At 38.2% G+C, this 125145-nt stretch overlaps 4 protein-coding genes, 2 long non-coding RNA genes and 1 pseudogene across 8 annotated transcripts; 2 read left to right on the top strand and 5 right to left on the bottom strand.

Moving 5' to 3' along the window:
* Window positions 1-28398: 28398 nt before the first annotated feature.
* On the bottom strand, window positions 28399-29364 carry LOC131220666 (uncharacterized). Its single transcript, XR_009158769.1, has 3 exons — window positions 28754-29364; window positions 28602-28662; window positions 28399-28447 (listed from the first exon to the last, which is right to left on the bottom strand). It is a non-coding gene; the product is annotated as an uncharacterized LOC131220666 (long non-coding RNA).
* A 69-nt stretch (window positions 29365-29433) lies between these two features.
* On the bottom strand, window positions 29434-31190 carry LOC131220319 (protein FAR1-RELATED SEQUENCE 5-like). The gene is made up of 2 exons (XM_058215267.1): window positions 29598-31190; window positions 29434-29454 (listed from the first exon to the last, which is right to left on the bottom strand). Exons 1-2 carry the CDS (start codon window positions 31188-31190, stop codon window positions 29434-29436), a joined length of 1614 nt encoding a protein of 537 aa, XP_058071250.1.
* Window positions 31191-33627: 2437 nt separating this feature from the next.
* LOC131221868 (uncharacterized) lies at window positions 33628-37099 on the bottom strand. Of its 2 annotated transcripts, XM_058217168.1 has the most exons (4): window positions 36686-37099; window positions 36291-36413; window positions 33996-34100; window positions 33628-33965 (listed from the first exon to the last, which is right to left on the bottom strand). In XM_058217168.1, exons 1-4 carry the CDS (start codon window positions 36914-36916, stop codon window positions 33798-33800), a joined length of 627 nt encoding a protein of 208 aa, XP_058073151.1. In that variant the 5' UTR covers window positions 36917-37099; the 3' UTR covers window positions 33628-33797. The 2 variants fall into 2 exon arrangements, with proteins under 2 accessions (XP_058073151.1, XP_058073150.1); XM_058217167.1 differs by having other exon boundaries at window positions 33628-34100; window positions 36686-37087.
* On the bottom strand, window positions 34879-36279 carry LOC131221869 (uncharacterized). The gene is made up of 2 exons (XR_009159628.1): window positions 36190-36279; window positions 34879-35727 (listed from the first exon to the last, which is right to left on the bottom strand). It is a non-coding gene; the product is annotated as an uncharacterized LOC131221869 (long non-coding RNA).
* Window positions 37100-60784: 23685 nt separating the features above from the next.
* LOC131220318 (serine carboxypeptidase 1-like) lies at window positions 60785-67178 on the bottom strand. The gene is made up of 9 exons (XM_058215266.1): window positions 67111-67178; window positions 66791-66969; window positions 63980-64084; window positions 63579-63853; window positions 62755-63006; window positions 62539-62657; window positions 61711-61803; window positions 61484-61589; window positions 60785-61065 (listed from the first exon to the last, which is right to left on the bottom strand). The coding sequence occupies exons 1-9, from the start codon at window positions 67176-67178 to the stop codon at window positions 60922-60924; spliced, it is 1341 nt and encodes a 446-aa protein (XP_058071249.1). The 3' UTR covers window positions 60785-60921.
* A 7977-nt stretch (window positions 67179-75155) lies between these two features.
* Window positions 75156-75779, top strand: LOC131220317 (uncharacterized; annotated as a pseudogene).
* Window positions 75780-87472: 11693 nt separating this feature from the next.
* On the top strand, window positions 87473-100671 carry LOC131221867 (putative PAP-specific phosphatase, mitochondrial). 2 transcript variants are annotated; one of them, XM_058217166.1, is made up of 9 exons: window positions 87475-87640; window positions 87739-87835; window positions 88286-88388; window positions 89890-90140; window positions 91811-91870; window positions 94156-94553; window positions 99043-99121; window positions 99213-99263; window positions 100336-100671. In XM_058217166.1, exons 1-9 carry the CDS (start codon window positions 87549-87551, stop codon window positions 100483-100485), a joined length of 1281 nt encoding a protein of 426 aa, XP_058073149.1. In that variant the 5' UTR covers window positions 87475-87548; the 3' UTR covers window positions 100486-100671. The 2 variants fall into 2 exon arrangements, with proteins under 2 accessions (XP_058073148.1, XP_058073149.1); XM_058217165.1 differs by having other exon boundaries at window positions 87473-87835.
* The last annotated feature ends 24474 nt before the right edge of the window (window positions 100672-125145 follow it).

Below are 125145 nucleotides of genomic sequence, written 5' to 3'. Positions count from 1 at the left end.
TAGAAAAACCTTACAATAAGCCTTTTGAAAATTTTAATAGTGAGACACTCGATCACCACGGTTTCCTGTGATATGGTACACCTGAGACTTGGATCTGCTTAATTTTTGGATTTCCATCTCAAAATAGATTGGAGAAACGGATGAACGGTGTGGATATACAGCATATCATCAACGTAGGCCCCACGGTAAGGATAACGCCTAATCCGCGCTCTATTCAAATATGGTTGGACGGGAGCGGATAAGGTGCAGCCCGGAAGTGGGTTGCGTACTGCGTAACTCAGTTACCTCACGGCCTGTTTGGCTTGGCAAGTTGGATGGGATTGAATGGTGTTAGAGTGGATTGCAAGGATTTCAAGGTAATGATAGCTGTGTTGGCGGATTGGTGCAAGATCTATGGGATTGTTATAAAGGTGACGATGGCGATGCCAGTGGATTGTCTTAGAGCCCGTTTGGCCGGTTGGATTGGAAGGGATTGAATGATATTAGGTTGGATGGCATAGATTTCTAGGTAATGATGGTGTTGTCAGTAGATTGCCTTGAGATCCATGGGATTGCTATATTCCTGGATCGCTTTATCGAGTCTGTTTGGCACGCCCAGTCAATCCTAGGATTAAACCTTCTCATCCCTTCCAATCCATCGTACTAAACATGTCCTCGGCAAATTTGAAAGGATTAGGGTGGATTGGATGGGATTTAAAGGTAATGATGGTGTTGTCAGTGGATTGTCTTAAGATCTATGGAATTGGGATCAGATCACCGACTCTATTTAGCAAGCCACGCCAATCCCGGGATTTAACTTCCAGTCCCATCCAATCCCTTCCAATCCGACCGGCCAAACAGGCCCTTAAGGGCGTGTTTGGGTAGTGGGATTAGAAGGGATTAGGTTGGATGGGGTTCATATGGTCCCGTGCTAATTCCACTCCATGTTTGGGAAGAATGGAAAAGCTTGGAATTAGATTAGATGGAATTGCATTGAGTTCTGTGCCAATTTCACTCAATTTTAACAAGTTGTGTGAGTCCAACCATGATGTGTGGGCTATATCCACACCATCCACCCATTTTTCGAGATTATTTTAGGGCATGGGCCAAAAAATCAGTTAAATCTAAAGCTCAAGTGGACCCCACCATAGAAAGCAACGGGGATTGAATACTTACCATTGAAAACTTCTTTGGGGCCACATAAGTTTTGGATCTACCTCATTTTTAGGCTCATGCCACAAAATGAGGTTACAAAACAAATGAACAGTTTAGATAGAGGTGGGCATCGAGCCGAGTCGAGTCGAGGTGGGCCAAGCTTAGCTTGGCTTGTCCATGATCTACTCGAGTTCGAGCTCGAGCTCAAGCTTGGCCTCGAGCTCAACATTGAAGCTTGGCTTGTTTGCCAAAGCTGTTGAGTCGAGTTCGAGTCGAGCTAGTGGTTCAAGTCGGGTCGAGTTTACCTCGAGTCGAGCTCGAGCTTGTTGGGTGAGAGAGTAATGGATTCTGTTCTTAATCCTCCTCCATTGATGAAAAATTCAAAAATCTTAAAAGAATCAAAGTAAAACCCCATGAAAAAACCAAATAAAGCTTCGAATCGGATGAGGAAACCTGTGAGAACCAATCTGTTCTTGATCTTCTTCCACCAACAAAAATCCAAGTACTAGAAAAGAAACAGAGTAGAACACAGATCAGAAATTCAAGTAGAACACAGATTATATTATTGTGGAGCTGAAATAAAAACTGGTGGTGGTTGGGGCAGGCGTGCGGTTGGCAGTGGGCAGAGAAAGAGAAGAAAGGGAAAGGGAAGGGGGTGCGTGCGGTCAGGTAAAGACTCTAGGGTTTATTTTTTATTTTTTTATTTTTAAGTTTAAACTTAAAACTTATATTAATATAATATATATATATATATATATATATATAATATTTAATATATTTATTAATCGAGCCGAGTCGAGCTCGAGTTCAAGCTTCAAGTCGAGTCGAGTTCGAGTCGAGTCGAGTTGAAATGCCCCCTGGTTGAACTTGGCTTGAACTCATCTCGAGCTTCAAATAATTAGCTTGGCTCGGATCGAATCAGTCATTCAAGCCGAGTCAATCCGAGCTGACTCGAGCTGAGTCGAGCGAGCTTTTCGAGCTAGCTTGACTCGTGAACAGCCTTAAGTTTAGATATAACACATGTATGTTATTCTCAATAATTTCAAATGATGGTGGGTATATCCATTCAATGTACCACCATATTACCAATAAAGTATGGAATTAATCTTATCCCATGGCAGCAGGGGATAATCCCTGCCATGGGTGATAATTATGTTTTTTGAATCCCATCCCACCCAATCCCTTCTAAACCCACCGACCCAAACACGCCCTAAGATTCATTGGATTGCTATATTCTGGGATCACGATCCCATGTTGGCACGCCTGACAATCCCAATATCTATCTTCCAATCCTTTCCAATCTGCCCGGCCAAACCGGCCCTTAACGTACTTAGTAAACCTTGTGGGGTCCACTGTTATTTATTTATTTTATCCATTCTGTCAATGCATTTTAACAGATAATTTTAAGTCTTGAACCCAAAATGGAAGCATATCCAAGCCTTAAGTGGACCACACCACGGGAAACAGTGTGATTGAACCACTATCATTGAAAAATTCATGGAGGCCACGGAAGTTTTGGATCAAGCTTATGTTTGTGTTTTCTCTTCATCCATTTCTTTGTGATCTTAAGAACATATTGGATGACAAATCAACATCACCGTGGGTCCTACGGAGGTTTCAACACGGTGGAAATCATTATTCCACACTGTTTCCTGTGGTATGGTTCTCTCGAGCTCTAGATATACTTAAAATTTTGGATCAACCCCTAAAATTAGCTGGAACAATGGATGGACGGTGTGGATAAACCACGTACATTTACAGCGGGCCCAACTGAGTTTACTCAGTACGATGAAAGCGTACTGAGTAACTCAGTACGCAATCCGATTTCGTGCAGCCCCGGCTTCAACCAGCAATGGCTTGGCTTCGGTGGATCGTTGACAGTGGGGCCCACTTTGATGTATTTTTATTATATCCACACTGTACATCCGTTTAATCAGCTCGTTTTAGTTCTTGACCCCAAAAATTCTACAGATCCAAATATCAGGTGGACCACACCATAGGAAACAGCAGTGACTAACCATTAAACACCACGTCTAAGAAGAGAAATACATCAATGGTTCACATTCATTTAAGTAAGAAAAGCCCCAATATCGATAGATAGGTTCTACAAATATAAGAGATTTTTGGACCGTGGCAATCCACGTGGACATGCAACTGATCAACGGTCTAGATTCCTAAAACCTGGGTCCCGTCTAACTGAAAACCGGAGATTATCCTACAATTCCTCTGCATCCGCATGCAGACATGCGCATGTGTCTCGGGCGAGTAATCATGGTAGGTGGACCAAATAACAAAAGAGTCGGACAATTCATGAGAGTGGATTCGGTGAGACTGGGAAACACTGACTTCGGCGAGACCGTGGCCGTGGGGCCCACCTTGATGTATGTATTTTATATCCACGCCTTCCATCCGTTTTTTCAGCCTATTTTAGGTTAGAGAATTGAGGTAGATCCAAAACTAAGGGACCACGCCATGAGAAAAAATAAAAGTGGTGATTGAATGCCCACCATTAAAAACTTCTTGTGAGCCACAAAAGTTTTGTATGAAGCTGATTTTTTTTTTTTCTCTTCATCCAAGTACGTTTGACCTTATCAACGATTCGGATGTAAAATAAATATTAAGATAGGCCTTAGGAAGCTTTTAATAGTAAGCGTTGAATAATCATTATTTTCTATGGTGTGATCCACCTAAGATTTGAATCTATTTTATTTTTTCTTGCATGCTTTTGAATTATATTTCAAAACATATGGACAGCATGGATATGCAGAAAATACATCAAGGTGGGCTCCATAGTCATGGTCCCACTGAAGTCGGTATTTCTCCGGCCTCACCGAATCTGCACTCGAATTCATGGAACGTGCAATCCTGACTGGTAGACTAAAGACATTGGAAGTGACAATCATGTCACGTGAAAAGCATGGAAATAAAAAGGTAATATAGGACGCACAACTCAAGCCTTTGATATGCGGGTTGACACTTCTAACAAGTGGGCTAGGTTTTCAGTAATCAAGACCATTGAAATGTTCTATTGCAGTGCAGAGAGAGTATTATCCAAGGGCGAAATGTGGATTTTTAATCTATAGCCTACACATTTGCCTTGAAAATAGACTGTTAATAAGAGAAATACGCATTGCCCACCTTACAAATAAGAGAAAAATTATATATATATATATAAGTATGATAATGCTGGACATGATTTGATATTTTTTAAAGAGAACTACGCATGGCCCATCTTACAGATAAGAGAAATTTATTTTTTTTATAAATCTAATCATGCTATATTATATTTGATTTTTATATTATTATTATAATATAATGTGTCATGGTCATTGTTTCACATATTACCATTTTTAAAGACTATTTGATTTAGACATGACTTTTCTTTACACTCCATTTTAAGTCAAATTTCACCGTTTCCCTTCATTTTGTATGCTTAGTTAACAATTTAATTTTGGGCCTTGATGTCACAAGAATGATCCAGATGTCTTTTTGATGGATTATAACTATATGTAATTTAAAACAACTTATACCAATATTACATGTGAGAACTAACCGGTAATTTTAATATATATTCTATGATCTTTCGAATGAATACTTTATTTTGATATTTCGATGGTTCGTTAGGTGGATACAAACATGATTGACGGTTAGATGAACGGCTGAAATTTAGGTAATTAGATGCTTAGGATATTAATCGTATTTACAGTTTATTATACGGTCAGTTTTATAAACGGATACGTATAAAGTGATTTTTGGATGTAGTTTATATTAGAAATGTAATTGTTAGATTTAAATGATTAGTTCATTAGTGTAAAATGTAAATGTTTATATCATACTTTTGACATTAAGTTAAACATATTTATAAGTGACGAATAAGATGAACAAATTCAAATTTTGATTTGATATGCGGACAAGCAGATGTGAAGATTTGGTAATTAGTTTATTTTGATCGGGTGATCCAAATTCAAAGTGGATAGTTATATATCTTCATCTAATGGTGATAGCTTATATCAACGGTTAGTTTTAATATATGGATAAGAATACTAGGTTATTTGATGGTTCATCCTATCAATCAGCGGTTGAAAAGTGCTCTCTATGGTTATATTCAGGTTAAACTACAGAAAAATTAATTGATCTACAAGTATACAGTTTAAAAAGTGTAATCATATATCCTTACGTATACCTAAACTCGCACATAAAATTTCGACTTGTTATGTTCTACCCCCTTAAAATAAAATTCCGTTCTCAAGATTCGTAAATTAGCATTTCAAACAAAAATATAAATAAATAAATATTATAGCCACACTAACACTGGTTTAGTTACTAGTTTGTTTTTTTTTTTTTTTTATGAATTTATAATTATGTAAAATTTTGTCAAAAATTGAAGTCTATAGAAGATTTAAAATTCGAAAGTGAAGTTTGTTTAGAAACAAATGATTTTTTTTTTTTAAATTACTTCATTTAAAAATGTTAAAAAGATAATTATCAAAATGAAAAACTATGTTAGTTGAACCGACATGACAATAGTTTTGACAAATTGATTATTGGTTTGACATTCGCTGTTTCTATCATATTTTCTTATACTTTGAGACTTCAAATTAGGTTTAAATTTTTTCTGGAGATCCTAGTTTAAATCCATTGTATCTCAATAAAAATTTTATTTATTCTATCCATTATAGATATTTTAAAAATTGCCACAATTAGACTATCCAGAACAGACGAATTCCAACCAATCAACACTATCTCCCCGAACTAGTATAGTGACTATTAGATTTAGATTTTTTTAATTATTTTTATTTAAATTTGGACTTGTCTATTTTTTATCAGGATTTTGAATCACCTTGATCAGAGTTTTACTTTTATAATTATGAATTTTATAAGTTGGGTGATTCTTACTGCTTATTGTTATCCAACAGGACTTTGTGGACTAAATATCCTGAAAATTCAGTAGAGTTTAAACTAACCCATCTTAATATAAAATATACTCAAATCAGAGTACAAGGAACATCCTACTTGGTTTATAAGATTTTTTTTTTCATATAAACAAATAAGGAATCTTAATTTTTGTTTCTATATTGATTATTTCACACAACATCCATATAGAAAATCGTAAGTGTTGTGTTTCTAATTCCAAGGGGGCCTACCAATTATGTACATGAGTAAGCCACATAACTTATAAGCCACACTATGTTTTACCAAAAAGCCTCTCTCTAATACTATTCTGTCATGCCCTGAAATTTGGATACAGAGTGTGCACCCTCAAACCCGAGTTTCAGCTCTTGACTTGTACATTAATTGTACTTAATTCATTCTTCATATAATTGTTTGGAGGCACAATTTAATGAATTCTAAGTTCACATCCAAATTGAACATCCATTCATCCATGTTTGTGTTATATTCTTATAATTTTCATCATCATATATTCAAAACCACATCATCTGAATAAGAATCATTTAAGTCCATTCATTTGAAACTCCATTCAATCAAAAAAAATAATAATAATAATAATCAAATATCGTTCACTATGATCAGATTTATAAACAATAATAAATTATATTTATGTACAAATAGATGCAAGAAAGAAATCAAACTCCTAAATAATAAACACATAAATACAGCAACTAGTCCCGCGATTCATCTGGCAATCGGTCCTTATTTTTTTACACTTGGTTCGGATTTCTTATTTCATTCATCTATGTATTTCATTCATCTATGTATGGTTGTCAATCCATAACGTTAGCTAGCTAAATTAGTGAGTGAACCCGTCATGGTTCGTACACGATATAATTAAAATAATACACACAAGTAAAGCATAAAAGTCAGAAAATAAAAATCAGAAGAAAGTTGTGCAAATAGTGACCGTAAAAAAACCTCTATCTATCAAAATATGGACCCCACATGTGAAAAGAGAGACAAAGGATAGACGAGGAGCAAGTCATACAGATTGAACCATCTATCATATTTATTCATGTTAAGTAGTGTAGAAAGTTCTGCAGATGGTAACCATAGAAAGACCTTCATCTATTAAAATGTCGACCCCCTACATGAAAAGAGAGGCAAATGATTGATGAGTAGCAAGTCATGTACGTCGAACCCCCTATCAATTTTTTTATGCTAGTGTAGAAAGTTATGCAAATGGTGACTATGGAAAAAACCTCCATCCATAGAAATGTGGACTCCACACATGAAAAGAGAAGCAAAGGATTGAGGAGGTGTACGTCATGCACGCCGAACCCCCTATCAATTTATTCATTATAACTTAGAAGTTGTGTAAATGGTGACCATGAAAAGACCTCAATCTATCAAAATGTGAACCCTACACGTGAACAGAGAGGTAAATGATTGACAAGGAGCAATTCATGCACCTCAATTCCCTTATTATTTTTTTCACGCACGTGTAGAAATTTTTGCATATGGTGACTGTAACGATCCTAATTTTTTAGTCATAAAAGACATGGATTAATCAAATTAATAATTTAATTTTGTGATTACTAATAAAACTAAGCACTTAACTTAGTTTGTAGGGGCACTCTTGATGAAAGAATAGGTCAAAAAAATCTCTATCTGAAAACAAAACATGGAAATCGAAAACAAATTCCGCATATACGTTCGATGACACCTTCGATGGCTCTTCGATGTCATCGAACTTAACCTTCAATGGCATCAAACCCATTTTGATGTCATCGAAACAACATCAAAATTGTCCAAAGATAAAACATGAAAATCAAATTTTCTCAATTGCATCGAACTTGATCTTTAATGTCATCGAACCCTCTTTGATATCATCAAAATAACACCTAATATGTCCAGCAACCAACTGGAGAAAATTCAAAAATTCTTAATGAGATTGAGCAGCTGTTCGATGACATCGAATGGTTTGTCAATGGCATTAACAAACCATGTTTCTGAATAAGTTTAAGACATCAAAAACTACAAAATCTATATTGTTAGGCTGGAATTGGAAATGAGTAAATGCAAGTGCAAGTGCTTGTATATCATCTATCACACTGGCAGAGTATCAACTACCTTTTCCCCAAAATTACATGAATCTTAACTGGTTGACTGGTGGGCATCTAATGGAGTGTAAAATAAAAAAAGGATTGGGTCAATCTACATTTGACCCAACTAACTTAAAACTACGTTTGAACTGAGTTGGATTTTGAGCTTTCTTAGGTAGAAGTGAGTACGTACATGGACCAGTTTTGACCGATACGTCAAGGGTTTAGGGTTCAAGGTTGGCCCAAGGGGGGGGGTTGGCTTTTAGGTCCTGATGTAGAGCGGATCACAAATACTTTCATGGCTAAGATGGATCAGAGAAGGCCCGATCAAAGGTGGAGGTGATCAGGACCGTCAGAACCTTAAAAAAGTCGTATCTTGCAAACCTAAAAGAGTTTTTTGACATATCATATATAATTTTGGGGTAGTAGAAGCTACTTTAACCAATCGACCCACTATGCTGGGTTGCCCACACCATATTTGCGAGATTCCATTAGATTGATGGTCAAAAGTCTATTTTATTTTCGTTTTTACTATAAATGTAAATTATTTCCACTTTTACTATAAATAATAAGTTTTAATTTGATCATAACTTTTGATGCTTTGAGATTTAGGAGTCATGCCCAGCATGAAAAAGGCTTAGAAAAATTAGGAGAATAATGTGATTAGGCCAAATTGGTCACTACTATTTTTAGCCGAAAACCATGAAGTTTAGTAGGAATACCATCTATAAATAGTAAGTTTACTATTTATAATAAGTTGCGTTTTTAGGGAGTTTGAGGCTGAAACTCCGTCCCAGGTTTGAGTTCACTATTTAAAGGATTGTAAATTCATTTTTTAAAATCATCAATCAATTTATTTCGAATTATTAGAAATTATTTTTGCTTTCATCCCCTGTAGATTTGAGGAATCTCTATGAGGATTCCAGAAAAGCTTCGTGGCTTTGGAGTAGTTATCATTAAAGAAGATAGTGATCGACCTCATCACGTCCCTCCCTTTATCAAGTCCAACTTAGGTAAAAATAATGTGGCCCATCTAAGTATGCGTTGGTGGTTAAAAAGACAGAAATAATGATATATGCTCTTCTCAACTGCAGTGATGAGGTGACTCGCTATTGGATCGCCTAGAAATAGTGTTGTGTATAGTTGTATGTATTCTCTTGCCATTATTGTGCAGCTAGCGGATGAGTTATTGGTCTGTTGGTGAGGGCTAGATCAGTGGATGTAATTGGTCTGTCTGGAAGATCTCTTGAGAGTGGTAGTCTAATGATGGTCTATTTGGAAGGTATGAAATTAGAACTGATAATGTTGGCTTGTCTAGAATGTTTGGATTTATGGCTATTGATGTTAGTCTGATGATGTTGTCTGATTGTTGGTTGGAAGAGTGAGTTGTTTGATGTGTTTTGGTAAGAGTCTTCTTTGCTGTTTGATCTGAATTGTGAGATGGAAGGTGCGGAAGGCGTGGAGTTTGGCTAGGTCTGCGAGATATGCTGCTGCTATTGGCTGCGGGTAATGCATGGGGCCAAGCGTTACACCATTTAATATATGGTCTGTGGTGGGGTAGTTTTATGATATATTGATATTGGTGCAACTCATATATTGATGTAGAGCAGGTCACAGACAGTTTCATGGCCAAGATGGACCAGAAAAGGCCTGATCAAAGGCAAAAGTGATTTGGACCGTCAAGACTTTAAAACGGACATATCTCGCAAACCAGAATGAGTTATCCGACATGCCTATATGATTTTGGGGTAGTACGAGCTACCACGCTGAATTTGGGAGATACCATCAGATCTTCGGTTGAATTCCCATTTTATTTTCATTTTTACAATTTATATTAAGTTTTAGTTTGATTATTACTCTTCATCTGTTGGGCTTTAGGAGTTGCGTCAAACATGAAAAGTGCTAGAGAATATCATGGTGAAGCCAAATAGGATAGGTACTATTGTTGGCCGAAAACCATGATGTCTAGTAGGAATTACGACCTTCTGTAAATAGTAAGTTTACTATATATAGTAAGTCACCATTTTTAGGAGTTTTAGTTGTAGTTTAATTCCGAAACTTATTCTATTATCCCCATTTAAAGGGTTGTAAACTTGTTTATTTCATTCATCAATCAATTTACGAATTTTCTAGAATTTATTTCTATTTTCCTTGCTTTATTTATCGTGAATTCGAAAAGTCTCCATGAGGAGTCTAGAGAAGCTCCGTGAATTGAGAGTCATTATCCTTAAGGAAGACGGTGATTTACCTCATCACGTTCATCCCTGCGTCACCATGCCCATTTATTGTGATCTTGTAAACGGTCCTACCATTTAGCATAAACTAAGACTTATTAGCATACTCTTTAATAAGCTCAAAGTTTATATTGCACTATAACGTCGATGGTCTTACTTGTAGGTCCCATAGTGGATAAGGCACAATCTAATAATTAAACCCTATAGGCCCCACAGTGGATAAGGCGCAATCCAATAATCAAATCCTGTAGGTCCCACAATAAATAAGGCCCAATTCAATAATCAAACCCAAGAAAAAATGTAAACCACTGCATCATGGAAAAGTAAAGTGAAAAATGGTAATTAGATATGAAAAACTCCATTTGGTATCTTCTCCACTTCCTAATCATCGGAAAGTCCTTCCATATATAGAGAATAATACATCATGCTTCTTCACGGTTCTCAGACTATGTGACTCATCCCAGTCAACATGGATGTCCATACTCATCCCGGTTGACATGGATTCGGTAGCATTTGATTGGTTTGATCCCACAACTCACCCCAGAGTCACCACCGTCCACTGACTCAGGTGAGTCGAGTTGATTCAGCCCTAACTCAACGAGTCCCAACTCAACTCAAGAACAAACGGGTTAATCCAAGTCTCAAAGTTTGTTAACCATATACCCATTGCTGTTACAATTGAAATGGAAAAGGGGAATATCAAAGACAGTTGTTTAGTAGGGGCAGTGATTTTGTTCTAAGTAGTGGTTTTGTTCTAAGTAGTGGGTTCGTATGATTTAGGCCATGGGTATGGTGGTCATCTTTTGGATGCCCATTTCCCTACATATCTCACATCGGAAGATCCAAGCCACAAATCTTAGGTGAATGTTCAATAATCCTAGCCACACCCAATTGAAGCCCATGATCTGACTTATAGGAGTGACTATAGATGCATGTCAAGCTATACTGAACTAAAATGGTAACATTTAGTCTCGATAGATCCCCCGTTCGAGCATCAATATCCATCCCTTCTGTGGGCCCATTTTTGCATGCTGGGCACTAGGACATGCAAATCATGGCACATCAGAACCCTATCACTACTTTTGCACGCATGAATGGTTGTGATTGAAGTCAAAGTCAAGCAGTCAACATTTAAATGGGCCCAACATACTTTAGTGTTATCATTGCCATGGCCCCGCCCTTTTCAAAAGAAGACACGAAATTCTCCAAAAGAATTTATATCATTGTCATGATCTAGCCCTGCCATTTCCAAACGAAAATGCACGAAATTCTCCAAAAGAATTTATAAGAGGTCCTAGTGTTTTTTGTATTTTATCATAATACTAGCTAACCATCATTTTCTCTAAGTACTTAGGTATCATATAAGACTATTTAAATGTCCAAATAAGACTATTCAAAAGTCCAAATAAAACTTATAGGGCAACATTTAGTCTCGATGTGCAGTGAGTTTATGTGATTTAGGCCATGGGTATGGGGGACATCCTTTGGATGCCCATTTTCCTACATATCCCACATTAGAAGATCCAAGCTACAAATATTAAGCAAATGTTTAATAATCCTTGTCACCTAATTGAAGCCCATGATCTGGCTTGTGGGAATGACTATAGATACATGTCAAGTTATATTGGACTAATAGGGCAACATTTAGTCTCGATGGATTTCTTATTCGAGCATCAGTATCCATCTCTAATATGGGCCCATTTTTGCATGTTGGGCACCACGACATGCAAATCATGGCGCATCAGGACCCTATCACTATTCTTACACGTATGAATGATTGTGATTGAAGTCAAAGTCAAGCAGTAAACATTTGAATGGGCCCAATAATACTTTAGTGCTATCATTGTCATGGTCCCGCCCTTTCCAAACGAAGACGCACGAAATGCTCCAAAAGAATTTATAAAACATCCCAGTGTTTTTTGTATTTTACCATAATACTAGTTAACAATAATTTTCTCTAAGCACTTAGGCATCATATAAGACTATTCAAACGTCCAAATAAGACTATTCAAATGTCCAAATAAGATTTATAGGGCAACATTTAGTCTCGATGTGCAGTGGGTTCGTATGATTTAGGCCATGGGTATGGTGGATATCCTTTGGATGCCCATTTTCCTACATATCCCACATTGGAAGATCCAAACTACAAATCTTAAGTGAATGTTCAATAATCCTAGCCACCCAATTGAAGCCCATGATCTGGCTTGTGGGAATAACTATAGATGCATGTCAAGCTCTACTGGACTAATATGGCAACATTTAGTCTCGATGGATCCCTTATTCTAGCATCAATATCCATCCTTGTTATAGGCGCATTTTTTATTGCTGGGCACCACGACATACAAATCATGGCACATGAGAACCCTATCACTACTCTTGCATGCATGAATGGCTATGATTGAGGTCAAAGTCAAGCAGTAAACATTTGAATGGGCCCAATAATACTTTAGTGTTATCATTGTCATGGCCCCGCTCTTTCCAAACGAAGATGTACGAAATTCTCTAAAAGAATTTATATCATTATAATAGTCTGACACCGCCATTTCCAAACGAAGACGCACTGAATTCTCAAAAAGAATTTATAAGACGTCCCAGTGTTTTTTGTATTTTACCATAATACTAATTAACTATTATTTTCTCTAAACACTTGCGCATCATATAAGAGTATTCAAACGTCTAAATAAGACTATTTAAACATCCAAATAAGACTTATAGGGCAACATTTAGTCTTGATGTGCAGTGGGTTCGTATGATTTAGGCCATGGGTATGGTGGACATCCTTTGCATGCCTATTTCCTTACATATCCCACATTGAAAGATTCAAGCCACAAATCTTAGGTGAATGTTCAATAATCCTAGCCACCCAATTGAAGCTCATGATCTAGCCTGTGGGAATGGCCATAGATGCATGTCAAGCTATACTGGACTAATAGATCAACATTTAGTCTCGATAGATACCTTGCTCTAGCATCAATACGCATCCCCGTTGTGGGCCCATTTTTGCATGCTGGGCACCACGACATGCAAATCATGGCACATCAGGACCCTATCACTACTCTTGCATGCATGAATGGTTGTGATTGAAGTCAAAGTCAAGCAATCAACATTTAAATGGGCCCAATAATACTTTAGTGCTATCATTATCATGCCCCTGCCCTTTCCAAACAAAGATGCACAAAATTCTTCAAAAGAATTTATAAGAGGTCTCAATATTTTTTGTATTTTACCATAATACTAGTTAACCATCATTTTCTCTAAGCATTTACGCATCATATAAGACTATTCAAATGTCCAAATAAGACTTATAGGGCAACATTTAGTCTCGATGTGTAGTGGATTCGTATGATTTAGGCCATGGGTATGGTGGACATCCTTTGGATGCCCATTTCCCTACATATCCCACATCGGAAGATCTAAGCCACCAATCTAAATGTTCAATAATCATAGCCGCCCAATTAAAGCCCATGATCTGGCTTATGGGAATGGCTATAGATGCATGTCAAGCTATACTGGACTAATAGGGCAACATTTAGTATCGATGGATCACTTTTTGTTTTAGCATCAATATTCATCCCTATTGTGGGCCCATTTTTGCATACTGGGCACCAGGACAGGCAAATCATGGCACATTAGTACCCTATCACTACTCTTGCACGCATGAATGACTGTGATTGAAGTCGAAGTTAAGCAGTCAACATTTGATGGGCCCAATAATACTTTAGTGCTATCATTATCATGCCCTCACCCTTTCCAAATGAAGACGCACAAAATTCTCAATAAAAATTTGTAAAAGGTCCCTATGTTTTTTGTATTTTACCATAATACTAGTTAACCATCATTTTCTCTAAGTACTTACGCATCATATAAGACTATTCAAACGTCCAAATAAGACTTATAGGGCAACATTTAGTCTCAATGTGCAGTGGGTTCGTATGATTTAGGCCATGGGTATGGTGGACATCCTTTGGATGCCCATTTCCCTACATATCCCACATCGGAAGATCCAAGCCACAAATCTTAGGTGAATGTTCAATAATCCTAGCCACCCAATTGAAGCCCATGATCTGGCTTGTGGGAATGGCTATAGATGCATGTCAAGCTATACTGGACTAATAGGGCAACATTTAGTCTCGATGGATCCCTTGTTTTATCATCAATATCCATCCCTGTTGTGGGCCCATTTTTGCATGCTGGGCACCAGGACAGGCAAATCATGGCACATCAGGACCCTATCACTACTCTTGCACACATGAATAACTGTGATTGAAGTCAAAGTCAAGCAGTCAACATTTGAATGAGCCCAATAATACTTTGGTGTTGTCATTTCATGGCCCCGCCCTTTCCAAACGAAGACGTACGAAATTCTCCAAAAGAATTTATAACATTGTCATGGTTCGGCCTCGCCCTTTCCAAATGAAGACCCACAAAATTCTCCAAAAGAATTTATACGAGGTCTCAGTGTTTTTTTTTTGTATTTTACCATAATACTTGTTAACCATCATTTTCTCTAAGCACTTAAGCATCATATAAGACTATTCAAAAATCAAAATAAGACTTATAGGGCAACATTTAGTCTCAATGTGCAGTGGGTTCGTATGATTTAGGCCAAGGGTATGGTGGACATCCTTTGGATGCTCATTTCCTTACATATCCCACATCGGAAGATTCAAGCTATAAATATTAGGCGAATGTTCAATAACATATGGTGCACTTGAAAAATCTCCAACTATCTGATTTTAGAAAACAAGTATCCACTAATCAGAAGTTGAGATGGTTAAAACAATCTGATTTTTAGAATTTTGGGTTATAGTTCCAATAGTTTGAACATTATATTAGAGTCCCTAGCTAGTTTGACAGGTTTAATTGCATTAATTGAGAATTGTAGCATCTTGGTGGGCCATATTAATCCCAACCTTTGCAACATATTGGTGGGGCTTACCAATTATATTGGTTGAACCATTCTAACTTATAAACTTTCTATGTGACTTTGATATATTTTTTTAATGATCTACTAAATGTAATTCAGATAAAGAGTTGGATAATCAATTAAGCATATTTTTTGGTTGATGAAACACTTGAACATGAAAACTCTAATTGGAATGGTTTATTTCGAATGATGAGTAAACGTGTGAGGCATGCCTTGATGTATGAATTTTCGACGCCATGCATACATTTTTCTATATCATTTTAGGGCAAAAGGTTAAAATTAAAGTATATCTAACTTTCAAGTAAACCACACCACATAAAATAGTGGGAATTGAATGCCTACAATTGAAAACTTCTTGGGCCACAAAAGTTTTAGATTAAGTTTTGTGAATGCAACGTGTTTTCCATTCATTTGTCTTTTTGTCCTTACGAACAGGTTGGATGATAAATAAACATCAATGTGGGCCTTAGCCCTAACCTAAACTCTAAACCTTAACCATAAACATTAAATCTAACCCTAAACCCTAAACCTTAACCCTAAAGTTAAACCATAATCTTAAACTTAAATCCTAAACCTTAAACTCTAAACCCTAAACCCTAAGCCCCTAATCCTAAACTTATTGCTTATTGTTTAATGCTTAATGCTTATTGCTTGCTTACTACTTGATATGTTTGTATAATTAACTAATTGTAGTAAATTATTTTTTTTGCTTATCTCGTTATTGTACATTGTATACTTAGCTAAATATGTTCATTGCTTTCTTTGCTTAGATTTATTGTGACTTGTGAATTGTGATTGAGATTTGTGAGTTAGATAATTAGTTACCCATTCGATGATTTCTATATGGCCATACATAGATATAGGGTGTTTTTGGTGGCATAGAAATTACTCAAATTGTCTCATTTTGGACAGTTCAAGGTTAGATGTATAATATGCTTTCATATAATCTATTTAAATGTTCATACCTAATCCGCGGTCCATCTCCTCATTTCTCTCTGGATATGTTTCTTCCATTTCATTTTCAATGTTAAATATCTTCACGTTGCTTAAATATTTGGCATCGGAATGTAACAAAAGATCAACTTATCTAGAGAGGCATGAGGAGATACCACCGAATTTTCGAGGTGGACGTTTAAATGAGAATATAAAAGTATTACAATGTATCTAATCTTGGATGGGTAATTAATTTAGGATTTAATTGTGAATGTGAGTTAGATAATTAATTACCCATTTGTGAATTTCTATGTGGATATATATATATATATAGTGTATTTTTGGTGGCATAGAAATCGTTCAAATTGTCCCATTTTAGACAGTTCAAGGTTAGATGAATAATATGCTTTCATATAATTTATTTAAATGTTTATACTTAATTCGCAGTCCATCTCCTCATTTCTCTCTAGATACGTTTCTTCCGTTTCGTTTCCAATGCCAAATATCTTCATATTACTTAGATATTTGACATCAGAATGTAACAGAAGATCAACATATCTAGAGAGGCATGAGGAGATACTGCCGGATTTTCGGTGTGAACGTTTAAATGAGAATATGAAAGTATTGCAATCTATCCAATCTTGGATGAGTAACTAATTTAGGATTTAGTATAACTTTATTAGTATTAGATTGTTAATGCAAATATGATTTAGTATATTTCAACTATCAGATGGAAAGTGAGAGTCTTTCCAATACCCCGGGCGGTCGGTCAATTACATTGTCTATGATCCTTGAAGATAAATGATTAGGTCTTGAACCTGAAGAGGTGCCTATTAATACTGGTATCACATAGTCACATATAACGGAAAAATTCAAAAATAGATCGGTAATGTGAGATGATTTTGAAAAAGTAACCCTGAAGAATGACACGTGAGGATACAATGCAAGTACTGCAAGACTCGGTATGCTAAGCAATCGGATGGTTCGACCACAACTCTGAAGAAACATATTTTGAAGTGTTATAGAAAAGTGAGAACTACAGCAGGGCAAAAAATACTTTCATTTACGCAATCTGCAGTGGGTTCATCGAAGGGTACATTATCCATCTACAAGTATAAGTGAATGAGTTGACGGCCAAGTTAATTATTACTGATGAAAGACCATTTCAGATGGTAGAAAGTCCTGCTTTTGTCGAACTAGCCAGATACCTTAACCCCAGATACAAGGTCTCCCGTGCAATAATAAAGAGAGTGCATGAAAACGTATGAAAGTGAGAAACTCAACTTGAAAGGAGAGTTGAAAACATTTTCTGAATTAACTTGATATCAGATTCGTGGATAACATCCAATCAATGAAATGGGTATATGTTACTAACTTCTCACTACGTTGATGCTGAATGAAGGCTTTGCAAGAGAATAATAAACTTTTGTTATCTTACACTTCTTCATAATGGCTTGATGATTTCATACTGCATATACAGATATCTTGTGGAGTGGAGAATTGAGAAGAAGATCTCCTCAATAACTCTAGATAATACCTCTGTAAATGATAGCGTGATAACGAATTTGCGCAACCAGTTTAAGGCCACCGGTGACCTGTATTTTAGTGGAAAGATATTTCATGTTAAGTGTTGTGCCCACATCCTAAACTTGATTGTACAAGATGACATTAAAATAATTAATTTTATGATCGAGAACATAAAAGAGAGTGTAAAGTACATACGGGGGTCACCTTCACGATTACATACATGAAATGATATCGTGAGGCGGTTGAATTTGTCAACTCAGAGAACGATGAAGCTGGATGTCACGACACGTTGAAATTCAACTTTTAAAATATTAGATTTGGCGATATATTTGAGACCTGCATTCTCTCACTATGCGGAGCATAATAGTGCGTATGTTTGGTTGTCTTATGAAGATGATTGGTCAAGAGCTGAATCAGTTCACAAATTCCTTTTAGTTTTTTACAACGGTACGAAGAAATTTTCGGACAGCAAGTATTCAATGACAAATATATTTCTGCCTGAACTTTGGAAGGTAAAATATGCCTTGCACAAAAGTAGTAATGGACTAGACTTTTTATACTTAATGACTATAGGTACGCAGGTAAAGTTTGATAAGTATTAGTCAAAGTGTAGTCTGGAAATGGCTGTTGCGGTCGTTCTTGATCCCCGATATAAGATGATCATGGTTAAATTCATATGTAGTAAGTTGTATAGTACAATGGGTGTTGCTGAGGTTGAAAAGATTTCTGATGCATTCAGTGAATTGTACAATTTCTATGTGTACGTCGTAAAGAAAAATCTCCTCATGTGGGTTCTAGTTTTATTGTTGATGAATCGCAAGAAGAAACTGTAAATGATTTCATGTCTTACGTGGCACAGTGGAAAGGGACTCAAATGCAGACGCCTAGATTAGAACTTGAAGACTATCTCAAGGAGCCACTTTTAGTTGTAAAATCCAAAGGCGATGAATTTGATGTTTTGAATTGGTGGAGGATGAGATCTGGTAATTTACAATACCCTGTGTTCTCGTTAATGACACGAGACATATTATTAATTCCAATTTCAACCGTGGCTTCAAAATCTACTTTTAGTACGGAGAGTAGGGTCGTAAGCAAGTATAAAAGCTCACTTACACCTGAATCGGTTGAAGCGATCATTTGTATACATAATTAATTGATGTGAGTCTCTTGAGAGGAGAATTGGTGGTGGACACGAGTCTCATGGGCCATCCCTCCTTGAGACAGACCACACATCTTTCTTGTGTTATACATCACTTAGAGTTAGCAATGGGCAATCTCTTCAACATTGGTATTCTCGTTTAGGACATTTTTGTTCGTGCACAGTAGAAACTTTCAGTGTGAAATAACACCCCAACAAGAAGGTAGGCTATTCCATTAATTTATTATGATATCCATACTCAATGCACAGAAGGGTACTTTTGCAACTCCCATAGAGTGGTCTGTTCACAGACCATGGATTGAAAAAACATGAGCAAATCTTTGCATTCAGTGGAAAAAAAGCATCCATCATGGCCCACTACATGAGCGGTGTGGATTACATGCCCTGATAGGGAATCCTAGCTACCTGATTTCCAACGGAGAATGTTGTCATTTTCGTCCCTTCAAGGGCTGTTGACCGGACAGAAGGATCTCCCAGCCCAACTGGTTTTTACAAAATCACCCAGTCGCTAAAAGGACCACCAGATGAACGGTTCAGACCGTATGTCTCCACAACCACGTGAGCCATCATGGACTAGCCAAGCAATGCACACTCAAGCGATTATCCGATCATGGGTATTGTAATCTTAGCCCAAAGTAACTTGAAATGTGCGCTGGAAAGGACCCCAACTGCCTTTGTCCCCTGCCATCGGGGAGTTCCTGTAGGTAGAAGCTATGTGGGGCTACTGTGATGTCCGTGAAAAAATCCACTCTGTCCATCAGGTCCTCAAGCTCACAATAGGCAAGAATATAAAAAATGAAGCAGATCTAAAGTTCAGGTGGTTCACACCACACGAAGTAGTAAAGAATGAACGCCCACCATTGGACATTTCACGCGCGCATGTGTAAATGTATCCCGGTAGGAAAAACCTTATTAACGGTTTGGATGGCCATGGTGGGCTCTGGAAGGGTATCAATGGTGGGAAACAGATTGCGTAGTGAGTAACTCACTACGCTTAACGTACCGAGTAAACTCAGTGAGGTCCACCATAATTTATGTATTTTATCCGCTCCGTCCATTAATTTTACCAGAAAATTTTATGGCTTCAGCCCAAAAATAAAGCATAAAAATGTTCAAATGGACCACACCATAAGAAACAGTTGAATTGAACGTATACCATTGAAAAATTCTTGGGGGCCATTGTTTTGGATCAAGATTATATTTGTATTTTTGCTTCATCCATATCTTTATGATCTTATGAACAAGTTGGATGACAAATAAACATCACTGTGGGGCCTAGAAAGGTTTCAATAGTGGAAATCATTATCCCCACTGTTTCTTGTGGTATGATCCACTTGATATTTGGATATGCTTCCATATTGGGCTCAACCCCTTAAATTATATGAAAAAGCAGATGGACGACATGGATAGACTACGTACGCCCAACTGAGTTTACTCAGCACGGCAAGAGCGTACTGAGTCACTCAGTACGCAATCCGATTTCTCAATGGTGTATGTTTCCATTTTCACTCATTCCTATCACGTGGTTTTCCTGAGTCTTCTCTTCTACATGACTGTTTTTGTACTCCTCTCCTATTTGAGCTTGCAAAACCGATGAACAGAGTGAATTTCTCATAGATATGTGGAAGCGAAGTTACAGATGAGATCATCCCACAAAGTTCTACCACATCATGCAGTGATCAGATGATCTGGTCCATTAATCACCTTTACGAGGGTGGGCCATAAGAAAAGACTCATCAACCAAACTTCTTTTTGATGTTCGATTGAGGAATTATATGATCCTTGACTGAGGAAACCGGTATGCTTTTTTGTTAGTTTTAGCTCCATGGGTCGAACATCAAGACCGTTGGTCTAATGTGGCCCCTATTGCAGGTGGATTGTTGCTCTATTCTTCTTTAGCGTCTATTTTTAAGCCATGAATTGAAGCAGAAGAATGATAGCATGGAGCGTGGGCCCGCATAAAACTCTACCTTGAAGTATGCTAATCACAGAACTGTTGTTCTTGTGGATCATAACATTATTAGTGGGCCATATCCCAAAAATCATGAGAAATGGACTGTATTAACCATCCAATAAGTGACATCCAAAAGGAACTGTTTGGTTAGAGGATAGCGGTCCAAATTGAACTATTAAATTTCACTGAAATAGCCGTTAGAGTTGTCCAATCACTACAATTTTTGGCTCATGTCCAATCCTGAAGGTGGCCCACCAAATCAACAGTCCTGATGGCACACAGGTTTGTTGGGCTGAGATGCCTTAGTTGGTGGTCCGTCCACCAACACATAACCCAGATTGAAATATCATAGCCACAGAATGTTTAGCATTTCCTTGATTACTTTTCCAATCTTGGGGAGTTTTAGCACATGAGTCATCTACAATGAGACCCACCATATCAGCCCACCCGACGACTGAACCATGGACCATGCTTGAACCCAAACTGATCAAGCCGAATGGCTCAGGATGGAGCCCAAAACAACCGACACAGCTAATGAAATTTTGGAACAAGAAAGCAAATAAGGCTCCCAAAATTTGGAACCAATGGACCCCTCCCTCCGTCCTCATGCGGAAGCCATGATGGTGACACATAGTTTGGGCTCCTAGAATATGGCACCCTTGTGGCAATCTATTTGATTGTATTGAAAGGACCAATGAATTGGGATTTCCCTATTGGTCCAGGTCATTTCGGAATAAACACTTTATACAGCCTAGGTTCTCCATCATGGTTGCATTGCAAGTGGTACTGGAAAAACACGTGGGCAAGCCATAGAATAACTTTTGGATCACTCATTAATTTTTGGAAGTGGGTTTAATTTCTTTTACACACATAGGCACACCACACACCACACACAAGAGACCACACCACATTGGCACTCGATCACATGATCTCGGTGTTTCAGTCGCTAACTAAAAGCTGGCTAATTAATGCTAAGGGCCCAATTGAATACCTAATAAGTAACTTTTTAACTTACAAAGTTAATAAGTTATTTTTTAAAAAGTTAGTTTGATAAACATTATTATAAAAGTAACTTAGGTGATGGAAGCAACTTATCTCCGTAAGTTTTAAAATTTTGTCTTCCAACTTTTAAGTTTTCTAATTTTTAGCTGAAGTATATATTTATCCATTGAATAAGTAGAAACCGAGATAAGCTACTTGGGGTATAAGTAACTTATGATCCAAATGCCCCTAATAAATTCTCTCTTGTCTACATATAATATATTGTTCACGTATATATACAACTTCTTACAAGGAATATAATATGCATAAAAATTCCAATATATATATATATATATATATGAAAAAGGTACTATACGCTCGACCTTACCATGGCACTCCGTGAGGTCGAGCGCTGTCAACTTGCTAGCTGTCAGATGGAGAAGTTTGAAATCAACGGCTCGAGTTAAGACGGGATTTTCCCGTGAGAGACCGGTCGTTCCGGTTACATGGAATCCCAACCCCTCCACCTCTCTCTCTCTCTCTCTCTCTCTCTCAATTGGCACCACCAGTCGCGGCCGCCTCCACCTCTCTCTCCCTCATCTCCCTCAATCGGTACCGCCAGCCGCGAGTCCGCGACCGCCTCCACCTCTCTCTCCTTCATTCCCTACCACCACGATGTGCAGCCTCAGATTACAGGTAAGACCCCTACCACCACGCTGTGCAGCTTCGGATTGAGCCTTACAGGTAAGGCCTCTGTTTTTTGGTCTTTTCCCTGTTTTTTTGGTATTTCATTAGGTTTTAAAGATTTATCAAAAGATAAATTACTTCTATCTTGCAAGAAAATGGTGCATGATGTGCCAAGTAATGGTATGCAGCAGTTTTCATTTAAGTCAGCTCTGTTGGTAAAATATGTCATTTTGGAGGAACTATTTTATCCTCGAGCCAGGGATATGTTTATACAAGTGGACCCATGGTTCAGGGATGAGGGATCCAGACTGTTGACCTGATGGGTGCTACCATGGATGGATCATGTTCTAAAATATCACACTGATTAGAAATTCCAACCTTCCAATCCTTTTTCTTTCTGCTGAATGTGGAGTGGCTGCATTTTTTCTCATAACCATCAATTTGCAATCATGAAAAATTTTTGGGCATCCTTGATCTTTGGTGGGGCCCATGAGATCAATGGTCTATATACCAAACCATGACCTCCACTTGTACTGTCCAGCATATCAGGACTCTGTTCACACCCGATTGGGATCAGACCACTGGCCCAACACCATTGTACAAATCTATGGCTTTCCAAATTACTGTCCAAATTACTGTCAGTTTTGAAATCGAATTTTCATATGTGGAAATTTCTTAATGTTAGAAATGTAACACCAATTTTCTTTTCCTACTTAAAAATCAACAAATTTCATGCTTCATATCAACAATTTTCTGTCTTTCTCCCCTTTTTTCGAATATGCTCGTGTGTTCGCCTAACAAAACTCTTGATGTTGAGATGTGTGCTTATTTCACTATCAGGAAAAAAATTGAAATTTCTTTGAATTGGGAGTCATAAGTAAGAAATTATACCTCTTATTTTCAATAAAAGGAGAGAGGATCTGAGCCATAATGAACACAAAGGTTGTCAATGCTCAACATTCTTACATCAGGGTTTACTACTAATGAACTAATGGACCTTGTTATAGATGGTGAATGTCACAAAAATCTTGTAAAAAATCAGAATTTTTTTTCCAGATTGGGTGATCCTAACCCCTTGATGGTTGACTTGTAGAAAGTTGACAGAAATTTGCAACAATTCACATTTAGTGGAAAACAAGCAAAAGATTGAAAGAGAGGGATCTTTAATCTGGGATATGATTTTGGGTGTCTGCAAATTGTGAAAACTAGAATAGTCCATTCAAACATTGAAAATTCCAAATTTTGATTTTATAAGATCTTATTCTCGTCTGGATGAAATCTGATTTCTAAGAATCAAAATGGATGGTTGCGGTTAGACCTACAATCATGTTCCTTGAGTTGTGTAAATTTGATGAAGGGCTTATGCAATAAGATGCTTGATAGTGCATGTGTGTGCAATCCGATCCATCCATCAGGTGGGCCCAACCATGTAAATGCTCTTGTTTGTCTCAAATTCAACTCATAACCTAGATCCAAAGAAACTATGGGCACCTGAACCCGATCGGATCCGGGTGCATGTCTTCGAGAACCAGACTCGAACTTGGGACTTGAAGCTGGTTACCCAATCCAAATTACTAACAGTTTTGTATTTTTAATTGGTGAAGCCAGTAACCTTGTTGACTTGGACAGTGGCAGAAGATTGCTAGTGGCCTTGTATTATTGTATCTAGTGTTAACACTTGTTCCCTAACCTGAGATTCTAGCAAATATCCTAATCATGCTAAGCATACTTCTTGAAATTGGATCTACTTGTTGATGTCAGAAATGTAACAGAAGCAAGTTACATAGGAACCATGAGAAAGAAAAAGTTCTCTATGATAAAGCAGTGGATCACACTTCGTTGTGTGATAGAACAAGAAGATAGATGGTTTGGATGATAAAACACATGCTTCTGGGTGGCCGGCCTAGAAAGTGTTCACTTCACCTATAGCTACGGTTATAATCCGTAGCAATTAATAACGTAGCCATCGGTTTCTAAGATTAGTTACATTTGCAGCTAAAACTAGAATTAGTGCTACGGCTATACTATCAATAACTATGGTCAAAATCCGTAGCTATTTCCAATGTTAAAATTTTTTTCAATAGTAGTGCTTTTACCATTGCTAGTACATGACCTGATAGACCATACCCAACACCAGAGAGACAGATGACCCTAGGGATCTGTATAAATATGCGGTCAGACATGTTCATTGTGGAAACATAACAGTGACATATCTATACAATAACAAGATAACATTTATTGTAATATATTTCCTTTAAGATCCATAAAAGCAGGATCTAAAAAGATGAAAGCTGAAACAAGGCTATGACAGTGGAGATCACTGACTCCTTTTCTAATAAAATTCAGATTGATCAAAGAAAATAAAAATGGGACTCATTTCTTCTTATGCTGCTGAATTCGCTTTTCAAGGGCAAAATGCTTCTAAAAATGGGTTGAGGTTAAGTTCGCCTTCAACTAGTTGTAGATAAAGTACAAATTCCAGCAAGCAACTTGAACCACTCTGAGGGCCATTTTCTTGATCTTGTTCATAGCAGAGAATTGCTTCATATGCATATTCATTGTAGAAATCATATGCATATTCATTGTAGAAATCTGCCAATCCATGAATTTATCATCCCAATATCCGTATTGACCCACACACAACTTGGGCTTGAGCGGCTGCAGTGTCTGCTTGTTTACATCCCTCAACTCTTGCACTCTTACATCAGAATCATGCTTCAAGCAAGGGGCCGACACCCTCCAATTCAACTACAAAGATGAGCGACCGTTCTTTTTAAGACCAACATCATCATCTACAGATGTAAGTGGAGCCTGCTGAAGCTTAGAAGTGGGGTTTACCTCACCATCTCTCAACTGTTCAATCTTGGCCTCCAAGGCATCTAGACCTTCATATGTGAAATCCTTGTGATTGGGTTGTAACTGGAGCCACCATCTTGTGTCAGCCTGTAGATTTGAATTGCCAGGATTCCAGTTAATAGGCATGAGACTTGGGGCAGGCTGATCTGGCCTGCTTGCTGCATCATTACCAGATGCATCAGACTGCAGTTTAGATGATGATGGCAGGCAGCGAGTTAGCTCTGGAGCTCTCTTAGCATCTTCTTGGACAAAGCAACGGCCGACCCTTGCTTCCGCAACTGCCGACCCTTGCTTCCACAGCTGCCATCACCTTCTCATTATTCAATACATGTTCCTGAAGCAGACAATCTTTCAGACAAATGGGTGGAAACATTTAAAACAGGGCATCATTTCTAACTATTGTGAATGCAAACGAAATAGAAGAAATGATGAGATTAAGGAGGTGATTAGCACTATTCCATGCAGTAATGGGATACTTAATGATGCAAGTGCAGTGATGTTGGAGGGTACAAACAAGAGCTTTTACATGGTTGGGCCCACCTGATGGATGGATCGGATTGCACACACATGCACTATCAAGCATCTTATTGCATAAGCCCTTCATCACAAAGGACTGTAGATGTTCACTTTGTCCATGAATACTAGTGATAGGCTAAATTGAATATTCCCATTGGAGGATTGGATCAAGTCTCGTAACCATGAGGTCCATTATCCTTGGATGGAATTAACTTGATCACACACTGGTTTTAACTCATTCTTAAGTCACTTAGCAGCTGACACATGGATGGGAATGTGTACCACCTACATTAGGATTCCATGAAAGCCTCATATACACTAACATGAGATCCATTAGTTTTCCCAGGACTTTCTAGATACATCTTATAAATTAAAACCTCCATCGAGCCTTTTAAAGTTTCCTGGCACCTCAAATTGTTTTCACAAGGTTTCTCCATCATTTTTTTTAAAATTGTTAGATATTTTTAGTTCACCATTTAAGTATTTTTATCTTTATGGAAATTCAATGGTAAGCTTTTAGCTGTCCACCTATTGTTCTCACATGGGATTTTGAGCCAAGAGTAGACACTACTCATAGTGGAAATGTTGGGTGCATGTAAGAGATAGGTTAACAGACATTTGCTAATGTATGGCATATGCTGCAAATACATTTGTAGGAATGAGAACTGAAAGTGGTTCTCCAAGAGATACCCTAGGAGCCTCCTATTTATGATCCTGTCCCCAACAGGGGTGGGTCATAAGGGTCACACGTCAATATATGGGCTGATCCAAGCAAAAACTGTGGGTAAATCAATTGGAAACAATCTCGAAATTTCATCAATGGGTCATGCTGTGAGCTTGAATCTTAATTTGGCAAGAACATTCCACAGGACCATCACCAGGTTCATATGGCAAAACAAATTTCCTTTGTTCCCCCACTCTTTTAATTCTACTTTTCTAACTGAACCCAATGACAGAATAAAAAAATGCAAGAAAACAAGGAACCAGTGGAATAAATTTCCTACTGATACTGGATACACTACAAGCAAATTTTTTGTCATAATTATAAGTATGAATACTTTTTTTCAGTAACTAGAAAAACAAGGCCATCAAAAAGAAATCTGCAAAAAAACAAAAAGTAGGCTGAATCTGGCAGTGCCAACTAATTCAATTGCATTAATTACTCAGTGAAGTGGAAACAACCAAACTAATTCAATTGGGTGAGCGTTTGCAATTCCACTTGGTTTCATAAAGGAAGTTCCAAATGCATCCTTATGAAATCAGTGTGCTTAATCAAATTGATAGAAATCTGAACTAAGCCAATTACTTAGAAAAAGGTCGTTTATTGATTGGATGAGTGTTTATCAGTTGTGTATCTAAATGCAGTCTCAGTAGAATCAGTGTTCTAAACTAAATTGATAGTGAACTAAACATAGAAATTTAGTTACAATTCTATTGTTTATTGATTGTGTTTGTAATTCAAATCACTTGCATATCCAAAGTTCCAAACACAGCCTTAGAGAATCAGTGCACTGAATTGAATCAACACTGAACTAAACTCAGCAAATTTCATAGTATGAGCAAAAGGTTAAACAGAGATGTCGACAGCCAAACAATAAATACAATTACTGATCAATTCCTTAACATAAATATCACACATAAAACTTGTTTGATTACTTGTAATAAGCATAAAAGTTAGACTGCAGATCTGTTTTACATACATTGGCTTTCTAACTGAATACATGGATAAAGCTACAAACAGCTAGTGAAGTGATCATTCTAGCTGATGAACTCACAAGCGATGAGGAACATCTATGCTCAATTTGAAGAATCCTTTTTGAAGAAAAAAATTGCCCATCCTTGACAAACAAGAGACGTATTGACTCATATCAAATGAAAGATGGAGCTTACATGCTTGGAGGGGAGAATAACTGTAGTTCTTCTGATGGGAGCTGCAACCAGATCAGCTACAGCAAGGAGAATGGTCTACAATATGGTGGAGGTGAACAGACGGGGGTGAATGACAGCTATTTCTATGGTGGGTTGGATGAAACCCAGAAGATATTCAATGGCTTCAATGGGCCGTGGGGATAAGTTCCATTAGAGTATGGTTATGAATGATAGCTTTTTCTACGATGCAAGTGCAATGATGTTGGAGGGAACAAAGCCCAAGGGAGGGATATGTACAACTGACTGTAAAATCATAAATTGGATTGTTCCGGTCTATGAAAGACAAGGGAAAGCACAAAATCTTGCAATCATACCAAGTCAATTAATATTTCTCACTTATTTACTTCTATGTATGTTATTTGAAAAAAGAAAATGTTATTCAAAATTTCAACGACCTTAAAACACCGATCAACAATAGTTGAATGTTTCACTGTCCTTGAAACATGCACGCAAATATTTTATAATAAGAATATGAAAATATAAAAATAAAAAATGCACGTTATTGCCATGAAAATGAAATCAATCCACATCGTCAACATTAAGAGTAGTGGATGCTTCAATCTTCCGTAATCTATAATAGGTATCTTCTTAGTAAACAATTTCAAGTTATTCCTGCATACAAAATGACCAGAAAAATTTTCAGTTATACATCCACTGAAACTTAACTATATGCATGGAAAGGAAAAGAACCAAAAAAATGTAGTTATCAAAAGGAAAAGAACATATATTTAAGTTATTGTTTTAATAAAAGGGTTAGAATTCGTACATGTAGCCGATGGCGCAAGCTTGTAGACATTTAAGACACCATGCCTTTGGTACCGATCAATCTAATCATGTGAGATTATATAAGTACGTGAAAATCAAAAGTATATATTAAGCATTCATTAATAAATGCCTTGATAGTTATTTTTTAATTACCTTGATTTAACATCCTACCACGACCCTGTACTATATTTTTTCCTCTTGGCCTACCAACTGCTTTTCCCTTTCCTCTTTCAACGTTACTGCCATAACTGTGGAGATAATGAATGTAGTTTAAAATAATGCAATGTATGTAAGAAATCAAATAAAAATACAAGAAAAAAATATATACCTGGCTTCTTCAGATGCATTATCAAGTTGGTTATATATAGGACAATTTCGTTTATCATGCCCAATAACCCACTTGTTACACCCACGACATAACTTACTATTCTCCTCCCTGCCAGATTTATATCTTTTACTCGTTCGGCCTTTAGTACTAACAACCATCGGATCAAGTACTACGTAAGAGTTCTTAGAATGTGCATTGAACAATAGATTGCTTTCACCACCCTCAACATTCTTGTCAATACTAGTTTCTTCTTCGACTCCACATTTTTGACGAACATTTGCAACCAAATCTTCTAAAGCTGATAACACAGGTTCCATTATTTCTGGAGTCCTCGTTCCTTCATTTATTAAATAGTTCATCATACGAGACATTTTATTGCGCCCCAAGATGGTTGACTCATCAATGTTTGAAGACAGAGGAGTTGAGTCACTTTTATTTTTTTCTTTCGCATTTCGGCCACCTTTTAAGTATATAATGAAAAGGCATTTTTATGATGGATTCTTCCTTAAACACAACTAATAAATGCCTGCAAACAATCCCACGAAATTCGAAGCTCTGACAAGTACAAGAACCGAACCGTTCATCATGGTTCCAAATAATTGTATACATTTTATCATTCCTTCTATAGTCGAATATATTATATTTACTTAATGGTCCTTCCCTTACTACCAACTTATTAACAAGTAAAGCACTTGCCTTCACTTCTACTTGAAAGTCATAAAATACTTCTCTTGTATAAATTTTTGCCATCTCTATTTCAATATCAATTGAGGTTATTGCTACAGGTATACTATATAAAGTGTCACAATCCGATTTCAACTCATTATGCCGACGTTTTTGTAAAGCGCGATCATATCCTTCTGCAAATTCTAATAACGTTGACTTATGACTTACAAAATAATCAAAGAAGGCATTCATACCTTCACTCCGTTGTGTCGTTGACATCCCTGCATAAAATGTTTTCTTGACATAAGCTGGAATCCACATTTTACGTATCGTGTACAAATCTTGTAACCATTTATTTTCTTCAAGATTATAATCTACAATCATTTTCGACCATAATGCATCAAATTCGGCTTCCTCATCGCACATATATACACAATTTCTCCAATCAGTGTTGAATGATGGGTCCTCATTAATTACTTTACCTAACTTCTCTGGAAGCTTCTGAACAATGTGCCACATGCACAACCTATGCTCGGTATTCGGAAATACACTTGCAATTGCAGCAGCAATTGCTGGATCCTGATCTGTGATTATGGCCTTTGGAAGCTTCCCACCCATAGCTTGTAACCATGATTGAAATAACCATTCGAAATCTTCAATGGTTTCACCAAACAGAAGCCCGGCACCAAACAAGATCGATTGCTTATGGTGGTTGACTCCGACAAATGGACCAAAAGGCATATCAAATTCATTTGTCTTGTATGTTGTGTCAAAACATACAACGTCACCAAAAGCTTCATAGTCTATTTTTGAAATATTATCTGCCCAAAAACAAGATGTCAATCTACATTCATTGTCAATTTGGATTGCATAAGTAAAATTATCATCATTCCTCTGTTTATTTTGAAAGTAAAGAAGCAACTCTTGAGCACTTTTGCCATGTTTGTCACGCCTTTGAATTTTTAGAGCATTTCTTGCATCTTCATCAATAAAACCCATTTTCTCAGGTTCTCCAGCTTCATTTGTAAAAAAATTTAACACTTTAGCTGCGCCAATACCTGCTTTTCTCATGTTATCCATGACAACCTTATGAGAATCTGTAAAATGTCGATGTGATCGTAAACAATGAACCTTACTTGGACTCATTAAATTGTGACTATGTGCTTCCACAAATGTCTTAACTTCCCATCTATCTGATCCATTTTTGTGAACTACAATCTTTACCCTGCAATCACATCTTGTCATGGCTCTTGGTCTCTTTTTATGATCTGTTGCTTCTATATGCTTGCGATGTCGATACCCTTCCTTAGAACATATAAAACTTCGCATAATTGTTTCACCTGTTTTCATACTATTCCGCGTTGAACCTTTTCGTATACTAAATCCACACCATCTAGCATATTCATTGTAGAAATCATATGCAACATTTTCAGAAATGAACACCATACCAACTATTGGTTTCACTTCCTTAGGTGCTTCTGGAATGAAATCATATGGATGTGAGATTGTTTCTTCATTATGATTTGTCTGGTGTTCATTATGATTTGTCTGGCGTCCATTATGATTCTCTACACCTGCATTAGGTTGTGACTCCATTTCCCCAACTACAAGTTCAAAGTAAACATAAATTCGGTTAATCAAAAGCTACGAAATAAATGTGAGGGCACAAAAATTACTATTTATAAATGAAGAAGAAAAAATATATTAAAAGAAAAAAAAACAATAACAACCCTTAGCTTAATCTAGTAAATCATATTGGCATATTCTACAAAAGTATTAAATTACTCTCTTCTATATAATTTTAGGAATTGAAATCAATGAGCATGCAAAAAAAAATTATTTAATTGTAGAAACATAATGATGAAGTAACCCTTGAATCAGCCCAATTAATCACTAATCAGGAGAAAGCAATAACTATTCTGTTTTCAAAACATAAGACTAGTGGAAACATGAGAGAGAGAGAGAGAGAGAGAGAGAGAGAGAGAGAGAGATGCCACTGACATATAAAACTTCCTTAGACATGTGGCTCTTGGCCTCTTTTTATGATCTAAAAAAAAAAAAAAAGCTCAAGCAGGCAACCCAAATGCTAGGTTGTCACATGTTGGGCTAAACTTCATTCATACCTCAAGCAGCCAACCCAAATGCCAGGTTGCCACATGTGGAGCTAGCAAACCTCTATCTTAACAATTTGGTTGTATGAGCCAAATTGTCATTGGGAGCACAATACACCTGTTGTTTGGGCAGCATGGAAAACAGAACCTGCATTAAATGGGCATTTGCTCTTCTTCTTTCTTTTCATTTTTTTAATTCTTCCACCCGGAATCACAAGTCAGATGAGAACTGTTTTGTAGCACATCTCATCACCCTTGGGAACTATGGTCACCCAAATAGATTCCACATGCCTCTCATTCAAGCATTTAAAAAAAAAAAAAAAAAAAAAAAACAGAGAGAGAGAGAGAAGGTAGTGGAGTCATTTGATCCTATGGCAGAATATGACAGTTGATATGCAGATGCTCAAATTGTACATGTGACATACATTAACTCAAATTAAACTGACTAAATTATCGAACCCACTGTCCCGTAGTCAGTCCCAAATTCAGGTTGGTTGAATAACCTAACCTCTGATTCGTGGCCACTTGTTAGTTTAAACATCCAATAATTGTGTGATCATCAAATAACCAGAATAAGATTTTGAGCCTTCAATTTCGAGATTTGAGGGCAAGTGGCCTGATTTAGGAAAATTTTGGGAAATTTCAAATTTTCCAAAATTTCTACCAAATTACTTGCAATCTTACTCTCCAAACATGAATTGAAACATGGATGAGGCCTAATCTATTGATTTATGATGTTTTTGTGAAATTTCAGGAAAAATTTTTTATATATACATTCTTCAGGATTGCAAATTCTTCATGATTGCTAATTGATGGTTATGAGAAAACATGCAGCCACTCCACATTCAGAAAAAAAAAAAAAAAACCTGCATACAAATTATTCTTGTTGATGTTAATGGAACTTGGAACCCCGGCCCATGGCTGTGGAGATTCCGTTTGTCACAGAAGCTTGACCGCATTATTGCGGAATCACCAAAACATGTGTATTTTCATTGTCCAAACACTAGAAATATATCAAACACATGATCCAGAGCATCTCAATCTGGAAAAAAAAAAAAACAAAACCAAAATACAGGGGCCTTACCTGTAAGGCTCAATCCGAGGCTGCACAGCGTGGTGGTAGGGGTCTTACCTGTAATCTGAGGCTGCACGGCGTGGTGGTAGGGAATGAAGGAGAGAGAGGTGGAGGCGATCGCGGACTCGCGGCTGGCGGTACCGATTGAGGGAGAGGAGGGAGAGAGAGGTGGAGGCGGCCGCGACTGGTGGTGCCGATTGAGAGAGAGAGAGAGAGAGAGAGAGAGAGAGAGAGGTGGAGGCGAACGTTGCTGGTGGCGGAGAGAGGGCTGCACGAGGAAGTCGCTCGTGGCAGGGATTGAGGGAGAGAGACGGCTGGTAATGAGGGCGATAGAGAGAAGGTTGCAGGGGTTGGGATTCCATGTAACCGGAACGACCGGTCTCTCACGGGAAAATCCCGTCTTAACTCAAGCCGTTGATTTCAAACTTCTCCATCCGACGGCTAGCAAGTTGACAGCGCTCGACCTTACGGAGTGCTATGGTAAGGTCGAGCGTATAGTACCTTTTCCCATATATATATATATATATATATATATATATATTATACAAGGTCATTTTTAATAAATACACACACCACCAGATATATGCAAGTATGGCGCACGTGTAACATAAGACAAATGCTGTCCATTGAGGTGTGCTGTGAGATCAGAAATAAGCAGATGGGTAAGAAAACTAATTAGGTCGATGTTTTCACACCAATAAATTTGTTCAATTTATTACAGCCTACTTGATTAGTGGATGCGACCGAGTCTTGGTATAAGGTGTTAAAGTCCCTTGATATACGTTGATATACCATCCTCTAATGACTCGAGATTTTAGAAAAAGTGGTTATTTGATATGCTAGATAGTGACACCCACATGTTTGCCATGCTGGTATATATAGTGGTGTGAGCACTGGCTTCATTCACATGTACATGTATGTGTACTTGGCAGAGCTCAAATGAAATATGTGAAATGGAATACAAGAAAAAAATAAAAACAAGTATGCTTGACAAAACACTAATAACTATGGTGTGTGCTAATCTATCATGTGACAGTGCTCTCCTATCTTCGTTGCAAGATCCTCAAGATCCTTCCTCACGCCCTCCTCCCTGTCTTCAATTTCCTTGAAATTGTCAATTTGGCTTTTCTTTCCCTTATAAACGTACTTGACTCCTTTTCTCCCGCTGCCCTCACTGGCATCTTCTTTGCCCATATTGCCCTCCACACCAGTAGCATTATTACCTTTTGGGACATTCTTGCTCCCTTTGTTGCTGCTCTGGTCTGGCTTCATCAGTAGGAAAGTCGGCATCTTTACCACGTCCAGATAATTGACCAAATCCTATTTATCATCCATGATTATTTAGGGGTTGCAATGAGTCGGGTTGGTACATGGATCAAATGGCCTAACCTGCTTTTGATGTGGGTTTGACCCCAGGCTGGGCTTGGGTTAGAAATGTAACCCATTTCAGGAAGTTTCTGCAGTCTGGAGATGCGTGGAGCTCATAGAGATGAGTGTGACAATTCCACTACGCCCATCAAATTTGCAAGACCACGACATGACAAGAATCTAAAAGTCAGGCAAATCCAAAACTAAGTGGGTGACACCACATGAAACACTAGGAATGAAAATATACACCGTTGAAAGCTTATTGGAGCCGACTATGATTTTTATATGCTCTCCAAATTGTTCATAGGGTTATTACAACGATAAATTGTAGGCACAAATATCATCCTGATATAAAACGTTTGTGACCCAGCAAAGTTTCCAATGGTGGGTGTTCAATCCCCACTGTTTTGTGTGGTGTGGCCCATAGGAGTTTGGATCTAGCTGATTTTTAGATTCCTATCCTATTGTGGTCTTTAAAAACTGATGGATGGAGTGGATCTATTATAGGCATCTTTGTGAGCCCCACACAATTTCTAACTAGAGAAAAGTAATGCATGTTTGATTTGCCATAAATTAAAGGAATTGTGTCATCATTGCAAGTTTACTCCAATTAAATTAAACACAAAATAGTCAATCAAATACCTATATATTTAGGAGACAAGTAAATGAATTTATAGTCATCAAACTTTTTCACATAATTACTATAAAAGTCTTAAATCAAACAAAAATATTAATGTATAATTTTGGTGATGATTTAACGTTGAACTAATGTAAAAATGTCATTATTACAATTTTAACATGGATGAACCAAACACAAGAATCAACAATCAAATGCAACTAATGTCAGCGGACAAATAAAGTAATTTATATTCATTACACAATTCCTCTAATTTACATATAATTATGGCAAATCAAACGGGCTCTAAATCAGGTTTAAATTGAACCTAACTTGACTTGACTCGTCCCACCTGAATATGCCATCTTGCATCGGGCCAAATGACCCAATCCAACCAAACCCAATAATCATAATAACAACATGAGAAGAACAATAAAAAAAAAAAAATGCATATATATGCATGTGCATACTTCGAATGGGCTAGGCTGTGCATGCTCTTAGCCTCATATTCCATTCTGAACTAGGTTGTGGCAGGTCAGGTCTGGTCAGTCGAGCCTACCTCTCTACAATTGAATGGTTCTTGGATGGGTTGGGCTTGAGCTTGATGAATTTGAAGTAGGCCGGGTTAACCACATGGTAATGAGTGCATGTTTAGTAAATGGGTCGGGCTCAGGCTGGTCCTCATCTGGCCTGAACCAACCAATTTCAACCCCTAGAATCATAGCTAGGGGTGTACATCGAGTCGAACTGAGGTGAGCTGGCCTTTGCTTAACTCGGCTCAGCCACTGGCTGACCTCAGCTTGAACTCGGCTCGGTTTGGTCAGCAGCTCGGGCCGAGTTTAAGCTAAGATTGAGCCGAGTTCGCCATTGAGGCATTTCCACAAACACCTGGACTGCACCTTCAAAACCCATCTGTATGTGAAACAAAAGCAATGGTTTTACAGGTATTTTATCAAATACCTTCTAAGCAACATAAAAACCAAAAAAACCAAAAAAAAAAAGCTATTTGTTTCATGTACATACCTTCCTAGCCACCAGCCACACTTCGTTGAGTCATTTTATCAAACACTTGGTGAGCAACATCAATGGCAAAGTAACCAAGCCACCGAACTGGTTCGATCCGAGTCGAGCTGGGGCCAGCTTGAAAACTCATTTTCGAGCTTAAAAAAATCAGCTCGACCCGGCTCGAACTCAGCTTTTTCCCGAGTCGAGCTAGCTCCGTTCGTGTACAACCCTATAATATTCATAGCTAAGCCAACAATATTTGGGCCTCTACACCCATGACTAGAGGCTATGGGCTCAGAAATTAATTAAGCCAGACTAACCAACGACCACCCCAATGGCTGGATTCAGGTTCTTGTTAGGCCTCCATAGAAAATGTTATCATATCTAGGCTGCGGGACGGCCCGTTTATTTATCGTGGACTCTTCGTAGAGTTTCAATCCCGTCCCACGACAGGTCGGACACAGAAGCATCAACAGCCAGCCCGTTCCATCGACATCTCCAAGCATGATTAGTGGACTTACCAGGAAATGATCCACATCAACGTTGGCAAAGTTTACATCGTTGAATTCTTTCACGAGCTTCTGCAAGGGCTTCTCCGCGTTTTTACATGGCTCGCACCATGTGGTGGTGAAATTCAACACTATCTACATTTTTCAGAATCATGATTTTACTAACAATGCCGAAACATAGCAAAAATCAGTTTGCTTAGCCCCATTTGGTTGCGTTGCAAAAACCAAGTTCATCTCATTTTTATGTCCTCAAGATCATAGTTTATATTAATCACAGGTTATTAGGATTATTTATAATCCTCAACAAGATCTCTAATACATAATTAATGTTAACTAAAATGAGATGAATTCATTTTCAATTGGCAACCGAACAAGGACGATCTCGTGGCTTGAGAGAGAATGTTTACCAGTTGGTTTGGTTTCTTCTTGGACTCTTTCAAGAAGCTTTCCAATTCAGATTTCTTCTTGAAATGGGGAATTCGCCGAATTTGCACCAGCGATTCTTCGGGTTTTTCAGTAGTGGTTGATGATCCATTGGCCTCTTCTTTCACGGCTGATGATTCATTAGCAGTGGTGGCCAATAAATCTTTTTTTGTAGTGGTTGGACAGCACGAAGAACAGAAATTGATATGGTCCATTTAAGTTGCCCACTTTAACTTAGAGCTATCTCACCTTCCTGCATCCTCCTTTCCCATTCTACTTATAACAAAAATCATAGATGAATGGTAGGGTCTACGCCCCTGTGGTTTTCCTAGTTGTCGGATTCCATACACACAAGCCACTAGTTTGACAATCCAGACCGTTGTTAGCAATGAGAGGTGAAGGATACTAATCCCCTTTGATATTGTGCTTTTGTTTTAACAGTTCTTGTGTGGGCCACCGATTAGAGGGTAGAGATCTTTTTATATGGTAGATTACGGTACGGTGGCATCCTCTGCTGATGATGAGGCCCATGAGATGAATGGTTTAGAACAACGAACCTTGGGTCTCACGTGTATTCAAATGTTGAAGATGACTAATACGGTGTGGATGGTGCTTGGAAGGGTGGAGAGGCAAAGGAGATATGCCTATGAGATTAGATACTCCCAAGTTGAGGTTGGTCTTATATTCGTGGAATGTAAGTATAGGACATATGATCACATCAAGAACAACGAATCTGATCTGAGAGAATTCAATGGTCCAAGTTTAATTACCAGTTAGTGTGTGTGTATATGAGTCATGCTTCCCAGCGCACCTACGCACATGCGCACCTTTGCACACGTGTCATGGGTGTCTAATCTGAACGGTCCATGTGATGCGGAATCCCATGAAAGCCCTTGTGACAAATTTTCACCATGATCTAAAATTCCGGTGGGCCATAGTAAAGAGAAATGCAAATCAAGGGAGGAAACTGTTTTCATTTTTCATGGCCCATCAAAGTTTTAGATCAAAGTAAAACTTGATCATGGGGGGTTTTCACGAGGTGCTGCTTCACATGAACGGTTCAGATTTTGGATCCACATCACGTATGGTGGGTTCTCAAAAAAGTTGGTATGTAGTACGTACGAACTGGTTCGCAGGTGAGCGTTTCCGTGTGTGTGTATATATTAAATTTTATTTTACACATGCACACACACCCCCACACACCCACGCTGGTGGAATTTCACCACCAGGAGTTGAAACTCCTGAGAGTCTACCACCCGGGCAAGAGTAAGGAACCTAATTACCAGTAAGTATATGCAGGCGCATATGGTGGCGAGTATTTCAACTGCCTTGTACACGTGTGGCTTAGCAAGCCTAATGGTATACCCGTGTAAAATTGGGTTTTGCTAACATTTCATTAGCAAAGTCTCTTAACCTTTTGAATAACACGTACGATGTCTAATCATCGATAAGAACGATTCATTCAATAGAATGATTGGGAGAGAACCATGATATAAGAATCATGCTGATCTGAAGATCTTGATCCTTTGAGCAGTGCCAGTTTGTTACAACTATTTATTATTTATGGGCCATAGATCATATGATTAGAATGATCAAACCAAAGTGCTTTGGAATCATAAGTAATATAAAATGACATGGATGGAATATAATTTTCAAAATGATTAGACTAATTATTTTGTTTTTATGCTTAATCTTAATTTTCCATCTTTCATTGTATTAATTTGATGTTTGGGATTATCTGATTGGTGTGACTTTTGCATCATGACTTATTCCTAGTTGTATGAATGAATGAACTGTTCAAAGAATCTGGATTTTTTGATTTCCATAAATAGAAAATTCTTATTTGTTGCAATATGATTGGGCCATATCATCATACACTGCAGATAACGCAGTAGTGCTTACAATGTCAGTAATGATTGTGGACCAATTACTACGTAGGAAAACATAAATTTTATGTTTATGACAAGTAGGGGATTCAAACGCCTGTTCAAATCTAGCAAAACAGAAAATTTCCGTTTTTGCCAATCAAAGGATCCAAACTCTCATTTAAATTGATGATGACATGTGTCATTTAAAAGCTATGATAATGTTGCTGAAGGCTAACCTATAAATATGAATAGAGGGAAATGTTCAATGTCCTTGACACCCAGAAATAGGCATCCATCGATATAAAACCATACACATGGTGTAGTATAGAAGGCCCCCACCATCTATGAAACTTGAAATTGATCAGACAATGGTATCTCGCTGATGGTGAGTGGATTAAATAGAAAATTAAGGAAGATGTAGCAGCTGTAAGCAGACTGGTGTGTGTATTAAATAGAAAACCGAGGGAGATGAACCACCTGCAAATGGACGTTCTGGATAATACTTCTATCTCTGCATGAGGGTCCCACGGTTAGGGTATGTAGGATGAGCCTAAGTATGTATTAGACCCAACTAACTGCTGGAACCACAATCGTGCGCACCAATCATACATAGCAACGGTGGTTTTGGGCTGGGCCAAGGACTAAGGCTGAGCGCTGAAAGTCGGGCGGAACCCAACCGACCTGTGACCGGCCCGATATTGGGTTGGGCTCGGGTAGGATGTATCAGGTTTGGTCTCGGGCTTGGGCTTTATAAACACCAACCTGATAAAACTTGGGTCAGGCTTGGGTTGAGGTCTTGGGTTGCCCGACTCAACCCGAATCCGATCAATATATCAGTTACTTATAAATTATAATTGAGTGCGGATCGTTTGTGTTGAAGGAACGCGAAATTTTAGTGCCATTGGGTTTCATTGGTCCACGTCATTTGACTTAAGCTAACAAGATAAAGCGGATTTCTCTCTCCCAAATAGATTTTGTGCCACACAATACAACTTTTAAAGGAGTAGTTGTCCTATATTTTGGCTTGTTTGTTTAGAAAAATGAAATTCTTTACTTATAAATAACTACATATATAATTAATAAAATCATAGGTACAAAAAATAAGACCTGTGTTGATAGGCCAACACTTTCAACCCTACTAAGGCTTGGTAGGCCCCTAACTTGGCACGAGGGTTGGGCTTGTCCCGGTCTGTTTTTCCGGTCTAATCTTCATGTGGGTAACTGGTAACTGGTATATGTGATGTAGGATGGGTAGAAGACATTTGAGTGGAGGTTGGGACTGCACAAATTCAGGCCAGAGACAATCCAGGTGGGCAAAAATGTCTTAATTTCGAAGACCATAGCTATTGGTTTCCCAGCGTATCACATACTGTTGGAAAGCAATTAAAGAACTCCATACATCCCTATATGGCTTCTTAAAATTTAGGGGTTACCTAAGGATTCTAAGTTAAATTTACTAATTTTAGTTAGTTTTATGTTTTACATTTTTAGGGTTTTAAGAGTTCAGTTGTATTTTAATGTTTTATTTTAATTATCAAAGGGTTTTTATTGTTGGAGTAACAACAACTCAATCACGATTAGCACACACTTCACAAATAACACACATAAAACGATAAGGGCTGTTTTCTTGAAATTGTAGGATAGTAGAGTATATTAAATTTTTTCTATATCTCTACACTACATAGAAGACTCTTTTATAGACATGATGTAGGCACCTAACACTTGAGAGATTCTTGCTAAAAGCATTAATCAGCAACTGACATGTGGCTTGACCACATTCAACTTAGTTACAACAAACAGTGAGAAAATAGTAGAATTTCAAATGTTCTTATGACCATTGGGTTTGAATTATTCTCAACATTTATAACTTTTGGTTGGATTAAATATTTTTTACTATTTATAATAATTTTATTATTTTCAAAACGTATTCCATTTCAAGTTAAATTAAGGTAAAGGGTCTCTAAAAATTGAAACAGTACCCAAAATGATTCTGAACTGTTTCTCTTTTTCTGCAACGCCTCGTTTAGGAGCGGTTGCAAACCGCTCTAAAGCATTTAGGAACAGTTTAAAACCGTTTCTAAATGACGATTTTGGTGTAGTGTCTTGACAGAAGCTTTGTTATTTAGTTCTTAACGTCTATAAGTTTGCCGCACCAAAGATGGTCTTGCACCAAAAGTAACCTGGATTGAAAGATCCTAGCCATACCATGCTTAGCCTGTCCCAAACAGGGACCTTAGATTTCGAGCCTAGCTAAGCTTAATCCTCCTACTAAGTTTAGTAGCCCGAGCCTTAGACGTGTGACTAACCAAACGTTATTTCTATTTTGTTATCTTACCATCAGAGTGATGGACATTTTTTGGACGGTGAGAAATGAAAAGCATCCAATGCTCTTGTTTGAAACAAGTGTCCACGAACCAGAATTTAGGATTGTTCAACCAATCTAATCTTAAAACGCAGCTTAGCGGCAGCAGGGTTCAACAGTTTAGTTAGTTTAATTTGAGCTAATATATATCACATTTATCATTTTTAAGTGCCTGTGTATCAAACCTCACATGCAGACAGAGTATCCCAAATTGCCATTTATTCCCAATTTTATGCTTTTATCAAACTGCCTCCACCATTTGGCTCAAAATGTGTAGTCAATCTATGCTATCTCTTTTTCTTCCCCAAAATGCTCTCATCTTTTCCAGGCCCACCATAATGGTAATATAAAATCCACTCCAACCATTGTGTTCTCAAAATTTAGACCTAAGCACAAAAATAAAAAAATAAAAAAATCAGATCAATCTTTGTTTCAGATAAGCGTGTTGTCTTATACACATTTTCCAATTTTGTGGTCCACTTGAACCATCGATGGGTCGCATTTTTGGACTTTGGACCTAACATGGGATAAAACACACGGTGGCTATAGTAAATTTCTGATAAACATCAATGTTGGGCCCACCCAAGCAGCTGACATCTTGTTCACGCGACAAAATGGGAAGCGAATTAGCTACAGAACATGACAGCAGGAGTCTCGTTAATGAAGTGAAGTCACCACATTCTGTGGGCTTTATCATGATGTATGTGTTATATCCACACCGTCCATCAATTTGGAGAGAATATTTTAGGGCATGGTAAAAAGAACGAGGTAGATCCAAATCTCAAGTGGACCCATCATAGAAAACAATGGGGATTGAACGCCTACCATTAAAAATTGCTTTGGGCCACATAAGCTTTCGATCAAGCTGATATTTGTGTTTTACCTGATCCACCTGGGATTTTGGTCCCAATTTTTTTTGGGACCATGTCCTTAAATGAGCTGGTGAAACGGACAGACTGCATAGATATAATAAAAATACATCATGGTGGGCCCTACAGTCAGGGATCCATCAACTTGGGCAGCTCTGATGATGGGCCACCTTGATGTATGTACTGTATATCTACACCGTCGATCCGTTTTTATGGCTCATTTTACGGCATGACACAAAACACGAAGTACATCCAAATTTCATGATCTACCATGAAATTTGATGGGAAACAGTAGTGGTTAATGACCATTAAAAACTTCATTTAGGTTATAAAAGTTTTGGACCATTAAACAGTGGTCAATCACCATTATTTTCATATAGTATGGTTCAACTGAAATTTAGATCTTGCTTATTTTTGGGTCATGTACCAAATTATGCTGAAAAACAGATGGACCGCATGGATATATAATACATGCACCAAGGTAGGCCCCACTTTCAAGACCATTGATCTGTTCCGTAGCACAATGGATGGATTCTCTCCTTTATAGGACCATTTTAATCCTGCAGTTTTCTTCATACAATTAAACGGCTAAGAAGAGAAATACCTCAATGGTCCACATTCAATTGGGTGTAAAAAAAACCCCAATAATGAATTATATTTATTGAAACTCCATTCAATTAAAAAAAAAAAACAAATATCGTTTACTATGATCAGATTTATAAACAATAATGAATTATATTTATGTATAAATAGATGCAATAAAGAAATTTAACTCCTAAATAATAAACACATAAATACGACAACTGGTCCCGCAATTCATCTGGTAATCGGTCTTCATTTTTTGACACTTGGTTCGGATTTCTTATTTCATTCGTCTATGTATGGTTGTCAATCCACAACGTTAGCTGGCTAGACTAGTGAGTGAACCCATCATAGTTCGTACAAGATACAATTAAAATAATACACACAAGTAAAGCATAAAATTAAAGAATAAAAATCAGAAGAAAGTTATGCGAATGGTGACCATGGAAAAACCTCAATCTTTCAAAATATGGACCCCACACGTAAAAAAAGAGGCAAAGGATAAACAAGGAGCAAGTCATGCACGCCGAACCCCCTATCAATTTATTTATAATAACTTAGAAAGTCGTATAGATGATGATTATGGAAAGACCTCAATCTATCAAAATGTGAACCCTACACGTGAACAGAGAGGTAAATGATTGACAATGAGCGATTCATGCACCTCAATTCTTTTATCATTTTATTCACGCATGTGTAGAAAGTTTTACAAATGATGATTGTAACGACCCTAATTTTTTAGTCATAAAAGACACGGATTAACCAAATTAATAATTTAATTTTGTGATTATTAACAAAACTAAGTACTTAACTTGGTAGGGACACTTTTGGTGAAAGGATAGGTCAAAAAAATCTCTATCCGGAAACAAAACATGGAAATCAGAAACAAATTTTGCAGATTTGCAATTCTACACGTATGTTCCATGGCACCTTTGATGGGACTTCGATGTCATCGAACTTAACCTTCAATGACATCAAACTCACTTCGATGTCATCAAAATAACACTAAAATTATCCATGGACAAAACATGAAAATCAAATTTTCTCGATTGTATCGAACTTGATTTTCGATGTCATTAAACTAACACCTAATATGTCTAGTAACCAACTGGAGAAAATTCGAAAATTCTTAATGGGATCAAGCAGCTGTTTGATGACATCGAATGGTTTGTCAATGACATCAACAGACCATGTTTCTGAATAGATTTAAGACATCAAAAACTACAAAATCTACATTGTTAGGCTGGAATTGGAAACAAGTAAATGCAAGTGCAAGTGCTTGTATATCATCCATCACACTGATAGAGTATCAACTACCTGTTCCCCAAAATTACATGAATCTTAATTGGTTGATTGGTGGGCATCTAATGGAGTGTAAAATAAAAAAGGGTTGAGTCAATCTACATTTGACCCAACTAACTTAAAACTAGGTTTGAACTGGGTTGGATTTTGAGCTTTCTTAGGTAAAAGTGAGTATGTACATAGACCAGTTTTGATCGATACGTCAAGGGTTTAGGGTTTAAGGTTGGCCCAAAAGGGAGGGGGGTGATTGAATTTGTTGGCTTGTAGCTCCTGACGTAGAGTAGGTCGCGCACACTTTCATGGCCAAGATGGATCAGAGAAGGCCTGATCAGAGGTGGAGGTGATCAGGACCATCAGAACCTTAAAGCAGTCGTATCTTACAAACCTAAAAGGGTTTTTCGACATATCATATATGATTTTTGTCACGCCCCAAACTCGGAAAACGGGCTCACAAAATTTTCAATCGCCGAATCCGGTGCCGACAGCCTCCGTAGTACCCCATTCTTGCTCCCAGCGCCCATACGCTAGATTCCGATCCTGGGATCCTACAAGGAGGATTTTCAGTACGATTTTTTTTTTTGTAATGGAGCATAACCACAAGCATAACCAAGTCACAAAACAACAACACCACATATTCACTATATCAAAAACTTTAAGTACAATGCGTAAGAAAGGAAAATACAATCTAATGAAAGTAAAAGAAACTCCAGAAGCTCGGCCGCACGCTCCAAGCTCAATGCTGCTGCAACCTAACACTACTTGCACGCATCTATCATGCATAAGCTTATAGAAAGCTTAGAGGGTGGTGAAAGTGTGTATAAGGCGAGTGCCAAGTGTACAATATCAGAGTAATGTGGAAATATGCGGGTAACTCTACGAATGCAATCAGCTATTCTAAAACGATGTGATGCAAGGCATGAATGCTATCGGCCATACCAAGGCCATGCGATGCGAGGCCTATGTAGCCAAATGTCATATGCGAGATGCAAAGTAAGCGTGCTAGTACTCATCAAGTATACATATTAGTACAGTTCATCTCTGGATGTCACCGGGGTCTAGTATACTCACATTGACTGCCTCCTCCCTAGCTGCACAGCCAAGCAAGTGGAAGAGACCACACTATCCGCCTGACCAGTAGTCTGCCAATACCTACCCGGCTCGTCAATAGCGGACTCATTTGTGAGCTGATCAAACTCAGCCTAGCTTATAGCCCCCTCACTCAGGCGGATAAGGCCACACCCTCTTCCAACAGACCACGACACAGTGGGAGACACGGCCTACTGGTATTCGGCACTCGGGCTCTCGTGTATCCACTCAGTCTAGACGTGGAGCATCTCCTGGTACTAAAAAGGTTTTGAGACTTTCACCCAAGGACATCCTAAGTGCCCACAGTGCTAGAACCAACATTTCCGGTATCCGATACGGCTATCCACGATGTGTCTGTGGAGCAACGGCCCTGATGTCGTTAGGGCGTGCAGTGATCAAGTCACACATATGTGAGATGCATGAGTTACATCATACAATCATGTAGCAATCTTGCGCGTACCACGCGATCATGTGGGATACTCCGTCTCATAAGGAGTCCCGTAAATGTTTCAGCCCAACGACTTATGCCATGGTCAAACATTCTTCATATCAAGCATACATATGATGCATATGGGCATGAATCATGGAGCTACACTACGCATATTATAAAGTGATGGATTATCAACAAGTATGGGCCTATTAATGGGCCCTAAGAAGAGTTACAACGCGGACATCTAACCAACATTATACTTACAATGTGGACGTCAAACCAACATTGTTTCCAAGGCATGACCCGCCATAAAATATCATTACATAAGCTGTAGGGAATCACACATTGCAATGGACCTACATACATCTCATTGGGCCTTGACCCATAGGCCTTAGATACATCAAATGAGCCGCCTCATATGGGCCTTATATAAATCAAGTGGGCCACATCAATGGGCCTTGTGTACATTGCAATGGGCTATAAACCATGGGCCTTGAATACAACACAATGGGCCTCATAACATGGGCCTTACATATATCAAATGGGCCGCATTAATGGGCCTTATGTACATTGAAATGGGCCATAACCCATGGGCCTTAGAATACATCACAATGAGCCTTATATCCATATTAAGGTGGGCTTCAACAACGGGCCACAATTACATCAAGATAGGCCTAATAACATGACCATTTATATTAAATGGGCCACCCCAACTAGGCCCTATGCATATCAAATGGGCCATACACAAGATAAGTGGTGATAATGAATTGTACCATTTAAAATTCCTAAGGCCCACCAGAAAATATGTTTCCCATCCAACCTAATCATAAATTAACATAGGGATAGATGAAGTAGGGAACAAATATCAACTTAATGGGAAGCTACTATGGCCCTTAGAGGTTTTTGAACGGTGGGCATCATTGACTACCACTTAAAATGGAGAGTTCCACTTGAACTTAAATCCGCCTCATTCTCTGACCCATGCCATAAAATGGTCTTTCAAAATGGGTAGACGGTTTAGATGCAACATATACATCACGGTGGGGTCCACTATCCGTCCAGCGGTCAGCAAAATGGCTAGACGGCATGATAAAACACATACATTAAAGGTGGTTCAACCGTCAATAACACACATACATTACTGTGGACTCTACCGTCCACCTGGACGGTGGGCATAAAACACATGCATCACTGTGGGCTCCACATGGGGCCCACCATAATGTTTATATGCCATTCAGTCCGTTCATAAGGTCACACGTACCTGGATGGAAAAGAAAAACAAATTTCAAACTGATCCAAAACTTCTGTGGCCATAAAAAAAAGTTTCAGTGACAAATGTTTATCCACACTGTTTCTTGTGATGTGGGCCACCTGAGTGTCAGATCAGCCAGATCTTCGGAGGGGGCCTACTTCAAGGAGGGACCCACCCAATGGACGGTTGGATACTAAAAATACATCATGGTGGGGCCCACGGCAGGAGCCGTGGGTCCCTGTCGTCTGCCTGCCCACCAGCAGCAGGCGTCGCCTGCGTCTCTGACAGCAGCAGCGTCTGCTGCATGTATTATTATTATTATTTTTTTAAAACATGAAATGTCACAGTTTTTCGTGTATAGGGCCGGCATTAATGGAATCTGACCCCACCATTGGGTCTCATGGCTTAATACAAGCCAAACAAGCCCAATATTGAATATATTTTGATGAATAAAAACAGCAGTTGGTTTTTCAACAGTAACCACCATAGTTTCTCATGCTATGGCCCACCAGATACTCGGATCAGCTTCATTTTTCGGCTCAACGCCTAAAATGAACTCGAGAATGGAATGGACGGCATGGATTGAATACTTACATCAAGGTGAGGCCTACCCAAGTGGTCCACCCAAAAGCTTGTAAATCCAAGCTACTATTTGTGTTTTCTTTCCACGTCTAGCGTCCAAGGACACTGGACGGTCTTGGTATAAAACATGCATAAGGTGGCCTTGCTCCGATGGGCCACCAAATGGATACATGGTATGGATAAAACATACATTAAGGTGGGGTTCATCCAAGTGGGCCACACACATCATCATCACTCAACAAGAATAAAAGAAAGAGAGGGGAAAAAGAGAGAAGGAGAGGCAGATCGAGAGACACACGTGCATGGAGGGCTCCGCCACTACGAGCCCTCCCTTCCACACATCCAATCATATATCAAGTGGGTCCCATTACATGTGAGCCCACCAAATCAAAGATCAACGGTGGAGATCCCTTCTCCACCAAGGTGGACGGTCTAGATGACCTCTATCCTTACAAATAAAATAGACATCATGATGGGGTCCATGGAGAATGGCTCCACCATGGAATGATCATGAGGATCAAAGTGGGCCATCGGCCACACCTAGGGTCGAAAATGAGATCCATACCATCAATCGGTAGGCCTCATTTGGCTCTTCATGTAAAACATAAAAATCTATCCTAATAAGCACCCACCGTTGATCTTCTCGGTCCGTTGGAACGCCGGTCTCCTTGTGCTTCACTTTAACAGTGGAAGATGGGAAATGAATGGCTAAGATGAGGGATTTTGGGATGGAAAAGTGGGCCACACAACTCACTTTCTCTCTTGAAATTCCTTGGACGTGTGCACCTCTTTTGCTTGGGATTTGTTACTTGGGAAAATGAGGGAGAGAGAGAGTTGTAAGGAGAGAAGTGATGGGAGATGGGTGATGGATGTGAGTGATGGGTGAGGTGATGGATTGGTTGACTTTGGTGGTTGCTTAACTTGTGGAGAAAGAAAGTATGGGTGCTCTTGTACTTGACATGAGGTGATGGATGGGATTGATTGATGTAATTGATTTGACATGTTGTAGAGATTCTCTTGGAATTGCAAACGCGCGATGTTTTCTTCGAAATAAACGCCGGCTCACATCTCCCTGTCAGGGTACCGGATCGGTGCATAAGTCGGGGCGTTGGAACTGCGACGACGGTGCGGTCGTAATGGTACAAGTCTCGAATAAAGCCGACTCAATTCTATAGGATACGACTTAGGGTTATGCGCAAACGTTGATTATCGGTCGCAGGTTGCCGAAATTCGACAGGAAGGATCGCGGGATTCGATAGAACAGTACGGACTAGGATACATGTCTTACAATTTTAGGGTAGTAGAAGCTACTTTAGCTAACCAACCTACTATGCTGGGTTGTCCACACCAGATTTACAAGATTTCGTCAGATAGACGGTCAAAAGTCTATTCATTTTTACTATAAATGTAAGTTATTTTCACTTTTACTATAAATGGTAAGTTTTAATTTGATCATAACTTTTGATGCTTTGAGATTTAGGAGTCATGCCCGGCATGAAAAAGACTTTGAAAAATTATGAGAATAATGTGATTAGGCCAAATTGGACACTACTATTTTTAGCCGAAAACCATGAAGTTTAGTAGGAATACTGTTTATAAATAGTAAGTTTACTATTTACAATAAGTCGCGTTTTTATGGAGTTTGAGTCTGAAACTCCGTCCGAGGTTTGAGTTCACTATTTAAAGGATTGTAAATTCATTTTTTTAAAATCATCAATCAATTTATTTCGAATTATTAGAAATATTTTTGTTTTCATCCCTTGTGGATTCAAGGAATCTCTATGAGGATTCCAGAGAAGCTCCGTGGATTCGGAGTAGTTATCACTAAGGAAGATGGTGATCGACCTCATCACGTCCTTCCCTATGTCAGGTCGGGCTTAAGTAAAAATAATGTGGCCCATCTAAGTATGCGTTGGTGGTTAAAAAGACAGAAATAATGATATATGCTCTTCTTAACCGCAGTGATGAGGTGACTCGCTGTTGGATCGCCTAGAAATAGTGTTGTGTATAGCTGTATGTATTCTCTCGCCATTGTTGTGCAACTGGTGGATGAGTTATTGGTCTGTTGGTGAGGGCTAGATTAGTGGATGGAATTGGTCTGTCTGGAAGATCTGTTGAGGACAGTAGTCTGATGATAGTCTGTTTGGAAGGTCTGAAATTAGAACTGATGATGTTGGCCTGTCTAGAATGTCTAGATTTATGGCTGTTGATGTTAGTCTGATGATGTTGTATGATTGTTGGTTGGAAGAGTGAGTTGTCTGGTGTGTTTTAGTAAGAGTCTTCTTTGTTGTTTGATCTGAATTGTGGGATGGAAGGTGTGGAGTTTGTCTGGGTCTGTGAGATGTGCTGCTGCTATTAGCCGCGGGCAATGTATGAGGCCAAGTGTTACACCATTTAAGATATGGTCAGTATGGGGTAGTTTTGTGATATATTGATATTGGTGCAACCCATCTATTGATGTAGAGCAGGTCGCGCATAGTTTCATGGCCAAGATGGACCAGAAAAGGCCTGATCAGAGCAGAAGTGATTTGGACCGTCAGGACTTTAAAATGGACTTATCTACCAAACCAGAATGAGTTATCCAACATGCCTATATGATTTTGGGGTAGTACGAGGTACCATGCCGAATTTGTAATATACCATTAGATCTTTATTCAAATTCCCATTTTATTTTTGTTTTTACAATTTATATCAAGTTTTAGTTTGATTATTACTCTTCATCTGTTGGGCTTTAGGAGTTGCATCAAACATGAAAAGTGCAGGAGAATATCATGGTGAAGCCAAATAGGACAGTTACTATTGTTGGCCAAAAGTCGTGATGTCTAGTAGGAATTACGACCTTTTATAAATAGTAAGTTTACTATATATAGTAAGTCACCATTTCTAGGAGTTTTAGTTGTAGTTTAATTCTGAAACTTATTCCATTATCCCTATTTAAAGGGTTGTAAACTCGTTTATTTCATTCATCAATCAATTTACGAATTTTCTAGAATTTATTTATATTTTCCTTGCTTTATTTATCGTGAATTCGAGAAGTCTTCATGAGGAGTCCAGAGAAGCTCCGTGAATTTAGAGTAGTTATCCTTGAGGAAGACGGTGATCGACCTCCTCACGTTCATCCCTACATCACTATGCCCATTTATTATGATCTTGTAGACGGTCCTACCATTTGGCATAAACCAAGACTTATTAGCATACTCTTTAATAAGCTCAAAGTTTATATTGCACCATAACGTCGATGGTCTTACTTGTAGGCCCCACAGTGGATAAGGCACAATCCAATAATCAAACCATGTAGGCCCCACAATGGATAAGGCGCAATCCAATAATCAAATCCTGTAGGCCCCATAGTGTATAAGGCACAATCCAATAATCAAACCTTATAGGCCCCACAGTAGATAAGGCACAATCCAATAATCAAATCCAGGAAAAAATGCAAACCACTGCATCGTGGAAAAGTAAAGTGAAAAATGGTCATTAGATTGAAAAACCCTATTTGGTATCTTCTTTACTTCCTAATCACTGGGAAGTCCTTCCATGCATAAAGAATAATACATCATACCTCATCATGGTTTTCAGACTATGTGACTCATCCCAGTCAACATGGATATCCATTCATCGTAGTTGACATGGATTCAGTAGCATTTGATTGGTTTGATCCCACAACTCACCCTAGAGTCACCACCGTCCACCAACTCAGGTAAGTCGAGTCGATTCAGCCCCGACTCAGCGAGTCTTATCTCAACTTAAGAACAAACGGGTTAATCCAAGTCTCTAAGTTTGTTAACCATATACCCACTGCTGTTACAATTGAAATGGAAAGGAAAATATTAAAGATAGTTGTTTAGTAGGGGCAGTGATTTTGTTCTAAGTAGTGGTTCGTATGATTTAGGCCATGGGTATGGTGGACATCCTTTGGATGACCATTTCCCTACATATTCCATATCGGAAGATCCAAGCCATAAATCTTATGTGAATGTTCAATAATCTTAGCCACCCAATTGAAGCCCATGATCTGGCTTGTGGGAATGGCTATAGATGCATGTCAAGCTATACTGGACTAATAGGGCAACATTTAGTCTCGATGGATCCCTTGTTCTAGCATCAATATCAATCCCTGCTGTGAGCCCATTTTTACATGCTAGACACTAGGACATGCAAATCATGGCACATCAGGACCATATCACTACTCTTGCATGCATGAATGGCTGTGATTGAAGTCAAAGTCAAGCAGTCAACATTTGAATGAGCCCAATAATACTTTAGTGATATCATTGTCATGGACCCGCCCTTTCCAAAAGAAGATGCGTGAAATTCTTCAAAAGAATTTATATCATTGTCATGGTCCGGCCTTACCCTTTCTAAACGAAGTCGCACGAAATTCTCCCAAAGAATTTATACGAGGTCCCAGTGTTTTTTGTATTTTACCATAATAATAATTAATCATTATTTTCTCTATGCACTTAGGCATCATATAAGACTATTTAAATGTCGAAATAAGACTATGCAAACGTCCAAATAAGACTTATAGGGCAACATTTAGTCTTGATGTGCAGTGGGTTTGTATGATTTAGGCTATGAGTATTGTGGACATCCTTTAGATGCCCATTTCCTTGCATATCCCACATCGGAAGATCTAAGCACAAATCTTAGGTGAATGTTCAATAATCCTAGCTACCCAATTAAATCCCATGATCTGGCTTGTGGGAATGACTATATATGCATGTCAAGCTATACTGGACTAATAAGGCAACATTTAGTCACGATGGATCCCTTGTTCTGACATCAGTATCCATCCCTACTGTGGGCCCATTTTTGCATGCTGGGCACCAGGACATACAAATCATGGCACATCAGGACCCTATCACTACTCTTGCACGCATGAATGGCTGTGATTAAAGTCAATGTCAAGCAGTCAACATTTGAATGGGCCCAATAATACTTTAGTGCTATCATTGTCATGGCCCCGCCCTTTCCAAATGAAGACGCACGAAATTCTCCAAAAGAATTTATATCATTATCATGGTCCGGCCCCACCCTTTTCAAACGAAGATGCACGAAATTCTCCAAAAGAATTTATAAGACATCCCAGTATTTTTTGTATTTTTTCATAATACTAGTTAACCATTATTTTCTCTAAGTACTTACGCATCATATAAGACTATTCAAATGTCCAAATAAGACTTATAGAGCAACATTTAGTCTCGATGTGTAGTAGGTTTGTATGATTTATGCCATGGGTATGGTGGACATCCTTTGGATGCCCATTTCCCTACATATCCCACATCGGAAGATCCAAGCCATAAATCTTAGGTAAATGTTTAATAATCCTAGCCACCCAATTGAAGCCCATGATCTGGCTTGTGGGAATGGCTATAGATGCATGTCAAGCTATACTGGACCAATAAGGCAACATTTAGTCTCGATGGATTCCTTGTTCTAGCATCAATATCCATCCCTGTTGTAGGCCCATTTTTGCATGCTGGGCACCAGGACATGTAAATCATAGCACATCAGGACCCTATCACTATTCTTACATGCATAAATGGCTGCGATTGAAGTCGAAGTCAAAGTCAAACAGTCAACATTTAAATGGGCCCAATAATACTTTAGTGCTATTATTGTCATGGCCCTGCCCTTTCCAAATGCAGACGCACGAAATTCTCTAAAAGATTTTATATCATTGTCATGGTTCGGCCCCACCCTTTCGAAACGAAGTTGCACGAAATTCTCCAAAAGAATTTATACGAGGTCCCGGTGTTTTTTGTATTTTACCATAATACTAGCTAACCATAATTTTCTTTAAACACTTAGGCATCATATAAGACTATTCAAATGTCCAAATAAGACTTATAAGACAACATTTAGTCTTAATGTGCAGTGAGTTCGTATGATTTAGGCCATGGGTATGGTGCACTTGAAAAATCTCCAACTGTCTGATTTCAGAAAACAAGTATCCACTAATCAGAAGTTGAGATGGTTAAAAAAAATCTAATTTTTAGAATTTTGGCTTATAGTTCCAATAGTTTGAACTTTATATTAGAGTCCCTAGATAGTTCGACAGGTCTAATTGGATTAATTGGGAATTGTAGCATCTTGGTGGGCCATATTAATCCTAACCTTTGCAACATATTAGTGGGGCTTACCAATCATATTAGTTGAACCATTCTAGCCTATAAATTTTCTGTATGACTTTGATATATATTTTTTCTATCATCTACTAAATGTAATTCAGATAAAGAGTTAGATAATTAAGTAAGCATATTTTTCGGTTGATAAAACACTTGAACATGAAAACTCTAATTGGAATGGTTTATTTCGAATGATAAGTAAATGTGTGAGTCCCACCTTGATGTATGAATTTTCGACGCCATGCATACATTTTTCTATATCATTTTAGGGCAAGAGGACAAAATTAAAGTATATCCAACTCTCAAGTAAACCACACCACATAAAATAGTGGGAATTGAATGCCTACAATTGAAAACTTCTTGGGCCACAAAAGTTTTACATTAAGTTTTGTGAATGTAACGTGTTTTCCATTCATCTATGTCTTTTTGTCCTTACGAACAGGTTGGATGATAAATAAACATCAATGTGGGCCTTAACCTTAACCTTAACCCTAAACATTAAACCTAACCTTAAACCCTAAAGTTAAACCATAATCTTAAACTTAAATCCTAAACCCTAAAGTCTAAACCCTAAACCCTTAACCCCTAATCCTAACCTTATTGCTTAATGCTTATTACTTGATTACTACTTAATATGTTTGTATAATTAACTAATTGTACTACATTGCTTTTTTGCTTATCTCATTTTGTGTATTGTATACTTAGCTTAATATGTACATTGCTTTCTTTGCTTAGATTATTATTGTGACTTGTGATTGTGATTTGTGAGTTAGATAATTAGCTACCCATTTGAGGATTTCTATGTGGCCATATATAGATATGATGTGTTTTTAGTGGCATAGAAATCGTTCAAATTGTCCAATTTTGGACAGTTCAAGGTTAGATGGATAGTTTGATTTCATATAATCTATTTAAATATTCATGCCTAATCCGCCGTCCATCTCCTCATTTCTTTCTGGTTATGTTTCTTTCGTTTCATTTCCAATGCCAACTATCTTCACATTCGGTAGTCTACAACGTCCGTATCTCTGCTACCTTTTACTAGCCGTTATTCAAACATGGGAAATACTCATTATGACCAGTTTCCATTAAAAAATTGAATTTCCAAAATTGAATTTTCAAACAGGAAAATGTGTTATGATAGGATCTGACAATTCGCTAAAAAGTACAGTTGAAAATAATAAATGCTCTGGAAAGATGCATTTACCACGTCTATACAAAATCAAGGTAAATGGGTAATAATTATTTACCTTTAAATTTTCGACTTCATTTTCAAGGTGATGTTAATAGCTTCCTTCATTTATAGCACTCTCACGTCACCCGAAGAAAAAAGCCATTACATTTTTGGGATCCACCATGATATAAGTGTCTTATCCACACTGTTCATCCTTTAGCCAACTCATTTTAGGGTATGAGCCATATAAAGACGCAAATCTAAAGCTCAAGTGGACCAACTGTAGGAAACAATAGGAATTAAGCTCCTACCATTGAAAGCTTTTTGAGGGCCCTATAAGTTTTAGATCAAGTTGATATTTTTGTTTTCCCTTTATCTATGGCTCTATGACCTTATGAACAGTTTGGTGACAAATAAACATCAATGTGAGCCTTAAGAAGAAAATAGCTTTCAATGGTTGACGTCTTTACAATCATTATTTCTTAAGGTGTGGTCTACTCGACCTTAGAATTTGCCTCATTTTTGGACTCATATCCTAAAATTTGTTGTTGAAATGTTTGGATGGTGTGGATAAGTCGCATACATCACAATGGGACCCACAAGTTTAAATCGGCAATAACATGATTTTTGTGGACTGATTTTCGAGATGTAATGCCTCGTTAATTTCAAACCAGTGAAGTTAGTCATAATTACTTATTTACACATATTTACTAGAAAAATTAAAAATCAAAGAGCCCTAACTGCAATGACAAATTTTCTATCATTCTATGTTTCATAATAGAAAAACACAATAAAAATCATATCGTATAATATAAAAATATAATGGTTATAATTTTATTTAGTTATTTTATTTATAAGTGTATTTAACTCTTAATTTATGAGTCATAACTTTCACTTAAACAAATACCTTAAAATAATTAATAATGGCTGTCAATTACCTAATTATATTACATGAGAATTGGAAAACCAAATGGAAAACATATCCATGTGCCATTTACTCCGTCCATTAGTTTATTGAGCTCATGTTAAGATGTGAGCCAAAAAATTAAACAAACCTAAAATTCAAGTGGGCCACACCATAAGTAGCGGTGGGAATTGAACACCCACCATTGAAACCTTCTTGGGCTAGGGAAGTTTTGGATAAGGTCTATAGTTTTGTTTTCACTTGATCCTGCTAGGAATCACCTTTATAAACTAGTTAGATGGCATGTAAACATCACAGTTGGCTGGCCCCATCAAGGTTATTGGAGACTATCTTGTTCATTTTGTGGTGTGCCCCACTTGAGTTCTAGATCTGCCTCATTTTCTTAAATTAGATCCTAACATGAACTGACAAAATTGATGGACGGAGTGGATGTCACAGGGACATTGTGGTGGGTCGATTGACTTGATTTTTAAGCCTGAGGCCCCCCATGGAATGGTGCATTTGACTAATGGGGTACATGTTTGACACACATCACGGTGGGGCTTACACAGTTCGACCTCATGGGAAGTTCCCATGAGCTTGACTGCATAGAACCATTTCCCATATAAGGAACATAAGATAAGATTTTAAAAAAATAAAAATAAAAGAAAGAGTATAAGATCCATTGCCCCAACTTATAACAGTGATCCATACCATTTAGTGTAAGATCCATTAAACTAAATTCTAAGATCCAGACTGTCTATTTAACCATCCATCGAACCACAATGTTACATCCAACACCCACCTGCTTTAAGCTTATCTTATACACATTTAATTCACTTAACAGATAGAGTCTTTTTTAACCATACAATTGATCCATAACATTAAATTCTCATTTCTACTTGACCATTTCAACTGGACCATCCTTTAAACTTCACATAACACACATATACAAAACACACCGTACATCTGCCACATGTGCTAAAAATAAAATTAAGGTGAGATGTAAAGTAGTATACGCCATTGAAATTTACACACGTATACTATCTCAAACTCAACCAAACAAATCACCTGAACCAATTCCACCTTATCTCAATTGCTTCCTTTTTTAATTCAAATTTCACTAAAGCTTCAACAGAAGGTGTGGGGGTTTCCATCATGATCGTATGCCTCAAAACCAAACCGTCCATTAGATAGATTGTTATTCTCTCATCATGCATCCATTTAGTGTCCAAACCCTAATGCTTTAAGAGAAAAGAGAGAGAAAGAGAAGATTTAGGAGCTCATATCTGGTACATAAGATTTCTTTTTGTTTAATTTCTTTGTGCATTTAATATAATTTTGTCCAATTTGTGTAATGAACGGTGTGGATCGGCACTCGTTCATCATATTGATCTATAGATAGATATGATGTAAAGACGATGAAAAGCTAACATTTCATGTAAAGTTTTTTATTGTAGAGATTTATTTCTATGCATCTGTTTGTGCCAGATCAAATCTGTATGGATCATATGATCCCTAAGGCTAAAATATACAATAGCCCTAACTTCTAGATCAATATAATCATCGGATAGGCCGCAATAGTTAGATCTAATTGTAAATATTTGATTATAAGATGGATGATCGGACATATCAGATCTAATCCCTACCATTCATATACATCTTGGATCAAATATATCTTGACATCCAGATCTGTGGATGGATTTAATCATTTGGTGGTCCACAATAATTGTAAGAATAGTTATTATTAACATGATCTTAGAAAAAATGTCGATCTTAGATGGTATAGATCTAGATAATTCATTAGTTTTTCTCTAAATAGATTAAGTGGAAGCTTATGGACGGTTTGAATTTGATCCAAAGACAAAAATAAACCTTTAATCTAAGAATAAAAGAGAAACTCACATAATATTAAATTAATATTCAATCAGGAACTTATTAAGAATGTATAAATTATTTAGGGTTTGTTGAATTGTAGTTAGCCACCTAAGGTGATTAATCAATGGTGTACCCCATTGTGTGATGAAATTGGATCAAACAATAATGTCGTGTATATGATTATTAGGATTTCTGAATTCCAATCAATTTGATTATCTTGTGGATTCTTCACTGCTAGACTCAGGTGAGCAATCCCATCATATCTCATATTCATTGGAATTAAAATAAATTACTTGTGATGATTTGATGAATTGATATACTGATTGGAGTGTTTTGTTATGATGTTGTTATTTAACTATTATAAATGTATGTTACAAAAAATTACTTGCTAATCTGTGCCAAATTGCATAAATTATGATAATTGTATGTTAAATTCACATATGAATATTCTGATAAAGACAAAAGTATATATGACAGTTATGAAAAAGATGCATTTATATATCATCTATCATACAAACACATTACATTGTCGATCCTGGGAGGCCCTCCCTGTAAGAAACATCAATCTTGATAGATCGTTATTAGATGCGGGTTATGCCCAAGCCGTCCAGAAGATGGAATCCTACCCAATGGGTACATCATTTGCATCCATATCATTGTGCATACTCCTGTTTTTATTATATCTTAATTTCAATAAGTATGAACTACGTTGAATTGGATATCAACCATTTTTACAGATCCTTTTAAGGTTTTATATAAAAAATGAGAGGGATATAAATCTCAGGTTGACCACACCACATGAAAACAATATTAATTGGATATTAACCATTAAAATCCTCCCAAGGCCCACTATACGGTTTATTTGACATCCAATCTGTTGATTAGGTCATATAGACCTAGATGAAGGGAAAACACAAATATCATCATGATCCAAAACTTTTATGGCCCCCTAAAAGTTTTTAATGGTCAATGTTCATTAAACATTGTTTCCTTTAATGTGGTCCACTTGAGATTGGGATATATCTCATTTTTTTTTGGTAATACCATAAAATGATCTATAAAAATAGATGGATGGCATGGATGAAATAGATAGGTCATGGTGAAGCCCACAAAGCACCAATTAGTGGCCGGTTGTCAGTAACTAATCCATGTCCTATCTAATCCGAAAGCAGATTGGCTGGTGTACCACACACTAGCTGTATAGCTGCTGTAGGTACGTGTCATGCAAGGACGAGTACTGACGCTCGAGTTGTACAAACGGTTCAAAGGAGATCAAAGTTACATGGGCCCCACAGTGATGTATTTATTATATTTACACTGTTCATCTATTTTTAGAGATCATTTTAGAGTATTATCCAAAAAATGAATCATATCCAAAGATCATCTGGACCACACCACAAATAGCAGCAGAGATAATGATTTTCACCTTTAAGCAATTCATACGATCCACCATAATGTTTATTTTCAATCCAATCTGTTCATAAGGTCACAAAGACCTAAATAAAGAGGAAAAACAAATTTCATATTGATCCAAGACTTCTGACCCCAAAAAGGTTTCAATGGTAGATGTTTAATCCCCCACTACTTTTTGCAATGTGGTCCACCTGATAGTTAGATCTGCCTTATTTTTTGTCTTAGTCCTTAATACAAGCTCACCAAATGGATGGACGGTTTGGATATAACACATACCTCGTGATCAGACCCATAGAACTTGCTGACGTTAATACAACAGCTATATAGTTGGTGTGAGGTACACCAACCAATCCGCTTCCATCTAATCCACATCCATATCTGGGACGGACGTGGATTGCGTCCTACCCCCGCCCGTCTCTAGCCCCGAATGGGCAGTTCTATGGGCCGGCCCACCGTGATGTATCTGTTTATCCAAGCCGTCCATTCATTTTGAAAGATCATTTTAAGGGATGAGCCAAAAAACGAGGCATATCAAAGGCTCATGTGGACCACACAATAGAAAGTAGTGAAATTGAAAGCCTACGATTAAAAACCTTTTGGGGCATAAATATTTTGGATGTAACTCATTTTTTGGCCCGTGACGTTAAATAAAATTCTAAATCCAATGGATATATTGGATTCGACACATAAATCACGACAGGACCCACGATCCTTATAACATGACAACATCGACCCTTATTACGTTACAACCATGAACTGCACACGTTACGTAACAACCTCGACCTATATAACATGATAACTACGATCCATATAATATGACAACCACGACCCATATCAATCACGACTCATATAATATGACAACCACGACCTATATAACATGACAACCATGACCTATATCAATCATGACCCACATAACATGACAGTCACGACCCATATAACATAATAACTACGACCCGTGACAACCACGACTCATATAACATGACAACCACAACCCATGTTGTATGGATGGGTCGTATTTGCCACGTTATATGGGTCATGGTTGTCATATTGTATGGATCGTGGTTTTCAACATGTTCACTTCTTTTTCTACCAAACCATCGGTATCATAGCTTAAGGCTCACAGTGGGGTCATCCGATCCATCCACCTTGTTGGCCAGTTTGTCGTGGGCCTAAAAAGTTGTGACTTAGGCAGTGTCCACTTCTAACAAACATCACAATGAGCTTGAAAATTTTCAACAGTCACCATTATTTTCTATTTTGTGGCCCATAGGAGCGTTGGATCAGACTGATATTTGGGCCTTACCCCTAAAATGACATGGCAAAAAGGATGGGCGGCATGGATTATACACATACATCAATGTGGCCCCATATGGGTCGTGGTTTGCATGGGTCGTAGTTGCTATGTTATATGGGTCGTGGTTGTTATGTTGTATGGATGGTCGTTTTCAACGTGTTCACTTCCTTTATTACCTAGCCATTAAAATCCTTCTAAGGCCCACTGTATTGTTTACTTGACATCCAATCTGTTGATTAGGTCATACAGACACAGATGAAGGGAAAAAACAAAGATCAGCTTGATCCAAAACTTTTATGGCCCCCAGAAAGTTTTTAATGGTCTTCGCTCATTCAACACCATTTCCTGTAATGTGGTTGACTTGATATTGGGATATACCACATTTTTGGTCTCATCCCATAAAATGATCTGGAAAAATATATGGACGGCATGGATGAAACACATACATCATGGTAGGGCCCACAAGCACCGAGCACCAGCCATTGGCTGGTGGCAAGGGAGGAGTAGCCAATCCATCACTTTTTCAGGGTTGCAAAAAGAAGGTAACTTCTTATTCACTTCAGGATCGTACAACTTCTGAACCAAGGATAGGGGCACTTTTATCCGAAACAATATCCAAAAGTTGTCAGAAGGCCACTCTTGGGATATCTGGAAGGTAGTACCTCCCAAGGTAATTTGCCCAAACTTGGAGGTTAGTATGGCCAAATCCCCCGGAAAGGGAGACTGATGCTTATTGGTCTTCCTTCTTTTTATGTTCCATATATCATCTTGGGTTGGATGGGTTGGGTTCTTTTATACATTGTCTAATATGAGAGGTGGCTCCCTGTCTTTCTTGTGTGGGCTCTACCCAAAGATGTGATTACAATCTGCTTCAATAAAATTTTATTTTGAAAGGAGAAAAAAAAAAAAAAAAAAAGCATACTCAAGAAGAATGTCATGGGATAAGAATGAGAATCTTTTATTTTTTTTAATGAAAGGTGTGAGAGCACACCACCTGAAAATTTATTTACTTAAAATGAGAATCTTTCATGACAGGAAGCACGAGAACATTATTAAGAGAAGAAAATCAGGTGATACATGAGCATTCAAACACTTATGCAGAAGGAGGAAGAACCCCTTGAAGGAAGGATGAGATCATGGTCAGTGATCTTTGAGGCTGGTAGCTTGGAACCAAGTGCCCAGCTCCTCTTACTGTCACCAATGTCAATCCTTCGTACCCCTCCACATATCCTCCCACCTGCCATTCATTCATCGATCAATCATCAACATTCCTCATTCCTATGTGGGCATATAAAAATAATAATAATAATAATAATAATAATAATAATAGAAGAACAAGATAAAAAAAAAAGAAGAAAGGAAGCCTAAGAGTGAAACTGGGCCTAGGGCAGGTGGAACTGGATCATCCATATACTGGGTCATCTCCATAAATGGCCCTTGGTCGAAAATCATACTGAACTGATGACTCTAACCAGCATTTGGCCATCCATATGAAGGAGGCAGTCTGCATGGACGGAGTATGTGCAATTAATGGACAAGATCCATAGTGTAGGCGATTGGAATTTACCACCCCACCTGCCAAGTGTTAGGTATTGGGAGTGTTCACAGGATCCTCAGGATCCCAAATATGTGTGTGCCAAGGCCCAACGAATTACCTCATTGTTGGAGTACCAAGGGCGCCAAGGAGTGTCCACATTTACTCCAAGCTTGTTTATGAAGTATCTGGTCGCTGTAACAGGACACACAGCGTCCATGTCCCCACTGCCGAATTCAAAAAAGAAGAGAAGAAGAAAAAAAAGAAGAAAAGAGAGGCCTTTTAAGTTACAATCATGAGATGAAATGTCAGAGGTGAGAGCGTATATGTGTTGGGTGAGAAACTTGCCTGTACATCCAGACGCTTATGCCACTGGCAATAAGTTGTTGCATGGTAGGTAAAATGGTCAATGGGCTATCATTCCAAACCAAGAGGCCGCCGCTTCATCATATAAACACATGGTTAGAACGAAATGAAAAAAAGGGGAAGTAGTCAGTAACACGGGAGAAATGTTAAATCCTCCTTTTTTTCCTCCTCTCTTCAAACTTTTGTTTCTTCTTTCATTGTATTTCTTTCTTTGGGGGAAAAAAAAAAAAAAAAAAAACCTCTTGAGTTTATGTGCCCAAAAATTCGTTAAAGATAATAATGCATGCATAGAAACAAATAGATGGACGGTGTGGATATATCATATATATTACAGTGGGGTCCACGTATTTAAATCAACACTTTTGATTCGATTTTCGAAGCGGAATTACTCTCATATTTTCAAACATGGTGAAAAAGTAATAATTACTTGTTTACTCTGTTTTACATGTATCATGGAAAATCAAATAGGCCATTAGGATAGGACTCCGCCCAGAATTTTTTGTTGGCAGAAGCCCGGATCGCTGCCCCAGGTTGTAAATCCTTTTGGGATGAAAGAATCTATATTTCAATTAAAAAGTAATTATTTATTTATTTATTATTATTTTTTTTTAAAAAAAAAACGCTTGTTCTTGGTAAGCATGACCTAGATGGCTCGCCTATGACTAAACTTTGGTTACAGCCAAACAGCCCAAAATAAAAGGTAGTGAGCAGGGCAAAATCTTATTGACCGCAGAGATGATTGTACCAGCCTGACTTGTCTAACTGGAGACACATTTCACTCAAAGCAAGCAAAACGATGATAATAAGTACCTGCAACTACTCCATTTATAGGCCAACCCAGTAACGTTTGCATGAATAGCCTTCTGCACCTCGGCCACATTCATATAAGAGTTGACATAGATTCCCGAGCAGGGATCAAAGTTCGTAATCTGGTTTGATAAGATCCAGCATGCATGATCGATCAGACCGCAACACCCCATGTGAACATTAAAAATCACCCAAAAGTATTCCGAGCAGGGATCTTACCGAACCAGTTGAGACAGTTGTTTGGTTGTTGTTATAGTTGCAGAGGGGAGCATATATGTTGTAGGTATCGATATTTCCAATTTGGTCGTCGGCATCATTTAGGGCATTCAAGCATTCTTTGGTGAAGTTGGCCGAGAAGTCACATGTCGCATGGATCTGTGCATTGGTTTCATCTGAGTTCATGGCATGAGTCCAAATATAATCATAAGTCCCTATTTCATTGGTAATGTAGTCGACCCATCCATTGCCAACCTACAAGACATCCATCCAACATCAATACAATTATGAAGAAAATTTTTCTTCATCTTTTATTTTTGCTTGTTGTGAGAAAAACATCTGAGATTTGGGGTGCGTTTGGTTGCACAAAATATAATGACATTTCTTGATACTTTGCACCATATTAGACTGATTAATTATGAAATATTATAACATGATATTTGGTGCAACCAAATGCACTATTAGACACCCTGATCCATAGCTCAAGTGGTAGACTGAGTGAAAGATACCTCGTTTCAACACTGAGGTCTTGGTATCGATCCCTAGTGGGCTGGCTAACTGTGAGTGTGAACTGACAGTGGGGTGTACTAACAAGCTAACAAAATTAAAAAAAAATAAAATAAATAAATAAAATGCACTAGTAGTATTGAAAATGATAACAATGTATTCTATAAAAGAAATGCCATCAGTGATCACTTCCTCACCGAGTAATTTTCCACATAATTTTCCACATTTGACCTACACAAGCAACCCAACTGACTCTGGGCCACAAGAGATTCATGGTGGAGCCTATACGATGAATGGGCAAGCAGAAATAGAAGACTTACAGCGATGCCTTTGAGGTTGATGATAGTCTGGTTGGTGTTTTTGTTGTTGACGAGGATGGTGTAGGCCAACTGAGGCACATAATGGCCTGCATAGCTTTCTCCAGTGATGAAGAAATCGCGTGTTTTGTACTGAGGAAATCTCTCTAGCCAGTTTACAAGAAATGTATAGGCATCATCAGCTGTTCTCTTGTCTCCGCTTACATCGTAATCTGAGGTTGTATTTGAATATGAGAAACCTACGCCGGCCGGCGATTCCAAGAAGATCACGTTTGCCACTGCCATTGTTGAAGCAAGAATGATCAAATATTGAGGTGGCAATTAAAAGCTCTTCGTCAATGATTCGAGTAATTAATTAATTACTGTTTATTTTTTGAAGTTTTATGAAGTCTAGATTCACTCACCATTATTCCATGCATAGTCATTTTTAAAGAGAGTCTTTCCGTCCGAGTTAACTCTGAAGGGGCCTTGTTCCATCATAGCTCCAATTAAGGAGGAGCATCCAGGACCTGCATATCCCAAATTCATCATGGTCACCCAAGGATAGTAAGAGATAACATATATATATATATATATATATATATATATATATATATATATATATATATATATATATATATATATATATGAGAATGATCATCAAATGTTGTTACGTCAACCATCGATGATGATGTTCATGGCCTTGATGTCATTGATGGTGAAAAACTCTATGGTTAGATTGCGAGTGGTGCCATTAAGGTTCAACCTAAAACTCCATGGTTATATCAGTGTCTCTTTTAAAAAATGCAGTAAAAAAAATAGTGACTGTAAGTTATGTAAATCTTGGTTTTCTCATAAAAAGTTGATTTTTCCCTCAGGGAAGGGGCATATAGAGAATTTAATCTCAGTGGGGTCCATTGACACTGTTGATGAGATATTGACCGTCCATCCCTGATCATTTACGACGTGAGAAACAAAATAAATTAAAATTGAAGCTCAAGTGGATCACACCACAGAAGCAGTGGGAACTGAGTGCGAGGCCATTGAATTTTTGGATCAAGCTGATATTTTTGTTTTCTCTTCATCTAGGTATGGCCCAAAAGAAGTTTTTAATGGTGGCCATTTGATAAGCATTGTTCCCTATCGCGTTGTCCACCTGATATCTAGATAAGCCTTAGTTTTGGGCTCATTCTTTAACATGAGCTGAAAAAATGGACGGACAGAGTGTATTATTTCTCACAAACATCTTCGTAGGGTCATTCAAATGTCACGTCAGGCCTGTGTTGCGACATTTTTTTTTTAACATGCACACACACACCCCCACACACTCGCGCAGTAGTGGAATTTCACCACCTATGGATGCTGGAACACTTGAACAGGTGTTGAAACTCCCGAGAGTCTCCCCCGGAGCTGGAACCCTTGCAGCCTTTTTATGAACCACTTTGATTGCATGTAAACACCGGTTGACGGCCGTTTTCATTGTTTCCAGTAATGCATACCGCTTGAGTTTGGTATGGTAAATGCCTTTTTTTGTCCCTCACACCTTAACATGAGTTTCCAAAATGGATGGATGGACAGGGTAAATTTCTTGTAAACATCACGGTGGGCCTCACCTGCAGTAGAGCTCAGCATTGTTGCGAAGTAATTCAGACTTTGGTGTGCGTGCAACGATTAGGCAGAGGGGGTGGTGTCCAAGGGGGTCGGAAGCAAGGAGGGGCTCACCATTGTATTTGTGATAAATCTACTATCAATATGGTTTGCAAGCAAATGGGTCCTTACTCTAGCCCTAGTGGTAGACTCTCAGGAGTTTCAACACCCGATCAAGGGTTCAAGTACCCATTGCTTTGTGCTGTGATATATATATATATATATATATATATATATATATATATATATATATAGGGAAAAGGTACTATGCGCTTGAGCTCATGATAACGTCCCATGAGGCGAGCTGTGTGGGCCCCACCGTGATGCGTGTCGAAAATCTACCCCATCAGTCAGATGCACCATTCCATCATGGGCCTCAAAAATCAAGTCAATCCGTGACTTGTGTGGGCCACACCACATACAGAAGTTGAGAGGGACCGTGCACCATTAAAACATTCATAATCATTTTTTGGGCCCACCGAGATGTGGTTTGCAAATCCAGCCCATCCATTATGTGTGTCCCACTTGGATGAGGGTTCCGACCAAGTTTCAGCACCATTCAAAACTCAGGTGGGCCCCACCAAGTGCTTTTATATGTTTTGGCATGTCTTCACATGATTTTAGATGGTATGGCCCACCTGAGTTCCTTATACGGCTGATTTTTGGGATATCCCATAATTTAAAGGGGACCCATCAAATGCACGGTGTTGATGGTCGACATGCATCACGGTGGGGCCCACACAGCTCAACCTCATGTGACGTTAATATGAGCTCGAGCGCATAGTACCTTTTCCCACACACACACACACACATATATATATTAAAAAAAAATGGTTTGCAAGCACATTTTATGGCTCCATTGAGTGAAAAAAAAGAAAAAGAAAAAAAGCACATTTTATGCCAAGAGCTCAAAATTGAGGTAAATCCAGATTTCAGCTGGACAGACCACAGGAAAAGACTGTTAACTGAACGCCCACCATTACAAACTTTCTAAGGCCATTTATTTGCCATCTGACCTGTTGATTAGCTCACTGAGACCTGGATGAAGAGAAAACACAAATATCAGCTTGATCCAAAATTTCTATGGCCCCGGAAAGCTTTCAAAGGTTGGCATTCAATTCCCAGTTTTCAATGGTGTAGTCCACTTGATCTTTCTATTTGCTTTATTTTTGTTCTCATGCCGTAAAACCAGTTGGTAAAATGGATGGACGGTGTAGATAAAATATACATTATGGTGACGCCTACAAAGCATCATCCGTCGGTCAGAGGGAGGGCAAAGGCTTAGAATGCAGTGGGTGTTGTTACATAGTGACAATTCTAGCCATTAATTTAAAATAACAACAAAAACCCTGCCTTGTAACTATCGAAAAGAGAGAATCGTCGATATGAATAGTCCAAAAGTAGGTAACTGGATGACAATTACCCTTTCTGTATTGGTTATGACTGTGATATTCATGCCAATGACAAAGTCGATAGTGAAGACATTAAAGATCACAGAGATGACAAGGATAGCATTACATACAAAACATTCGTAAGCATGTTGATATAAAATGATTATGATGGAAGTGGCAGTGACGGTTTTCCATTACCTCCGTTGAGCCATAAGACTAGAGGTTTGGTTGAAGGATCTCCTGGACTCTCGGTGAAATAATAGAAGAGCGCCCTTCCATTCTTAGGATCCACCGTTACATATCCCGCGTACTGATTGAAATTCGCTCCATTTTTTCCATTGGGTTGTCCAGGCAACGCCTCAATCTTGTCCTCCTCCATCAATCCATCCTGTGGACTGATGTAAATGGGCGAATAGTCGTTGCTCGCATTTATTGGGGCCCATGATTCGACATGTGGTGGCTGGGATGACTTGAGTGATTTGATCAACCTATTTAAACTGGTGATCTGATCATTCGCGTGATTGCTGGTGGGCCAAGCAAAGAAGCAGCTGAACAGCAGCAACCATGTGAAGGGTGCAATCTTCATCTTCTTGTTAATGATGAAAATGGATGCCGTTGAGGTTCTTAAATAGGCAAGTGAGGAAATGGTATGACGAAGATTTCAAGATAGTGTTTGTTTTAAGTTGTTTGGAGTTTTGAAATTCTAATTCCTTTCCGAATCAACACACCAACATTTCTTATTTTTCGTCGGCGTTGAAAGTAAAGTTGGCCTGCTTCATTGTTTTCCTAGCCTGTCCTAACTCCCTCTCTTTAGACTCCGGGGTGCGTTTGCCACAGTTCATTCAGTTCAAATAACTGACCAACCATGAGTTTTTTACACATGCGTGTCAACCTGTGGCTCAAATTCTTGTACCATTATGTGGAGCAAGATGATCTAAATCATCTAATTTAGGGATTTTGACCGTAGTAGCATTGTGGTATGGTCAAAATCTCTAAATCGAATGTAAGTTTCAAGTATTACGAAAGTAGTCATTTGATATGTCTTAAAATGTTTTTCAAATCAAATTGTCATTGTCTTTGTATCATTAGTTATACGTTTTTTCAGTGAATTAATAAAAAGTTAAGCCGTATTCAATCATGAGAAAGTGACACGAGGGAAGCCCTTTATGGGCACGTGGAAGGCCCAACTCGTGGGGCTCACATTGATGTATGTGTATAATTTATGCCGCCCATCCTTTTTGTCATGTCATTTTAGGGCTAGGGCCCAAATATCAGCTTGGTCCAGAGCTAGTGTGGGCCACATAATAGAAAACAATAGTAACAGTGTCACCTGCTATTGAAACTTTCCAAGCTGACTGTTACGTCTGTTGGAAGTGGACAATGCCCAAGTCAATACTTTTTGGAACCACGAAGGGCTGATCGACAAGGTAGATGGAACAAATCACCCTATTGTGGGCCTTAGGATATGGTACTAATGGCTAGCCTTTCATCTGGTAGTAAATGAAGTGAACATACAACCACGAACCTTAACACATCATGACCCTGACCCTTAACACATCATAGCCCCCACCCTCCCAACCTTGACCCTTAACACATCATAACCCCGACCTTTAACACATCATAACCCCGACCCTTAACACATGATAACCCTGATTTTACCAACCCCGACCCTTAACACTTGACAACTCCGACTGTTAGGGCCGTGAATAATTTAATAATATTAATATATATATATATTTAATCTTATCTTTATTATTATTTATTTATTTTAAACCTACCTTATCTCCTATCTTATCTAAATCTTTAACTCGTTTAGTTTAAATATACTTCTAAACACTTCTCGCATCTCTCAAGATAAAAAGAGTTCTAGTCAAACTAAAATATTAACAAAAAGGTTGCATGCGACAACAGAGAAAGGGAGAAAGAAAATTTTGGAGTGCTTACATCGGGTATATATATCGTCCTCATTCTAGTATTTTTATATATCTAATATAAATTGATTCGGTGAATGCAATGAACGGTGTGGATTGGTCACACGTTCATTGTATTGGATTATGGGTGGAGGCCCTTTAAAGGTGAGGTGAACATAAAAATATGTAATTGTAGTTGGTGAGCATCTGATCAAAATAGATTTGGTCTGTACGGATCATATGATCCCTAAGGCCAAAATATACAAAGGCCATAATATTCAGATCAATCTAACCATCAGATGGGCCACATTAGTTAGACCTAGAAGTGTTTGATAAAGGAATCTTGGATATTTTGCGCAAGTGTTACTATCACTTGGCGTAGAAGGTCAAGATGGGCCATAGGTGAATGTGTGGTTAGATCCACACCACTCCTCAAATGCATAGAGGTAAAACATGACAAGACCTCAAGAATCTGAATGATCTGACCATTCGATGGACCACCCTAATCAAGTAATTATCATTAAATTTTAAAATCTTGTGAGGGAGAAAAAAAATAGAATATAAATTTGAATTATTTAATTATTTTGGATCTGGCCACTAGAATGTTAATCAAATGTGGGCCCCACCATGTAATACAAATAAATGAATAATAATACCGTTGATATAATTGATAGGACTCCGACATTCAAATCAACCTAATTACATTGCAGAGTCAACACTACCAAACTCAGGTGAGTGACCCAACTTGTCTCATAATTCATTAAAATTAAAATAAATCATTATAATTGTTTGATTTATTTACTGGTTTGAATATTTTGTTATGATAATTGTACGATAAATTTATATGTGAATATTTTAATTGAGACAACTATGCCAAATATGAAAAATACGCATTTACTTATCATCCCTCATTCATTGCATTGCATAATGCATGGTCGATCCTAAGGGCCCTCCCTAGAAGAAATGTCGATCCTGATAGAGCGTTACCAGATGCGGGCTATGCCCAAGCCTACCGAAAGGTGGAAGCCTATCCAACGAGTGGATGCAGGTTGACGACCTTCAACCTAAGCAGATGAATGATCACCCCATCTGATGCATTCATACCCCATTTTACATTTATATCTTTGTATATGTATTTTTGCATTATTTTAATTATTATGATTATGAACCATGCTGGGTTATATCACTAAGCCTGGCCAGCTTATATTTTTTTTATTGATGGAAAAACCATACAGAGGAGCCATTAGCAGATGACGTGGCGCAAGAACCGGAAGGATCTACTGTACCTAAACACGACCCACCTGAATCATGGCCATACTTATCTGAGGATGAAGTGGCTGCATTAGAAAATTTTTAATTATATGTTTTATTTTGTTAGCACAGCTTAATTAACGAATAATGCATACTGGTATTTATTTTGAGACTTTAAGGAATTATTTAGCTTTATTTCTTTGGACCAATATTAGCATGGAATAAATATCATTATAGTATAATGGTATAATAAATGAATAATTTTAAGGTTTATTTTATTTTAAGGATTATCAAGATTTATAAATGCTTAGTTGATTGGTGTTATGTATTATGTATGTGTGATTGAGATTATGGTGGACTTTATATTGAATGTAAATATCACATGCGATTAAACTAATTAAAGAATTAAGTTAGTATACTTTGTGTATAAGTTACGAACCAAAACTCGGGTCTGAGGGTGCACACTCTGTACTCGAATTTTGGGGCGTGACAGTTTGGTATCAGAGAAAAAATAATAATAATAATATTTTAATACTGCAAATGACCTGTAGGGTATGAACCCCATACATGCATAATGTATAGGTCCTTGGAATTAGAAACTTACAACTTCCTATTATAATGCTTTTATATAATGAAATAAAAAAATTATATATATATAATTTATAATTCATTTATTATTATATGAAGTGAAAATTTAACTTATTTATATAATTATATTCATTGGAGACGTAAATCTGGACCTTTGAACAAATTTTAAAGTAATTTAAGTTGTAATGTACTGCTGGACAGCAATGGACAGCAGAAATCACTTATCTTTAAAAAAATGTAACTAAATAAATAAAACTCCGATTAAGCTGATTCAAAAGCCTAATCGTAGATATAGAAGTCTAAATTCAATAAAAAAAATAATTGAATAATTTAAATATGACAGATACTATACTGATTTTAGTAATTAGTACAGACTGGTTAAAAATCGTCTAAATCTGAACAAGTCTGATTGCAGCAATTTTTGAAAATTTTGTAGTTGTCTGATTGAGCTGAAATTTTGTGAAAATGTTGTATGTTCATGTAAAAACTTTCAAAAATTTTTTGAGATATATTTGAAATTTTTAACCATTTAAACCAATGATTGGAATAGTAGCCACGGATAGTGGACTGGTTTATTTATAATGTAGCACTACTAACTTGATGATTTGTAGAATTTTTTTTGTTAATAATGCTGACGTATTTTTATAATATTAGAGAATCTATAAAGTCTACTGAATTATTAATAATTTATCTTATAGGAGTTATGACCCCTAAGAAGACACGTAGTATTCGTGATTTAATACCATCCGTAAGCGCACCTCTCCCAGATACTCCCTTACTAAATCCTCTTATTCCTGAAGAATCTGGAACAGCTCCTGATGAGCAAGACGAGAATGAAGTCAATGAAGCAGGGCAAGCTCCTCCATCGCCTCCTCCTCCAGTTAACATGGCAGATGTTGGACCTAGTACGCAACTCCCGTTATCCCCAACCACTATTCGAACTAACCTCGCGGGACCAAATGTTCAGCCGTGGGATGCTGCCTTTGGGTTGGTAGCACAAATGGCGGGAATGCTAAAACAACAACAGGAACAGTTCGCCGTTCAGTGGGACATGTTAGCCACCTTAAATCAGACACCCCAACATCAACGGAACACATCTTCACTAAGGTTTGATCAGCCTCGTGAGGTAGATTTGCTTGAAAGGTTTTCAAGGTTACGACCACCAGTATTCAAGGGTACATCTGACCCATCAATAGCAGAAGATTGGTTGAAGCAGATTGAGAAAGTACTAGAAGCCATGAACTGCCCTGATGATCAGAAAGTTAGACTGGTGTCCTTTATTCTTCAGGGCGAAGCCGATGTATGGTGGAGAGCTGCAAAGAGAATGGTTCTAGCTAATCATGTGTGGACCTGGAATGAATTTCAGGAAAAGTTCCGTGAGAAATATTTTCCTAAAGCATACCGCATCCAAAAAATGGTGGAATTTTCAAAGCTAGAACAAGGTTCCATGTCAGTAGCCTAGTATGAAGCAAAATTTGCTAAATTAGCAAGATATGTGCCAAAAGTAATGGAAGATGAAGATTATAAGATTACAAAATTTAAAGAAGGGTTAAGACATAATATCAGAACAAAATTTTGTTGTGTGGATGTGAAGAAATACTCAGAAGTAGTCGATAAGGCCTTATGAGCAGAACAAGATACAGAGCGGTTTCTCAAATCTCGTGTTCAGTTAAAAGAAACAGGACAAAGATATAGGCCGACACTTACGCAACACCAACCACCAGAGAAGAAACCCAGAATGAAAATTCAATCATCAACACTGAGAACCCAAGAGCAATATTTTTCAGGAAATTGTGCGTACTGTGGTAAGTATGGTCACATGGCTCAGGTGTGCAGAACTAAGATGAGAGATATGGGTATAACGCCTCTTCAACAGATACCACCGCGATTGCAACTTCCAGCATCATCTCAACCAACAAGTCAGACATCACAAGCATCACATACCCAACCGCCTCGACCACAGCAGAATCAGCAAAATCGACCATCTCCATCAATTCCTCAAGGCTAAGGGAATCATCCTAACAGACAACAGCCACCACGTGCACGGGTTTATTCCATCTCATCTAAGGAGAATCTAAAAGAAAATAATAACGTTGTGGAAGGTATGATCGAAACGCACGGTACTTCGATTTTTTGTATTATTTGATTCTGGGGCTACTTTATCTTTTATTTCATCGTCGTTAGTATCTCGGTTAAGATTGAAGTCAGAAATCCTAGATAAGCAAATTTTTGTAGAATCCCCCATCGGCAAGTCAATTATTTTGGACAAAATCTGTAAATCTATTCCCCTTATGATAGACGATATTCCTATATTAGCTAATTTAATAGAAATGAGTATGGTGGGATACGATGTTATTCTCGGAATGGATTGGCTTACTCGAAATCATGCGACGTTGGATTGTTATGCGAAGACAGTTACTTTTGCAGCGCCAAGAAGAGAACCAATTATGATTCAGGGGAAGAAGAAGAATGAGAAGATCGAGCGTGTTATGACATTGATTGGTAATGAGAAACAAGAAAAAATAGTGGATTTGATTCCGGTTGTGCAGGAATATCCTGAAGTTTTTTAAGATATACCAGGACTACCACCTCGGCGAGAAGTGGATTTTGGTATCAATCTCTTACCAGGATCGGCACCAATATCTATGTCTCCATATCGAATGGCGTCTATTGAATTGAAGGAGCTGAATGAGTAGTTGGAAGATTTGAGGTCCCGAGGATTTATTCGACCAAGTACTTCTCCTTGGGGTGTGCCAGTACTTTTTGTAAATAAAAAGGATGTCACTCGACGGTTGTGTATTGATTATCGTCGCTTAAATCAGATGACGATTAAAAATAAGTACCCATTACCCCGTATAGATGATTTGTTTGATCAGTTGAAAGGAGCTCGATATTTTTCTAAGATCGATTTGAGATCAGGTTACCACCAATTACGTGTTAAAGAAGAGGATATCTGTAAAACTGCTTTCAGAACACGTTATGGTCATTATGAATTCTTGGTCATGCCGTTCGGGTTGACCAATGCACCTGCAGTATTTATGGACCTGATGAATAGGGTATTCCAGCTTTATCTGGATAACTTTATCATCGTGTTCATTGATGACATTCTGATTTACTCGAAGACTGGTGAAGAGCATGAGCTACATCTAAGGACAACATTGCAGACTCTAAAAGATAACCAGTTATATGCTAAGTTTTCTAAGTGTGAGTTCTGGAAAGAGAGTGTTAAATTTCTTGGGCATATTGTTTCAGAAAAAGGTATTGCGGTTGACCCTATGAAGATCGAAGCTGTAGTGAAGTGGGAACAACCCACAAGTGTGTCAGAAGTTAAAAGCTTTCTTGGGCTCGCTGGGTATTATAGAAGGTTTATTAAGGATTTTTCGAAGATTGTCGGACCGCTAACGAGTTTAACTCGAAAAGGAGTGCCCTTCAAGTGGACTGAAAAGTGTGAAGAAGCTTTTGCTGAACTGAAGCAACTCTTAACCTCAACTCCCATTCTAACCCTCCCGAAGGATGGGTTGGTATTTGAAGTTTACACTGATGCATCAACTAAAGGTCTAGGTTGTGTATTAATGTAAGGGGGCAAGGTGATCGCATATGCATCAAGGCAGCTTAAACTCCATGAGCGTAATTATCCAACTCATGACCTAGAGTTGGGTGCTATTGTATTTGCATTGAAGATTTGGCGGCATTACTTATATGGCGAACAGTTCGAGCTTTATACAGATCATAAGAGTTTGAGGTATCTATTCTCTCAGAAGGACTTGAACATGAGGCAGAGAAGATGGATGGAATTTCTTAAGGATTATGATTTCTCGTTGTCCTATCATCTGGGTAAGGCTAATCTGGTTGCTGATGCTTTGAGTATAAAAGAATATAAACAAAAGAGTGTAACCAGCTTAATGGTACACGAATGGGAAATGTTGAATTTCATTAGAGAGTTTGATATTTGATTAAATTTTCAAGAAAAGAAGATTTGCATATGTAACATTATGGTAAAACGGACTCTTGTGGAGCGAATAATTGAAGCTCAAACGAATGATGAGTGGTTTTTAAAAATGATAGCCAAGTATCAAAATGATAAGACTTCAGATTGGAGTATGGGGGACGATAAGGGAATTCAGTATCAAGGTCGACTCTGTGTGCCTAATATTCCAGATCTAAAAGACGATATTCTAAATGATGCTCACCGAACTAAGTTTACAATTCATCCGGGAAGCACAAAGATGTATCATAGTGTGAAACGATCATTTTGGTGGCCGAATATGAAGAGAGAAATCGCTGATTATGTGTCGAGATGTTTTGTGTGTCAGCAGGTAAAGGCGGATCATCAGAACCCATCAGGATTATTGCAGCCTCTGAAAGTACCTGAGTGGAAGTGGGATTGTATTTCTATGGACTTTATAGTCGGTCTTCCTAAGACATAAAAGAAACACGATTCAATTTGGGTAATTGTCGATCGACTGACCAAGTCAGCACACTTTATTCCTGTCCGTATCAATTATTCAATGGAGGAACTCGCCAAGCTATACATCAAGAAAATAGTGATACTTCATGGTATCCCTAGTTCTATTGTATCGGATCGAGACCCACGTTTTACTTCGCGATTCTGGACAAGTCTACAGGAAGCTATGGGTACGACTACGGATTACAGCACAGCATATCATCCACAATCTAATGGGCAAACGGAACGTGTGAATCAAATATTAGAAGACTTGTTACGTGCATGCGCTCTGGATTTCAAGGGGAGCTGGGACGACAACATACATTATGCCGAATTCACCTACAACAATAGTTACTGAGCAAGCATTGGTATGGTTTCGTACGAAGTCTTGTATGGACGTCCTTGCCGAGCACCAAACTGTTGGGCCGAGGTAGGTGAGAAATGTTTAATTGGGCCAGATGTTGTTCAAGAAGCTGCTGAAAAAGTTGAAATTATTCGAAAGCGACTACAAGCTGCCCAGAGTCGTCAAAAGAGCTATGCCGACAATCGAAGACGAGATCTAAAGTTCACAGTAGGAGACCACGTGTTTTTGAAGGTTTCTCCCATGAAGGGATTGATGCGATTTGGTACTAAGGGAAAACTCGCACCACGTTTTATCGGACCATTTGAAATATTAGAGCGGATTGGAGCAGTGGCATATCGACTTGCATTACCTCCTCAGTTGGCCAATGTCCATAATGTTTTCCATGTATCGATGCTACGGAAGTACAAGAGGGATGATTCTCATGTGATTGAATGGCAAGATCTCGATTTACAGGAAAATACATCTTACGTGGAGAAACCAGTTCGAATACTGGATCGCAAGGAGCACATGTTATGCACTAAGACGGTGCATTTAGTCAAGGTTTTATGGAGTCATCATGAAGTAGACGAAGCATCTTGGGAGTAGGAAAGAGAAATTTGTGAAAAATATCCTCATCTCTTTGAGCAGTAATTTCAGGTAAATTTCGAGGACGAAAATTTTCTTTTAGGGCCGTGAATAATTTAATAATATTAATATATATATATATATATGTTTAATCTTATCTTTATTATTATTTATTTATTTTAAACCTACCTTATCTCCTATCTTATCTAAATCTTTAACTCGTTTAGTTTAAATATACCTCTAAACACTCCTCGCATCTCTCAAGATAAAAAGAGTTCTAGTCAAACTAAAATATTAACAAAAAGGCTGCATGCGACAACAGAGAAAGGGAGAAAGAAATTTTGGAGTGCTTACATCGGGTATGTATATCGTCCTCATTCTAGTATTTTTATATATCTAATATAAATTGATTCGGTGAATGTAATGAACGGTGTGGATTGGTCACACGTTCATTGTATTGGATTATGGGTGGAGGCCCTTTAAAGGTGAGGTGAACCTAAAATTATGTAATTATAGTTGGTGCGTATCTGATCAAAATAGATTTGGTCTGTACGGATCATATGATCCCTAAGGCCAAAATATACAAAGGCCCTAATATTCAGATCAATCTAACCATCAGATGAGCCACATTAGTTAGACCTAGAAGTGTTTGATAAAGGAATCTTGGATATTTTGCACAAGTGTTACTATCACTTGGCGTAGAAGGTCAAGATGGGCCATAGGTGGATCCACACCACTCCTCAAATGCATAGAGGTAAAACATGACAAGACCTCAAGAATCTGAATGATCTGACCATTCGATGGACCACCCTGATCAAGTAATTATCATTAAATTTTAAAATCTTGTGAGGGAGAAAAAAATAAAATATAAATTTGAATTATTTAATTATTTTGGATCTGGCCACTAGGATGTTAATCAAAGGTGGGCCCCACCATGTAATACAAATAAATGAATAATAATACCATTGATATAATTGATAGGATCCCGACATTTAAATCAACCTAATTACATTGCAGAGTCAACACTACCAAACTCAGGTGAGTGACTCAACTTGTCTCATAATTCATTAAAATTAAAATAAATCATTGCGATTGTTTGATTTATTTACTGGTTTGAATATTTTGTTATAATAATTGTATGATAAATTTATATGTGAATATTTTAATTGAGACAACTATGCCAAATATGAAAAATACGCATTTACTTATCATCCCTCATTCATTGCATTGCATAATGCATGGTCGATCCTAGGGGCCATCCCTGGAAGAAATGTCGATCCTGGTAGAGCGTTACCAGATGCGGGCTATGCTCAAGCCTACCGAAAGGTGGAAGCCTACCCAACGGGTGGATACAGGTTGACGACCTCCAACTCAAGCAGATGGACGATCACTCCATCTGATGCATTCATACCCCATTTTACATTCATATCTTTGTATATGTATTTTTGCATTATTTTAATTATTATGATTATGAACCATGCTGGGTTATATCACTAAGCCTGGCCAGCTTATATTTTTTTTTTTGATGGAAAAACCATACAGAGGAGCCATTAGCAGATGACGTGGCGCAAGAACCGGAAGGATCTACTGTACCTGAACACGACCCACCTGAATCATGGCCATACTTATCTGAGGATGAAGTGGTTGCATTAGAAAATTTTTAATTATATGTTTTATTTTGTTAGCAAAGCTTAATTAACGAATAATGCATACTGGTATTTATTTTGAGACTTTAAGGAATTATTTAGCTTTATTTCTTTGGACCAATATTAGTATGGAATAAATATCATTATAGTATAATGGTATAATAAATGAATAATTTTAAGGTTTATTTTATTTTAAGGATTATCAAGATTTATAAATGCTTAGTTGATCAGTGTTATGTATTATGTATGTGTGATTGAGATTATGGTGGACTTTATATTGAATGTAAATATCACATGCGATTAAACTAATTAAAGAATTAAGTTGGTATACTTTGTGTATAAGTTACGAACCAAAACTCGGGTCTGAGGGTGCACACTCTGTACCCGGATTTTGGGGCGTGACACCGACCCTCACAACCTCGGCCCTTAACACATGACAACCTACCGGTATTTAAACGGAAACTGATTGCGGTGATGCGAATAGTGATTGCGTGGTAATGTATTATATCTACATCATTCATCCATTTTACGAAATCATTTTAGGGGCATTGTCCCAAAAATGAGGCAAATTCAATGCTCGAGTAGACCAAACCACAAAGTTATCATGATTGAACATCTATCTGTGAAGGCTTCTTAGGGCTGAAGAAGTTTTGGATCAATTTCATACATGTTTTTTTTTTTTCCTTCATCCAGGTCTGTGTTACTTCATGAACAAGTTGAATGACAAATAAACATCATGGTGGGCCTTAAGAAGGTTTCAACAGTAAGAATCATTGTCCTCATTACATTTTGTGGTGTGGTTACTTGAGCTTTGGATCTGCCTCATTTTTGGGCTCATGACTTAAAATAATATTTTCAAATGTCTGGTCGGTGTGGATATAACACATTCATCATGTTAGGTCATGCGGAACTTGATGACATTAACAATCCATCAAAGTTGTGGACGTGGATTTCCTGCACATGGCTTTCGTAGGAAGATGGGAAGCTAGTGGGGCCATCGTGTTGTTTGTGAGAAATCCACTCCTTCCATCTGTTTTTTTGTATCATATTAGGACATGGGCTCAAAACTAACGTAAATCCAAAACTCAAGTGAGCCACATGGCAAATGATTGAACATGCACCATTAACTCAAATAGTGGCAATGGCCATCATAACAAATAGAAGAGCAGCAACGGTCGATTCTTTAATAAGGAGAGTGGTAATGACCAACTCAGTAAATAGAAGAGCGGCAATGGCCGATTCTTTGATAAGGAGAGTGGCAGGGCCAACTCAATAAATTTGGTAAGGCAAGGGCAAAACTTGTATCATAGCCCCACATAAATTTAGAAAGATTACTTTGTAAGCAACATGATACTATAATTTAAAAGGGCAAATAATTGATAGTAAAACATATAATAGCAAGAAGAATTAAAAGTAATGTGGAGACATGTAAAAGAGTAAGATAGAATAACAAGAAGGCATGTAAAAAGGCAGGATGAATATAACAACTTAAGTTAGTATAAGCTTAAAGAATAAAACCCTCACCTTTGACGTTGAAGTGCCCTTTCATCTTGTTAGGACCTAGTGTGTGCATGTTAGATTCGACTTCACCCATAGATTACGCCAATTATATGGTTAGGGCTTAATTCGGGGTTTCATATTTAAACTAAATCAAAACTTAATATAGACTTTCACGTAAATGGCTAACTTACCTTGATCAGCACTTGAGTCTTGGCCTAAAAATGGATTTGATGATATCCTTTCATTGAGTCAACCCGTTCATGACTCGACGTGGTGTAACATCACCACGAAATTTCTCTTTTCTTCTCTTTCTTTCTCTTTTCTTTTCCTTTCCTTCTTTTTCCTTTCTTTTCTTTTTTTTCTTTTCTTTCCTTTCTTTCTGTTACGTCCAGCAGGGAGCTGGACGTTACTCCCTCTCTTTTCTTCCCTAACAGCTGGGTGGCTGGCCGACGCTCCCTCCTACGTACTCTCGTTCATTCTCTTTTGTTATATTCGTAGGACAGTAGAGTGGAGGGCCCTTTTGTAGGTTGCCTATCTCCCTCTGCGTATTCTGATTTACGCAACTAAGAAATCTGTATAGGGTATTACGCAGCAACCTCTGCGCAACAGGGAGAATGTGGTCACGATCTCCTTCTTCTTCTTCTTCTTCTTTTTTAATTTTTTAATGCGAGATTTCTAATAGCTGGGGATTCCTCCGCGATAGCTTTTAAACGGATGTCTCAGATGTCTCCAGAGGGTTGTCTTTGGTCCCTAAGCTACTTATGGTTCAAGTAGCTTTTATTGATTTGTACTTACTCACCACACAAGTATGTTTAGTAAACCACGCACCTATCAGTCAAAAGTTAGAAAGGTATGTTTGATTTTCAACATCACCTAAGTACTTACCCTCAAGTTTGTTTGGTCCACCATTAATATTTACTGTCTATAGTCTGCCCCAACCCTTGATGTCGACCATTCATTATATTGGGCTCACCTTGACCTTGTCTTTAATGTGAACTGCCCATCCTATGCGGCCTACCTTCAATGTGGACCACCCACCTTCGATGTGGGTTATACATCATTTGGGACCCACCTTGGATGTGCGATGCCCATCATTTTGGACATTGGATGTGGCCCATCCATCATGTGGGGCTCATTTTTAATGTGGATTGTCCATTGCGTGGGCCCCACCTTTAATGTGGGTCATCTATCATATGAGGCCAACCATCAATGTCATTGCCTATCATGTGGGACCTACTTTCAATATCCACCATGCGTCATGTGGAGCCCGCCTTTTATGTGCACCGTCCATTATGCGAGGCCTGCCTTGGATGTGGGTTATTCATCGTTAGGGGTAGACCTTTGATGTGGACTGTCCATTATGTGGGGGCGAGCATGGAAGCCATATGATCCGATTGGTGGTCCATTCATCACTACCGTGACATCAATAAATAGCAGGTACCATTTGTTTTAAAATAATGAACAATATAACTTGTAGCATGGTAAGTAACTTGAGTCAGATGGTACCATCCTGGCCCCACGTTGGAGACTTTGGATAGACCACAAACCAAACATTGCACTTCCATGATTTCTTAGCTGTACCATTGGATGAGCGTCTACTTGATGGGAAAAATGAAAATGGCCAACCGTCCGCATTCAACAAACAAGGATCCATAATTAAGAGATCGAGGGAATGTAACAGAAGTTCAACTTATCTGGGGAGGTATAGGGAGATGCTGTTGGATTTTCGGCGTGGACGTTTAAATGGGAATATGAAAATATTACAATCTAACCTTGGATGGGTAACTAATTTAAGATTTAATTGCGAGTGTGAGTTAGGTAATTAGTTACCCATTTGAGAATTTTTATGTGGCCATATATATATTGTGTTTTTGGTGGTATAGAAATCGTTCAAATTGTCCCATTTTAGACAGTTCAAGGTTACATGGATAGTATGCTTTCATATAATCTATTTAAATGTTCATGCCTGATCTGCGGTCCATCTCCTCATTTCTCTTTAGATATGTTTCTTCCGTTTCATTTCCAATGCCAAATATTTTCACATTGCTTAGATATTTGACATCAAAATGTAACAGAAGATCAACATATCTAGAGAGGCATGGGAAGATGCTGTCGGATTTCGGCGTGGACGTTTAAATGGGAATATGAAAGTATTACAATTTATTCAACATTGGATAAGTAACTAATTTAGGATTTAGTACAACTTTGTTAGCATTGGATTGCATATGCTAATATGATTTAGTATATTTCAACTATTGAATAAAAAGTGAGGGTCTTTTCAATACTTCAGGCGGTCGGTCAATTACATCGCCGATGATCCTTGAAGATGAAGGATTAAGTCTTGAATCTAAAGAGGTGCCCATTAATACTAGTACCACACAGTCACATATTACGAGAAAATCGAAAAAGAGATTAGAAGTGTAGGACGATTTTGAAAAAGTAACCCTGAAGAACAACACTGTGAAGATACAATGCAAGTACTGCAAGACTCAGTATTTAAATAATTAAATGGTTCGACCACGACTCTGAAAAAACATATTTCGAAGTGTTATAGAAAAGTGAGAACTATGGCAGGGCAACAAACACTTTCATTTACGCAATCTGCGGTGGGTTCACCGAAGGGTACATTGTCCATCTACAAGTATAACAAAAAGCTGGTGAATAAGTTGATGGCCAAGTTAATTATTACTGATGAACGACCATTTCAAATGGTAAGGAGTCTTGTTTTGTTGAACTAGATAGATGTCTTAACCTCAGATACGAGAAGGTCTCTCGTACAACAATAAAGAGATTGTGCATAAAAATGTATGTAAGCAAGAAGCTCAACTTGAAATGAGAGTTGGAAACGATTTTTCGAATTAGACTGACATCAAATTTGGGGACGACATATAATCAACGAAAGAGGTATATGTCACTAACTGCTCACTACGTTGATGCCGAATGGAGGCTCTGCAAGAGAATAATAAACTTTCGTTATCTTACGTCTCCTCATAGTGGCTTGATGGTTTCAAACTACATATACAGATATCTTATAGAGTGGGGAATCGAGAAGAAGATCTCCTCAATAACTCTAGACAATGCTTCTGCAAATGATAGCGTGATAACGAATTTTCGCAACCAGTTTAGGGCCACCGGTGACCTGTATTTTGGTGGAAAGATATCTCATGTTAGGTGTTGTGCCCACATCCTAAACTTAATTGTACAAGATGGACTTAAAACAATTGATCCCATGATCGAGAATATAAGAGAGAGTGTGAAGTACATACAGGGGTCACCTTCATGATTACATACATGGAATGATATCATAAAGTGGTTGAATTTGTCAATTCAGAGAATAATGAAGCTGGACGTCACGACACATTGGAATTCAACTTTTGAAATATTGGATTCGGCGATAGATTTGAGACCTGCATTTTCTTACTATGCGGAGCGTGATAGTGCGTATGTTTGGTTGCCTTCTGAAGATAATTGATTAAGAGCTGAATTAGTTCGCAAGTTCTTTTTAGTTTTTATAACAGTATGAAGAAATTTTCGAGCAGCAAGTATCCAACAACAAATATATTTCTGCCTGAACTTTAGAAAGTAAAAGATGTCTTGCGCAAAAGCAATAGTGGACTAGACTTTTTACACTTAATGACCATGGGTATGCAGGTAAAGTTTGATAAGTATTAGTCTGAGTGTAGTCTGTTAATGGTTGTTGTGGTCATTCTTGATCCCTAATACAAGATGATCATAGTTGAATTCATATGTAGTAAGTTGTATGGTGCAACGGGTGTCGCCGAGGTCGAAAAGATTTCCAATGCAGTCAGTGAATTGTACAATTTCTATGTGTGCGCCGCAAAAGAAAAATCTCCTCATATAGGTTCTAATTCTGTTGTTGATGAACCACAAGAAGAAATGATAGATGATTTTATGTCTTACGTGGCACAGCGAAAAGAGACTCAAATGCAGATGCCTAGATCAGAACTTGAAGACTATCTCAAGAAGTCATTTCTAGTTGTAAAATCTAAAGGCGATGAATTTGATGTTTTGGACTGGTGGAGGACGAGATTAGGTAATTTACAATACCCTGTGCTCTCGTTAATGGCATGAGACATATTATTAATTTTAATTTCAACCGTGGCTTCAGAATCTGCTTTTAGTACGGGGAGTAGGGTTGTAAGCAAGTATAGAAGCTCACTTACACTTGAATCGATTGAAGCGCTCATTTGTACATAAGATTGACTACGTCCGAAATGGGGGAAAAGGAACTCTGTTGATGAGGATTTTGATGAAGAGGAGAGTAACAAGTATGATGAGACAGTACCTGCAGTTGCAAGATGAGACACTGCCTAGTGCCTTCTATTTTTGTTGCATTTGCTTAAAAGTTATATAATCATATTTGTAATTACTTTTTTACAGTTAAATTGTAATATTATGGTTATGGGTGGATGGATATTTCTCTTTTTTCATCTGTAATATTCAATTAGTTAATATTGTTTAAATTTATCATTATATTGTTGGAATGTTGGGTAATTACGTTCATTCATGACTTTAACTTATTTTTTTATATTGTCCTAAGTCCTAACCTAACCAGATATACACCTGTAGATATATTATCGGAAGATGATGCATCGACGGATATTTGAGACTATGGAGTCCAAGTCTACTCCCAAGATGGAAAGATAAAGTTACAATGTAAGTTGTGTAAAAAACAATTTGTCAATAAAACAAATCGGCTCAAATTACATTTGGCTTGTCGAAAAGGAGAGGCCGCACCATGTAGCAAAGCTCCTCAGGAAGTCCAAGATTTATTTAAAGTCATTCTCAACTCAAATACAAAGACTTCCAATACTCCTCACCTTACAACTACAACCAATACAACCAACCCAAAAATATATAAAAGTAGGCCTATTATAAATAAAGAAGGGTTAAGCAGAGGACTTGCCTCTGGTTCCAAGCCTTCCATAATTAGTAGAGAAGAAGAATAAGAGAGAATTTTAAGGGAACAAGAAGAAATCGATTATAAAGAGGCCGTTAAAGAAAGATTGTAAATGACATCCGGATCAAGGAGTACCAGACAATAACATCACCTCCAAGACAACATGATGCTGAAGCAGGACAAGTAAACCATCAAAGTTTCTTAAAAATCTTGCAACATTTTATATGTGGTTGAGAATCCCGTACAAATCGGATCATAAAAAGCATTTGAAAAAACTTGTTGCATTTATGAATGAGGACGATGAGAAGGCATCCCCACCATCTGATTCAACAGAGGTGAATAACCATTTTTTGGAGACATTCAGCTCGGAGTCGGCCCAGAATTCTCCTATAGTTGAATCCGTAAAAAGAGAATCGAATGATGATTCTGGCGACGTAGGTGGAAGTGGAGGAGAGGGTTACTATTACGATTATGGACAAAATTCATCTAGTTATATGTCATGAAAGCATTCATCATACACAGGGTATTGAATGTATAAAAGTTTTACCTAATCTGTATGTTAGTATGTGGATGTTAGGTTATTTACTTTTGATTTTGTACAGAGTTTATTTACTTTGTTCATTTTATGTCAGTATGTGCATATTAGTTTTACCTAATATGTATGTCAGTATGTGCATGTTACCCCTAATTTCCTATTATGATTTATGAGCCACACTGTGGATGAAACATGTTTCTTAAATAATAAATATATTAACCATATTATCAATAACTATTCAAATGGAAAGATCAGGTAATTAGTATTATTGTCTTAGACTTTTAGTAAAACTTTTAGGCCATGTACCATCAATACTTAGGTTGACAACTTTGGCAGCTTAGATTTCCATGAAACTATACCTTTTGTATGATTTAAGAATGACTACTATTTTATTACAATTTTATTACAAATTTTTTTGTTTTTTTAATTTTTCAAAAAAAAACAAGAAAAAGGGACCGATTTGAACCGTGCCCAATCCGATCTAACTCGGTTTCCTTGATCGAGTTGGACTCGGATCGGATCAGGCCAGCAATGATCCGGATTGGTTCGAGTCAGCTGTCCTGGACTCGGTCCTAGATCAGATCAAGTTCGGGTTAGCCCATGTAAATTTTGGACCGAATCGTGTTGGACCCATTTTGATCCGACTCGGTCCGATGCCCAGCTCTAATTAAGGGGCTGTTTGATTTTTAAGCTTCCTGTAAATACGTGTAAAAAAAGTAATTATTACTATGTTCACCCATTTGAAATCGGTTACATCTTGAAAATCGGTCAAAAACTCATATTTTTGCTGATTTAAACTTGTGGGACCCATCGTGATGTATGTTACTTATCCACACCATCCATCCTTTTTAACGGTACATTTTAGGTTATAAATCCAAAATTGAGGAAAATCCCAAGTTCGAATAGGTCACACCTTAAGAAACAATAATTTTAAAGACATGAACTGTTGAAAGCTATTTTCTCCCTAGGGTCAACATTGATGTTTATTTGTCATCCAACCTGTTCATAAGGTTACATAGTCATAGATAAAGGGAAAACAAAATTATGAGTTGGATCCAAAACTTCTATGGCCTCAAAAAGCTTTCAATGGTAGGAGCTCAATTCCCATTATTTCTTGTGTGGTCCTTGTATCAGCCTCATTTTTTGGCTTACCCTCTAAAATGATCCGAATAAAGGGGTTAACGGTGTGGATAATAAATTTATATCACACCCCGGCTCACAGAAGCTACGTGTGGTAGTCTCAAGTATCTTAAGGTGCTATAAATGTAGGCTGCTGTCATTGTTACCTCGAAAATGCAGTGGTGAATACGAAAGTAAATAATTATTAGTCCTTTACCATGAATTACCTTTGTTATTGGAAAATCAAACACAATGAGGAAAAAAAATATTCATAATGATGCGGATTGACCAGATATGTAGCTTCTGTACTGACGTCAACAAATTCTACTGGTAACAGAGGTATGTGTTATACTTGAACCGTCTGTCCATTTGGCGAGCTCCTTTTAAGCCTTGGGATGAAAAATAAGACAAATCTGCTATCAAGTGGACTACACTGAAAAAAACGGTGGGGTATTGAACTTCAACCATAGACACCCTTTTTGGGGTTAAAAAAGTTTTGGATAAATATGAAATTTTTTTCCCTCTTCATTCGGTTCTTTGTGACCCGATGAACAAATCGGATGGAAAATAAAGGTTATCGGATGGAAAATAAAGGTTATGGTGAGCCCTACAAATTGTTTAACAGTGAAAATCATTATCTCCTCTACTATTTGTGGTGTGGTCTGGATAATCTTTGGATATGATTATTTTTTGAATAATGCTTTAAAATGATTTCTAAAGGATATGATTCATTTTTTTTTTTTTTAATAATGCTCTAAAATGAACTGTAAAAGTATACGAATGTAGATATAATAAATACATTATTGTGGGTCATGTAACTTTGATTTCCTTTGAACGGTTCGTACAGCTAGGAGCTCGAGGAGCATCAGTGCTCGTCCTTGCACGATGCATATCTACAGCAGCTACATAGCTGGTGCGAGGTAAACCAGTCAATCCGCTTCCGGTTGTTACCCCTCCAACGGACGCAGAATGGCTCCCTGCCACCAGCCAATGGCTGGTGGGCGGTGCTTTGTGAACCCAACATGATTTATGTGTTTCATCCATGCTGTCCATTTATTTTTTCATACCATTTTATGGGATGAGACAAAAACTGAGGTATATATGAATTTCAATTGGACCACATTATAGGAAACAATGTCGTATGAGTGTCGACCATAAAAAACCTTTTGAGGGCCATAAAAGTTTTGGATCAAGCTGATATTTGTTTTTTCCCTTCATTTGTTCCTATGTGACCTAATTAATAGAGTGGATGTCAAATAAACAGTACAATAGGCCATAGGCAAATTTTAATGGTGGATATCCAATCACTATTGTTTTCCTGTGGTGTGGTCCACCTAATATTTATATCACTCAATTTTGGTACAAGGCTCTAAAATGATCTTTAAAAATGGATGAAACACATACATTATGGTGGAGCCCACGGAGCACCGACCACTAGCCATTAGCCGGTGGCAGGGGAGTAGCCAATGGCCAGTGGCAGAGGAGTAGCTAATCCACGGAAACGGATTGGCTACTCCCCTGCCACCGGCCAATGGCCGGTGGTCAGTGCTACATGGGCCTCACCGTATGTGTTTACTCCACCCCGTGTATCTATTTTTTCAAATAATTTTATAGTATAATAACAAAAAGTAAGATATGTCTCGGGAAATAGTGTTGAATGAACATGTACCATTAAAAATCTTTTAGAGGCTATAAAAGTTTTGAATTAAGCGGATCTTTGGTTTTTCCCTTCATATGGTCCTCTATGATCTAATCAACTAATTGTCTGTCAAATAAACAGTACAGTGGGCCTTAGGAGGAATTTAATGGTGGATATCCAATCACCAATGTTTTCCTATGGTGTGGTCCACTTGAGATTTATATCCCTCTCATTTTTGGTATAAAACTCTAAAATAATTTTTAAAAATGGATGAACGGAATGGATGAAACACATACATCATATTGGGGCCCACAGAGCACCGATCATCAGCCACGGGGCTGGTGGCAGTGGGATTAGCCAATCCGTTTACCTAATCCACGCCACCAATAAATCATCAACCCCCGGCTGCCGAATCTCTGCTCCTTATTCATACTTTCTCCTCCTTAAGAAATAAAATCCCGATTTTGTCCCCGCCATGAATCTCTTATTACATTCATGCCCTCCTCTTCGATTCTCTGTCCGTCTATTGCAACCTCCTTCACATTCCTCTCGCTTCACCCCCACAAGGTCAGATTTCCAACCCCTCCAAATCAATCGTCGTTTCAGAAATCAACGGCCACGATTCACTACTCATCCCTCCATTTCTTTATATATTTTTCCAAAAGGTCGAGTCTGCCCTTCCCGCCACAGAAAGCCAAGCACTACAAAGAGCTGGAAGCAGCAGTAGACGCCGTACAGAGAGCTTGCTCTCTCTGCATCGACGTAATTTCCTTCAACCCTCCGACCTATTTCCGTAAAATTGCATTTTTTATGTGGTGCATTCTCTCGTGTCAGATGCACGAGGGGCGTCGCAGGTCATGTGCCAGTATGGCGCATGTGTGCGAGATCCAGACCATTCATCAGGTACATCGCAACGTGAACATGCCCGTCCGGTGATCAGGTGGGCCGTGAGTGTACATTGGCTAAGTATCTTGGTCATTCTTTTCTGACCGTCCATTTTGTTCGTAAAAGTATGATCCGGCCGGATCGGCCTGATTCTTGGGCTAGCGCATGCTCTCAGTCCGTTCTACCTAACGAATGGCTGGATCTATCACACGCGTGTCATGTTGGCGCGTGTGAAATGAAAGGAGCCGTTCATGCCATGCGAGCAGGTTCCCTTAGCATTCCTCCTTCCTTCTATTGCTTGATTTGTGGGCATTTGGTGTGGATCAGGTAAAGAGGTCTCTGTTCTCCGGCGATGGTCGGATTCTAGAAAAGAACGATCGGACGCCGGTCACGATCGCTGATTTTGGTGTCCAAGCTCTGATCAGTTTAGGTAATATGTGCATTCTATCTGAATTTCAATCTATCTGCATTCTATCTGAATTTCAATCTATCTCATATATAACTGTTCTATCTTCGAGCGTAGAGGGCGGATCGAATGCGTGTCCACTAACATTTAGTAAATTGTTAGATTACTGAATGTCTTTGATTAGTCCAGATTGATCAAATGATGGCCCACTTCATGGATGGGCCAGTTGTCGAATATCACAGCGGTTGGATGTTTCTAATCGTTTGATCTGTGGACATTTATTTTTTTTTTTTCTGGATTTTTTCTGCAAACTTTTCTTTCATTGGATATTTATCATCTTGGAATGGACATGATATCGGGGATTACGACTCATCTATGAGCTGGTCTGTTGATTAGATGGTCCAGATCGATCGCCAAAGGGTTTGTATGTTGCATTGTCAATGTCACTTGCTAAATAGTAGTCCAGTATATTCATTTCTATTTAAGTGGGTCACTGATTAAGTGAATAATCATGGTTAAATTACTTGGTGGCTCGGACTGACTCGTTGAGTCTCGAGTTGAGTCGTGATGTCCCTGCGTCTGGGGTGAATTGGTCAGACTTGGCCAAGTTAGGATCAACTTGGGCTGTCAAAATGGATCGGGTCCAACCAAGTTCAAGTAGACTTCATCCCAGGTTTAACACCATGTGCACAATCCCTATGTTACACTATTTAGATCCCACAAAATGTAGATATACAGTACAACCATCTGGGGATTGGGACCTCATGGTGGTGGGCCATAGCCCAAAATTTTAATGGATCAGGTGAATCTACCTGCAAAAGGAAAAGCAAAGAAAATAAAAATGCGACGGTCCACATTGAAGAGGTAAAATCCAACAATTAGATGGTTATGATTATTGAATGCAATATGATTTCTGAATCACGGCCTGCCCAGCTGTTCCGACCACATGAACTCTTTGGATCACTGGACTGTCCTGCTGCATTACAAATTTCTGGTGTAAGCTAACAGTTAGTAGCATACTTAATGTCTCGTTTGCGAATGCACTGTTGCAATTGGAACTTTTTATATGATGACATTTTCATGGACTTCCTCGATATGATAAAAACTATTCAATGTTTATAATTCGTCTGGAATTTGTTGTTAAGAGTGTGTTTGGTTGCACCAAGTATCATGAAATTTCGTGATAGTCCACAATCAATCAGTCTAATTTGGTGCAGAGTTTCATGATATTTCATGAAATTTGTTGCAACCAAGCGCACCCTAGTAGAGAAATATTGTTTTATTGCTGTGGATTTTGTTAGAAACTATTGAGTTTATGTTCTTTTATTCCTTCTGTTTTTCGGGTTACATAGGAATTCTATATGAATTGCTTTTTTTTTTTCTAGTAAAATTGCAAAATTCGTTAGTCTCCAAGTCCAAATTAGTTACAGTTGGATCGGTAAAACTCTTTTCACATTACTTTTTGGTAGATTTTCACTAGTAAGAAAAATCCCTAAACTGTTTTTTTTCTTTTTAATGACAACAGAGCTGAGTAGATCATTTCCATCTATTCCTTTAGTTGCTGAAGAGGACTCAGGATTCTTAAGGTCGAATCCACTAAATTCCACTGGTGATGGGGGTTATTCTAGTAATTTTCTAGTGGATTCTGTCTTAAGTGCCATAATTGATAAAGCGAGTGCTCAAGATGAACCCTTGACCCATGACATTGTCTTGGATGCTATTGATAGAGGAGGGAAAGATTCACTTGCTTTTGGAGTGAAACCTGCAACATATTGGGTAAGTTTAATAAGCTCTTGCATGACATTTAGTGAAGTTTTGACGATTGCATAATTGAAAGGAAAAAGTTCTAAGCTACCTGCTTTCTTGTTTTGCTAATAGTTATTGATCATCAAAAGATCCATCAAGGTATTATTTTCCTGGATGGCCTATTTGAATTTGTTGAAATATAAATAAAGGAAATGTCATTTCCATGAAAAGGCCCTTTCCATAGTTTGTTTTTATAAATTTTTTCGTCCATTTCCCCCTCATTTCCTAAAAAATGCCACTTTGTCATTTCCTTCCCTAGACTTGGAGATGTTATTTTTAAGAAATTGACGGAAATGAGAGAAGTAAACCCCTCTTTTATCAAGTACCCTCACATGGTAGTCACATGTGCCACCTTTTATCTTTTAAGTGCTTAGTATATGCAACTATCGATTTGCAAGCACCCCACATGTGCCAATGTGCTACATATGCAACATGTAACACCAATCCATCTATCTTAAAGCGCTACACGTGCTGTCGCCCATCTTTTAGTGACCCACGTTTCAATGTGCCCTTCACCTCAATGTGCCACCCTCATCTTCAAACACCCTAGATATGCCACGTTTTACCCTTATCTTCAAATTCCCTACATGTGCCACATGACTAACATTCATCAAGCACTTCACGTGTGTAACATGTTCCAATGTGCAACCTATGCAACATGTGCCATTGCCCACCTTCACATGCCCCACATGTGCAAACCTCCATTCAAGTTCTCTACATGTGCCAATGTGCCACACAATCCATCTTAAAGCACCATACATGTGCCAATATGCCAAATGTGTAACAGGTAAAACCACCCATCGTCAAGTGTGCCAACATGCCACATGCCACAATGTGCCACAAGCAACATGTGCCACCCTTATCTTCAAGCACCATACATGTGCAAATGTACTACATGTGCTATTCTGCCACATGTGGACACATCCATTTTTAAGCACTTTACATGTGCTACACATGTCAACATGCCACATGTGCAACATGCACCACCAACTATCTTCAAGCATCGAATATGTGTCAATGTCCGACATGTGCCAATGAGTCACGTTTGATAATGTGATACATGCCACAATCCATCTTCAATGTACAAATGTGTCACCTTCTATCTTTGAGTAAAATTTTCCTGAAAAATTCTTTTTTTTTTCTTTTCCAAACAACAGATTTAGAAATAGAGATTATTTATTTATTTATTTATTTTTTTCTTTCAAGAAAATCTTATTTAAAAACAGTTAAGGGAAATCGCTTCTCATTTCTCATTGTTTTCTAGAAATGGCATTTCCAGAAAAACAACATTTTCCTTAAAAAAATTTCCACGAGTCCAAATAGACCTTGATGGATTTTTCTTTATAGAGATCGAGTCACCCCTCTGAATGCATGTCTAGTATTTATCTTGACATTCTTGCTTATATGGGCTTCTAGTCATGGTTTGAAGACACGGATGAGTCCCATCTGACTCGCCAAGTCAAATAGGACTGGACCTGGCTTGACACCCCGGTTGCCCTCCCCTAAGTCACCACCGACTTAGGCGAGTTGTGACTTGACTCAAGATCAAACAAGTTAGTAAAAGTCACCTCCTAGTCATTTAACCATGCTTCCGATGCTTGCTTTTATTGACTTTTTTCTTTTTTCGCACCCAACTACAGGTACTTGATCCTATTGATGGCACGCGGGGTTTTTTGAAAGGCAATGATGCCCTATATGTGGTATGTTTTGACTTTTGACTCATTATTTGTTTTTTCACCGCTTCTATCTGCGTGTCTATTTGCATAATTTTCTGTTCAACCCGATGAAATTGCCATTGAATGGGGTACTCTTTGCAATGTGAGAGGATTTTGTCACTGATGCATGTGGTTAGAATATGCACTGAAGCAGTTGCTACAAATCCTTTGCATTTCTTAATATCTACATCTTATATTGCTTTGGAGAGTGAAGTGATGCTTGTTTCCCAAAATTGTAAATTAGCTCAGATAAATCAGGGCTGTCAATGAGTTGGGCCTGGGTCGACCAAATTCAAAAGTTTGAATAGGGCTGGCCTGACACACCAGAGTTAGAGTACGCAACGAAGCAATTGCTACAAATCCCATGCATTTCTTAAATATCAATATTTTGCATTTTTTTTTTTTTTTGGAGTTTGAAGTGATGTTGGTTTATAAAAATGTAAAATAGCTAATCTAGATCAGGGTTGTCAATGAGCTGGGCTGGGCTGAGCAAATTCAAAAGTCTGAATTTGGCCGGCCTGACTTGCTCAGCTTGACCAGTTCAAGACGTGGGTGGAAGACAACTGAGGGTCGGCCCTTTGATAGCTCTAATCTAGATATGGCTGGAAGAGAGGCATGGGCCAGATGTAGAAAATTGGAAACTGGATTAAGATCTTAGTGGCATGAACTTTCCACCTTGCTGCCATCCCCTCTTTGAATTTTGCTTCAGATTCATGCTCCTACCCCTGCTGCATGGCTGTTTACACTTCCTAACACCTCAAATAGACACTTCCCTGCTCTTGCACCAAAATCTATTGCCGCTTTGCTTTGTGCTTTATGCAACTATAGTTAAAATCATGAACCATACATGAAAACCTGATGAATGTGAGCGCTGAAAGAACTTGGATACAAGTCATTGGATTTAGAAATCGGCTTCAGTAATGCTATCGAGGTATTTAAAAAAAATGTTATGATAACTAGGGGTATGACACGTGCAATGTGGTAGAGTGGGAAGAGAGAGAAAAAAGGAGAGAAATGGAGGGGTGAGGCTACACACACACACAGATCCCAATTTTTTCTGGTTCTGCACAATAGATGTATGAAGTTGATTTCATAAAATTATCATAGTGGACTTTACACAGCCTTTGTTGCATTGTTCTCTAGTAGAAGAGGAGAGTGGGTTACATGAAATCCCTTGTTTTTGTGGGAAAAATCTAAGCCGTTTGGACACAACCACATTTCTAGTTTCCAAAATATCCCTAACTTATTTAAAATATTTTCCTATGCCCTTTCAATATTTTAAGTTCTGTGTACTACGAAACTAATTTGCAAGGGCAAAAATGTCCAAAAGCTACATGCATTGTATATATTATAGATTTTTCCAAGTTCTGCATTTCATCTATCCCCCTGCGTTAATTTCTTGACAATCGTCAATGTGATGCTTGAAAGAAATAATATCGGTGAGGTCGTCGAGAACACCTGCATTCATGTAGTAGCTACGCTGAATAGCTGCATGCCTATTTGAGTAGATTTTTTTTGATTTTAACTGGTATTTTTTGACTCGTAATTCTGATGTATCTGCCTTCTGCTCCTAAACGGATGAAAAGAAAACACAAATGGAATACTTGTTCAATGTTTATTGTTAGTGTACACAGTTTTGTGTGTATGTGAAGACCAGTGTACTGTTAGTGTAGACAGAGTGCTTGCACTGACTCTATGTACGCTAACAGTATGGTGGTTTCACATACACGGAAGACTGTGGACACTAAAATATATTTACTGAAGATGATCTGACATTCTGCTTAAAAATACGGTGAAGTCCATTCTTTCACTCTTCATTCTTGGTTACGTTTTTGAGTGCGCTAATGACATGCATTGTAGACTTCCGTAAAGTGCGCATCATAATCTCTTCTGCATTCATGGCCACTGTGTTGATAAGCCACGACCCAAAATGCAATTGGTTGGACTGTTATAGCCATTTGAACAATGGCCTGCAAAAAAAGGAGCTAACTCAAAAATTAAAAAAAGGGACAGTTCACTGAAAAATGAGCAATGGTCCCACATTCAAAGGGAGAAACAAAAACTGGAGATTGGAGTCATCTGTAACCTTGATTTTTGGCCTATGAAGTATGAACCATCCAATTGATGACCTGCCTGAATCAACAGTCCTGACCACCTTGCATATTTTCTTTGTTATGGTGGGAGCTGAACTTCATAGAACTACTATTAAACATGTACCATAGTAGAAATTTGTTTCTTTATTTTACTAATAAAGTAACCCAGATTTGCAGGTGGGTTTGGCTCTTGTAGTGGACGGAGAGATTGCATTAGGTGTCATGGGTTGTCCTAATTGGCCAGGAGATTCTCTTACTATCAAGGAAGCTAGTGGTGAAGCCCTGGAAGCTAAAACGGGCACATCTGGGCCAGGGGTCATCATGGTTGCTCATGTTGGATGTGGAACTTGGAAGAAGAGGCTCCCGGAGATGCTGGGCAGCGTGAATGCGATCCATGATAGTTGGGTAAGATGCTTTGTGGATGGATGTTCGTTGGTGTACCAGGCCTGCTTTTGTATTCCCGAGAGTCATACATGGGATTCGTTGCCATTATCACTCTTTTTCAGTTCAACAACTGATGCTGATGGCATTGCGAATGAACGAGAAGTTCTGCTTTTGCAGACGTGTTGCGGAAGGTATTGTTTTGATTCTATCCACAATAGAAGAATTCCATCCCATGATCTTGTTCTCTTTGCTAGTAACTGAATTTTATACTATTTACAACTTCATATGTTGAGATTTAGCATTCCTTTGCCTGAAGTTCTCTTTCGGTCTTAATGTCTTAATTTTTGAATGAATAAGAAAAAAATTGTCAAATGTAGTTTAAAAGTTCACCTGCACACATATATTAACATGATGCAAGCAAGGAAATAAAATATTTTGTTATTCGCATAAATGGTTTATATTTACATTCAAGGAGCCTCTTTGTAGTATAAATACACCCTTTCCTATTGATAGATCAGCCCTTTCTACTTTCGCATAACATCCAAAATGGCTCCTCAATGAGAGCATCTAGTGCCGACTTTTCCTTTTTTGACCATGTGTTTGGTGGGCAACAATTGGGTGGTCAGGATAATTCAGTTGGTCTGATTTTTGGGCTATCCTTGGTCTGTCGGTTCATTATGTGGCCTACACCTTCAACAATCTGGATTAATGTACATGTATGACATATATATGATGGATGGCACCAATTTAGTGACTTCTGGCAAATAACATTGAAGGCTTGCGCCCTAAAGTTGTAAGTGCATATTGTACAACTTGATAACTAGAATGTGTGTAGTTTTCAGATAATGCTTTGGCGTGTCAGTATCTTCCGAACCGGTACATATCGCCCGATACGAACTGGTTTCGTCCATAGACCATACTGCTGTATTGTCCTGATATGGACCCAGAATAGCTTGAACCAGTTTTGGTGATGACTGACATGGTACACCATAGTTTTAAAACATGCTGACTTGACCTGAAACTCATCCGAGTCATCTTGAGTTGGCGAGATTTCAAGCAAAATCTCTGGGAAACTCTAGTTTGGCATCTACTTGGCCTTGACTTAGGAAGACTTGTTGAGTCAGCATGAAAACTTTGTTGACTCGACACTACTTGCGAAGACTCGGCCAAGTCACTTGTCCAATGAAGCTGTTGTTTAATCTCACACACACACACACACACACACCCCTGCGATCTCTACTTAAACCCTCTCCACCAGCAAGTTAAGCATGACTTTTTTCTTATTTTGAGTGTTTGAAATACTTATACATATGCAATTATTTAAATTTCCTTACCTTCCTAGAAATTTTAATTTATATTTATTAACTATCATGTTCAGTCAGGCTGGGTCTTTGAGTCAACCAACCTGGATGAATATCACGTCAAGTGAAGCCGCGCTTTGGGTTTTTAAACTACTGAGTTTCTGGTTTTTAAACTTAGTACACCAAAACCGATTTTGAAACCTTGCTTGGAATTTTTCTTTCGGCCAAGAATCATCTGCTACTTTTTTTTTTTTTTTATTCCTTTTGAGAATTGAGAATTTCATTGAAAGAGATAACAAAGTAAAATAAAAATAAAAAATAAAAATAAAAATAAAAAATACAAACAATCCTCTAGATTAGTACCCCATTCTCTCCTACTCTCTAAGAAGCAAAAACGCCTTTCTAATAATGAATTCCAGGGGCTTACTTCTATTCCTGAAGCATCTTTCATTCCTTTCCAATCAAATGCACCACAAGGTTGCCAATGGAGTGAGATGCCTATTCTGCCTTTATTTTGAACTGGGACCTCCCACATGCCAAGGCAAATAAAGCTCCTCCATAGAGTTTGGCATTACCCATGGCACATTAAAGATAGAGAGGATGCTATCCCACACACCTTTAGCATAAGCATAGTGGATAAAGAGATCACCGATTCCTTGTTCTTCTTGCACAAAAGGCAAACATTAGGCAGAACCTGCCCTCTCTTGCGAGTGTTATCAACAGTCAAATCCTGTTCCTACCCACAAGCCAAGTGAAGGCCGCTACCTTCGGAGGGGCATGATATCGCCAAATAAATCCTGTATGTGAACGTTGGACTTCAGGGTCCATCCCACGGAGAGCATTAAGGTTAAAGCCAGCCGACCTATCTCTTAACCAATACGGTTCATCTACGACATCCAGATGGAGGCAAATGCCTTCTACAAGGGGGAGCAACCTCGTCTTCTCCACAATCTCGGCATCAGACATATTGTGGTGACAGGAGGGGAAGCCACATGCTGATGTTTTCCTTGATGGAGAAGCATTCAACAACTAAGATAGATTGGTTCGAGCACAACCTGACCACAGAGGAAACGGGATATGAGGGTACTCACCTCTTCACCGTTGACAACTGAATATCCAATCTCTGGGAAAACTTTGCCAACCAATCAAGCAATAGGTTTCTAGCAAAAACAGCCCAATAAATTGAGGAAACCTTGATCCACCTGCTTGAGCTCACCACTCTGTACTTGCCAACAATGACCTTTCTCCACACACTATCCCCCTTTACCCCAAATCTACATACCTATTTTCTTAGCAGCATTGAGTTGACCTCCTTTAAGTTCCTAATTCCAGATTAAACACAAGAACACACCCACCCCCTCCATTTATTCTTGAACCCTAGTCTGCTCAAACATGTAATCCAGAAAATCCTAGTTGACGTGGTCATTAGCTTTTTTAAGATCAAGCTTACAGACAATACCTTTCAAACCAGCCCTATGACACGAATCTATGCACTCGTGAGCAATTAGGGAACTATCAAAGATCTGCCTACTAGAAATGAATGCACTTCGATAAGGGGAGATGACCTTAGATAGGACAGACTTGAACCTCTGAGCAATGATTTTATAAGGGCAATTAATAAGACTACTTGGAGTTTGGACTAAAATATTTGAGAGAAGCTCCCTTGACTTTAGGAATGAGCGCAATGAAAGAACTACCCATTTCTTGCAACAACCTACCGAACTCAAAAAATTCCAACACAAGGCACAACAAGTCACCTTTGATGATTTCCCAAAAAACTTGGAAGAAGGCTAGACGGAACCTGTCAGGGCCTAGGGCCTTATTTCTCCCGAGGTTCATGACCGTATCTTTTACCTCTTTTTTAGAGACCAACTGCTCAAGGCTATCTGCCTCACTCAACAAAATGCAGTTGAGCTCCCCAAGTTGTCCAGAGTCGGCCGAACCCAATTGTCCTTAGCAAGAAGCCTCAAATAGAATTGATAATAACAGAGCAAATCTGGTCCTTTTTAGTGATGCATCTGCCATCAACCCAGAGAGGAGATTCTGTTACACCTAACCCTAGCACTTGCATTCAAGGTGTTCCAAAATGATAATGGTGGCCGTAACAGCCACCACCGTTGCTATTATATGATACAGCTGTAACGACCATTTAATTTAATTAATCAATTAATTTATTATTATTATTATTATTATTATTATTATTATTATTATTATTTGAAAAAAACTGTTACAGGACCATTATGACACTGTTATGGGGCCATTAGGGACTGTTACAGCCTTACAGGGCCTTTACGACCTGTTTTTTCTGTAACGGCTGTTTCAACCCCGTAATGCATAACGGTTATGACCATTACCGTTACGTAACCGATTTTGAATACCTTGCTCGCAATACCGTGATCCATGAAAATATTTCATATTTCCATCCTCTTCTCTAAGCCAAAGGGCTCGCGAATGCTGGTGTCATTTGATTCATCCTCTTTCAGTCTTTCGCAATAAGTTGAACAGAGCTCCCTCCTTTTCGCTTGCTCAGCCTCAGGCAGAAAACCTCCTTCCTCTTTAACGTCCACCACCTGAATAGCCTTGCAGATGTTATCTAGGTTGAAGATCCTTTGGTCGTAAACTTCTTTCCTCCAAACCTTTAGTTCTCCTATAAGACCCTTGAGCTTATGAAACAGCCTGAAGCCTGCCGAGCCCTGAACATCCATCAACTTCCACCAGTTAGCGATCAGTTGTGAGAACCCTTAAACTTCTAGCCAGGTCAATTCAAAGCAAAAGGCTTAGGCCGCCATTTTTTTGTTTTTTTTTTGTGGAAGATTTGCTTTGGTCCCCAATTGTCATCATTAACTCCAAGTAGGATTGGGCAGCGGTCAGAAATTGTCTTGGGAAGACCTTTTTGCGACACCAAAGGGGATCTAGGAACCTGCTTGGTCTAGACATGGCAAGGTTAGCCTGGCCACTAGATCATGTGAACCGGACCCCTCCCAAAGGCAGATTGACCAGTTCCTGCTTCTGAACCCAATCTGAGAATCCCCGCATTCCAATGGACTATCTTCATTGGGAAACAATCCTAAATCCTCTACCCTTTCTCTCTCCCCTGGGAATGGTAACAGATGATGAAGAAGCATCTGTTACCATCTCCTATTCTGCTAGAAGCTGCCAGTGATATAGATGATCCGTTTCGCTCGTCATTGGTCCTCAAAGGAACAGGCACTCCTATTGTTTGAAATCTATTTAAAGAATCAAATTTCTTAGTATTACATTCCGTTGAATCATTGAATGTTTTTTCAATTTTTCGATTGTCCTCTTAGAGTCGACATTCCTATTCTTGATAGCATTGTTTTGTTACTGAATAAGGTGCATGCATGTTTCCTGTATGCAGCTTGTGTAAATACTTAATGATTGCTTCAGGCAGGGCTTCCGTCTTCATTCAACAAGCTCGGCAACAAACTGTTATTAAGGTGCGTTGCATATCAAAACAGACCCAACATGTAATGGCAATAGTGCAATACTATGTGCTGACCTTTTTAACATCATCTACAATGAATATAGGTTTGGGATCATGCTGTCGGTATGATATGTGTACATGAAGCTGGTGGACAGGTACGCTTCCTTCGAGTAGTGGCATTTTCTTAGGGTGTGTTTGGGTGCCATTTAAAAGAGTTCATCTCATTTTAGTTAATATTAATTATGTATTAGAGATTATGGTCTATATAAATTGTTGTTTATATGTCCTAATCCCTGACTAAATAAAATGAGACGAATTCCTTTTTAAATGGCATCCAAACAGGGCCCTCAGTTTTACACATCATTTGGATATACAGTTGAAAGTAAGCTAACTAAGGGGATCAGTTGGATTGGGATTGGGCCCTGTTGGTATCAGTGTATGACCATCTTGGTAGTATAGACCTGTATTCATGCCTAAATTTTAGACCCGTCTTGACCCACCCAGTCTAGGTGTTTGGCCTCAAATTGGATTTAGCCGTTAGGCTGAAGGTGTGATGGGCCGTCGTGGTCCATTGAGATCCTTGTGGGTTGTTTGGATGCAAGCAAAGTTGTGTTTTGCACAGGCTGTCAAGGTCATGTTGTCTTGAGTTGGTTATCATAGAGATCCTGTCTTGGATTTTTACCGTTCTGTTCCTTCTCTGTCAAACACCTGGAATAACGAATAAAGATGAAATGTGGCATATGTGAGGATGGTTGGTGGTACATTTAGCATGTATGGCGCATGTGCACATTGACACACATAGCACATATAAGGTGCTTGAAGATTGATGGTAGCATTGAGTCAATTGAAGTTGGATGGTTGCACGTGGCACATGTGATGCATGTGAATGGAACACTGTTCCCACATGCTTAGCTATAAATAAGCTTTTCTCACCTTTATCCCATCTTTTTAGCAAAGACATTATCCTTATTGACGGTCAAAATTTTAGAACATGCCCTTTTTTTTTTTCTCAATTTTTGTGCATAAATGGGTTTGACAAACTCTATATAACATATCTAGCCCGGATAACTTATGTAGAACACAACTTGGCTGGCATCTAAACAGTCCCGTAAGTACTACAAGTGCGTCAAGTGCTCCTTAAAAGTTTGTTAAGGACAACATTCAGTGGATTATTTATTTATTTTTTCAATATATCGTGATTCTAGGAGACTAACCCATTACGATCAGGTAACTGATTGGAAAGGAAGTCAGCTCGATCTTGCAGCGGATCAACTGGGGCGGAGAGTCATCATTCCTTCAGGTGGTGTGCTTGTAACTAATGGTATTTTACACCAGCAGATCTTGGAAATAATTTCTTCCAGTTCACCTGTAGTTTGATATGCTCGCCACTCAAATCTTAGTGTAACATTTTCACTTGATTCATCAATTAAATTTATTTCTTATATATGAATAATATGATTCCATGAGTTATTGTAGTAAGTGATATGCGTAATGTGTTTTGCATGAAGTTTCAAATGTAATGAAACTAGCATTTTATAAGAAAATTACAGTGGCATCGGCATTCTGTGTGTTTAGAATAGTGGACCGCATATATTACCACCATGGCTATAGGTTACTGAGCCCAAGGAAAAAATACAGCTGCAGCTCACGATTCCATACATGTTGGGCAGGTTGATGTAGAATTGTAGACTACTGATCTGGGACCCCGCGTGGATGGGGAATGTTCCAAAAATTTCTCAGATTGTTAGATGTATGGCCCTTAGATCAGAGGCCTCCCAAGTAGATGGCTAAGAAGATAAATCAAGCATCAGTTTTAGGTTTCAATGGAGAACAGGATGAAGATTGAAGGTCTTGGATCATCCAATGTGAGAGATTTCTGGGGCATCCCAACCCATGATGGATGCTGTATCAAGTTGAATTGCAATAAATAGTCTACCTTAGTATTCATAAATACCATATAAGCCTCAATTGTAGCAACCTTGCATTCAACTCAAACCAGGAAGTTTTTTCCAGTTTCCATGAAGTTTTAAATTTAGATTTTCAAAGTGCTTGGGAAGGGATTTGAACCAAGATTTAGGGCATTTTGGTAATCTGGAGGTGGATGGCCGCTTGACAACCAACTTCCAAGATTTAACCTGCTTAGCCCCATTGACAACGTAATGTACGGGCATTTTCATACAGGGCTTGAATGGGGTGGCCTGTGAGACGCATGGGCACACTTGAGGTGGGAAGCCCGTGTGAGGCGGGTGGCTCGTATGAAGTGGAACCCATGTGAAGTGGGAGTCACGAGGGGGGGTTCAGTCGATGTCCTAACCCATGAAATGTGCAGCCTGGGCTATGAGATAAACGGATTAATTTACCATTTTCTGTTAGTTCGAGCTTTTAGAGCAAGTGATTAATACTCCTGCATCACAATGTATATATCATCAGTCTGGTATGGGTATTTATATCATTTTAAAATTTTGATGCAAGTGACCCTCACTTAAAAGAAAATACATTTTGTCAAGATTCTGGCTTTTTGATCCAAGTGATCCAAACTGTTCATACACTACGGGTCTCACCATACATGGGGGTACATAACAAAAATGAAATATCTTTTTAATCATTTGACTATTTTCCTTTAGATTTAGACTGTTTCTATAACTTCTAAATAATCATAGGGTTGAGATTTTCAGTCTCATAGTTTTTTTTTTTCTTCTCCGTATTCTAGTCATTGAAAAGGACCCAGGACGTCCCGATCGTATCCTATGAGCTGTCATAGCATCAATTAACTCCCCTTTCTCAACTGCTCCTCTACCCCTATTTAAGTCTTGCAACCTGCTCCATGCGTGTAAGTAAATGCAATTTGAATTTGTGGTCCATCCAAACACGAACTTCTTTTTTTTTTAGATTTAAGAAGATCTATAAACAATAGTCTACAGATTATGCCCGACCACCGATGGACGCCATCTAGTAATTCAACTGAGCCATATGGACTAACTCATGAATCCTTGTCGTTGCCATCAATCACAACAAATTTCGGTCTATAACTCGTCCACATGGTGTTCCACCATATCAATGGTCCTGATCACTAGATATGTTTACCATGTGTGCCGTGAGGAGGGAACTGTATAGAACTGTATATTAGCATTCCGATTTCAGTTCCTTTTTGGGGGTGCTTATGGCCTAAAACCCAAAAAAGAGCCATTGCATGGCACCACGTCTTGGGTTGGGGTATCCACGGGCTGGGCCCGGCCCAACACTATGAGACCCAGGTCTGAGCCTGGCTAGAACTAGAGGTGTACACGAGTCGAACCGAGTCAAGCTTGTCACAGCTTGACTCGGCTCAGCCACTAGCTGACCCCAGCTTGAACTCGGATCAGCCACTAGCTGACCCCAGCTCGAACTTGGCTCAGCTTGGTCCTCGAGCCTGACTGGCCAGCTCGGCTTTGTTCGGTCAGCAGCTCGGGCCACTTCGAGCGAAGATTGAGCCGAGTTTGCCTCTGCGGCATTTTTACATACACATGGACTGCACCTTCAAATTCTCATTGTTTGTAAAACAATAGCATTGGTTTTACAAGTATTTAATCAAACACCTTGTAGGCAACATCAAAATCAAGAAAAAGGGGTATTTGTTTCACATACATACCTTCCTTGCCGCCAGCCAACACTTGATTGGGTCATTTCATCAAACACTTGGTGAGCAACATCAATATCAAAGTAACCGAGTCACTGAACTGGTTCGATCTGATTTGATTCAAGTTGGGTTCAATCCTAGTCAAGTCAAGCTCAGCCAAGCTCGAACTCGGTTTGAAATTTTTATGAGCTCAAAAAATCAACTCGACTCAGCTCGAACTCAGTTTTGAACCGAGTCAAATCGTACTTTTTGGAGTCGAGTCGAGTGAGCTAACCGAGCTAACTCGGTTTGTGTACAGCCCTAGCCAGAACCCAGCATAGTCCTAGCGCAGCAGGCCAAAGCTGGAAGCATGGAAAGTTGGTTGGGCTCGACCCGACCTGAACTGTTCCAGTCCGAACAGAGAGTTAATCAAATCTCTATTTCTGAAGGTGAATGTTCCTAATCCATCCGTGTGGGCCGCACTTGCACAATGAAAGTACAAATGCAAGATGCATGTGTTGCAGGGTACGGCTAGAGTAGGCTAACATCATCCGAGGCCCAATCCCTGCTCATGGGCTGTGAGGTAATAGATTCAAGCCCAATACAAGCCCAGGTAGGGCTTACCCTGTCTGGTGGTCCACCATTTTCATGATCCAGGCCGTCCCTTTCGCCAGCTCAACTGCCTATATGCCCTGCCCCAAAAGGCAGGCTGCTAAACTGATCAGGTGGGCCACAATCACGTGTTTAGAATGAATGCATAAAAAAAACTGATGGCCGGCATTTAACGTGGCAACGTTTTTCAAATATATTGAAATTAGAGGATTGCCCGTTCATCTGAAAAAGCACTTTGGTTGGATGATCTGAACCATGAGTGGTCAGGAAAATGGATGATTTATATTGATAAGATCTGATTATGGTATGGACTTTTCCTCATGTGGGGCCCACTTCTGACTGTTTGCGCCTCTTAATGAAATCGTCTACATCAACAGTACTATGAAAGTCTGGCCATTGATCTCGACCATACACCTGGTTGATAATTAGGAAAATGAGCGGTCTAAACTCGAGCATTATCAGGGAAGGTCCAACCCACCAGCGGTCAAGGACTCCTATATTAGTTTTGCAACCTTAAAGAAAGATGGTGACTTACAATCTCACATGTGGAGCTCATCCAGACCATCCAAATTGTGGGTTCCATTGTGGATGGAGCATATATCTAAAATCAATCCGAAAATTCAATCCTAACCATCCCTTTTTTTGGCCACAATTGTTAGTATTGTCTTCTCAGTTTCAATTGATCAAGGGACGATATCTCTTTAGATGCTTTTAGGATACTATAAGCACAGTAAATAATAGAGCTTTTTTACAGTAATCTTCAAATAAAATCCTAAAATTACTCCCACCTCCCTCAGAAAAATAAAGTTAAAATAAAGACACCCCCCCCCAAAGTCCTCTAAACTCTTTTTTCAGTTGTGAGAGAAATATGAATAGATACTTGTGCAAAACTAACGGTTCTCTTCATGGAAAAATATCATAGCACAGCCGTTTATCATGTGAAGTCATCTCGAGACAACCAGAGGGAGAGAATAATTAAAATACAAGTAGTCTGGCTTTTATGGAAGCTTTAACAATTTACAAACTAGTTGTGTTATTAGTGCTTTTATTTGAGAATCCTTTGTTTAATCCTACCTCGTAAACCTGAAAAATAAGTAATGCATAAGACAAAATTCATTTTTAAAAAAGATTATTAATCCTTAACTTTTCAGGGAATCCTTTATCAATGGCTGTGAATGATTTAACTTTTTCAATCTTTTCGACTTTGATTTTTGCTGTCGACATAAAAACATCTCTTTCATGTATTTGGGCCCGTTCTTAGTACATAAAACCTTGCGACGGTTTCATGGACTTTTCGTGTCCACCTTGAACATGTCATAGTAGAAAATTAGGCTGGTCACCATATTAGATTGACTTAGGTTTATAATGAATATAGATAATTATGTCATTTTTCTTTTGCAGCTTTGTCAAGTACATGGTATGGTGGCCCCCACCCATCTAATCAGTGGATGAGAAATATGGACAGTAAAAATGAGGAATTATCTATATTTAAGATAATATCGAGGCCCACTTAACAAATGGATCCACCTAATTTTTTCAAGGCATGTTCAAGGTGGACCTCGACATGATAAATGGCCTAGATCTCTTGCAAATATGCCATTTTGGCATCCATGCTGGGAAGGAAACCCTCAATCTTGTACAATTATTCCCTTTTTGGCTACAAATGGAGCATATATCTAAAATCAATCTAATAATTCAATCCTAACCATCCCTTTTTTGCTACAAATGGATAGTTAAAAGTAAAATGGTGAGTGATTGGAATTTATATGGAAAAATTCAGATGGTTAATATTGTCTTCTCAGTGCAACTTTTCAGTTATGTTTCATTTGCAACTGATTAAGTGACTTGATACCTCTTTAGATTCTTTTAGGATGCTATAAACACAGTAAATGGTGGGGCATTGTCACCTAATCTTCACATAAAATCCCAAAATTATTCTCACCACCCTCATAAAAATAAAGTTAATAATGAAAACCCTCCCAAGTCCTTTAAGCTTTCTTTGAAAAAAATATGAATGGATTACTTGTGCAAAATTAAGAATTCCATTCATGGAAAAAAGGCCATCGCGGCGCATCCAATTATCATGTGAAATGATCGTGAGACAAGTAGAAGGAGAGGATAAAATACGAGATTGCTTAGTTTGGCTTTTATAGTAGCTCTAACAATTTATGAACTATCAAGGCATTAGCTCTTTTATTTGCAAATCCTTTGTTTAATCCTACCTCATAAACCAAAAATAGGTAATGTATAAGACAAAATCCATTTGATTTCCAAAAAAGATTACTAATCCTTAACTTTTCAAGAAATCCTTCATCAATGCCTATGAATGATTGACTTTTATAATCTTTTCAACTTTGGTTTTTTCTGTTGGCATAAAAACATCTCTTTCATATATTGGGATATAAATCATAAATTAGTACATAAAACCATATGAGGGTTTCACAGAGTTTTCAGGTCCACATTGAACATAGATTATTGCGCCATTGTTCTTGTGCATCTTTGTCATGTACATGGTATGGTGAGCCCCACCCATCCATTCATGTGGATGAGAAAGATGGATAGGAAGAATGATGAATGATCTATATTTAATATAATCTTGAGGCGCACTTAACAAATAGACCAAAAAACCTAATTTTTTCAAGGCAAACTTAAGGTGGACCTCGAATGATAAATGGCTCAGACCTTTCACAAGTGTGATATGGTGGCATCTATGCTAGAAGGAAAACCCTCAATCTTGTACAAGAAATCTCTTTTGCATTTTGCTCAACAGATAAAAGAGGGCTTTGGGATTTTGGGGCTATTGTAATATTGCATTTAGGAGAGTGATTTTTTTTATTTTTATTTTTTAAATTAGAAATGTTTTGTAAGGGAGATATAGGAATTTGGAATTTTATAGTGAGGTGGTGTCTAAATGCTTTATTAGGTTGTATTTGCCTGAAAAAATGAATCAAATTGTGACCATTCAACCTGAAAGTAGTGCAAATCATTTTGGAGCCTATATCCTCAATATGAATCCCAATGAAATCGTGGTTACCCTCTAGTTTATTGTATAAATTGAAATTCAATCCAATAGTGCATCCAAACGTGCCCTTAACAACTTTTCTTGCTAACTATAGCGGAAAAAAAAACCTGTTCAAATCTGCACCATTGGAATTACGCTCACCAAACACAAATCTGCAACATAGTATTTTACTCCCCATGCAATCCAAACATCGCCACGAAGGCACAACACATGGCAACATGGTGGAACACGCCGCCTGGACATGCTGTATGATCATACGAACATATATTAGTATACAAATATTATTTCACAAAATAAAAAGATATAGAAAATTCTATCAAGATAAGTATAAATACATTAAAATTGTGGTAGAGCTAGCACTTGCACTACATGGCACTCTATGCATCTTCTTTGAGATTGCAAGATCAGTTCCATCTTACCTAAATCATATAAAAATTACATAAAAAAATACCCAAAAAATAAGATAAGAGCATAGATTAATGACTTCCGGCTGCGGCTGCAGCATTGACACATGGATTATCAAGCTCCTCTAAATGTAGACAAACACGATCGTTCGCTTGTGATGTCACCCACATACAATGGCCATGATGCATGCACGTGTCACGTCGGGCCGACGCCGGTCAAGGTACATATATACATTGAAAATTTGGTGTATTCAGAACTTTCTCGAGGATGAGGTGTTTAATTTTATTAATATGATATTGGTAATTTGCATTTTTGGATTAAGGTATGAATTTTGAGGTCTTCCTCTTGGTCTATTGATCCCAATATAGAAATATGTGTGGTTTAAACAAATGTGCATGGTCACATATATTGAAATAATGTGTAGAGACTTCACACAGCCATGCAAGATTTCATATCTCCAACAAAACCCTAAAGAATGTGAATGCCCCTGTATAAAATAGGGTGAACAAAAATGAGGTTTGCTAGGTATATAAGCATGTATGGGACCCACCATACGTGTAAGTATTACACATGGGTGTGAGATCCAAGTCGGTGGTTACGTGGGTCCCACAATTTACACTCCCTGGTCCATATTTCATGTGGGTCCGCTCGTTAGGTGGTCCACAATGTTAGAAATAGTAGGACGGCTAAGAAAAGCTTCCTTGAAGAGTTTTATTGTACGTCCATTTGTTTTGTTTATTGTGGCCCATCTACCTATTCTACCAGATTGGTTTTTGTGCCCGAGAATCAAGATGATGTGACCCACCTGATAGATGGCTTGGATATCATGCCTGTATGCCAGGTTGGCATATGTGCCTGTGTGTAGTTGAGATGCATTACATACACGCGCGTTGTGGTATTAGCAAAGCTCCTAATAAATAATCAGAACCCTAATTTATGTTTTGAGTTGTTGGGGCCATTAGACAGATCATATGGACATATAATCTAACGCTATCTACCAAAAATAAACGGATGTGGTCAACTTAGAGACGTGGATGACTTTTTGAGGTAAGCCCATGCACAAGCAAACCCTAGATTGATGCCATGTAATTAGCTAAATAAGCATATGATAGAAGCATTTTTATTTAAGTATTAATCCTAATTAAGAAGGGGGTTTAAAGAAATGGATGTTTCCATGATACCAAACATGGGGACATGAGCCATAGATCATGGTCACATTAATCTAATGAGACCCATGTATTGGAATTTTAGACCCATCTAAACCCTAATTCTTATTTCATGGTTTCATTCCAAAACCCTATTTGAAACCTTAGACACATCTCAGTGTGGTAGTCTTGACCATTCTTAACGTTCACACCCCACATTTGTAGCATGATCCGCTCTGTACATTTTGTGGGTCCCACTGCAGATGGGTCACAGTGCAAAATCTACTGATTAGCCAACCCTAGCCATCCGATAACTCTCTTTTTAAAATTTTTTTAATCATTGATTCATAGGCTACGATTCAATGGTCAAGATCATCTTATTGGTGCAGTTTCCAGCCAATGGCCCACTACCAGCTGGTCCTTTCGGTTGGTAAATATGGATTGATGATTATATGCCATGTGTGAGATGGCCGATGGTCCAGATCAGCATATTAAGTGACACCAATACACACTCCATTTGCCCTTTTTTCCCTAACCAGGCGGCAGGAGGAGGCGTTGGCTAATTCCACACGCGTGTGGGAGCCCCTCCAATCCACAAGCAGCCACACGTGCCAACATAGAATACATCTATTTGATCAGATCTGTCCATCAGGTGGGTCAAACCGCCCAGATCTTCCCATCTAAAAATCAGTCGATTTCACACCTCATTTGGGCTTCAACATACGAAAAAACAAATAGACGGTTAAAGAAAACTGTTTTACTCATGAGTTTTCCTCCGTACATTGTGGCCCACTCAGGTAACCAAAAAGCATAATTTCTAAGGTAAAAGATATAAACATCATATCTGATCAGATGGACACATTCGATCAACCACACATTTTCCATATTAGCATGTGTGCCGCGTGTGGATGGCACAGCTGCTACACGCGCATTGAATTACTAAATCTAACGGTAAGAACTGAAAGCAAGCAAAAGAACGGTCAGAATAATTCGTTAAAAAACAAAGGGCAAATCTCAGTATGAGAATAAAATATTATTTGACCAACGTATTATTGTTAGGGGTGGATGAGACACTTGCATATGAAATTTCAACAAAAGGCCATACATGCCTTTCTTATCTTCTAATATTAAAATAAGGTACGTAGAAAATGGTGCATTACCCATTTGGGACACATGATTCATGTGTATCAAACATCGCCGCCGTCCACTCTATGCAAATCCTTGTGGGTGGTCTTTGCATAACATTTGGGGCTGATCTGGACCCTAAAATCTGTCCATATCTGATATGTGATGAGAGAAAATCTTTTGGATAATCTCGTCCGTTCATCAAGGGCGGTCCTTATCTAATTATCATCTAAGTCGTGGAATTTGAGTAGATATATTTTCTTTTCCTGATCATAATGGTAGTTTTGCAGTCTCTCTGTGCCCGGACTCCGATTCGGTAGTTACCCCTCCAGTATTGACTTGGTGCTGGAAAAGTTCTGTGGGTCCCATCATAGAATATGTGTTTTATCCATGCCGTCCATCCATCTTTTCAGATCATTTTAGCGCATGAACCAAAAAATGAGACAGATCCAAATCTCAGGTGGACCACACCGCAAAAAACAGCGGTGATTGAACACCCACCATTAAAAACTTCTCGTGTGGTCACAAAAGTTTTGGATCAATAATATTTGTATTTTTTTAACTTTATCCATGTTTCTGTTACCTGATCAACAGGTTGGATGGTAAATAATCATTACAGTGGGCCTTAAGAAGTTTTTAATGGTCATCGTTCAATCACCACTGTTTCCTTTGGTGTGGTCCACCTGAGATTTGATCTGCCTCATTTTTAAAGTGCAATCGAATTATGAGCTGGAAAATTGGATGGACGGCTTGGATGAAACACAAACATCATGGTGGGGCCCACGGAGTACTGACCTGGACGGGTCACTACCAAATCCGAGACCCCTGTTATCAAGGTCAATCTCTATCATCTAAGCCGTTGAATTGGAAGTATGGCCATCCATCTTTCTCATGGTGGTTACATTGCGGATCACCAGATTGCTTCACACCATCTGGGCTCTGCTTGGTGGGCCACACACATCATAATCCACTTACACTTGGCCCGCCAGGCCCACTTTTCAAAATGGGTGGCCAGAAACAGGATTTGAACGTGCATTAGATTCCACCCACTACAGATGGACGGTGGGAGATGATGGATTGATGGTACACAATTTCATACGTACCAATGAGAAAACGGCAGGCATGATCTTAAAATAAGTGAATAAAAAAGAGTGCATGCTTTTCTCGTAAGATATGAGCCGTTGGTCGTGAATGAGAGTTTTGGAAAGTAGACAGGTGGCACCCGTCACGAGGTGACGTGGCTAGCTGTGGGCAGATGATTGGTGCAGGTTTCTTGGGGGTGGGGCCCGCGACAGAGGATTAGGGTGGATGCTGGCCATACACGTTGTCGGGTGAGATTCCACGTCATTAGATTAAAGAAACTCCAATGGAGGTGGACCTTCATGCATGGAGGGTCGTCTTGAAATTTGGAAATTGAGAAAAAAAATATTTGGAAGTGAATGCCCTCGCTCCTGGCTCCGTCTCAGGCTGAGTTGAGCCGAGCTGAGCCGAGCAAACCAGCTGAGGTCATTGATGCTGTTACGAGTAAATAGTTGGATGAGTGGGGTCCACATTCAGCCACCGTCAAATGATCGGGACCGTCCATCTGGTTGGCATTATACCATGATGGGCCATCCAAAAACGGGGAATGATGGCATTATACCATGTGGAGAAAACTGTGATGTGTATGTGGAATCTGAACCGTCCATCTCGTGAGCCTCAGGGGACACTATCCACCGGAATAATCATCCTTGTCTAAAACTTGGAAAACACACACACACACACACACACACACTTACACTTTTTGTAGCCCACTTTTGGTGTGTCGCTTCATCCGAGTGGGGATCACCTGCCGACCGGGATGGATGGCATATAAATAACACTATATTCCATGTGGAAGTTTATATGTTGTCTCCCTCCCCAATGTTCTTACTCTCTTTTGTGTGGCCCATCTCAATCATGAATCAAGCTGTATTTTGGGATATTGGCTTCACATCGGAGGCCCACATCTAATGGATGGGTTGGATGGCACTGATACTGCAATATCGTACTATCGATAGAGCTACGCATCGAGTCGAGCTGTACTCAGTTAAGGTTGACACGACTCAGATTTGGTTTTTTGAAATAGGCCTGACCCCAACTCAACCTAACTCAGTACTGAGTCCAGCATGCTTGACTCGATCTGAGTCCGAGTTTGGCCTGGACTAATCCAGACCAGTCCGATCGAGTCACAAGTATCAAGTTGGGTCGAGTCCGCACTAAGTTGAGTCGGGTGTAGCTAGTATCCATGGGCTGAAATTACAACTCAAAACCTATATTCATTTGCCAGAATTGACGCCTCTCCATCATATATTTGACATCTCAGATCTGAAATGTCATATCTGAATTATTATTATTATTATTTATAAATATATATGTACGAGTCAAGTTTCAGATCGTGTCGAGTCAGTACCGAATTGGATTTGGGTTGAGTTTAGTTGCAGGGTGACTCGAACTCAACTTAGTTTGAGTTCGGATTGGATGAAGTCAACTTGATTCAGATCAACTCACCCACTTGGTTCAGATCGAATCGGACGAGTCGAGTTTGCCGAGTTGAGTCATCCCGTGCCCAACTCTAACTATAGATGATCTATCTTATGAGTAGACCATTTGATTCAACCTAACCAATGGTCTTACACAACCTTACACAACAGATCATCTAACTTGTAAGACAGTTATTCTTACTTAAGTGGACCGTCCTTACTATAAGGTTGTGATAGGTTATCTTCGTGGTGGGTTCACCATTTTCATAGTATATTTATGCTATTTGATAGCATAAATAGCTGCCTAGTGGTCATTTATTCCAAAATTCAATAAAACTATCCCATAAATGTCCCACTAACATTAATCTCTCTAATTTATAAAGTTGAAGCTAAGTATCATATATCAAATAACTCTTTTTTACTGTTCCTTCTTTACCTATTATCTCATTTCTTATGAACCCCTTCCTTCTTTACCTATTATCTCATTTCTTATGAACCCCTTCCTCTCTTCAGGTGCTGCTTTTTTGGTATATGTTACTTTATCCATGCTATCAAATTTGGTATCAATTCCCTAGTGGGGGTGGCTAACAGTGAAGTACGAACTGAAAGTGGGGTGTACTAACAAGCTAACTAAAAACAGGTTAAAAAAAAAATAAAAAAATGCTATCAATTGGGTTTAAGTTTTCTAGTAACATGGTTTCATTAATATTAATAAGTACTATTATTGACCTGGTGCTCAGACAAAAATGCAACTTGTAATTGATGGTTAGGTAAATTAATTTATTTAGATTCTTTGGCTGTAAGGTTGTAAATAGGCTAGATATTAGCCGGGTAAATTAGTTAATTTAGATTCTTTAGCTGTAATGTTGTAAATAGGCTAGATATGAGCAGGATATTCCAATACTCCTTAAGAAATGCAGGTTGTAAAATTTATCAATTTATGTGGACTATCTAGTAGATAGGGCTATCAACTGGTACCTGGACTTGCAAGTACTCAATAGATCTGTCTTGATATAAACGGGCTTAGGTCTTACTCTTATGCTCGTTTTATGAACCGGGTTGGGTTTGAATGCATTACCTTATATCCATTTAGAAACCATGTTAGGATGAGTTGGGTATTGGATACCAATATCCAACGAGTACCCAAGTAATATTATAAATGATTTTGTAGGGAATATATTGTATGTAATTATTTACACTCGGCTTATCATAATAACTATTACGTCATGCGGTCAACGAGGACATCAAAGCCAAGAGGCTAGAGGTATGTTTGTGTGGATGCGGATTTCCTATGAAAGCCTTTCGCAGGAAGTTCCTGTGCAAGAATGCCGGGTGGGGCCCATTGAGATGTTTGTGAGAAATCTATCCTGTTCATCCATTTTTCGAGCTCATTTTAGGATGTGCGACTAGAAATGATTAAAATGTGAATTTAATGTATAATTATCATAATTCATGCAATTTGACATATATTAGCATGTGATATATCATAGCATATATTCATAATAGTTAAATCAATAATATCATAACAAAACACTCTAATTAATATATAAATCAATCAAACTGTCATAAACAATTTATTTTAATCCAATGAATCATGAGATATATTGGGTTACTCACCTGAATCTAGTGGTGTAAAATTCATAAGGTAGTCAGGTTGGTTTGAATTCAAAAATCCTATCAATTATATTTACAGTATTGTCATTCATCCGGTTATATTATACAATGGGGCCCATCTTTAATTAACATCCTAAGTGATCAAACCCTAAATGACCAAATAATTAAAATTTTCATATATAATATGTTCATTAAATTTAATTATTAATGTTATACATATATATATATATATATATATATATATATATATATATATATATATATATATATATATATATATATCTTTTAAGATTCTAAAATTAAATGACAAATCAGGGTGGCAAACTGGATGATTGGATCATTCAGATTCTTGGGGTCTTGACATATTTTGCTTCTACACATTAGATAAATGGTGTGAATGTAACCACACATACACCAATGGCCCATCTCGACCTTATACACCAAGTGATACCAATACTTGCGCAAAAATCTGAGCTTTCCTTATTAAACACTTACAGATTTGACTAGTGTGGCCTATTCAATGGTCGGATTATTAATCTAGAAGTTAGGACCCTTGTATATTTTAACATTATGGATCGTATGATCTGTACAAATCTAATATGATTCGACTGGATGCATACCAATCAATCTTTGCGACAAGAAACTTTAAATGCAATTTTAGGCTTCCATCATATTTACATTGTATTTACCCACAACTCAATGCAATGAACGTACGGCCGATTCACACCGTTTATTGTATAGATTGAGTTAAATTATATAAAATGCATAAAAATACCAAAAGAACTATAATAAACTTACCAGATCTAAGCTTTCTAAAATTATCTCTCTCTCTCTCTCTCTCTCTCTCTCTCTCTCTCCATTTCTCAGTTGTTGTAGGGTGCCTTTTGGTTAATATACCAAATATCTAAGTTGGAGGACAACCCCTCTTATGACACACTCCTTAGAAAGAAATGGTCATCTGAGAGATTGAAAGATACAGAGAGAGTTAGAGATATATATAAGGGAGAATGATTAGGGATAGAGATTCGATATGAGTTAAGATATGAGATAAGATAGAGATAAGATAGATATAGAGATAAGATAGAGACACGATCTGAGATAAGATTTACTTAACTTTTTTTATTCTCACAGGTTGTCATGCCTCAAAACTTGAAAACTGGGCTCACAAAATTTTTGATCGCCAAATCCAGCACCGACAGCCTCTGTAGAACTCCATTCTCAGCTCCTGGCGCCCATCCGCCAGGTTCTGATCCTGAGATGCTACGAGGAGGATTTTCACATCAGTTTATTCGTAATAAGCATAACCCACAAACAACAACCAAAAACTCCATCACATTTCCACTATAATAAAAAATTTACAAGTACAAAATGTATAAAGGGAAAACAATGATGATGAACAAAAAGCTCTAAGATGATCTGCTAAGCACTCCTACCTCAGTGCTGCTGCGGTCCAACGTCACCTGCACACAACAGTCATGCATAAGCTTATGGAAAGCTTAGAGGGTGGTGAAAGTGTGTGCGCAATGTAATATTACAATTATGCAGTATTAGAGTAATGCGGAATATGTTGATAAATTCATGAAATACTATTGGCCGTACCAATGCCATACTAAGGCCATGCGATGCGAGATGCAAACCAAGCACACCAATCCTCATTTAAGTCCACAAATCAATAAAGCTCAACTCTGAAATATCACCGGGGTCTAGTACACCAAACCAGATTGTCGTTCCATCGCGCGCAACAAGGTGAGTGGAAGAGACCTCACTATCCGTTTGCCAATATCGGGCCCGACTCATCGATAGCGGACCCATTCCTCGAGTTGGTTAGACTCAACCTAGCTTTGCCTCCTCCTCTCGGGCAGGTAAGGCCGCACCCCCTTCCAACCGACCACGACACAGTGAAAAGTGCGACCTTCTGGTAATCGGCACTCGGCGCTCATGCACCCACTCGGTCTACATGTTGGAGCAACCTCCTAGTACCATAAGAGTTTAGAAATTTTCACTCAGGTATATCTATAGCACCCCATGTAGAACAAGATTTTTGGTCTCCAATCCTGCCAACCACGATACGCCTGTGGCGGCTACATCCCTGATGTTGCTAGGGCATACAGTAATCATGTCACACGATACGAAATACATGAATTATACTATCCAGTCATGTAGCAATCCAACACATACCACGCTCTCATGTGGGCAACACCGTCTATCCGGGAGCCCATAAACAATCTGTCCGAAGACATATGTTATGATCTGTCACTTCTCATATCAAGCATACATATGATGTGTATGATCATGAATCATAGAACTATACTAAATATGTTATATGACGATGGATTCTTGTTCGTAACTAAGATAGGCCTAGACGGCCTGTGGGCCTAACAATGGGCCCTCGGGAGAGTTACAATGCGGACATTTAACCATCATTGCTCTACAATGTAGACGTCAAACCATCATTGCTCCCAGGGCATAACCGCCAAAAACATCATGGTAGAATCTCACATTGCAATGGGCCTCATATACATCACATTTGGCCCACATAAAGACCTCACATACGTCTCATTAGGCCTCATATACATCAAATGGGCCGATCAAATGGCCCGAAACAAATGGGTTGAATCAAATGGGCCGATTCAATTGGTCGAGTCAAATGGGCCGATTTAGATGGGCTGAATCAAATGGGTCGATCGAATGGGCCGATTTAAATGGGCCGAATCATCTGGGCCAAATCAAATGGGCCGAATCGAATGATCGAGTCAAATGGGCTGAATCGAATGGGCTGAATCAATTAGCCGAGTCAAATGGGCTGATTAAAATGGGTCGAATCGAATGGGCTGAATCAATTGGCCGAGTCGAATGGGCCGAATTGAATGGGCTGGGTCGAATGGGTCAAATGTATATCAAATCGGGCCCACCCTTATGTATTTAAGATCCAACCTATTCATAAGTTAACATGAAGATATATGAAGTGAAAACAAATATCAACTTAATTGGAAACTACTTGTGGCCCTTAGGAGTTTGAATGGTGGATATCACGATCCACTATTTAAATGGTGGGGTCTACTTAAACTTTAGATCTGACTCAGTGTTTTTCCCATGTCGTAAAGTGATCTCACAAATGGTTGAACGGCATGGATACAACACATGCATCATGGTGGGTCCCACCACCCAAACAACAGATCGTGCAGATAAAACACATACATTCTTGTGGGGGCCTGCCGAGCTCACTAACGTGTAGCCCATTTGTGGATGGCCCACCCGTTTTATATGGGTCCCATGTAGGCAGAGGTGGATAATACACATGTAGCCCTGCTGCATTAAAAGACAGAGGTGGGTCCCACGTAGGGCCCACCCTCACATATCATATTATATATATATATATATATATATATATATATATATATATGTATGTATATAACCATGTAACGTCCAGGTGCTTGGACTGCCTGGACGGTCACATACATCAAGGAAGGCCCCACACGTGGGGTGTGTCCCACCGTCCAAGGACGGTGGATGGTTTGGATAAAACACATACACTATGGTGTGGCCCATCTAAGAGGATGGACGACGTGGGTGGGTCCCATGGACCCCACTGTCATCACACACTTCATGGTTAACACACCCACTGTCAGTCCACACTTCACTACTACCACACCCCATGTCAGTCCACACTTCACTGCTACCACACTCCACATCAGTCCACACTTCACTGCTACCACGTCCAGCGTCCCTGGACGCTGGACAGTGGGATACAACATAGACATCATGGTGGGTCCCACATGGACATGACCCACCTGATTTGGATCAACCTAATATTTGTGTTTCCCTTCATCAGGGCCTGTGTGACCGTCCGGTCATGCAATCCCCGAATAGGGATCAAGGTGGCTCACTAGTTAGATGACATGGGTAAAATACACACATCATAAGTGGGCCATGATCATAGAAAAAGTGAGAGAGAGAGAAGAGGGATCGGAGATAACGGAGGGGCCCCACCACTATGGGCCCCTCTTGGATACAAGCATACATCAAAGTGGGTCCCACCATATGTGGGCCCTTAGATCTCAAAAAGACTATTACAAAAGAATAAAAAAATATGGGTCCAAGATCACCTACCGTCTACTTCTTCTTGCTCCCTTGGCTTCCTTTGCTCCTTAGCTTTGATCCTAATGGAAGAGATGACGTTTTGATGGTTGAGATGAGAGATGAGAGGGTAGGAAGTGGGCCACACACAAAGCTCTCATGGAGGCTAGAAAATGTTTGGACTTGTGATTTTTTTTGGGTTGCTTGTAAAATGGTTTGAGAATGAAGAGAGGGTTGTAGAGAGAGAGAGAGAGAGAGAGAGAGAGAGAGAGAGAGAGATGGGTGATGGATGATGGATGTGGTGAGTGATTGGTGTGTACGAACTTTGTTGACTTTAGGGGTAGATGGTGTAAGAAAGGTATGGGGTGTGTAAGAACTTTTTGACTTATGAGGTTGCTTGGCGATGGGTGTGAGGTGATGTGTACTTGACATTTACTTGACTATTGATGAGATTAATTGATTGATTGAGGTGACATGTTGTAGAGATTCTCTTAAATTTTGCAACACGTGGCATTTTCCTCGAACTGAATGCGGGCCCATATCTCCTAGCCAAGGTATCGGATCGGTGCGTGAGACAAGGCATCGGAACCGCAGCGATGACGCGGTCGCTAGAGGACAAGTTTTACATTGAGTCGACTCAAGTTTACAGGACTCGGCTTAGGATCGTGTACAAACGTCGGATAAAGGTCAAAGGATGCCAGAATTCGATTGAGAGGACTGTGGGAACCTACGGAATGGTACGGACTAAGATACGGGCCTTACACGGGCGTTACACATAGCTTAGCATAATGTTGTTTTGGCCTCTCCACTTCTTATCCAATACCACGCTGTAAAAAGTTTGGATCAATTTGGTTTAACATAGTTTAGTTTTCGCTTCTATTCAGTACATAGCTGCAGCAAGCTAACTAAGTTTAGATAAATATTCACAACCTTGCCATCAGATTCCCTCCAAATCCTTAGATTCTTACTTAATGATTTCTTGATCACATCCTGACCAAAAGCCATGACCATTGAGTTTTTTTTTTTTTTTTTTACAACATTCTCACGATCGTCTAGTTCATGGCCGTCTTGCCCACACAAATTTTCATTGGTAATTCTTTATGCTTTATTTGCTTTTCAGGTCATGACATGATGAATACCCAATGAGAATCGAAGTATGAGCAAATCTGTGTCTGAGACCTCAAATATAGTAACTTGACACGGTGGTAGCTTATTGGGAGGACCCAAGACCTGATCTGTCTAGTATGGGTACATAGACTTGAGTCAAACCTGACTCATTGATGGCCCTACTAACATCTAATTAGAAACTAATAAATTAAGTTAAATACTTAATAAAATTAGCAAAATACCTAAAAATAAGAAATAATATTTTTACCATAAACTAGTAAAAGAAAGTAGTAATTTCTATAGTGTAACTATCTAATGTCAATCTTAATTTTTTTAATAAAAAAAAAAAAAAAAAACTACCTAATGTCAAGCTACAAATCTTAGTGCAATTAAATAAAAAATTACTAACTTTAATTAAAAAAATAAAGTTGATATTTAACAAATGTCATCATATTAACTTCATCAATCATGTCAACACCACATATTTAATACATCATGTCACGCTCGACAATTCGGATACAGAACATGCACCCTCAAAATCGATTTATGGTCTATGAGTTGTACACTGAGTGTACTTAAATCAATGAGTCAATTCGTTTGAGTAAGACATAGAATTATCTGCATTTTTAAGTTTTCATTACATCCACCATTCATATACATCAACTATCAAAATAATTCATAAACATTTAACCTACATGTCTTTAATGTTTATAAAGTACCAATCACTATACTATATCCCGCCCATTTGGGGCTTTACTAAATCATTGGCCAAACAACTACCTTAAAACATTCAAAAATATAAGTTTCTCAACTATAATAAAATCCAAAGCATAAATAACGAAAATAACACAAGTTTCGTTCCAGCATGCTACTGATTCAACACATTCAAATCATCTTTCTCTAGATAGGGCCACTGCCATTGTGGATCATCCACCGGTTTGGTTTCCTATCTTGATACTTGAGTAGCTATTTCAGCTTCAATGACATCTGTATGGTTTTTCCATCAATTTAACGTCAACTAACCAGGCCTAGTGAGTAAACCCATCATGGTCCGTGCACGTTGTAATTAAAACAGTAAATGCATGGATGTTATGCAATGTATCGTGAATACATCAAGTGGGTAGATTCCTTTGCTTGCTTGAGTTAGATTCTATCAACTTACATCTCCCTTCTAGGGGTAGGCTTCCACCATCTCGGTAGGATTCCATACATTATGGGTATACATGGATGGTCCGACCCCTATGTCACTTAGTACCATAGGCACCTACAGGCCTTTCGGGACATGCCCTTATGAGTTAGCGCAAGAGTGCTATGCATGATATGATGATATAGGAATGATTGATGCACCATATTTGTAATTTGTCATATACTACAACATATTTCAGTAATAATGTTTCAACTTAAATAAAATCCAGTAACAAGTTTCAGTAAAGCAATCAACACAATGAATACACTTAACATAGAAATCAACTACTATAATCAAAACGGAGAGAAAACATGTTGGGATCACTCACATGTATCTTAGTGACATGAATCCCGAGATGTTAACCCAAATTCAATCAATTGATAATCTCTTAAATACATGGCACAATCAAATCATATTTCTAAGTAAACTTATATAATGACCCCCTCTTTAGTTAATCAAATCCAAACTTAGGGTCCACATGAAAGATATAACCATCATATTTGAATTCCTTAAGCTTTCATTCCTAATATATGGTTTATGGATGGTTATTAATCAATGTGGGGCCCACTTTGATTAATTCAAAGTGATTTAATTATTCTAGTATTCTTAGGATATCACGTTATATAATTAAAATATCAAATTTTGGAATCAAACAAAAATTTCTAGCAGATTGTTGAGGATCACTTCGATCGTTTGAGATTCGATCAAAGACTACCTCGATTAATAAAAATACTATGAAGTTTCATTTTAACAATCTGGACACTTTTTGTCCCATTCGACTAATCAATTTCAATCGAAAATCCATTCGAATTTTGAAACTGGTTGTTGGACACATTTTGTGTGCTTTGATTGATCGAACTGCCTTCTTCAATCAATCGAACAAATTTGAAATTTTCTTTTTAAGTTTTTGGACTGTTTTCACCGCCTTTGATCGATCGAACCACTCGGTTGATCGATCGATCAGGTGCTATTACACAAGGTCTGGACGATCCAATTGTTTATAACTTTTTTTCTACTTTTAATGATTTACTAAACATATGAATTATATCTGAACCATTCAATGACTCTTACATTCCCAAAATAGGGATGGATCAATTGATCGCTTAGATCCAAACTATCCATGATCTTGAACTCTAAATCAACATATGCTAACATGATTCCCTCCATCCATCGTTATGGCCCACTGGACGATCAAATCTACCCATCTTTCTAAATCTCGAGATATATTTTTATCAGATTAAACATGAATAGTAGGGATCTAATCCATCTGATCACCATCTTAGAATCACACATACAAATCAATATCGATAATTCAATCTAATTGACGTGACTTATCCTATGGTCAGATTGATATGAAAATTAGGGCCTTTGTATATATTTGGGCTTAAGAATCATCTGATCCATCTAGATCAATTCTAGAACCACTAGATGATACCCATCAATTTCTACAACAACGAAAGATTACCGCTCATATCTAAATCTCATATCATCTCTTCTTGAGATCTCCTCATGGGCTAATGTGACAGTTATGTGATCAATCCACATTGTCCATTCCAAAGATTATACAAGAGATCTTAATTTCACATAAAAAAAAATGAGTTGTTACTTATCAAATTTGAGCTTTCATCAGTCTCACTTTTCTTAAGATTTGTAAAAAGTTATATTATTTCCTTCACAGAAATCAATCCTTCAACCTCACTCTCAATTGAGAGTCATGGTAATATGGGTTGATCCCTCAACCTCTCTCTTAACCTGGAGCGTCTCTCCCAACAAGCTAAGTGATATATTTTTATTTATAATAAAAAAATAAAATTTATAACCTATTAACTAATGTTTTTAAGTGTACAAAAATTTAGAGTCGTTATATATCATTGATCAATATCTAATAATTTAAAAATGTTATTTATTAGAAAAATTATGAAAATGTCCTCGGGTAATTTGGTAAGTGGATATAGATACAATAATAGCTTTATCCAGCCTGCTTAGAAGTTGGATAATTGAGTAAGATTTTTTTTTCGTCTAAATCTAATAAAAATTCCATATTCAAATATGATTTTCTTAGGATAGATTTGTTGGTACTGGATAAATGAATTTCCATTGCTTACCTTACTAATAGGGTCTAGCCAATGCTTCATCACCACCATTTGAAAACTAAACTAACAAGATTATAACCTTCTTATTTATAACTGTCCATTTATTAATGCAAAAGCATGGATGGCTAGGATATTCTGGTATGAATGATTCTTTAAAACCACGAGTAACCATAATGAGTCCTATAAAATTGATATTTTAGAATTTTGATTTGACTTGCGTTAAGTAACCTTATCATCCAACTTATTCGCTATTAATCATATGGTTAGAACCATCTTATCAACGGAAAATTTCCCCATCATCCATAAGAGCGGAATGGGCCAAACTAAACATTCCAAATCAATGGATGACCACAAGCATGCCCCTATACAATTAGGATCACTAAAACCCAACAGAGCTATGGGAGAACCAGATCAATTTTTTTAATATATATATATATATATATATATTACAATAACTGTTTTAACATGTTAGATATTACAATGTTTGTGGTCTAAAAAAAAAAGAAAACAGAACAAAAATATAAAAACAAAGCTAGGATGTATAAAGATAAATTTTGTGTTGTGAAAAAACACATAACACATAATCAATGTAAGTAAAGCAAAACCATAACATAAAAGATCCATATTTAAACCTAAAAGTCAAAGAGAAATAAAAGAAATAAGAGACACTGAAATGTACTATATTCATAAAGTAGCAACATAAATCCTTCTTATTCACTAAAATAACAAAAATCAAGAGTTTAAGACTTACTGTCTCTCCCACTCTTCCACTGTAGAAGATATTTTTAATTAATGATTTTTCTTAACATGATCTTTCTCTATATGTATTTTCCTTACATAGATGATACCAAAGGAGAGCATTGAGCAAATCCTCCTAAAACTAGGCCTCACATGTTCACACACACACACACACACACACACACACACACACACACCCAAGAAGATGGTTGCTCCTTATAGGAAAATGTCTCTATGTGTAACGCCTAAAAAATTTACACTTTTTTTTTAAAAATAAAATAAAATTTGATTTGAGAGAGATTTGCCAATCCCTCTCATCTCTCCTCTTTCCTTATCCTATATCCTCATCCCTCGTATCTCTCCTTTTTCCAACAAACTTTTTTTTTTTAAAGGAGAAGGCTTGGGAGAGAAGTCCTACTAAAACTAAACTAAGCCAAAAAGAGAAGAGGGGAACATATATATATATATATATATATATATATATATATAGAGAGAGAGAGAGAGAGAGAGAGAGAGAGAGAGAGAGGAATTGAAGAGCCTAGATCTGATAGGTTCCCTAACCATCTCTTCTTTTTTTTTTTGTGCATTTAACCTATTTTCACCAATCTATGTAACGAATGGGGCAGATCGGTCGCACGTTCATCGCATCGGTCTATAGGTAAATATGATGAAATAATTTAAATCTCACACAGATCTCTTGTAGTAGAGATTGGTTTGGTATATCTGCTAATATCAGATCTAATATACATGGATCATGTGATCCCCGAGGCCAAAATATACTAGAGCCCCAACTTTCAAGTTGATCTGACCAACAGACGAGCCACAGCAATCAAATTTAATCATAGATGTTAAATTAGATAATGTATTTCGTGTTAGATTATTGGATCGCACCAGGTTTGATTTACATGTTCCATCTTGTTTTTGGGATAGATCTATGGCAACATCCAGAATCTTAAATGGATCAGATTGTCTAGTGGGCCATGATGATCAAAGAGAAAGGTTAGTATTAAAAGATGTCTTGAGAAGAGTATGGACCATGGATGGTCCAGATCTGAACAATTCTTTGGCTATCCCCTAAATTGATTATATGAGAGTGATGGATGGCCCCATATTAAGGAATAATGATCCATTGACCTTATGTTACGGATGAGATCCAAATGAATCCAAATTAGATGGTAAATCCTCCATGTGGACCCTAAATCGAGATTTAATCAATCAAAGGTGGGCTGATTATGTGAATTTACTTAAACAGAAGTATGATTTGACTATGCCATGTAATTATGAATTTTATAAGTTGATTAAATCAGGTAATATTTCGGAATCATCATCACCAAGTTATAAGTGAGTGATCCTAACATGCTTCCTCTTAGTTATGATTAAAGTAGATTTGATGTGATTGTTATGTTTGTTGTATCGTTGTGTTAAATTGATTTGGTGATGAATGAATGATTGTACCAAATTGTTATTATTGTGAATTGCTTTATACTAAGGTGTTATATCACTGAATTCATGAAATCAAAGTTTTCTCTCATATGGAGAGATGTATGTGACAACTTGCATATGCTGTTGCATTGGTGATTGAGATTTCATCATTTGCATTGCATAGTGCTCCTGTGTTGATTTTTAGAAGCCTGCTCTAAATGACTTCCATGCACATTTCATGCCGAGTTCCAAGGGGACCATCCATAGATGCCTACTATATATAAAACCTTGCCCAAGGGGCGAATACAGACCTTGCTCATGCTTACCCAATGTGGTAGAAGCTTGTTAAGCCCAAATGCGGAAAGTGGATGACTTTCCCACTTGATGCATCATTCACATCAATCATGGTTACATTGTATGTCATTCTTGCATTCATAGACATTTCTACATTTATGCATTTTATTAATTAGTTATTCTATATTTTGTGTTATTCTATTTTGATTGTATTCTGCACAAACCATGATGGGTTCACTCATTGGGCCTGGCCAACTGACGTTTATTGAATGAAAAATCATAAAGAGGTGATCGAAGTCGAACCTTTAGTGTAAGCGCAGGAAAACGAGGTTGAGCCAGTGGTTGATCCACAGGAGACGTGGCCATGCATGACTGATGATAAACTTGTTGTGATGGACTAATTAGAATGATTACTTGAAATAAACTACTACTTAGGAAATTTTAGCTTTACACACACACACACACACACACACCATTTGATGATTTAGAAAATTTTATGGTATATGCTACTGAATATCCTATGCCTAATGATTTATGATATTTATGGTTAAATAAAGTCCCAAATGGGTGGGCTATGTTGAGTTATTAGTTAGAATTGTGTAACTAGAAGAATGAAACAATTGGAATGATGAAAATATATGGACTATGATATGTACGGACATGTGATTGTTGGGTTGATGAATTTTAGAAATAAGGAACTTAGAATGCATATAAGTTATGCTTCCAAACAACTATATGGCTCCTTCGTACACTCAATGTACAAGTCATGGACCGTATCTCAGGTATGAGGATGTACACTCTATATGTAAATTGTATGACATGACACTACACATTTCATGCATTTAGTCGCTACTTTAATATTTTGATGGTAAAAAATAGAGAACCCTCGAATTCGGAGTTACAATAGGGTTATTAGAAGTGAATCAACAAGTTTTATTTCAACAATGACTAACATTAAAAGATACAATTACACTTATGAAATTTTATGGTATTTTATAATTAGAAGTGAATAGGTAAGTATTTTGCATGGGTTATAGCAAGCTTTGAATCTAGCACAACCTATGCAAAGAAAATGTACAATGATTACAGATTACTTGCCTT

This window comes from Magnolia sinica, chromosome 12 (genome assembly GCF_029962835.1).
Source record: "Magnolia sinica isolate HGM2019 chromosome 12, MsV1, whole genome shotgun sequence".
Taxonomy (NCBI): domain Eukaryota; kingdom Viridiplantae; phylum Streptophyta; class Magnoliopsida; order Magnoliales; family Magnoliaceae; genus Magnolia; species Magnolia sinica.
This window is presented reverse-complemented; position numbering and strand designations above follow the sequence as displayed.

What these genes read in the sequence shown, in the direction of transcription:
- LOC131220319 (XM_058215267.1), bottom strand. Translation starts at nt 31,190, where the DNA reads ATGGAGTCACAACCTAATGCAGGTGTAGAGAATCATAATGGACGCCAG. An exon ending in CTTTACTTGTTAATAAGTTG is followed by an intron (nt 29,455 to 29,597) that starts GTAGTAAGGGAA and finishes GATTGTTTGCAG; the next exon opens with GCATTTATTAGTTGTGTTTA.
- LOC131221868 (XM_058217167.1), bottom strand. Translation starts at nt 36,916, where the DNA reads ATGGACCATATCAATTTCTGTTCTTCGTGCTGTCCAACCACTACAAAA. An exon ending in AGAAGAAACCAAACCAACTG is followed by an intron (nt 36,414 to 36,685) that starts GTAAACATTCTC and finishes TGAAAAATGTAG; the next exon opens with ATAGTGTTGAATTTCACCAC. An exon ending in TTGATGTGGATCATTTCCTG is followed by an intron (nt 34,101 to 36,290) that starts GTAAGTCCACTA and finishes GATGATAAATAG; the next exon opens with GATTTGGTCAATTATCTGGA.
- LOC131220318 (XM_058215266.1), bottom strand. Translation starts at nt 67,178, where the DNA reads ATGAAGATTGCACCCTTCACATGGTTGCTGCTGTTCAGCTGCTTCTTT. An exon ending in TCAACCTCAAAGGCATCGCT is followed by an intron (nt 63,007 to 63,578) that starts GTAAGTCTTCTA and finishes GATGTCTTGTAG; the next exon opens with GTTGGCAATGGATGGGTCGA. An exon ending in TATAAATGGAGTAGTTGCAG is followed by an intron (nt 61,804 to 62,538) that starts GTACTTATTATC and finishes TATATGATGAAG; the next exon opens with CGGCGGCCTCTTGGTTTGGA.
- LOC131221867 (XM_058217165.1), top strand. Translation starts at nt 87,569, where the DNA reads ATGCCCTCCTCTTCGATTCTCTGTCCGTCTATTGCAACCTCCTTCACA. An exon ending in GGCAACAAACTGTTATTAAG is followed by an intron (nt 99,122 to 99,212) that starts GTGCGTTGCATA and finishes CAATGAATATAG; the next exon opens with GTTTGGGATCATGCTGTCGG. An exon ending in TACATGAAGCTGGTGGACAG is followed by an intron (nt 99,264 to 100,335) that starts GTACGCTTCCTT and finishes CATTACGATCAG; the next exon opens with GTAACTGATTGGAAAGGAAG.